Here is a 144179-nt window from a genome sequence, read left to right on the forward strand (position 1 = left end):
TAGGTGAGTAATAATGACTGAGAGAGAGAGTTAGGAGTTTGGGTCAAGAGGGAGATTGTGATGAGAGATAATTATTTGGGATTTACCTCATATTGCTGAAACTTAATGCATCAGAAATTAAATTGTGACGCATGTATCAGATTTAAGAGGGAGATAGTGAAGGAAAGGAAAACAAGTCAATGAGATTGAGAAGGATATTTTGTGTGATAGTAGCATGTTGAAGGGAGTAGTGCCAATGAAATAAAAAGCAGGCAGAGCTCAGAGAAAAATAATAGTAATCATGTTAAATTTCAATGAGAAGTTAAATAAAGTAAAAAAAGTATTTATTGTTACATAACTAATGCTTAATGATTTTCAGTAAAATTGTGGGAAAGAAGCTAAATTAAATTTGTGGAGGGTAAATGAATGAACGAGAGGCAAGGAAGTAGAAGCTATAAGTAGACACTGCCCTTTAGAAAAGCTTGGCAAATGAAAAGCAGGAAAATTGGGGGAGTAAGTTACAAGAGAAAGATAAAACATGTTCGTGGGTTAAAGGAAAAACATACTGTTATAGTGAGAACCGTATAAGGAAATTTGATAAGGCAACACTTTGAAGATGTGGGAGTACACGGAACATAGACACAACGTGGGAGATTATCCTTGGCGAATTGTAGTCATCTTTCCCCTGAAGTCAAATGGAAAAAGGAAAGGTCAACTGAAGTTGTAGATATATCTTGAAGTAAAAAAGTACAGTAAGTGAAATTCATGGCCTTTTGACATTAAGGCGGGTAATGTCAATTTTTGTTCAATAAATACTCATTTTACATCTGATTTTTTCAGGCACTAGGCTGGGGACGTTCTCCGTGAATATTCCATACATACAGAACTGAGGCATAAAAAGGTTAAATAAGTGGCCTCAGGTCATAGAAATAGTAAGTAGAAGAATTGGAATTCAAAATTAGAAGTGCCTGAATCCAGAGCCTAATTTGTTAACTATGAGCTATGCCCCCTCATGAAAATAACTGACCTTTATCGATCAGGTTTGGAATTTTGCAAAGTGAAGTGATAGAAATTCAAGATCATGTGGTTCTAAAGATGAGATAGTACTTGACACATTTGAACGTTGAATTTATGTTGGAATAAAGAGAGAGCAAAACTGAAAAGGGATAAGCAGGACTTGAAATTTTGCATCTTGGGAGTGAGTGGAAGATTTCCGTGTAATGGCGAGGGCTAGGGTATGGCTATTGTACAGGTTGCTAAGGTAGGAATTCCATAACTTAGAGGAGAACTCAACACATAACTTGGGGAATACAACAGTGCAGGGCAAACAACCCCACATATCTTAATAAAATCCAGAGGGTATAACTATTTGGGGCAGTGGCCAAGGGTAGATTAAATTATGTGGATTATTTTTTATTCAAGGAGGCAAAATATGTGTATATAGATTTTTAGAATATTTCCTTCCCCCTACCCCCCACATGGATAAGCCATATGGCACGTAAGAGGTAAATTCCCAATCATTCAGAAATCTTAACTCATTCTCTGTAATACTGACTTACTGATATTACTTTATTTCAACTTATTCCTATTACCTCTATGCTCGCTCAGTGTGCTGGACCCAATTGTTGACCTGATTCTTCTGTTACACATGGGAAAGTTGGATATGTGTCTGTCGGATACAGTGCCAATATGTTCAAGAGTCCCCAGATTCCCAAGAACATTCTCTTCTCTTTGGAAATATCTCTGTTGAGCTTCCCTTCTACCATGTTTGATAAATTCTTCCCTCCTTCACATAACATCTCAGGAAATTGCCACCCACATTCTGAGCCCTGAGAGTCCCAGCTGCTTCCTTCCCACTCAGATATTTTTGGTTGCTCTAAAAATATCTTCTGTTATCTAGTTTTCCTGTCTTCTTCCTAATAGCATAAAATTCCTCAAGTAATAAGAGCGATATATATGGCACAATTTTCAGAGTGCTGCCATAAGCACATTTTCATCTTCACTCCAATGTGAGAAAGCTGGAATTATTGTCAATTAACTGACCGATGAGAGAAGTCAAATGACTTGTCCAAGGTTGTTTTTCCTAGTAAAGAAAGATGACCAGTGTGAGAACCTAGATCTCCTGAAGTCAAATCTCATCCCCAAGGCTTTCATTCTTTTGAAGAAACAGAGTATTAGAGTTGGAAGAAAAAGATTTCAGGCATTATCAATTGCAACTTTCCATTTATTGCTAATATCCCACCCTCAATACCCTTGCAGAAGTAGGTGGTATTTTACCTCTTAGGACATGTTAGTCCATCCTGGATTATTTACTTTTCCTTATAATGAGCAGAAATTGGTCTCCTCATAATTTCGTCCCATAGGTCCCAGTTCACCTTCTGCAGCCACGTAGACTAAAGGAATCAGGACTCATATTCCCGAGACAACCTTTTAGTACTTTCAGGTACTTTTCTCTGGGCACAGTGCCACTTTTCCCTCCCTATTATTTTACAGGACATGTTTTCCAGGCCATTTTATGGAAATAACCCCCCTCTAGATCTGTCTTATTTCACTAACCATATCTCTAACATGTGAAATCTACAGTGGAACACAGTACTTTAGATGTGTTCTATTCAATGGATTGGGTGCACAGGCAGTTATCACCTCCTTTGTTCCAGGGATGAGCTACTATGAATAGTCTAAAGTTCCCATTGACTTTTTGGGGTAGCTGAGACTCAATTAAAAATTTGGATGATTGAGTTCTTATGATAATCCTATAGCAATTGTACCTCTAAACCCATAGATCTGTTAGAGTCCATCAAAGACTTTGTAGTAGAAATGACTGAAGTAGGAAGGGTAACATTCGCAGATTCTTTAAAGTTTAAGAGTTGGAACATTATGTCTCATTCACATCAACTACAGTAATTATAGATGGTACCCATTATTACCTATTCAATTTTATTTTCCTAATTTGATTATAAGCCCGATTTGTTCACAATGTTTGTATTTTTCCACTTTCTACTTTTTTAATATTTTAAATTAAAAACAAAATTGAGCTCTGAAAGAAAAACTAAACTTTTGATTCAGTCATCCACCATAACAGTTATCCTAGCATCCCTTATGTCAAGTCACGCTTCTCCCCTTCAAAGTTGGAATCTATTTATTATCACTAATGTTGATATTAGAAGTTTTTATTGTTCTAGTATATACATTAAATATGCATATAACAGATTTTTAATTAGGTTCCAAGAACTAAATAAACGTGTTAACCATTATTTCTACCCTCTCCCTTCCAGTCACTTTATCACAGGAGATCACTCTCTTGATTTCTGGTTGCTCCACATACCTATCAACACTTTGTATTTTTTTGTCTTATTTATTTTAGACAATCTGGTAGGCGTGAAATTATATCTCATTGTGATGTGATTTTACATTGCATTTACTTTATGACTAATTATATTAACACCGTCTCATGTTCTTGATAATCTGGATATCTTCTTTTGTGACAAGTGTGTTCCTGAATTTTTAAAAAATTGTATTGCCTGTATTTTATTTATTTATAAGAGTTCAAATGTGAGTTCTTTGTTGAATAAATGCATTGCAAATACCTTGCCACCCTGTCAGTTGCCTTTGCAACTCCTAACAATGTGTAAGTGATCAGAAGTTCTTAATTTTAATATAGTCCCATTTATCTTTTTAAAAAATATATGGTTATCAAATTAAAAAAAACCTTAAATGTGAATAGGAAAATCTGTGTTTTCTTAAACACTTTGTGTCACTTTCACGTTTTAATCTTTAATTTGAAATTATTTTTTGTGTGTTGTATGAAGTGTGTGTGTGTATTCATTCCTACTTGCATATCTAATTGATTCAGCACCCTTTATTGCAAAGACGTATGTTCCCCAATATACCAATACAGTTCAATGTTGGCTTTTCATGAAGCAGGTTATTGCTTATGTGTGGATATATTTCTGGATTTCATTTTGTTTCATTGGTTATTTTTTCTATTCTTGGACCAACACTACGTTGTATTAATTATTTTAGCTTTAAAGTACATCTTTGTATCTGGTCATGTATGTCCTTTGTTCTTACTCAAGCTAGTCTGAGCTCTTGGCCCTTTGCACTTTCATATGTAATATAAATTCAGCTATATATTTTCTATAAGGTGCCTTGCTAGAATTTTGAATGCTGTTTAGTTGAATTCATATATTAAATTTGAGATGATTTGAAATGTTTACAATATTGAATCTTTTTATCCATGAATTTGTATTTCTCTATTTATTTCAGTATTCCTTAATTTTTTCAAGTATGTTCCATAGTATTTGACCTTCATGTATTTGACCTTCTGTTGTTAGATGAATACAAATTTAACTTTATGTCTTTTTGATAACTTAATCCCTTTTTCTTAATGTAATATCCCTCTTTAGTCTTGGTAGTATTTCTGGTTCTGAAATCTACTTTGTCTGATATGAATATGGCCACTGCAACTTTCTTGGTATTGATATTTTTACTGTATGTATATTTTCATCCTTTTATACTTAATTTATGTTTTTATATTTAAAGTGGATTTGCTGTTGGTACTATATAGTTGAGTCTTCACTTTTTATCCAATCTGAATCTCTCTGCCTTTTAATTGGGGCATTTAGACCATTTACATTTAATGTAAATATTGATAATATTGTTTTGGAATATGTAATCTTACTATATATTTTATAAGCCTTTTCTTTTTTTTGTTCCATTTTTCTCTTTCGCTGCTGTTTTTGGATTAATTGAATATTTTTCTATGATGTTATTTTAGCTCACTATTGCTTGTTAGTTATACCTCTTTAAAATTTTTTAAGTTTTACTCTCCTGTTTTCAATATATATTTTAACTTTTTGCTGACTATGATGAAATATTATGCCGACCACTTATTATGTAATAACCTAACAATAGTATATTTTCACTTCTTTCCTCCTCTCATTGTACCATTGTAGTTGGATGTTTAATCTCTTCATATGTGACAAACACCCAAATATATTTAATTATTTCTCCTTTCGGGCAGCACATCTTTTAAAGTTATTAATTAAAAAAATAATGTTTAAATTTGGGTTTGGAAGTTAATATAAGTGAAATCTCATCTCTTTTCATTTCATTTTTATTCCAGATATCATTGACTAAGTTTGACATTTTTTCTTATCCTTTAAAAAGATATGACTCTTCCCTTCTAAAATACATTTTTGTTTTGTGAGATTTTAATAAATAATTTATATAAATAATGGTAAAGTTGATTTCTGAATACAAATTATGTGGCTTCAAACTCAGTACTTTTTCTACTATGTTTTTTCTACAGTACTACAGGGGCCTCTGTCAAAACTTATTTATATAATTCCAGGTATGTCTAAGCCAAAATAGCATGAAATATAAAATCCAAAGCTAGCTTTTGTCTTATTCCAGTATCTTGAGTAAATTTCTTCTCTGTTCTACAGAGAAATTTTCCACTTCTGCAATTCTAAATGTGATTCTAGATGTATCACAACATAGTCTCTGGGAGTTATTCAATAAAAGATGAGATTCAGACAGGCATCTTGGTATACAGACAGTTATGTAGTCTTTTTTTTTCAACAGGCTCAATTCACTTTATTTTTGTATAAAAGCATTACCTGGTGGCCATATAATCTTTTGTGTCTGGCTTCTTTCTCTCTCCATAATGCTCTTGAGATTCATCCAAGTTGCTACCTCATGTTTTAATGCCAGTAGGACTTTAGTTTCTCAATCTATACAATAAAAGGGGTTGGGTTAGATGAACTTTAAAGGACTTTTGCGTTCTGACAATAAGTGAGACACTTTCCACTGATTGACAAGACTTAAATGCAGGAATTCTGACCTGACTCAGTTGCCATGATACCATGACAATATTGGGAATGACAGCTTTGAATGTGTAATCCAGTGAGAGCATTGCGTTACATGTCTGGCTGGAAACAATTTCACGCACCTGTGTTATGTAAGAACGGAAACTGTCTTCTATCTTAGGATGCCCTTACTGACTTCTGAGCCCTCCCATGGGCAGCATTCTTCCTGTGTGAATTATAATACTAAGTTGAATTGCCCATATTACAATTTAAAAAGTCATTGATAAATAGGATTAACACAGAACTCTAATGAAAAGCATCCTCCTAGTTTTGTTTAGGAATCCACATATGTGGTGTTTGGATACTCCATGGTGTTAGGGAAACTCATATTCAAATCCTAGTGCTTGACTTCTACCTATGTGACCTTGGGCAAGTCAATCTTAAACCTTCTATAGCAGATCTGGAAATGAGATAATGATAGCTACCTCTCAGGGTTGTGATGAAGAACCAAATGAGATAATGCCTGCGAAGTGCTCTGAGTGCCTGGAATATGGGTAGTGTTCGTTCACGGACAGCTAATTACTGCTGTTGTTTCTTCTCAGCAGTCTGTCATCCTGTGCTCCTGCCACTACAATTTCTCACTGAAGTTCCCTTTCTTTGCCAGTCCTGTTTGTTCACATTTGCTGAGACAAAGATAGGTATAAGCCATGAGCAGTGAATAGCCACTGAGGTTTTAATCAGTCCCGTGAAAGGGAGACTTAGACAACGGAGTGAGACAGTTAAATGAGAACAAGCAGTGGTGTAGGGGACAGGAAGTGGTTTCTAACAATTCCTTAGTTATAAAATATTTCATTATCTGATTGTGGCACTAAATCTCTTTGGAATAAACAAAATCGTCTAATGGCTTAGAATATGTATTTTTCATTCAAACCCTGTTCTGCCTCTTACTCTCAAATTCATCAACCTCTTCCAAAGGAATTTCTTCATATCTGAAAGCAACATAACATACAAGTTGAGAAAAGGGCTGGGTTCAGATGAATTGGGTTTGAGTCCCAACATTGCCATTAACAATATCTGTAAAATGCCAAACAAGTTAATTCATTTCTCTGCTCTTTGGCTTTCTGACCTGTAATATGGGTTGTTAGTTGTTATGGAGATTGGTTAATATAAGGACACTTTTAATGGTACCTGGTACAGAATAATCAGTCCACAAATGATAGCTTTTATTTGCCCTTAGGCATAATGATACCTTCCTGTTTAGGTTGTTGAGGGTATTTAAATGAGAATAAGGGAGGGTAAATGACTGACACAGATTTTAATAATATTCAATCCTATTGCTATGTAATCATTATAATTTATAAAAAAGAGGCCTGGAAATATAATATATTGAAAAGTTTTGAGAAAAAAAAGAAATTATCAGCATCAAATTAATGACTTTACTATTTTTTAAATGGGAGTATAAAAATAAATGAGTGAAAGAAGTTATATTTATGAGATCTGTGAAAAGGAATGCTCTTATTTTTGCTCTGAAATACAGAAAACCAAGCAGAAATTCTCATCAGACAATAAATAATGATAATAATGATAATGATAATAACACTGACAGTAATCATGAAATTTGTTTTCATGAGGAATTTTGGGTCAAGATGGCAGAGTAGGTAAACACTGTGCTTACCTCCTCTCATGACAACATCAAAATTACAAGTAAACTACAGAACAACAGTCATTGAGAATCGCCTGAAGTTTAGCTGAACCGAAGCCCTACAACTAGGGACATACACAAGAAGCCACCTCGAGACTTGTAGGAGGAGCAGAGATTCAGAACAGGCTGAGCCCTTACCCTCATGTGACCATTAAAAATAGGGAGTGATATCTCAGCTGAGGAGGTCCCCCTCCTCCAGAGGAGCGAAAGGTCCCAGCCCCACACCAGGCTTCCCAATCCAAGGTTCCAGTGATGGGGAGAGAAATCCCCACAACTTCTGGTGGTGAAAACCAGCAGAGATTGTGGCCAAGTGAGACCAGGGTGGCTGCAGCCCCAGGCACTCCTCTTAAAAGGCCCACACATGGATTTACTTGCTGACAGACACTCACTCTGACTTCCAGCGCTGGGGCTCAAAAGGCACCAGGGACACACAGGGATGAAGTGTACTGTCTGGCCTCAGGGCACAAGGGCTTGAGGGGCAACTTTCTCCCAGAAGAAGGAGCTGGTGGAAACCATTGTTTCTTTGTTGAGCTCTCCCCACCCCACCCCCAGCATGCAGACACAGGTGGTTGCCATATCTGGGTCTCCATCAACTTGGATAACACCATTCATTTGTCCTACTCCCATCCCTGGTGATTCTGAGACCATGCCCCACCCAACTTTTGTACACACCCAAGCCACTTCCAGTGGCTTTTCCATATAAACATCCTACCTTGGCATATGCTGCAGACTTTCTTAAAATCTCTCAAAGTTTCACAAAACCAAAACAAGCAGCATTTGCCTTTCATGGTCCCGTACCCCTGGCTGAGAAGTCCTAAGCCCAGCACTGGTGACAGTCGACCTAGGTTCACGCCTTGGCCTCTCAAGGCACCTCCAAGGCCAGTGCAGGTGGCAGCCATCTGAGGATTGCTTTGTGGCTAATGACAGGTTGCCCCAAGCAGGGCACAGGCTATGGTTGAACTTGGCCTGCAGTAGGTCCCCTCCCAGGAGGCCCTGGGGATGGCACACCTGGTGGCCAGCTTCTGACCAAGCTGGAGCATCACCCAGCCATCTCTAAGGATAACACACCCAAAGGGTAGACCGGGCAGGCACCAGAGCCCTGCTAAAGCGAATTCTGTTCTGTAGGGTCAGTCCCTGCACCATAGCTCCTCTACTGTAGTCACAGCCAGTCCTCACAACCAATCACCTGAGGGTCAATCCTCCCACTGAGATGCAAAGAGCAACCAAGGCTCAACTACAACAGGAGGGCACACACAACCCATACAATGGACACACCTGGAGCACCTGGCACAGGAGACCAGGGAGACTGGGCCACTGGGCCCCACAGGACACCTACTGCATAAGGCCACTCTACTAAGACCGGTAGACATAGCAGCCCTATGAAACATGTCCCAAATGAACGAACAGAACAAACCTCCAGAAAAAGAACTAAACAAAATGGAGACAAGCAACCTACCAAATGCAGAGTTCAAAACACTGGTTATAAGTAAATTGTTCAGGTTAATGCATTTGATATATCATTTCATTGGCATAAAGAAGTTAAATTACAGATTAAAGCTATGCCCATTTAAAATATTTGTGGACTCTCTATATTGTTTTTCAGAAAGGCTGTGCCAATTCACACTCCTACCACAGTGTATAAACTATGCTGGTTTCCACAAACTCTTCCAGCACTGTCAGGACTTTTTCTTTTTTTTAAGCCTTGTCAATCCATATTAAATCCTATTTCACAAGGTTCTGAGGGTCCTCTTTGGCCAGCTAATAGTAAATGTTTTGGAAGGGAGCTGGAAGAGGGTTATCAGAGAGAACAAAGAATGAAATAATAATAATAACAAATACTGAGAGCTTATGATTGTGAGGAACCATTTTAAGTACTTTGTATATGTGTTGACTTCTTTAAATTTAATTATTTAATTATGAGATAGCTACTGTTATTATCCAGAATTTACATATGAATAAACTGAGGCAAGGAGAAGTAAACTGACTTGTGCAAGTTTATACAGTTTGTTAGTGGCAGATGCAACGCTAGGCAATTCACTTTCAGAATCCATACTTCTAATAATTAAATTCTATTCACAATCTGCCAGCCAGCTGATTGGTGAATGGTTTTATTTCTCTAAAGGTAACAGCATGAGGGCGGCCAGCTGGCTTAATTCGTTAGAGCACAACGATTCCCACATGAGCCAGTGAGCTGGGCCCTGCACAACTAGATTGAAGACAATGAACTGCTGCTGATTTCCGGAGGGGCAGCTGGATGGCTCAGTTGGTTAGAGCACGAGCTCTCAACAACAAGGTTGCTGGTTCAATTCCTGCATGGGATGGTGGGCTGCACCCCCTGCAACTAAAGATTGAAAACGGCAACTGGATTTGAAGCTGAGATGCACCCTCCACAACTAGATTGAAGGACAATGACTTGGAGCTGATGGGCCCTGGAGAAACACTGTTCCCCAATAATTTTTTTTTTTTTTTAAAGATCCCATGCTGAATAGCTTTAAAAAAAAAAAAGGTAACAGCATGAGATAGGATATGGTTCAGATCAGGTATGGTAATAGTTAGGGAAAAATACATGTGTGCTGAGTAAGTCAGTATTGATTTAGTTAGGACTTGATTGAAGTTCTAAAAGAGAGAAACTTTCTCTACTCTCTGCATCTCTGCTCAGTGGCAGAAAATCATCATCCTCATTATCACCGTCACTACCAACTATTTAGTGCCTACTATGTGCCAGGCTCTGAGTAATAAGCACTATGGTATCATCAGTAATCTTTATATTACTATCACCTTTTCACAGATGGAGCCAGGTTAAGTGAAATCCATAAGATCCCATAGGTATGAAGTGGCAGAGCCTGAATTCAAATTCAGTTTGTTTGTGTTTGGCTTTAAAATCTTTACTCTTTCTATAGTGACAAATGGAGAAACTAGAAGACATATTCATAAGCAAGGATGTTGTCATGGTCAAAGGACTCACATAGATTCACATATATCCCAATGGGTAAGTAATAACCAAATTATGTGGACTTTGAAAAGCAGAGATGAGTGGGATGATCTTGATTCTGAAGCTGAGAGGAGTTATTGGAAGATTTTAGTAGATGGAAGTTATAAGGTAAGATTCATTTTTAAATTAAAAAAATATTAAGACTTCATTTTTTCAGAGAAGTTTTAGGTTTACAACAAAACTGAGGGGAATGTATAGAGATTTTCCATATACCCCCTGCCAACATCAACAACCACAGCCTTTCCCATTATTACTGTCCTCCACCAGAGTGATACATTTGTTACCACTGATGACCCAACATTGACCTATCGTAATCACCCAAAATCCATAGTTTACATTATGGTTCACTCTTTGTGTTGTATAGCCTGAGTCTGGACAAATGTGTAATGACATTTATCCATCATATGGCATTATACAAAGTATTTTCACTGCCCTAAAAATCCTCTGTGCTCTAATCATTCATCCCTAAACTCATCCCTCACCCTCTGATAACCACTTATCTTTTAACTATCTCCATAGTTTTGCCTTTTCAGAATGCCATATAATTGGAATCCTACAGTATCTAGCCTTTTCAGATTGGCTACTTTCATTTAGTGATATGCATTCAAGGTTCTTCCATTTCTCTTCATAACTTGATAGCTCATTCCTTTTTAGACAAAATAATATTCTGTTGTCTGGATGTAGCACAGTTTGTTTATCCATTCACCTACTGAAGGATATTTTAGTTGCTTCCAAGTTTTGGCATTTATAAATAAAGTTCTATAAACATCCATATGCATGTCTTTGTGTGGACATAAGTTTTCAGCTGCTTTGGGTAAATACCAAAGAGTGGCATCATTGGATTGTATGGTAAGACTATGTTTGGTTTGTAAGAAATTGCCAGTCTTCCAAAGTGGCTATACCATTTTCCCACCTAAATATTTAGGTATTTAGAAATACCTAAAGGAGCAAGAAGAGAAGAACTTAGGAAAGAAGGCTTTGGAAAGCAAACTTGAGGTAGACCAGGGTTTAATAGTGAAAAAACTCAAAAATACAAATAAACATTTATTATGTGACCAACTGTAAATCCCTAGGTAGCTTGGTGAAGTTTCAGCAAAGTGAGAAGTCACTTAAATATCCTTGGAAAGAAGGAGTCTGGAAGTTAGATCTCAGAGGAGTTCAGCTTTGGAGATGCTAATGATTGGAAAACATGCAGGAAGTTGATAGAAAGAAGACCACAGTAAAATGTCCAGTATTCTGCATCTTCTCTTAAAAGTGGTCCTATATCTTGCCAAAATGAGTTATTGATAGATTCAAGATTTGTTCGTGTATTCTTCACTAAGCTGAGGACTTGATCTTTAAAATCAGAAATGAGATCGCTTCTCGGCCTTTTGGCTAAGATCAAGTGTAAAATCAGAAATGAGAAACTGGCCAATCTAGTAAATCATTAAAAAATAAGTATCACTTGACTTTTCTATCAGTACCCTTCTCCCCTCCGTGGGTCATAGCAGAGTCCCTTGTTCTAGAATCAACTGTCTAATTACTGAGATGAAGCTTCCTTGAGGAGGGTGGATGCCATCCTGTGCATTGCAGGATGTTTAACAGTATCCCTGGCCACTATCCACTGGATGTCAAAGAATATCCCTAATTATGGTAACTAAAAATGTCTCCAGACATTGTTAATGTCCCTTGCAGTACAACATTGCCTCCAGTGAGATAGAGTAAAGCTAATAAAAATGTAAATGTTTGACTAAAGGTCAAACCCATTGCATAAAATGCTATAAGTGAGTCTGAGTTTGTTCCCTGGAATACAGGGTGATGAAAGAAGAGTCAATCTCCAAATGAGGCATGAGTGGGTGATTGAAAAGCTGTGGTTTGAGAAAAGCACATGGGGCTGGGCATCACAATGTGGAATGAGTTCTGGCTCTGCTACTGTCTAGCTATTTGTCCTCGAGTGTACACCATCTTCTCATTGGTCCTTTATGATAAAATGAAGATATTAGAATATACCAGAATATACTGAGGTTCGTTTCAGTGCAAAGACTATGATAAGTTTGTGATTATTCATCATTGTATACCTGGTTTATTGGGTATTGAACTCTTTCAAAGACTATACACTCAAGAGGGTTGAGTGTGTTTTCTTGTCCAGGCCTAATCTGACAGGTTTTCCCTTTTTTTACTTTTCCTAGAAGGCTCATCCCTATATCTACCCTCACTGCTCAATTCCAAAAGAAATGGAAGGGAAAAGTACTGTTTCCCTGAAAATAAGACCTAGCCGGACAGTCAGCTGTAATGCGTCTTTTGGAGCAAAAATTAATATAAGACCTGGTATTATATTATATTGTATTGTACCCGGTTTTATATTATCGTAAAATAAGACCGGGTCTTAATTAATTTTTGTTCCAAAAGACGCATTAGAGCTGATTATCTGGCTCTGTCTTATTTTCAGGGAAACACGGTATACTCCGGGCAAAGTATCTATTTTTCCCTAAGACGTTATTCATTGTTTCCCTTCTGGAGGGAGAGGAGGCCTGGGGCTTAAGCAGTTTGGGTTATGCAAATGTTTTTGCTGAGCTCAGAAATGTAAGCTAAGTGGGCAAGGAGTCAGGGTGAACTTCCATGGTAATTATAGAGCCCATTTCTTTCCACTTGCCTCTCTTCCCAGAAACAAACGTCAGAGAATATTCTGCATTTCCGCCATACGTAGGCTGCCATTTTCCATTGCATCACAACTCTAAGATGAGATTGCACTAACTCCCAAGAGTTGTTTTCAGAGCACACCAGTTAATTAGGCAACAAGACAACAGGGTGGAGTGATACTTTATTATACCGGATGTCTCCGCACCCACAGTGGATTTGGCCTGGTGCCATTACCAGCCACCCTCAGAACAGTGTCATCTTACAATGCAACCACGCCCAGATGACAACAAATTGTATTTTTTAAGGACTAACTTTAATTTAAAATTACATATATTAATTAATCCAGGAACAAAAAAAAGAAAAAAAGTGTCAGCTCTTCTCTCCCTTGTTCCCTACTCCACTCCCACTTATTTGGAGATATTTGAGATGTAATGAGCTATCTTTGTAAGTGAATATATCTGATAAAGAGGCCGTTTGAGGCACAAGGTACCAACCTGAGCCAAGATCCACGACTAGCTTTTGCCTAGCACCATATAGCTCATGGAGTACTTTCACTTATATAGCTTAATTATATCTTCACAACAAAACCGATATGTAGATGGCAATACTTTAATATTTTATAAATGAGAAAATAGGCTCAGAGATGTAAATAACCATATCTAACATCATTCAGATAAGCTGCGGGCTCTAGGTTTTTGATTCTAAGTCTCATGTTTTTCCTACTGTTTTTCACAGCTGTTTCCTAACTGACTTAATGCTAAAATGTTCCAGTCAAAACAGTCATCAATTAAGTCACTATATATTGAGTGCTGCTATGTTCCAGGTATTGCTGCCTTTGAAGGCAATATTTAAAAAAACACACAAAATATTTAATAGACTATTTTTTGAGAGCAGTTTTACATTTATGGCAAAATTGAACAGAAAGTGCAGAGGTTTCCCATGTACCCCCACCCCCAAAACATGCATGGCCTCCCCCATTATCAACATCCCCACCAGAGTGGGACATTTGTTACAATTGATGAACCTGCATTTACATCTCGTTATCACCCAGAGTCCATAGTTTATATCAGAGTTCACTCACGATGTTGTACGTTCCACAAATCTAGACAAATGTATAAATACATGTATCCACCATTGTAGTATCAGACTGAGTTGTTTCACTATCTTAAAAATCCTCTCTGTGAAGGCAATATTTTTTATTACATTGGTTGATAGATTTGATTAGTAGTTTAATTGGTCTACCTTTTTTTTGTCCCATTTGTCCAATTCCCAATGTACCTCACCTCATGAGTAATTTAGTAATTTAATCTGTCTAGGTTAACGGTCTCACTTCAGCTAAAAGTGAGGACTGGAATTAAAACACAAACTTCCTAATTCCACATCAAATACTAATACATTCATGAATTTGCTAATGAGTTAGAGGCATAAGAGGGACTGATAACAGTAAGAAAAAGCATTCCTTCCACCCCTATCCATGGCTGGATAAGACATTTCCTCTCTTTTAAAGATGGAAAATGTTTAACAATTTAAAAGCTTAGAATAAGCTGTGATCTTGTGACCTATTGGAAAGGTGTCACTTTTTCATGGCTCAAGTGACCTGTCAGGCTATCCAGACACTGTGGCTGTTGTTCATTGAGGGTGACCCAGTTCTTTTCCAAAGGTCTCACACCTGGAGTACAATGAGCTTTCCAAAGGAAGGGGCACAAATGAGGAAATGACTCCTCTATCCTGGAGGCTATTCGTTTGTGCCCCTAAAATTAGACAATGGTTGTTGGCATTTCACACAAAATGTTGACTAGTTTAAAAGGCCCAGAAGTGTATTTCCCCATTGTAATCTTTAATTCGATGTAGTCAACAGGCTAACAAGAAGACATTTCTATCAGCAGCTGTGTACTCCCATTTGCCAGGTACCATCTGAAGACTTTACCTGAATTACTTTATGTAATCCTCATGGATTACATAAATTGGATTCACAATTCTTAGTTTGGTGGTGAAGAAATTGAGATAGAGAGTTAGGTAAATTGCCCCACTTCACACAGCAAAAAAAGACAGTTTTTGAACCCAGTTAGCTCCAAAACTCAACACTTAACTTCTGAGTTATATCATCCTTCTGGCTCTCAAGTAGGCGTCACAATGTATGATTTGAATCATTACCAATAATAAGTAGTTGCTTTAGCTTTTTTCACACAATCAGCTCAATCTGCTCAATAATCCTGTCAAGTGGATGATAATTGTATCATGATTTTACCTGAGGTCAAAATGCCAGGAAATCACACATTTCTAAAAAAAAAAAAAGAAAAGAAAAGAAAAATCACTGGTCTTCCTTGGTGTATATCAGAGAACTGGTCTTCCCTGTCCAGACACAGTCTAGATCCACTGGTAGGAGGTGGTCCAAGAAAAATCCTGAAACATTGGTATTATGAAATGGGCATTTTGGATGGATGAAAATTACCCCCGCCTTGTCAAAATAAATCATGATGTTTGCAGTTAGATCATACAGCTCAGAGGATGGGGATACTGAGGGTGTGTGTAAGTTATTTCTAAATTTAAATAATTAGGAAAAATGTCACTCTGTTTTAGCCCTGGTATCTTCATCTGTAAACTAAGAGGGGAGTTGGATGCCTTCCAATGTCCTACCTAGCCCTAAAAGTATGGAACTAATTTTTTAAAATAGCATTTTTTGTTTTAAAAAAGAATACCTACTTAGTGCAAAATACTTACCAGAAAAGAAAAACAGAGAAACACAAAATATCATAAGAAATTCCACTAGACAGAGATAACAAATGTTAGGATTTTTTTGGTCAATCCTTGTCTATTTCCCTTAATGCATAAATATATACATGTTTCTAAAAGTAGTATGTTATTGAGTGTGAATTTCTTCTAAAGTCAGGCTTATTGAAGTAAAATATGTAAAGGCAAAATTCAAAATCTTTGCAGTGTAGTTACATGAATTTTGACAAGCAGAATCACTTATGAGACTACCAGCACAATCAAAACAGAGGATAGTGCCGTCACCCCAAAATATTTCCACGTGCACCTTTGTAGTCAGTCTTCTACCTTGATTCCCAGCCCCTGGCAACTTTGATCTGATTTATGCCCCTATAGATTTGTGACTTTAAAAATGTCACATAAATGGAATCAAAGTATGTAAAATTATGTGTCTGTCTTCTTTCACTTAGAATAATGCTCTTGATGTTCATTCATGTTGTAACAGGTGTGGTAATTAATTTCTCTTTATTCTTGAATAGAAATCTGTCGTATGGATGTATGACAGTTTGTTTATCCATTGACCAATTGATACATATTTGGATTGTTTCTGTTTTTCAGTGATTGTGAATAAAGTTGCAATAAATATTCTTTTATAGGCTTTGAATGGACATGTGTTTTAACTTCTCTTGGGTATATACCTAGGAGTGAGATTGCTGGGCCATATGGTAAGTGTATGTTTAACTTTATACAAAGAATGTCGGATTTTATAATCTAGGTTTTTAGAAACTTTTGGGAAGAAATAATTACAGATTCACAAGAATTTGCAAGGGTAATACAATAATAGGTCCTGTGTACTCTTTCCCCAATTTCCCCCAATAGTTAAATCTTACATAATTATATCAAAACTAAAAATTTGACTTTGATTAAATGCATGTGTATAATTTAGTGTTATTTTAATGCATGCGTACATTTGTGTAATTAGCACCTCAATCAGGGTATAGAATTTTCCATCACCACAAATATCTCTCTCATGCTACCCCTGTATAGTTACATCGACCCCCTGTCCAACAGCCATCCTTAAGCCCTGGCAACCAGTAATGTATTTTCCATGTCTATAATTTTTTAATTTAAAAATATTATAGAAATTGAATTATATATGAATTTTGGAGATGGGCTTTTTCACTCAGCATAATGCCCTTGAGATCATTTAAGTTGTTGCAATTACATGTAATTCATTCCTTTTTATTACTGAATAGGAGTCCATGGTGCAGTGTACTGATATTTGCTTAACCGGTGACCTACTTAGGGACATTTGGGTTGTTTCTAATTTGGGGCTATGATAAATAAAGCTACTATGAACAATTGTGTGCAGGTTTTTGTGTGGATATATATTTTCATATCTCTGGGATAAATGCCCAGGAATATAATTACTGGGTAGTATAATAAGTATATTTTTAGTTTTTTATAACTGCCAAGCTATTTTCCAGAGTGGCAGTACCATTTTACATTCCAAACAGCAATATACAAGATATCTGGTTTCTCTAAATACTTGCCAGCATTTGATTTGGTCACTATTGTTTATTTTAGCCATCCGGACAATCTACTCTTCCAAAACTATTTTCTACCTTTTTTTTTTTTTTTTTCTATAGATGCAGCCAAAAGGTACCACATATTCTTTCATGGAGATCTCACACTATTTTGCTCATAGAACTTTGCTTATGCTGGTCTTCTAAAAAAAATCAGTCACATTCCCATCCCCACCTGTTCAAATATCTTCAAACCTTGAGGCCCAATTCAAAGGCCACATCTTCCAAAAAAGTCATTGCTTGTCGCTCAGATTGAAATAATATATCTTTCCTAGACTCTCCATCTGTGCTTCTTTTACACTACTTTATGTTGTATGTTCTATTGAATCATTTATTTTCTGATACAAGTATTATATCTTCCCTACTAGGTTGCTAGATTCTTTAGGGCAGAATAATTTTTTTGTTTAAATTTTTGCTCTCCTTACTTCCAGCACCTAGGGTTTTCAAGCTTTCAATTAATAAAATTCAATATGACTCCTAAAATTTGATATTGATCTTCATTTTTTGATTGACATTGATATCACATGGGAGGTGTCACTCAATAAAAACCTCACTAAATGTAAACTAATTTCTTTATTCAATTTTAAGTTGTATTCCTGTCCTGCCATAGTATTAGATAACCAACTAGTGATATAGTGGAAACTAAAAATGTCAGATGAAAGAAATTACTGTAGTAAAACTTTGGTTCTCATTACTATTTAAGGATTAATTTATTCTGATTAGCTGAATTTTTCAGATAGCTGAGGCTATATCTTTTTTTAATCCCAGCTCATTTTTTAAGAACTGAGCCTAATTTCATTAGGGAATCTCTAGAAGCCAAATATCTGTATTATGTGCTAGCTTTAGTCAATGGAAATCTTTTAAAAAAACATTTTCACAGATTCCATTGAACAATGGTTTCTATGATCATTTTCGACCTCTTCTGCTAGACTATAGTCTCTTAGAGATCAGCAAACTTGTCTGTTTTATTCATAAAGTTCCAGGCAAATATAGGAATTTAGTATACCTGCGGTGCCATTTTTTCCAAAAACATGTATACAAGTAGACACTTTGGTCAGCGTTGCTCAAGCAGTAGTTCACCGTAATCAGAAATGTTGGACGCTGATGGTAACCACTTTGAGCATTTCTTATCATTGCAGAAGTCAAACGTGACTGGTATTCATCTTTTGTTATCGGTATATATTGAGAATTACAATTTTAATACAGTTTTCCTTTCTTAAAATGTGTATACATTTTTTTGGCCCCCTCTGTATATTTATAGTATTCATGTGGGGAGTATCATGGGATCTATTGGATATATTATAACACCTAACCTTGGCCTTACAATTTTAACTTTTTAAATCACATTTTGGTCATTTGTTCCCATACCTGAGAATTCTGATTTCATATTTATAATTAATTTCCCCTTTCTTTTTTTTCCTGTCTAATGAATCAAGATTGTGATATGACACAAGGATTAGTGCTACTTAACTTGTTCCTTGATTTATAAAAATGTTGTCTTAAGAGTGAGCCTCAGCTTGACCACATGTGGTCTGGGGTAAGTCGCTGTGCACAGTATTCCCGGCATGTCTTGTTCTAATTTCCCTTTTTTATAAGGCCACGAGTCAGTTTGTGTCAGGGCCCACCCTAACTCAGTCACCTCTTTAAAGGCCCTATCACTAGGTATAGTCACATTCTAAGGTATTGGGGATTAAGGCTTCAAATACACCTTTCGGAAGGACACAATTCAGTGCAGACAGCGAGTGTCTTAGTTAGAGGCATATGTAACGTGGTCGCTTCAGTGCGTGGTATTTAAGAGCCTGGGCTCTGGAGTTTGACTATTACCATTTGCAAAGACCGCTGCTTATAGGCTGTATGATCCTTGGGAAGTCATTGAATCTCACCAAACCCCAATTTCTTTACTTGTAAAAGAAGAATGAAACGATGCTTATCTTTTACGTTTATTGTTGTACCTGTCACTTAGTAAAGTGCACAATAAGTGCTAGCAAATTTCATATTTCTCTGCAAATAATTTTAAAGGTATATAGATCACTTTTTCCTAATTTTGCTTACAAATCTAACAATTTTGATCTTGCTTATTGTATTTATACACATAAGTGTTTTACATGTAAGAGATGCAATACCCTTTTGCCAAAATTCAGTATACTAGCTACTTCAAAATTAATTTATTGTGATTTTTTTTTTTTAAGGACCGTAGCTCCATAGACCTGTTTTCTACAGTCAAGATTAATCCTTGTACAAGATCGGGCCTGTTCAGGGTGGTAAGTGAAATAAATCAGACAGAAAAAGTTGATGACCGTATAATTTCACTGATATGTGGGACATAAAACTGAAAGTAACAAATGAACAAGACAAACAAACAAAAACTCATAGACACAGACAACAGTTTAGTGGTTACCAGAGGGTAAGGGGGCGGGTGGTAGAAGAGGGTAAAGGGGGTCAAATATATGGTGATGGAAGGAGAACTGACTGCGTAGTGAACACACAATGCAACGTATAGATGATGTGTTATAAAATATTACACTTAAAATCTATATAATTTTACTAACCACTGTCGCCCCAATTCATTTAATAATTTTGTTTTAAAAAAGATTAATCCTAGGAAACGTCAGAATGTGCAAATTTTTCAGGTAATAGACAGTGTGGGGCCATGGAACAGGGGTTCAAGTAGCGTGAACTGTAGGGAGAAACTGAATATTGTATTTAAGAATCAAATATCCAATACGTAAAACTTAATACAGCTAAAAATTAGATATTGAAACTGTACTGTTTTCTTAATCCTAATCTAATAAAAGTAACAATTATATCTATAAATAGTAGGGTCTGTATACTCAGTGATCAGAGAGTGCCTATCCCATCCTGTTCTTAGATAAAGTGAGATGCTTATCTCTACAGTTTCATAGCCTTTTTGGGCAAACAGAAAGGAATTCTCAGAGGGAGTGAAATTAGCTGGGAGTGAAGTTAACTGTTAGTGGAACATTTCAAGATAAGGTGTTTAAAGGCTGTTTTTTAGTTAATGTCTTTCACAAAGGAGAATATAGTGGAGACATTAAATTAAAAGGGAAAATATGAGAATTATAGGAAATAAAATTAAAAATAAAGAAATTACTTCATATTCTATGATCTGTTAGGACATATACTTTTCAACCATGGTCGCAACACCCTTTTTTTTCCCCCCAAGTCATTATGAGTGTGTGTGTGTGTGTGTGGATGAGTGTGTGAGAGCAGAGGATTAGAGGAAAGAACTACATTAGCAGTGGAATGCTGTACCTCATTTAAAGTACTAGAATGTCTGGATTCCCTTTGAACTGCCAGAAAGGCTTGGAGATAACCACATACAGTGTAAAAGGTGAGAAAGTGGCAAGCTAGGATTACCATCTAACCTAGTTCCTATTGTGGCTTTTGTTAATGGTATCATTTTGGGCAGGTAAGGAACGGGTAATAATACCTACTTTGCTCTTTCACAGCATGGCATAAACAAATCAAGAGATCTAGTAAATGGCAGATTGGAAAGATGTGGAAGGTGATTTAATGGTAAGGGACGATAGTTATTTATTAAACTATTGTGATCATAAGGATATCACTGCATAGAAAAAGAGAAGATTTGAAAAATGATCTGATAATTTTGGATTTTGGAAATAACCTTTGTCTTCAGTAAGATTACTAGTCTACAAAATCTTGTTTATTTCATTGTTTTCTCATCTCTTCCTTCTGTGTCAATATCCTTGATGTGAATTCAGATTCTGGGCCACTTGATACATGTGTTGAATTGTAACATTCCTACTTTTTATAACTTAGCTCCATTCCTTTTTAATAAGAGGAAAAAAGGGTTTTACACGTCTGATGAATAATTGAAACAGCTGGGAAATAAAAGATGTAATTTAGAACTTAAGAAAAGTACTCTGATAGCCTTATATAAAAGTATTCTGCTAACCCAAACCCCCCTTCTCTAAAGCCTCAGTCCCATTCATTTAAATTTATATTTGGTGGTTTTCAAAAATAAGAGTGATTATGTAAGTATGTGACGAATTAACAGAGTATGTGATGACTCACCTCTAGATTTACTTCATTCCTGAAATGAAATGGAGAAAAAGCCCTGATGCCATGAGCCAGCTGACATGTACTTCCAATATTTCAGGTGCACACTGAATCTTCTTTTGGGTACCTTCTCCTCTTAGAATAGATTATCAGTTCCAAGCCTCTTATTCATCATTTCAGAAGGTTCTGGGTGTCAGTGAGAAACTCTTTTCCAGTAAGAAGGAAACCAACTCCTTCAACCTTTCCTCATAGCAGAGATTCTTTAGAGATGCAATCATATTTTGGTTCTTTTGCTCCACCCTAGCACCACTTCCACTCCTGGGAATACTGTCCATTTGGGCTAGGTTTGGGGTTCACCAGAGCATATGCATAGTACACAGTCACCAACTCTATTGTAAGGCATTACATTTTCTTACCACCAATAATAGTGTATATGGTTGGGACACAGTTCATGTGGTCTGACAGAGCAAATAAAAGATAAAAAATTAGTATTGGTATATTGGTATGTCAATATTTAGAAGAGACTTTTACAGATGGAGCTGAATCAATGATGGTTGAAATCTAGCAATGACTTTTGCAAGTTTTAAATGACTAAGGCTTTGATTTGTTTTAGGTATTGTGGTTTAGCATATAATGACAAAGTGAAAAAGAGAACTTATATCTTGACTTTTTAATTTCACTTCAGAATGTGTTGAGAATGTTATTCTATGTTGAGTAAACTTAATCTGTTATTGAGGTCCACGTTCAAGAGATATTGATTTTTCTTGGGACCTCAGAAATTACCTAGTACAACCACATCATTATAATGATATAAAAATGCAATACCAGCTATTGTTAACTATAGAGCTTATCACACATACCTGGAATTGTTCTAAGCATTACACACACACACACACACACACACACACACACACACACTACCTCTAACACTTATTACATATTAGGAAACTGAGGCTGAGGAAAAATAAGTGACTTGTCCAAGGCAACATAGCTAATAATTGGTGAATCAAGATTTGGACCCAGATCTATCATGCCCCAAAGCCAGGTTCATTTCCATTGCACTGTGTTGCTGCAAAGACAGGAATAGAAACAGATATCCTGACTCCCTATTCCATTAAGCTATGATGGACATCAATTTTCTAACTTGTAACAGTAATGGAGTTTGAACTTGCTTTCCATGGTCACTGATTTTACTAAACCATTGGAAAGAAGCAAAGCAAATAGTGCAGACCATGAAACTATTGATTATGTTTTATAGGAAAGAAGTTATTTTATGAAAAAAGAAAAAGAAATACTTTGATTTTGATGTTATTCAGAATATTGACACGATCCCAAAGTTGATCAGCTTTTCTGGAACATTCTTTAAAAGGGTTTTGATCCTATAAAGTCCAAAACTTTCCTTCAATGGATGTGGAGTACTGGAATCAAATCTTTTGGCTCTGGCTTCAGTCACCTTTGCACGCTTCTTCAGGTGCTCTCTTAAACTGACTAACAGGCACTACAGAGGTAAATTTAATTTAAGGAAATCTGATTGAACCAAGTTTTCCCAACTGTAAGTTCCAAGTGATGGGCTGTGTGGAAAGTTAATCCTTGAGTCTCTAAAATTTATGATTATTATGTTTAGACTATAAGATAAAGCTTTAGAATATAAAAGATCCTTCGGATTGAGGATTTTAAAAAGTAGTTATATGCAAGCTTTGATTTCACAAAGTTTCTGCCTTTCCTAATAATGTGTAATGGTGAAGCACTGTATAGCATTAAACAATGTTGAACTTATGGTCTTTCAAGTGTTACATCTGCCTCTTCCATCTAAATTGTGTGCTCTTGGGAAAGTCATTGTTCCTTCTCTGAGTTTCTGTCTCCACATGTATTCAATGTGAGAATTTTGCTAGGTTATCTATTAGGCTCTTTCAACTCTAATTTATATATGTCTGTGACACTGAATGGAGATACTTCAAAACATTTGTAGATGGAAACAATAAGAATCCTAGCTTCTCTTACTCTAAGCAGCTTTCTCCAGATGTGGTGAAATCTTTAAATGTTTAACTGACTGGTAGGACAACCAATCTGTCTTCTTTTCTCCTCCCCTCCCACTTAGGAAGGGAGCCCAGTTAGAAACATGTTTGTCTACGAGGCAATGCATCTTGTATGGCTGAGGAATTCAGTTCTTGTATAGGGTCCTTGAATTCAATGTATTGCTATTTGAGGAGGTATCATGAGAACACACTAAAGCTACTTTGGAAATAGATATTATCTATTCAAATCTGCTACCTTGACAGGATCCTAAAGGATGAAAGCAAAACTGACGTGTATATAAAGTCCAGCACGACCTGGAACAACTGGTTTTTTAATGTTGGCTGTTGTTGTGGGTGTCATCTGTATATATAAAAGTAAGCTGCATCTCCCCGGGTTCAGTCCTAGAGCACAAACCGGTGAGCAACACACGGAGCAGACTTGTAACCAACTTACATCATCTCACCATGAAGATAGTCCCGGTGCCAGTACTTCTGACCCTGGCTCTTTGCCTCATACAAGGTGAGCAATTTGCATGTAATCTAAGTCTCTCGCCACACATTGCAAAGCCCTGGGCAGGAACTAGTCTCCTTCCCCTGCCCAATATAGCGAAGGTATTCAGTGTTTTTTATATATGTATGTAATCCTGAAATATCTTGCTAGACACATTTTTAAAGAATTATGTACTTTATGACTATGCTTTATGACTATGTTCTTATCTTTAGAAATGGCAAATAATTTGAGATAATCTGAATTTTTTTCCATGAGAAATCGTTCCATTAATTCTACGTCAGTTCCAAAAGGATAATAGATTCTTCGTCCTCTTCCCCTTACCAAGCATATCAATCATACTGATAGGAATTGCGTATAGAATAGATATTTGAAACTTAGATGTGTGTTATACATATTGACATATTTATACAAATATTTAAAAATTAAATCCTGTCATCTATTCTTCTTTTAAAGCAATAGAGCCTTCTAGCGTATTTTAATTTTTGTGTTTTCAAATTCTAAATGGATTGAAGGTACTTCTCCTAAAAGGTAAGGGACTTTAATGGGAGCTACGAGGTAGAATTTTGTATTTGCTACTTGAATTTAAAAGGAACAGAGATTGCGTAGAGTTATCTTGCTCTGAAGCATTTATGTTTTTTTAAAAGAAAACCTGAGATGGAGGGTCAGGAGATCAATAAACAAGTGATTCCCACTTTTCTAAAGTGTAATAGTCTGTGATTTTAATTAATCTTAATTTTTATCAGATCTCTAATTTGTGTAGCTGTAATAAGGAGGCAGTGTTACCAGAATTCAGAAAATTTAATTTTATGTGTATAAACTTTATGCCAAATTGTGCTTTCAAATTATAACTGATATGATTGATATTTATTATGTTATAATTTTAAAAGAGGTCTGACATAGTTTGCTGTGAAAGAATTTTTTAGAAATTAGATATTTTAAGGAGGTCAGAAAGCATGTATTATTTTCCAAAGTAATTGGACCTTTCTGAGTATTTGGATCTTTCAGAGCGTATATGCCAACCTACTGGTGCAGTGCCCTCATTTTGTTTGTCATGGTCAATTTTAATGTGTTCAAAAATAATTCTATAACATATTGCCATTAAAATAAGCAAGGCACTGTACTGAGTGAATTGTTTTTTTATTTCTTAAATATTTTATATTCCCTTAACTTTGGTTTTTGTATTTTTGTCCCAGGTGCTGCCAGTAAGGATGAAAATCAGGTTAGTCCTGCTTTTTCTGTTCATTGACTCCATCCCAAGATGTCTAAAGAAAAATAGTTTGTGGCCAACACCTTAATGTTAATAATGCAGACATATTATACTGATAAGTACTAATAGCTTTTGTTTAAAACACAGAAACAGGTCTTTATGGATCAAGGCATGACTCTCAGACACAAACACCTCAGTATATTAATAATAATGGATGTCTGCAAGAGGCCATCTACCATGCTAAAGGAGTGCTTTGAAATTCCCAAAACAAACAGTGAATTAGTATTGTTCGGTTTAACAGCTGAAAAAGTCATGACACATAAGAAGCAGAAATAAGTTTTCTTGTGATCAATGTATTAAAAAGGGCTTCTTTATATCTTGTATATGTCAGTGTAAATATTTCATTCAATGTATATTTACTGAGCATCTATTATGTTTCAGACCTTGCTTGAGATGCTGGGAATATTCAAAAGCAAAGGAAATAGATAAGACCTCTGCCCTCATGGAGTTTATATCTATATCTATTTCTTAGTGGAGGAAAACAGACAAGTTGATAAGTAAATTAGTAAGATGTATATAGTACATTAAATGATGATTAGTGCTAGAAGAAAAATAAAGTAGGATGGAAGAGAGGAATTTCTGGGGATGGAGATGGTATCACTTCTTCTTGGGATAGTCAGCTAAGTTTTCCCTGATGCTAACATTACAACAGGGTCTGAAGGGGACAAGGGAGTGAGTCGTGAAGATATTTCCAGTTTAGAGTCGACCAGGCAGAGACACATGTGATGGTAGAGCTCTGACTTGGGAGGGTGCTTTACCACCTACCTCTTCTTAGAGGCCTTTTGTTTGCAGAATAAAAGAATCATTTTCTATAAAAGTTGAACTATCTATTCAGGAAAAAAATATTAAGTTACACACTCAACTATGCCATTAAAATAGTGCTCAGTATATAGCAAATATTTGCTATGTCTCTCAAAAGCCATAAACATTAAAAGAATAAAACAGTAAAACAACCCTTTTCCACAACGAAACTCAGAACCATAGTTAAAATACTCTCTTGCTGTATTTTATTATAACATTTCTTTTTAAAGAAATTTCTTACAGGAATGTTCTAAAGATTCATCATAGTCTCCATGATTTTAACTAAATTTGCTGATGAAGGAGTAGTTTAGAAACCTCTATGGTATAAGTAGAGTTAGGTATGGTAAAGAAAAAGGCTGGACTTTTGGGAATCAAATCACTTAGATGTTTTATGCTGGCAAAAAGAAGGGTGTTGTGTAAACTTCATTGTGCACGAAGCCATATTTTTTTTTTTTTTCAGAGTCTGTGATAATGGGTGGGGATTTCTGGTAGTTATTTCAAATTTTGCACTAATACTTTTTATGCCATCAAACTTTAATTCACTAAAAAATGTTTTAAAAATGTAAATTTAGCCACCTCTTTTGCTGGCATAAGCAAGAACATAGAAGTAATTATTTCTCCAGAAATATTTCTGATCACAGTCCTTGGATATTTTGTCAGGAATGAAAACTGTTGACTTAGTCTTTTTTATGGTGCTGGAATTTTTATTTTTCAAGTTGAGTAGCCTTGAGTTCTTTCTAGTACCATAAAAGCATGTTGAATGTTATGAACATGAGCCAGAACAGCACGGAAAAGCTGTGTAGTAATCTGCAAGGATCTTTACGATATTCTTAAATATGTCATCACAGAGGGTTATTATAAAGCTAAAAACAACCTTGTTAGTGTTCTAACACAGAGAAGGAATGATGCCAGCACCTGAGGTACTTTATTATGATTTCTGGGGAGGGACAATGGAAGACAACGGACTATATAATAGCCATCTAAGGAAACAGAAAGAGGTTGGCCTTAGAGGGCTCCAGTTTTCCTGAGATGTGGAGAAAGCACACACAGCAACAATAGCAAAACAAAATGAAACAAAGCCCAGAAGTTAGACTGCAAGGAAACTGTTGTTGGAAAGTCATCTTCCCACTGCAGGATGCCATTTTGGTCCAGATGTGCTCCTGTTTCAACCCTCTCTATTATAGTAATTGGGAACATATTACATTTTTCCCAGAGAAAAACCCAACTGCTGCTTTCAATGTTTATGGCCTTTTTCCTATATCATAACTCAGAAAAATAGCATTGAATTCCATCTTAACTTATTGAACACTACTTTCTTAACCTACTGTCTTGGCCTCGGTTGTCCATTTGTAAAAAAGGTGGGTCTTTTCTAGGAATTAGGAGCCCATCTAATTGTGATATTGGAGAAGTCCAATTTAGGAATTATCCTAATTTAAATGTTCGTATTCATTTGACTGCTAAAAACTACTTAAGGCTTCATCCTAGTGTTACGAATCTTTGATTTAAATACATTCTTTAAGACCTACCTCACAAGGAATGTATTTCTATTACAAAGACACTAGGCTCTGATTCTATGACAAACTATCTAGACTTTATAGAATCAGTTATATCTGGCAAGCTAAGCAGTAACTTGCAGTGTTGGCATAAGATACTATAGAATCAGAGACTAGACAGTTTTAAGAGGCCCAGTTGTCCATCCGTTGTCAGAAATTATTACCATGCTACTCAAATAAGATCACTGGGTGGTGATAATAATCTTAGAGATATTTTAGTAGGTCACCCTTAGCACAATTTCCCAGGGCTGTTTTCTGACATTAGTTAGTTATTCTTTTTCACCTTCACCATCAATCATTCTGTAAGTTCAGCCAACTGCCTCCCGTGTTTAAGATGCTAGGTTAAGTATACCACTATCCATTAGATGGTAAGCAACATTTAGACAAGGATCCTTCTGCCTATTTACTGCTGTATCTATGGCACCTGGCAAAATATAGTAATTTCATAATAAGCGTTTGTTGGCTGATTGATCATTATAAAGATATGGGAAGCTGAATAGAATTCTATAATCAATCCTTTGGAAGAGGTTGCATTTGTCAGAGTTGGAACAAAGACTTGATTTAATTTTTTTCTGATACAAGCATCTTGAAGCAAGATTTTTTTTTTTCCAAAATCAAAACAAAACAAAAACCCAAAAAGCTTAGATTCAAACAGTTGCTCTACAAGTCCAGGGGATTTTCAAAACTATTAGAGAATATTAATCATTTTTGAATAATAGAATAGGTGGAAATAGGACAGTGGAAAGATCTTTAAGAATGAGGTTTTTTTTCTTTTATTTCATTTATTAATTCAGTATATTTATTGAAGGACTGTTCTGTGTCACTCTTTTCTAGGAGCTTAAAATCAATAGTGCATTTGCACTATGTAGTAAAATATCATTCAAAATGGTTTCCACTCTTCTCACTAAATTTGGTACAGTGCTGTCATTGGCATTTCCAAAAAGGAAACCAAAAACCAAGTATAGCGCACCATGTCTTGAAGGATGTCACAGTCACACAGAGTAGCAAAATAGTAATACCAGAGAATATGCCAGAAAAAGAAAGTTAGAACAAACGAATGGAAAAAAGAGAAAGAGAGATTTAAGCAAGTTTGGAGAAAATTGCACAGTATTTCCATAAGTTTGTAAAGTTTGATTCTGGTAGTGACGGGGGTGATGGTGGTTGGGGTGCTGGTGGGAGGACTTTTAAGAAAAGAACACAACTTGAGAATATGAAATGACTAGGCCTCTCTGGGGATGTGACAGTGAAGGGCCTGGATACTTAAGCTTCGTTAGCTTTTAAGTAAGTCAGTTTGTGTCCATTAGACATATATCAGTGGACCTGAGGTTTATTTCAGAAGAGAACTAATCTAGAAATGTGTTTTCCAAACATATATGACCAAGGGATCTTTTTTTTTTTTTTAATTAAAAAATTTTTTTAAATTTGGTAACTGTTAACATTTCTAGGAGCTGGTATCTTGCACTACGTCCTTTGGGGTACATGGGCAGAGGCACTTCATAGTTTTCGATGCTCACACACTTTGTCTCAGTCCCTCAGCAAGCTTTTCATAGTCCCTTTTACAACATATTATGACCTACGGTGTTCTAGGTACTTTACATGTGCCATCAGCATACTCCAGTAATAGGAAGGACAACAGCAACAAAAGCAACAATAATAAAAAGGAGGAGAAAGAGGAGAGAACGAGAATCTATTTATTGAATATCTACTATGTATCAGGCATTCTTTGAGGGCTTGACATACTTGTAGTATTTAATCCTTGAAAACCTGTGAAACATATGTATTTATATCCCTTATTTTTACGGATAGGATAAGTGAGACTTTGAGAAGTTAATTTCCTAGGGCTAGTGGGCTTGTAAATGAGAACCCTGGAGTATAAATTGAAGTCTTTTGACACCAAGTCCCTTGTTCCTTCCAGTTCACTAGTTGTTTTAAATGAACACTTGTTAGGTGAATTTGCAATCTCCAATAGACAATCCAGAGTCACTATTTTCGTTTGTATTTTTTGTAAAAACTGAGTGAATGTCTTCCATGTAAAGGGGGTAGTGGTTATTAAATAATATTGCTCAGGGAAGTTTTTAGAAGGTAAAGTCTTGCTTTGATGAGGTTTCAATAAACACAACTTTTTTTTTCTTCATCTTTCCCTTAGGAAACATGCAATGATTTTCGGGTCTTGATGAAAAATGGGAAGTTGTTTTGTTCCCAGGATAAAAAACTTCTTAAAGTCCCTGATGCAATGATTTTCCTCAAAAAATGTGCCAGGTGCAAAATAGTACTGTGAGTAAACATTTTCTTTCTTCTAAGTGTTTGAGTTACCAGCTCTTCTCTGAACTCATAAACTATAATGTCTATAGTTTTATATATTATATTATATTCATAGTCTCAGTCTACTATCAAAAACATGTAATAAGAAGGAAAGCTTATTGTAAATAATACACCTGCTGATTTACATTCAGTTTTCAAGAGAATAAGAAAGGATTCTTCAACTTATATAAAATATAATGCATTCTTTTTTATTTTCTGTCCATTATGTTTTTCTAAATCGAAATGGTTAAATAAAATACTTTATAAACCATTCTGGCACCTCTCATCAGATCAAGTTGGATAAGTACCACCTACCTGGAAAGATTTTAATAATCACTCAAATGGTATTCCAAAACACCCCAGAGGGCCCAGTACACCTTATGTAAAACTTAATAGTCTTTTGAGAATGTAGTTCCAATTTGAGTTTCCTGGCTCTGGGAAAAAAAAAAGAAAGAAAAAAAGTCAGATTTCTTGGGCCTGTTAAGACGTGACTCTGTTGTACCTTAGGGACTGAGAAAACCCCCTGGGAAATGATGCCAGACATTTCTTCTGGCAGCCAACCCATAGAAGGGTTTAAGCAGGATACAGTCTGACTCTGAGCTGCCAGTATCTTCAGACATTTGGGATTAGCTAGGGTGAGATGGACTAAAAAGTTGATTGTAGCCTTCAGTTACATGTAACTCAGAATTAGTACCCCAGAATTTCCCCAACATCTATGCAATGTTCCTGAATTTGATTCCTTCTCTTCAGTGACACCCCAAAAGTGGAAGAAGGCTTGAGTTATCAATTGCAAGTCCTCAAATCAAGGTGTCCTAATTTATTTTTGAACAGGAAGGTCATTCTCAGTTTCTGACCATGAAAACCTCAACACTGGTACCAAACCGATGCTAAGCTTAATTTAAGATAATTATGTGATAATTAGCTTTTTAAATGCCAGGCTGGTATGTGTCAGTGGATTTAATTTGACAGTCAATAATATTGGGATAATGAAGCTCTGATTACATGTGCTGCTTCTAGTGAAGAGACTGTGGGAAGACGAAGGAAGGCAGGACAAGATTTAGGGTGAAGGAGGCCCAGGAAAATTGAAAAATCCTTTCTTCTTCTCTTGAAAGCTGAATGTAAACCAGCAAGTGTATTATTTACTATGAAGTCTCCTTCTTATTAGATAGGATGTTTTGATAGTAGACTAAAACTGTGAATATAATAAGTTTGCTGAAAACTAATTTCAAATAAAAATGAGATGACTTAAGACACACAAGGCAGTTTATTTACCACTTCGAAGTCATCCACTCAATTATTATTTTTATTACCTATGCAAATTATGTTGGAATAAACTTAGTTTTTTAACCTGGAAAGAAGGAGACAGTACAAGACATAAAAGCTATCCTCAAATTGCTGAATTTGCTCTGTGGGTCCTTAGACATTGGAACCAGGACCAAAACAGGCAGGTAGATTTTGGTTCAATATGAATACTGCCTGTCAAAGAGAGCATTCCAACAATGATACAAACAGCGTTTAGAGTTGGTGACACCTGGATGTTGGATGCATTTTAGGTGTGGGGGAGGTTATTCGTTAGGAAGTTAGAGATTCTCGCCTTCAGTAGAAACATGTTTGAGGTATTTTTCTGCACTGAAGAGAGGTTTGTGGTACTTGGACTCATTTCTGGACATACGTCCACTTCTGACATACTAAGGAAAACATTCAGAATTAAGTTGACTATGTATACTGTTATCCCTAGATGTTGGGCGAGCATGTCTAAGCTATGCTGTTCCTTGCTCTCTTCCAGGGAAAAAGAAGCAAAATCCCAGAAAGGGGCCAGGTATTTAGGAAGAGCCACCAGGGCCACTACCCCAGCAAAGGTGAGACTATTGAGAGTCAATTTGCCATGTTTGCTTTCGAGATTATGTTTGACTCTATGTAGAGCTGTGTATTTCCCAATTACTAGGTCATACCTGTTGTGAAGCCAACTACTAAGAAGGGAGTGAACATACCTGTTGTGAAGCCAGCTACTAAGAAGGGAGTGAACATGGCTGAATATAAGCCAGCTGCAGTGTTTCACGTGTATTAGCATTTGAGGCATTTCACTCATTTTATTTCCTTTTTCTTTTCTTCGTTGACTTTTCTAAGCTCTTTCCTAATACCTGAATTGTACTCCTAATTCAATGAGAGTTGCTATTTTTCCGGATTGGGATTCAGGCCAAAGTTTGTTTGAGAAAAGAGTTCTGTAGTAAAACATATTTTTTAATTAAAAAAAATGATCTAAATCGAAAGAAATTGCACAGATGCAAATCACCATACAACCATTTCACTTTATAAATATATCTTTTTATTTATTCAAAAATTTCTATTTATACAAAAAAATAAATAAAAATTCTAGGCCCAGATTGGGGAAAATGTTCTGGCCTATAGTGTTTCACAATAAGTTATCGACAAAGCTGGCGCCATCACCAGGTATCCTGACAACTACTCACATCACTCCAGGTCTCCTATGTAGCTTCTTCTCCAATATTTTTTTCTCTTCCTCCTTTCCTGTCTCTAACACATAATTAAAATAATCAGTCAGGGCAGGCACACCCAAATGACTTTAACATCCTTGGTCTAACCAAGCTACCATCTTCCTTGTTAGTGTTACTTAGGAATGTCTGAGAACCTCAGCCTCCGCAGAAAAGCTAGTCAACCAAATTCTTTGCCTGGGCTCAGCCAGTCTCACTTTTAAAACAGTAACACCCTCACCACTCAATTAATCAATTTGCAAATCCTTTATCTGAGCAAAAGGGAGCAGCTTCTGTGTTCTGCAAAATCTATGGCAGGTCAGACAATTTTACTAGTGACTTTCAAATTTTCCTTTATTTGTCACATTTAGACAGCACTCATTCTAGAAGATTTATTTTCCCCCTTCTCTGCTTCTTTTTTCCTTTATGAAAAACTGATACATCAATGGTGTTTTAAAATATAGTATATAAGCAAATGACATAAAAATAAAACACACACACACACACACACACACACACACACACATTTCAATTCTAACAAACTTGCTGTCTTAAAAATATTACTAGTCAGATGTTTTCATATGTTGGCACACATTTATTGAATTTTAATCAAATAGGATTTTTAAGAAATAAAATTACAAACGTTTAAGACATTTTACCTCTCTGTTAACATCTTATACCTGAATTAGAATTTTCACCTCTAAGTAAAGTTTACAGTTACTTGTTTTGCTCCCTAAGAAACTACTTACTTCTAAGTTAATGCAATTAATGTTTGGCTGTGCCTTTCAGGTAATTTCTGTCTAGATTTTTACTTTTCTGTGTTTAGATGGATTCCTGCAATTATGCTATGTTTTTCTGGGTGTTTTTCTCTCCACTATAACAGAAAAAAATCAACCAAGTTTTTCTGCTTAGATTCCTCCCATCAAAAATTAATCCTTACACTCGCTCTCAGAATAAGGTGCTCTACCTGTTTAAGAATTTCTGTCCTACAGATATCCTGTCTCTTGCATCATCAATTTCTTCTTCACTAGTATGTTATTCTTTCACCTTCCAACTCTAAGGTCCAATCCATAAATAAGTCTTGTTGGTATTCTCTAAAGTAAATCCCAAATTTGACTCCTTTTCACCATTCCCCTTTCTACCATCCCAGTCAAATTCTTCATAATTTCTAATCTCTAACGTATTTAGTCCATGTACAGACCTTTGTTTTTTAATTGATTAAATCGATTCATTCAGTATTTCTCATTGATTTAGAAAGCCAACTTTGTAGGATATTAACACATAAAATGTGTATATATGTTTCTAAGTTCTCTATTCTAGTTCAGATTAGTTTATTGCTTTAATAATTAAACAAGGCAAGTTTCCTTTCTTAGTTCTTCTTTTTCAAAGTTGATTTACCTAGGCACAGATAATATGTTTTCATGTATATATTAGAAATAACAAAAATTGCTGAGTTTATGAAAAAATCCAATTTGAGTTTGGGAACCCAATGTGACTAGGGATACAAAGAATTTATAAATTAATTTGAGTAAAATTGACTTTTTATAATATTGACTTGGCCGACTGAAAAGCACAAAATACCTTATCATTAATTCCTGTAATTTGTGCACTTTATGAAATTTATAAAGTAGTTTCCACAGTGATTTTTGTGATTTTGTTAATACCTAGACAATTTGTAAATGTATTGCTATTTTGCTTGGTATTTTGTTGTTTATGGTATTTCTACCTGGTTATTGTTAATATAGATAAATTGTATTTATACAGATTGATCTTATATTGAACAACTTTATGATAGCTTCTATTTTGATCATTTATTTGTTAATTCTTTTTTTTTCTTGGTAGGTGATCACATTATCTGCTTATAATAGGAGATAATAGTTTTATAACTTCCCTTTCAATCTTCATTTCTTTTTCTTTCCTTATATGATTGGCAAGATCTAGAGTTCAGTAATTAAACAGTAGTGATGATAATGAATATCACACTGCCTCTCTCCACTATATTAAAGAGACTACATCTAAAGTTTCTCCATTAAGTATAACGTTTACTGTAGGTATCTTTTCTATGAACTTTAGCAAGTTTAGGAAGTTCTTTTATGGTCTTAATCTTCTGAATATTTTGATCATTATCAAATGCCTTCTCTGCAACTATTGAAATAATTTTCTGATTTTTTTCCTTTAGTCTATTAATATAATAAAATTCTTGATAAATTTGCTAATGTTAAGCAATTGTTTTCCTTAGGGTAAATAATACTTAACCATAACATATTTTTAATATATTGTTGAATATGGATAGTTAATATTTCCTTTAGAAAACTTGAAACTATTTTCAGAAGTAAAGTGAGTCTACAGTTTTCTCTCTTGATTTATTCTTTTTTTTTTTTTTTTTTTTTTTTTAATTAAATTTATTGGGGTGACAATTGTTAGTAAAATTACATAGATTTCAGGTGTACAATTCTGTATTACATCAACTATAAATCCCATTGTATGTTCATCACCCAGAGTCAGTTCTTCCATCACCATATATTCGATCCCCCTTACCCTCACCTCCCCCCCCCCCTTACTAGAATCAGTAGACAATTACCTTAAGTGGTAGCATTTCAAGCCATGGCTGAATAAGGAGGTCAGCAAATCTTTTCCCCAAAATGCAACTATAAATCTAGACAAATTGACCAAAACAATTGTTATAGCACTCTGGAAATTGATCAGCAGCCTATATCAACTTGACAAGCATTTAAACTTGCAAAACTGGTAAACTTTGGATTAGAACAATAGGAATCTGCATTGTTCTTGCTTAAGGATACTCCTGTCTTACCCCTGTTGCTTGCTTGGTATGGAGGGTCTACCAAAGCAGGGTAGGCTATGAGGGTCAGCAACTGCACTGCCATGGTTAAAAGCGGCTTTTACCTAATTTGAGGTAGTAGGCAACAGTCATATTCACAGATGTTTTTGATGAAAGTTATGACCTTCACCTAGAGTAAGGAGGATGGCCTCAAATTGTATGGTGGGAGCAAATATATGGTCTGACAATTAAGTTCACGAACTTGTTGCAACAATGTTGCTAACATTTTTTGATATCAGAGGGATTATTCATTATGAATGTGTACCAATGGGACTAACAGTTAACCAAGTTTACTATTTGGAAGTGCTGAAAAGGCTGCGGGAAAAAGACAACCTGAACTTTTCGCCAATAATTCATGGCTCTTGAATCACGACAATGCATCAGCCCACACGGCACTGTCTGTGAGGGAGTTTTTAGCCAGTAAACAAATAACCGTATTGGAACATCCTCCCTGCTCACCTGATCCGCTCCCCTATGACTTCTTTCTTTACCTGAAGATAAAGGAAATATTGAAAGGAAGACATTTTGATGACATTAAAAAATCAAGGGTAATACAATGTCAGCTCTGATGGCCATTCCAGAAAAAGAGTTCCAAAATTGCTTTGAAGGGTGAACTAAGCACTCGCGTCAGTGTATAGCTTCCCAAGGGAGTACTTTGTAGGTGACTGTGGTGATATTCAGCAAGGAGTTATGTAGCACTTTTTCTAGGATAAGTTCGTGAACTTAATTGTCACTCCGTGTATTTCTAGCTGTTTTCACATCTTGGTAGCAGAGGCCAAAGAGGGACTAAGCAATTCACATACTTCTGACTGACCATAAGGCTGTGTACCATCACTTAGAAGACATTTTAAAAATCCCAGGGGAAAACAAATGCTGGGGTAAATGTAAAAATGGCCTGAACTTTGTGTGCCCTCCCCAATGTATGCAGGACCATATGCAGAGGGTAGAAGCTTACTGGCTTGAGGTGTTTGAGCACAACTGTTTCAGTCATTGGCCTCTCACTAAGTTATACAAATACAGGGGGGAAACCTAGGAAGCCAGGCTTTAAAAAAATAAATGAATGAGTATTTTCTTAGCAGATACATCAACAGCTACATAGCAAGAAAGCAAGGAATGAGATATTTGGCTCAGTCAAAGATACAAATGAAAATAAAACAGCAAAAATAATCTTTACAGTAAAATAATAATCTTGAGTCACTACAAAATATTATCCAAAATGTCAGTTTTCAACAAAAAATATGAAATATACAAAGTAGTAGGAATGTATAACCCATACTCAGAAAAAAAAAAAAAGTCAATGGAAACTGAGTGTCTCCGGGTTAAATTTGGCAAACAGGACTTTAAGCAGCTATTTAAAAAGTGTTCAAATACTAAGAAACCCAAATTTGAAGATTTAAAGAAAAGTATAATAATAATGAACAAAGAGATTTTCAATGAAAATACATGTATTTGTATTAGAACAATGGTTCGAACAATTCAAGATTTATGAGTTTCAGCTAAAGCACACACACACACATATGTATACACACACACACATATATATATATATATATATATATATATATATCTCAGATAGATATTGGAAATTCTGGAGTTGAAGAGTACAGTAACTAAAATGAAATATTCTGTAGAGGGGCTCAAAAGAAGCTTTGAGATGTGTAAGAAACAATTAGTAACTTGTAGAAAGATCAATAAAAGTTGACAATGGAAATACAGAGAGAAAAATATAGATGAAAAATCAACAGAGTCACAGACAGAGTCCTTGAGATAACAACAAACTTATCAATAGGAAAACCAGAAATAGAGCAGAGAGAAAAAAGAAAACTTATGTGAAGAAATAATGGCTTAATACTCCATTGTATATATGTACAACAATTTCTTTATCCAGGTATCCATTGGCATGGGTTGTTTCGGTTGTTTCCATATCTTGGCTATTGTAAATAGCACTGCAGTGAATATAAGGGTTCATATATCTTTTTGAATTAGTGTTTTGGATTTCTTTGGATATATACCCAGGAATAGAATTATTGGGTCATAAGGTAATTCTATTTTTAATTTTTTGAGGAACCTGCATTCTATTTTCCATAGTGGTTACACTAATTGACAATCCGACTGACAGTGCACAAGGGTTTCATGTTCTCCACATCCTCACCAACACTTGTTGTTTGTTGATTTATTGATGTTGGCCATTCTGACAGGAGTGAGGTGATGTCTCATTGTGGTTTTTATTTGCATTTCTCTGATGATTAGTGACGTTGAGCGTCTTTTCATATATCTATTGGCCATGTGTATGTCCTCTTTGGAGAAATGTCGATTCAGGTCCTCTCCCCATTTTTTAATTCAATTGTTTTTTTTTGGTGTTGAGTTGTGTGAGTTTTTTGTGTTGTTGTTTTTTAAAAATAAATTTTAGATATTAACCCCTTATCAGTATACCCTTCCATAAAAAAGAATGAAGTCTTATAATTTGCAACAATATGGATGGACCTAAATAGTATTAATGCTAAGTGAAATAAGTTAGACTGAGAAAGAAAAATACCATATGATCTCATTTATATGTGGAATCTAAAGAATAGAATAAACGAACAAACAAAAGAGAAATAGACTCATAGATACAGAGAACAAACTGATGGTTTCTAGATGGGAGAGGGGTTGGGGACTGGGTGAGAAAGGTGAAGGGATCAAGTAGTACAAATTGGTAGTTACAAAATAGTCATGGGGATGTAAAGTGCAGTAAGGGGAAGACAGTCAATAATATTATAAAAACTATGTATAGTGTCAGATGAGTACTAGACTTAGTGGGGGATCGCTTCATAAATTGCATAAATATCTAACCAGTATGCTGTACCTCTGAAACTAACATAAAATAATATTGAATGTCAATAATAATTTTAAAAATTCATCAAGGGATATAAAGTACAGCATAGGGAATATAGTCAGTAATATTATAAAAACTATGTACAGTGTCAGATGGGTGATAGACTTATTGGGGTTATCATTTTGTGAGGTATATAAATATCCAATCACTATGTTGTTTTGTACACCTGAAACTAATACTAAAATAATAAATAAAATAATTTTAAGAGTGAAGAAAGAAGAAGATACGGTAGATATATACAATGCAGTATTATTCTGTCATTAGAAAGAAAGAAATTCTGCCATTTGCAAAAACAAGAAATTCAAATGCACAGAAGCAGAGAGTAGAAAAGGAAAAGTGGTTGTCCGGAGCTAGGGAGTGGGAACAGCAGCTATAACATAAATAAGGTCTGAGTGGCTGATGTAAATCATGGTGACTATAACTGATAATACTACACTGTATAGTTGAAATTTGCTATTAGAGTACAACTTAAATATTCTCACACACAATGAAATAAAGATGAAATGTGAGGTGATAGATTTCTTAATTAGATAGGGAGAATTCTATCACAATGTATATGTATATCAAATCACCATGAGGTACACTTTAAACTTAAATGTTAAAAATTAATAAAATTAAAGAAGAAATAACACTTAAAATAGAAATGATGGCTCAAAATGTGTCAAATTTGATGAACAAAATTCATCTTTGCATTCAAGAATTTCAATAAGTCCCAAGTAAAATAAATACAAGGAGATCCATACCTTGGCTCATCATGAAAGATGTTGAAATCAAGAGAAAATTTTAAAAGTCACAAAAGAAAAGTGACATATACAATTAATAATTGGCTTCTCATATAAAATAATGAAGGCTAGATTGCAATGAAATTACATGCTCAAAGTGCTGAAAGAAAAAAATGTTAACTAATATTTTATATGTACCAAAATTATCTTTTAAAAATTAAGGCAAAATAAAGATATCCCCATATCAATGAAATCTGAGAGAACTTGTTGCTACAAACCTTCTTTAGATGTAGTAATGGGTTAACTCTATAAATATATTTTTCTTATTTTCACCTGGCCTCTTTCAAAAATATAATATTGTATGAAGCAATAATTATAATGCTATTGTATTGGGTATATCACTAGCACAAAGGGGGATGAAGGAAATAGAGTTATATTGGGACAAAGCTTCTGTATTTTACCAGAATTAAGTATTAGTCTGTAGTAAATTATGATAAATTAGAATGCATATTGGAATCACTAGAATAACTACTAAGAAAATGATATATATAATAAATACATAAAATACACAAATAAATTAAAAACACACAAGAAATAGTCAACCCAGAAGAAGGCAATAGCAGAAGAACAGAGAAATAAAAAGGACAAGAGCACATTGAAAACTAATAGAAACATAGCAAATATAAATACAACCATATCAATAATTATGCTAAATGTAAATGATTTAAACACCCCAACCAAAAGGCAGAGATTGTTACATCATTAAAAAGCAACTATAAACTGTCTCCAATACCTTAGATTCAAAGACACGAAAAGTCTGAAATGATGAAAGAGTGATAACCATGCAAAATATAGCCATACAAGAGCAAGATTTGCGATATTACTATCTGACAAAATAGACATTAAGACAAATAATATTATTAGAGACAAATAAGGACATTTCATAATTTTAAATTCTGTATTAATATGTATCAGGGGATATACATCAACATGTCAGGGGATAAAACAATTATAAATGTATATGCACCTACCATGTTTCCCCGAAAATAAGACCTAGCTGAACCATCAGCTCTAATGTGTCTTTAGGAGCAAAAATTAATATAAAACCTGGTTTTATTTTACTATAATATAAGACCGTGTCTTATATAATATAATATAATACCAGGTATAATATAATATAATATAATATAATATAATATAATATAATATAATATAAGACAGGTCTTAGATTAATTTTTGCTCCAAAAGATGCATTAGAGCTGATGGTCCAGCCAGGTCTTATTTTGGGGGAAACAGTACTACCAGAAGCTTAAAATGTATGAAACAAAATATGCTGTAATTAAAAGAATAAATAGACAATTCAACAATAATAGATATTTACTTTCAAAAATTTACAGAACAGCTAGGCAAAATATCATTAAAGATACAGAATATTGAACAACACTGTCAACTAACTTAACCTAAACTGAAATATGGAGAGTGCTCTCCCAATGATTGCAGAAGGCATATTATTGTCAAATAATAGTGGATCATTCTTCTAGACACACTACATACTAGGATATAAAATACCTCTCAATAAATTAAAAAGAAAATTATACAAAGTATGTTTTCTGACCACAACAGACTTGATTACACAACAAATAAAAACTATGGAAATTCCCAAATATTTAGACACTAAGAAACATACTTCTAAATAACTGATGGATCAAAGAAACAATTGTAAGAGAAGTTAGAACATAATTTACAATGAATAAAATTAAAAACATACTAATTCAAGACTTACGGGTTTCAGCTAAAGCAGTATACAGTCAACCCTTGGTATTCATGGGGGATTGGTTCCATGATCTCCCATGGATACCAAAATCTGCCAATGCTCAAATCCCTTATTTGCTCCTCTGTATCCATGGGTTCCACATCCATGAATTCAACCTAAACAGCCAACTGTAGAGAGCTTTAAATGCCTTAAATCAGAAAAGAAAGGTCACAATTTAATAATCTAAAATTCCACATTAAGAAACTTCGAGGAAAAAAAAGAGCAAACTATACCCCAAGCAACAGAAGAAGGTACAAAAGATTAAAGCAGAAATTAATAAAATATAAAACATTAAAAAATAGAAAGAAATTAATAAATCCAAAAGTTGGTTCTTTGAAAAGAGTGATTATTAAAAACTGACCCAAGAAGAAATAGATCAAAATAGACCCAAAGCAAGTAAAATGATTCAATTCATAACTAAATCAAAGAAAAACTCAGATCCAGAAGACTACAGTGGTGATTTCCATCAAATATTGAAAGAAGAAATAATACCAACCCTTTACAGACTCATTCAGGAAATAGAACAGGGGGTAACACCAGCACATTTTATGAAGCCAGTATTATTCTAATACAAAATCCAAAAGAGGGTATCACAAGTACAGAAAATTACTGACAAATACCCCTCATAAAAATAGATGGAAAATTCTTAAAATATTAGTGAACAACGTAAAAAGGATAAAACCATAACCAAGCAGGAATTATTCTAGGAATGCAAAGTTGGTTTAACAATAGAAAATCTAATACATACATTGTACTGATAGAATAAAGGACAAAACTACACTATTATTTCAACAGATGAAGAAAAAGCACTTAACAAAACCCAACATTCATTCAAGATAAAAGTTCACACAAAATAACTACTAACAGGCAAACTTTCTCAGCTGATAATGGGTAGCTATTAAAAAAAACAACAGCTAACATTATACAGAATGATTAGAGAGTGAATACTTTGGCCTTAAGATTAAGAAGAAAGCAAAGAAATTTATCACACTCTTTCTTTTCAACATTCAACTGGAAAATCTAGCCAATATAATAAGGCAAAGTTTCTTAATTAATTAGAGATATCCTGATTGGAAAAGAAGCAACTGTCTTTAATTATAAGGACATGATATTTTATATAGAAAACCCTGAAGATCCACAAAAAAAAAATAATAATAATAGAATTAAACAAGTTTAACAAGGACAGTATACAAAATCAATAATACAAACTGAATTGTATTTCTATATACTAGCAACGAACAATCCAAAATTTAAATTATTAATTTCATTCACAATAGCATACAACAATAAAATATGTTGAAATAAATTTACAAATGCAAGATTTGTACACTAGAAACTACACAACACAGCAGAGAGAAATGAAAGATCTAAATAAATGGTGAGGTAGACCATGTTTATAGGTTGGAAACTCAGTATTGTCAATATGGGAATTCTTCCAAAATTAATCTATAAATTTAACACATTTCCTATGAATTTCTGGCAGACTTTTTTTTTTAAAACATTTGTTACTACTATCACATAAAGTGGCCCTTTGAGGGAGTTTTTTTTATATATATAGGGGAAAGGGAACAGGACTTTATTGGGGTACAGTGTGTACTTCCAGGACTTTTTTTTTTTCCCAAGTCAAGTTGTCCTTTCAATCTTAGTTGTGGAGGGTGCTGTTCAGCTTCAAGTTGTTGTCCTTTCAATCTTAGTTGTGGGGGTCGCAGCTCAGCTCCAGGTCTAGTTGCCATTGCTAGTTGCAGGGGGCACAGCTCACCATCCCTTGCGAGAGTCGAACTGGCAACCTTCTGGTTGAGAAGACGCGCTCCAACCAACTGAGCCATCCAGGAGCTCAGCAGCAGCTCAGCTCAAGGTGCCATGTTCAATCTTAGTTGCAGGGGGCACTGCCCACCACTTCTTGCAGGACTCGAGGACTTGAACTGGCAACCTTGTGGTTGAGATCCCACTGACCCATGTAGGAATTGAACCGGCAGCCTTTGGAGTTAGGAGCATGGAGCTCCAACCGCGTGAGCCACTGGGCCGGCCCCCTTTTTTTCTTTTTGGTAGAAATTGACAAGTTGATCCTAGTATCTATATAGTAATGTTGAGACACTTAACAGCAACTGACTTCAAATTTATTATAAAGTAACAGTGATCAAAACAGTGTGTTATTGGTGTAAGGATAGACATAAAGATCAATGGAATAGAATTGAGAAACCTTACATTTATGCTCAATTAACATTTGACCAACATGTCAAGATAAACCAGTACTTGGGAAATTGAATATCCATAAAGATAAAAATAAACTTAGATTCTTAGCTTATAGAATACACAAATGTTAAGTCAAAATGGGTTATGGTCCTAAGTGTAAGAGCTATAACTATAAAATTTTTAGAGCAAAACATAACAGAAAAAATAATGAATTTGGTTTAGACAGTTTTTTTATTTGAAACCAAAAGCATTATTTATCAATACAAAATTAATAATTTGGAGTTCATTAAAATTAGAAACTATTGTGCTTCAACTAAGATTATGGAGATAGCAAGTCATGAGCTGGGAGAAATGTTCACAAATCATATGCTGGGTACGAGACTTCTGTCCACAGTTTGTATGGAAGGACCTCTTACAACTCAATTATAGAAGACAAACAACTGAACTAAAAATAAACATTACACTAACGATATATTAATGGCTAGCAAGCAAGCACATACATAAATAGATGTTCTACATTGCTATTACTTAGGGAAATAAATGCACATTAAAATCACAATGAAGGACAGTTCATTATACAATAAAGTACAGCTATAACCATAAAGATAGAAACTACAAGATGTTGTTAAGGTTGTGGAGAAACTGGAATATTTACAGATCACTGGAAAGAGTATACAAGGATGCACATACATTGGAAAACAGTTTGGCAGTTTTGAACAAGCTAAACATAAATTTATGTTTAATATGATATGTTATTTTTATGATGTTATGTTATTAATACGATTTTTAATATGATATATTGTTATCATATTAGCAAATTCAGTCCTGGAAATCTATCCCACTGAATTGAAACTACATGTTCCTACAAAGTCAGGCATGTGAATGTTCATTGCAGCATTGTTTTTAATAATCCAAAACTGAAAATTATCCAAATACCTGAATGTCCACTGGTGAACGGATAAATACAATGAGTCACATTTATACAAGGAAATATTTTTCAGCAATAAAAAGGAGTGTACCACTGATACTGTTACAACACAGAGGAACCTCAAAAATATTATGCCAAGTTGAAGAAGCCAGAATCAATTATTTATGATTCCATTTATATGAAATATCCAGAAAAGGTAAACTCAGAAAGTTTAGTGGTTGCCTAACGCTGGGGCTGGGAGCTGGAATTACCTGTAAATAGGCACAGGGGAAGAAACTCTTGGGGTAATGGAAATAATCTAAAATTTGGTTGTGGTTGTACAACTCCATACATTTACTAAAAAGTGTTGAATTGTACATTTGTCCTTTCATTGTTTTTATTTCTTAGTGTTTATACAGTTATTTTCAATTAACATTGCATGTATTTTTTAATTTTCATCTTGTTTCTCTTTTATAAATCATACTAGAAATCTATCATATCAGCTTTTTTGTTAGTCTTCTCTATCGTTTTTGTTATCTATGTCATTCATTCCTGTTTCTTTAGGTTTGCTCTATTGCTCGTTTTACAATGGATTGAGCAATACCTACTTATTGAAATTTTAACTTTTTAAATTTCATGACAAGGGTGGTTGAATATATTAATGATCCTCTGTCTTAAGGTTTGTACTTAAATGTTTCCATTTGTCATTCTTTGACAACATTTCTTTGTTTTCCAACCTCCCGGAGTTATTTAGTAATACATAACTTGATTTTCAAACATGTGGCACTTTTTTCTATTTTAAATTAACTTCTAATTTGATTGAATTTTGGTCAGAGAACATAGACCATATGATGTGGATCCTTTGGAATTTCCTAAGCTTCTCGTGGCCTAACATTCTACTTTCATAAATATTTCAGATGTTCTGGAAAAAATATTTGTTTTCTGTTTCTTGGATGTAGTTTTCTATAAAAACCTAATGGCTTAAGCATCTTAGTTTTTTCCCCTTGATATGTTAGTTTCTGAGAAGTGTGTGCTAAAATCTCTACCTCCAATTATTGATTTATATATCACATTCTGCTGGTTGTTGACATATTTAGAGCCTTAATTATTGGGTGAGTGTGCCCATATTCTTCCTTTGACTTTACATAATGTCCCTCTTGGTTACTTACCATGCATTTTGGACTGAATTCCACATTTTAAGTATTAATATTGCTGCTTCTGCTCTCTTATTCAGTTTTACCTTGTATATCTTTTCTTATCCTATTGTTTTAATATTTGAATGCCTTTTAATTTTAATTTTTCTCTTGTGATCAATATCTAGTTTGATCCTATTCTTTAAATTCAATCATAGTCTTTTAATTTGGGGGGTTAGTCCATTTACATTTTTTCATTTATGTTACACTAGGTGTTGATTTTCCCAATTTTTCATATTTTCGGTTACCAGCCTTTTTTAAAAATTATTTTTAAAGTTGTTTCTTCCTCACAGCTCTTCTTTGATGATGATTTAAATGTAACACCCTTTTTTGTTCTTATTATGACTACCTTTAACCAAATATTTGTATTTATAATTATCACTATTGCTAATGTCTCTGGTTATTGTTAATATCTCTATCTTCTCCCCTAATGTGTGTTAGTCTGCTCTTAATTCAACTTTGTGAAAATGTTCTAAATGTCCACAATTTTATTACTGACCAGATTTTAGATTTGAATTATTATGGCTATTTCTCTCTTTCTCTTGTTCTTTCACTTTTCATTAATTCTGGAGATTTTCCCTATTTCTTCAAATGTTCTTCCTACCATATATATGTTTACTTTCCTTTTGAGATTTCTAATTTTATTCTTTATGTTTTTTAGATTTTCTTTTCTATGTTAAATTAGTTTTTCTTTATACCTTCTATGAGAGTTTCCTAATCTGATCTTCTAGTTCAAAAATTCATTATGTATTTATACCTATCCTATTTTTGTTTTTCACATTGGTTTACTTATTACCATTTAAATACTTTTCATAGCTAAAGATCCACTTTTTCTTTCTGGGTAACTTCTTTTTTCTTGTTTTATATTGCAGGTATCTTCCCTTATCTCTCTAAATAAATTATTTTTCTGTGCATTCCAATAATTTTGCTTCAATTGTTACTGAATATTGTTCATGTTACCATATTTATTTTGTGTTGTTTTACTCCTCAGATATACAGATATTTTAACTGTTAAGATTCCATACTGGTTGTAGTTATTATTTTTTTCGACTAAAGTGAGGTTAGATAATATTCAAGGCCAAGCTTTAGTCTCTTCCTCTCCTGATGAGTGTAAGGACAGAAAAAAGGATAAGGCCCACAGAGCTGAAGATTCTGGAGCCAGTGTTATACACCCAAGTTTGCTGCCACTCCACCAGGTCAGGAATCCATCTGTATGTTCTCAGAAATTGTCGGCAGTAGGAAGAGGTGTTCCACGTAGGTTGTGATCCACCAGCCCTTGGGGTTTGGAGGAGGAGGTGGCATAGTAAATGCTTGCACCTGTTCTCATCACCTCCCAGCTGGGCTTTTGATCTGCCCTGTCATCATGCTGCTAACACCTGTGACCTAGTATGCCACTGTTGGCTTTGCTGGTGAATGGGGATAGCAGTGATTGTGAAAGTTAATTACTGTGATCCATATCCCTGATGCTTCTATAGGGTCTCCAGAAATGATTTTTGAGAGAAAACCAGCAGCTCTCCTGCTGTTTTCTTATACTCCATCCATACTTCTCCTCTTCCTGCCCATCAAACAGGACAGTCTGGTTCTGATACAAATCCTTTGCAGTGGTAGCTTTCTGTGCCTCCAGTGTCTTTCCCTTAGATCTTTAATGGCTGGCTTCTTCTCATTAATCTCATCTCACCTCAAATATTACCACTGCAGAGAGATCTTTCTTGCCACTATTTTTAAAATAGCCTCTCTCCTAGGTACTATTGTATTTTTCAGTTTATTTTTCATAGCACTTACTAGAATTTAAAATTATTGTATTTATTGTCTATCTCTTCCTATCAGAATGCAAGTTTCTTACTAGTGAACGTGTAATTGCTTTTAAGGAGTAAGTGAACAACCAAATGAATGAAAGTAACACATATGGCCATTATCCTGTTTTCATTCTCTTTTTCACTTCTTAAACATATGATATGAATAGTGGGCTATCTTCTATAGCTTTTCTATTTTAATTTTTTTCTTTTTTAATTGTCTTCTAGGAGAGTTCCTCAATGTAATCTTCTGGTTCACAAATTCATTATATATTTGTATCCATCCTACTTTTATTTTTTTATATTGTATGACACACTAGGTCACAGATCTATATTCTAAATATTTCATATCTATAATGAAAATATTTTTATTATGACAATAATGGCCTCAACATTTTTATTTTGCAATGTGATATCATAAAGAAAAACCTCCAGTTTTATTCTTTGATTTTTAGATAGGAAATAAATTCAAGTTAGCTCTATGTTTTCTTTAGCTAGCTTATGTCACAATAGTGAGTTGTCAAATGTTTTGTAAGTATTCATTTGATTGTCACCATAAGTCTGTAATGTGGATAGGGTATGAGTTCCCATTGTTCAGATGAGGAAAGTAAAGTTCAAAGAGGTGAAGTAAGTGGGTGGTAGATCTGAAATTTAAACACTGGTCTTCAGTGATTACTTAGTGCAGTTCTTTTTCTCACCATACAGGTTTGTCCCTAAGTATATGTCATATTATTAGAGAAGAGATTTGGGGATTTCTCCCATTATCCCTAAAAAGGTATTTAGTTTTATTGGCTTGATTGTTGGTAGAGAAAACATGTAAAATAACAACAGTGGTAATAAAAACAACAACAAATGGTTATGATGTGCTAGGTACTGTTTTAAGTGCTGTACATGTATTAATACATTTAAATCTCTTTATAATCCTAGGAGGTTGATAATATTATATGCATTTTGCAAATAAGGATTCTAAAGCACAGAGGGGTTAAGTAAGTTTTCCAAATCACACAACTAGTGAGGGGCAGAGTTAGAACTGTGAACCCAGAAACCTGGCTCTTAATCCCTCCCATAATCTGTAGTAATAGAAACTTTTTCGCAGTGTATAGTTTACAGAGAGTTTTCATATCCATTATCTACTGGATCACAATACCACTGTGTAGAGAAATCAGGCAGGATTTGATAGACAAAGTACAGTGCTAAGTTTCAGAGAGGTGATTGGAGCTACCTCATCCAGACAGCGAGTGGCTGAAATTATACTGAAATTCGTCCTTGTGAAATATAATTATATCTCTGTTCTTGAACCATGTTTTATTATCCATGATTTTATTAGCTCATTATGGTCTCCTTAGTACGTAGTGCGTTTTTCTTTTCTAGTGAGTTTTATTGTTGTGGGCTTAAAACACTAACCTAATTATGTAAGGAAGTTTTATCTCTGTATATTTTATGTTCTTTGATCATGTCTCTTGCAGTTGAATTGTGATGATTTCGAGAAAGGAGAAAGAGATGGGGATTTTATCTGTCCCTTTGATATTGCAGCTGTCTGTGGCACAGATGGGAAAACATACAGCAACAGATGTACACTCTGTGCTGAGAACATGTGAGTATTTTCTGAAGCAGGCTTTCTTCTTAGAGTATGTTTGCTTCATAATTACATGACATATTTTATTTTCTTATGATCTTTAAGATAACAATCCGTTTTGTGGGAGTTTAGTCATCCATAAATTAGTAGGACTACTTCTTTTACTATTCTTAAAGAAAAAAAATATTTATAACACTTTATATTTTACAAAGCACTTTTTGTGCAATTTACCAGATGTTTACCATTGTCTCTATGAAGTAGATAGACATGATGTACCTATATCTACATATATACATATATACACATACACACACATGTACATATATTACACACACTTACCTATTTTCTATCTATTTCTGAATATATCCTTTCTCCTAGAGAATTATTTAGTCATCAAATTATTATTTATTTATTAAGTGCTCAGTAATTTATACTATTTAGAGTGGGTGATTGGGGCTTTTAATGTTGAACTTCTTCCCATCACTCAACCTTCCCCACATTGCTAAAGCATCGTGCTGTCCTATATTTTGTCCCCATTGGGTTCTTTCCCCACCCTCAATACTAGGTTTGGTTATTGATTGTCTTCGACCAACAAGATAGCATACCTGCTTTACAGGTTCTGGCTTGTGACATCAATCTTGAATTGTCTGCTCTTCAGTTTTTGTAAATATTAGCAACCGATGTTTGAGAAGGCTAGTAGAGATTATGATACTCACTCTTCGAGCTTCTGCAAGCTTTATCCCTCCTTGTAACAAGTGTCTTGACCAAAACACAACTGAATTAAACCACTCTGATCCCTCAATGACTGCATTTTCAGAGATATACTCTAAAATGATACTTTCAACTCTCACCAAGGGTCAACAGAAACAGAAAACAAAAACAGGCATAGGAAGAACATACAGGTTTTTATTAGATATGTGTTTTGTAAATGTCTTATGTGCGGATCCTGTGATAGAGTCTTTAAATCTCTGGTTCAGGTGAAAGTTCCCTCCCCTAATTTCTGGTATACTTCTTTTATTGCACAATGAGAATCATATCACTAATGGTGTTTCTTTCTTAGCTCTATCTACTAGAAGATTCTGAAATAGCATTGGAATTCAGTTTTTTTTTTGTGTTACTCAGCTGATATCTTTTGATATAACTTTTTTCTTATCACTTTTAACTGCTTAGTTTTTTCTTTATATTGTTTTTATTGTTATGTAAATGCTATAGTTGTATCCTGCCTTATCTTTTTAGGAAGTAGGAAGTGTCTATCTTACATTTATGGTTCTTCTCTGTTTTCAGATATGCTTTAAAGCTCTATTTATTAGACTGACTAAAATTAATTATTAGGACTTTATATACTTTCCATAAAAAACCAAAATATTAGTTAGTACAACCCCAATGAAAATTGGTGTAGTAGGATGCTAGATACTATAAACTTGAATTTGTTTATTTAAAACAACAACAGCAAAGATCCTTGAGGGGCATCTGATATCTGGTTTCAGGCTTTACTATTTCCTATGCCTCTGATATGGATCCCCTCTGGACATAGGAGAAAAACAATCTGGAAATAATATTTCCAGATATGAATCTCATCGGCCCATCCATGTGATTCCATTCCTTTGACTCCAAGTTATGAACATAGGTTCTCCTTATAAAGAGTAACTAAAGAATACAATGTGACACCTGTTTTCAAGAACAAAGGAGAATCACAATACAAGAAGTTAAGTTATACTTGAATGATGAGAAGTTCTGTGATATTAAACTGCTGTGTCTACTAACTTTCAATTACAGTAAAACCAGGTCCCAAGTTGGCATAAAAAATGAAGGGGAATGCAAAGGCAGTAATCCAGAGCAGGTGAGGACAAATGCCAGAGTGGTGGGAAACATTGGGGGGCTAAGAAGAGAGAGAAGATGCTCTCCTCTTCCTTCTTTGGTCGGGTGGTTGGAAGTGATTCTTGGTGTACTTGAAATGGGATACTGCTAGTTTGGTGAGAAACAATTGATAGTTCCTAAAACTGGTGCAGGTTATGTGGTAGTTAGAAGTTTCAGCTCTATTTCTATTCTCTATGAAAACGAAAAACAAAAAGACAGGCAGGCAGACAGACAGACAGGCAGACAAGGAGGGAAGGAAAGAAGAAAGGAAGGGAAGAAGGGAGGGAGGGAGGGAGAAAGGAAGGAATGAAGGAAGGAAAGGGGAAGGGAAGGAAAAGAAAGGAAAGGACAGGAAAGGAAAGGACAGGACGAGGGAGGGAGAGAAGGGGGGGAGGAAGGGAGAGAAGAGGGGAGGGAGGGAGGGAGAGAGGGGGGAAGGAGGGAGGGAGGGGGGAGGGAGGGAGGGAGGGAGGGAGAGAGGGAGGGAAAGTAGAGAAATCAAAAGGAAGCTACATGTATAGTAGAAAGGATACTACATTTCAGTCACTTAACCTGAGTTGAAATCCCCGCATTGTCACTTATTGTCAGGAGAACTTGGGCAAATTACATAACCATGTTGTACCAGTGTTTCTACGTCTAAAAACAAGATTTGAAATAAACAGCTCTTTCTACTCTAAATTCTCTGAGCCTGTAATGGTAAGGGAAGGAAGTGGATGTCTCAACATGTCCCACTTGACTTTTTCTAGCTGAATGATTTTCGTAAGTTAATGTTTGGTGCACTGTTTATATGCAGCTAGAGCACCTGAGGTTCCCTCCACCAAGATATTTAGCACATATTTTATTTATTTATTTTATTAGTTTCAGATATGCAAAACACTGTGATAGTTAGACATTTATCGTTTATATCCCTCACAAAGTGATGACCCCTCTCCCCCAATCTACTATCCCTCTGACCTTGCATACAGCCATTACATTTCCACTGTCTCTATTCCTAATGCTGTACTCGACTTCTTGTAAATGTATGCATATATATATAAAATTATAGTTGACATTCATTATTGTTCAGCTTCAGCTTCAGGTGTACATCATCCCTGAGGTGGTCTCCCTAACGAGACAAGTGTCCATCGGATACCCTACAAAACCTTTACAACATTGTTGATTACATTCCCCAAATTGACTTTTGTATCCCCATGGCAATCTTGTGGTTACCAATTGTGCTTTCTAATCCTTCAACTTCCCCCTATCCCTTCCTGTAAGATCTCACTTATATGTGGCATCTAAAGAAAAGAATAAATGAATGAACTAATCAGAAACAGTCTCAGAGACATAGAGGAAAAACTGAGAGTCGCTAGCACATATTTAAAATCTCTCTTTGCCTGTGTCACCCAGTTGACTGTGAGCAAGTTGAGGGCAAGGACTGTGTTCTACCTTAGTTCTAAGCACATAGTAGGTTACCCACGTTTACCTATAAGTGAACACATAAGTGAAGAGTTCCATACTTAGCCATTTGAATTACACAATACCTTCCCAGCTGCTTCTACATGTCTGGGACCATTCTAGGGGGTAGTGTGCATTGCACAGACAGGCACTGAGTTCCATAAAATTTCTGAAAGCAGTGTTTTCGCATTACAATCACAATGGTGCATTTCAAGTTCTTTCCCTGTTCTTCAGGATGTATGCAGTGCTTTTCGGCCTTATGTGAGAGAAGGAAGACTTGGATGCACAAGGGAAAATGATCCAGTTCTTGGTCCTGATGGAAGGACACATGGCAATAAGTGTGCAATGTGTGCTGAGCTGTTGTGAGTATCACCGTCCCCAAGAAGACCAAGCGGGGGGCCTTCTCGGGATGCACTGGGTTGCTGTCCTAAGAACCACTCCACAGAGGCATAGAGTCCTTTTCATGAGGCACACAGTCCTTTGTCTTTATAAGTTAAAATAATCCTTCCTCCCAGAGTGCCTTTTCTCTTTTTCATTTATATCATCTGCTCAAGTTTCTTAAAAGGAGTAGATGGTGTGTTTCTTAAAAAGAGTGGCCAAGGTGGTTATGTTAGTTGTTACATTCAAGACTCTCAATTCATTTAATTAGAATGACTTGAAAATGCACAATATTTTGTAAGGCACAATGTTTTAAAATTTAAAAATCACTTTCATATAGAATGGTCTAGACTAGTCATTTGACATGCATTTCTTCATTTGGGAATGTGTAGAGACTCTTACTAAAAATGACAGCCTAATTTTAAATAATACTAATAACAATAATGTGGCTGCATTCATTATTAGCATAAAAGGTGGAACTTTGTGAGAGGGAAGAACTGTTGGATTAATCTTCCTCTGAGTGCCTGACTTGGTTGGGTCTGAACATTGAGACCCAGGTATGACTATGATCCAGGGTCTTTAATGTGGGTGTTAAACAAAGTATAGACTGCTCTGTATGTCAGCAACCCTTAAAGTGATCTATACATACATCATTGGATCTTTAAACTCAGGGCAGAGAAAGATTTATAGACTGATAAACTTCACACCTGCCTTTGAAAATTACAGGGCACTGTTGTAGAATTCAAGGGCATGTCCTATCAGGTTTACAAAACAGTGATTATAACTGGTTTCCAGACAGGAAATCAGTCTTATTTCCACTTTTTTTTTTTTTTAATCTAGAAGAAATGTGCTTTTAGTGTTCAAGCCTGCACTAATTCTGAGACTTTCTGATTCTTTTCATACACCTGCTAAAAAGTGAATTTGACCTGCCTACCTCCTGGTTTCTTACTCTGTAGAACTGAGATAATAATGTCAATCTCAGGATGAGACTGCAATTAGATAATAGATATGAAAGGACTTTGAAGTTCAGCTCAATGTAGTTTTTATTAACAATGATGCTTTTACATGAAGCAAACAAGTACTTTTACAATGTATAAATAGCTATACAGAAGGGTGTGGATGACAGTGTTTCAAATACTCAGTTTGGTTTCACCCTTGACGCAGCATTGTCTTCAAGCTCTTGGTTCTGCTTGTTAAACGGAATTTTCCTGACAGTCTTCTGTGTTTGTCAATGGGAAGTCACACCCATTCAGTTTTACAGAACAAAGCTTCTAATTGACTTTTAGTGCGTTAGTTTCACACCCTTCCTTATCTTTAGCAATTTTCTGGCTCAGACCTTCAAGACAGAGAAAAGCTTGTGTCATGTTAAGTGGATCAGTTTAACAAGTTAGGACAAAGGATATGAAAGTGCTTAACACAGAACTGGACACTGAAATTATGATTGAGCCATAAACTGGCCAATTGTTTTCTTTCCTAACAGTTTAAAGGAAGCTGAAGAAAATGCCAAGAAATATAATGAAACCAGAATTCGAAGAAGTGCTGAAAAGGTAAGTTACTCACCAACATAATTTGGTTCTTGTGGCTATAAATATTAACAAACGTATACTTGACCGTTTGAGGTAGTTTAATAGTGTCATTATTCTTCATTATCACATTGTATTTTTTCCCTTAATTTCACAATTCCCCAAGTTGATGATTCCTAGTATATTAATCATAAGATTCAAATTAAACAGCATTTCCCACCAACAGCTCAAAATGTGCAATTTCTCTCTTTGCTTACTTAAAAAAAAAGAATGTTAGTCAGAAACTTTATGCAAATTAAATTCTGCTTAATTTCCACCGGACTGCTCCCTGTCTTAGTGTTAATTAATCTTGCTTTGAATAAATTATTTAAAAAATGCAACATAATATACATCAGAAATAACTTTAAAATAATTTTAGAGTCTTTTAAACACTATTGCCACTGGTGTATCTTATGTACAATCCCATTGACAGACATTGGAGTTACTCATTTTTCCCTTATGGTTATTACATTCAATGAGGCTTGCATTTGTAAAGGTCTTGATTCTGTTTAAACAGAAATCTCAAACAAATATTGAGATTGTGGTCTTCAAAATAACCTTAAAATTAAGTTTTTTCCAAATCATTAGATGATTTAATTTTTTCCATCTAGTATAAAAACTTATTCATATTCTTAATAGATTAGGCATTATAGGTGATGCAACTAGGATTTCTCAAATCACCAAGATTATTAAACGCCTTTCAATAAAAGTGATGGCTGTTACTTTGGTAAATGACTATCCTTCTGCTGAGAAGTCAGAGCACCTGAATTTTAGCCTTAGCTCTGCCATGATCTGGGTGTGTGAAACTGAACTAGTGGTCTTCTCTCTGGGCCTTAAGGAGGTTAGATAAATATCTCAGTTTGCTTTCCCGTTAGATTGTGATCTGTTTTGCACCCTTTTGTGCTACTACAAGTATACTACTTTAGAGGATTGTAGAGCATACGATTTCCTAAGGGAGACATAGGTCTAGTTTCTAGTAGTCTAGGGCTGACCTTCCACTTCATAATGCTGTTCAATGAAGCAAATGTCCCACCATAAATAGGGCTTTCAGGGTTTCAGCTAAGAAACACGGAGCATTCGACATTGTCAACAATTTGTTCAGCATTCACTGAAATCTGCAGAGCAGTTCTTTCGTGGTAGTTGTTAAATTTCAGTCTAAAACTTGGAGTCATCTTGTGATATTCAGCGTGTTATTACTCCATAAACACAGAGTTCTTTTCCCTGTCTTTTATCACTTCTCAGCTTTTTCCCCCTCTGCCTCTCTGTGGCTGGGGTCATTGTTTTGGGGGAGTCATTGGACATGATTGTGTTGAATAGGACATTTGCTTTGTAGTGATAGCTCAGTATCTGCCCCATAATTAAACTGTCAGTAGGTTGCTCACAAAAGTGTTTCTTCAGAATCTCCTCAGACGAATCACAACCTATAAACTGAAATAATCATTGTGTTGTTTTTTTATGGGAATCATTAAGTTATCAGGTGACTGTCTTCTGCGTTTGTATTCCTAGATTGTCACAACCAGAAAGTTGCTCCTCCAAAAACAAATATCTTCTTATTAGGAGGCAATTCAAATTCTCTTTTGAAGTGTCCTAATGAAATACGTTTTATTTAAAGAAAAAATCAGAAAATTTTTTCTTTAAGCTCTAAAAAAGGTCATAAAGAGCATCTGTTCCAAAAACCTCCTTATGTAGGTGGTGAGATTTGGGACTCAAAGACTGCAGGTCTTTTCTGTGTTCTCCCTTTGAGTTAGAAGCACAGTCTCACTGCCCAGGTCTTCTGCCTCCAGACCGCACTCTTTATGTTCATGTTTTCTTGGCTGATATGGGAAGATGAGGGTGATAGTTGAAAAGAAGCCTAAAGAGAAGCATTTTTTTTTTTTGTAGGTTATATTATAGTAATATATGTCATCACAAAATATGTTTATGGACATAGAAATTCCCAAGTGTAATTTGGTGTGTGTGTGTGTGTGTGTGTGTGTGTGTGAAGTTTCGCCCTCATCAAATAGTAGAGTTTTCAAAACACAGAGAAAACCTAGAAGTACTGAACCAAAGCATCAGGAAATCTGGGTACAAACCGCTTTCGGATCTTTTTCGGGGAGTTACCACCTTTTAAAGGTTTTCTAAATAAATATTTGTCTTGATGTTCTACCTGTCTTAGATGGGGAGTAAAGGAAAATTAGATTCACTCTCTGAGGTTTCCACCTACTGTATTAGAAATGAGCCTCAATAAAGAAGGCAGAGTACATATAAATGAACCCCAGATCCACAAAAAACATAAACTGAAGTCAGTGTAATGCTGTTGGTACCATCTCATTCCTTTTGCCCTGCCAACTAGTTTGGATTTTCCTTGATTTGATCCATATTAAGTAATGTTTACGCATCTCATCTCACACATTCTATATTCTGCTCACTGGCAACTTTTTTTTTTTTTTTTTGTCTTGGCTGCTGCATTTTGTTATGTATTTGTTGAAACTCCATGTAATATCTTTTTGTTTTTCTTATCCTTTTTCATACATTTGAAAATTAACAAGAACTATTTGCTCAACCTTATTCTTTCTAAGGCTCTTTGGCCTGTTAACAAATAGATCATGTAGCAGATATAGACAGTAATTTCACAATGTAATTACTGTTTCTTATTAATTTTCAGTGTGTTACATGTGCTTACCAACATATTCAAGACCTGACATTCTTTGACTATAAATCCGTGACGACGTGCCGTATATTTTCTGTATTAAAAAGTAGAAAAGTACTAAATGTTATTACCTGTCTTTTTAAAGGATTTTTGCAAAGAATTTGAAAGCCAAGTGAGGAATGGAAGACTTTTTTGTACACGGGAGAGCGACCCAGTCCGTGGTCCTGATGGCAGGATGCATGGCAACAAATGTGCCCTGTGTGCTGAAGTTTTGTGAGTATAGATGTGGTTTCTTTGGAGTGACTCAGACAGTGAAGTGGAGATTGATTGGAATGATGAGTAAGCATTGTGAGGATTTGTTGTTGAGAATTTGGGGGCAGTTTTATGCTTTCTACAAAGCGTAATACTACCTACTAAGTAGATCCTAATGATGTCTATTTCTGAGTCCAAATGGATTCTATTTTTCCAGTTGGAAGACTGGGTTATACAATACGTCTTAACATTTCTTCTCCTGACCTTTGTAAGTCTTTTTATGAGATAGTGTTAATAAAGAATGAGGGCACAAACAGATACCAAGGCTTTGATTGTTTCCTTTAGTAATTATCCTATTGTGATAGCGTTAGACAGGATGCCCGCAAAACATTCCTGTTTATATGTGAATTGGATTAACTTTATCTTTTCATCTTGGACATCTGACTTTGGGGGAAGAGCAAATGCCACAACATGTAAATTATAGCATTTATGAAGATGTCCCAGGCAAGGTTTCATCACACTTTCTTTCAGATCCTTAAAGTCTGTCAACTCTTTCCTATATGCTGTCCTACTGCCAGTTTGTCTCAGTCTTGGCCAGCTATTGTCTTCTCTTCTGTATATCACATTTCAAGGTTATACTTCCTTGGATAAGCCTCTTAAAATCCCTAATTGAAATTCAATCCTTATAACTCTTAACGATTTTATTTCATACCAATCATTGCAGTTGGTAACTGTATAATAATTTCTATGACTAGTTGTTGACTGTCAGTCTTCTCAACTTGGCTGTAAGTTCCAAGAAGATGGGTGTACGTGTGTGTTCTGTGCACTACTATACTATGTGCCCAGGGCTCAGGCCAGTGCTTGCCAAAAAGTAGTTACTAACTAAATCTCAAATGAATTTATGAACAAAGATCCCTGTTCTCAGGGAGCTTAAGGCTAAATAGCAGGAATGAGCCATGAATATGAGCGCACATGCGTGCACACACACACACACACACACTCACACTCACACTGCAAGACAGAATGAAAATTATCCCATAAGAGGAGAATATTCAGGTATAAAAATACAGTGAGAGATATAGAACTGATTTCCACTTTGAGGTCTGAGATGTCTTCTTAAAGAAGGTAGAATTTAAGCGGGGGAGATTTAAAAGAAAGGAAGATGACCCAAAAGTTCATTACAGTGGAAGGGAATAACATACTGAAGGGGTCTTTGGGGAAATAGTGAAGATTTCATTGTAATAAGGAACTTTACGGTGATTGGAAAGTATTCTTACAAGAACTCAGGAACACTTAGCTATTTTTTCACCTGCACCTAAATGACCATTTTAGAACATGAAAGTTTAAAGTATCTATATTCATTTATTTACTTTTGTTTCTTTCTCCAGCAAACGGCGTTTTTCAGAAGAAAGAAATAAAGCAGATGAAAACCTGAGAAAGGCTGAAGAAAAAGTTAAAGTTAAAAGAGAAACTGAGGTGAGAATTAGTTTGATCAATCTAGTTATGACTTTTGTGGCGTGTGTGTGGGCATTTTACTCTAGAAGGAATTTTCAGTGTTGGTTCATTTTTCCTCCACTACTGATGAGATTTCTGGAAACTAATTTACAGTTATTATTTTATAAGATTTAGAAAAATAATTATGGCATTACAATGTTTAGTTCTATTTCGAGGAAATTCTTCAAGTCATCTTAGTAAAATAGGTTCACATTCCTAAATGAAGGTATATGTAAAACCATTATCTTGTTTGATATGTATCCTTCTTCAAATGTGTGGTAGTTATTTTGGAAGTTTTTATTTTGAAAACAATATAAATGGAAAATTTTAATATGCTCCCTCTAAAATGATAATACATTCTACTTTCTAAACATGTCCCAACTTGTCATCTGCCTTTTTTCTATGTTACCATCTTAGCTCAGATACCTAATAGCTTTCCTTTGCATTGATTAATTATAATTAGCAACCTGCCTGATGTCTGTACATCCGGTCAACATCTTCCTCAGTCCTCAAGATGCAATTCATCTTCCACATTGTTTTCATAGAGTAGAAAATATTTCCACGAACCAATGGCATTATGAAAATCCAACATTTGGAGGTATCCTAGAGTATATTTGGACCATTTCACTCCTTGAAGACACCCTATTTAACTTATTTCTTACAGAAAGTTATCCTACCTTCTGTGATGTGTAGTTCATAGTTTTATAAAATTGCCCACTGCATTAGTTCATCTTCTGCCTTCGTGTAACTCCATCTTATTGCCTAACCTCATCCAACTGCTTTCTTCCCCTCAATCCTAAATTACAAGTTCCTTTTAATTTAGTTCTTAAATGTTCCTCAACTATTCTTTTATTTTTCATTTGCAATTTCTGTCTCTCCTCTTTCCTTCTTCCTTTTCTTTCTATCATCCTTCCTTACCTTCTCCCCCTCCCTTTTTTCTTCCCTCCATCTCTCCCTTCCTCCCTCCCTTTCTCCCTCTTTCCTTTCTTCTAGTTTCCCTCACTTCGGTCTCTAGTCACTCAAAACCTCTACACATCTGGAAACAAATATTTGATTATGTCCTTCCTTCTCTGCTATAAATATTTATCATTTCCACATTTCCTAAGAATAAAGTCCAAATTCCTTTCAAAGTTTAGTTGCCTGGTTTTGACTTATCTTCAAGGTCTCTCTCCTTTTTGACAAGTTCCCAAACCTCCCTCTCTTTGCCCAGCTAATTCTTTAGCCACTGTGTTCATGGCTGCAATAGATTATCTTGAAATAACATTTGTTTTCTGCCTCTGTGTCTTTGCTGTCATAATTCCTCTTGGAGGACTCTTTGCCCCACTGTTTTCCTGGATACATCCTAAAGATACAACTCAGATGCAAGCTCTTCTCTGAATATCCGCCAATCATTCTTTCCTTTGTGCTTGTACTCACTTATTTCAGACCTGTGTCACGTCCCTTAGCTTTTTATATTGCGATTCCTTATCCTTTCCACTTGAGTGATAAGGGAGCTAAACCACATTTATATTTATATCCCCTTCACTTAATACATTTGTTGAATACTTAAATGGATAAATTTGTTGAATACTTAAATGGATAAATATTACAAGGAGAGAAATATCACAAATTTTTTGGGTGCTACTAACTCCTAAAAGTCTTATTTTTTATTCTTAATTCTTCTTTTTCAATATCTCTGATAAAGAGCATCTAAAATTTATCAACAGAGAACTATATCTAAACTGTCTTATTTTCATTACTCAGAAACTCTGCCATGAATATCAGAATCATGCAAGGAATGGAATGTTTTTCTGTACCAGAGAAAATGACCCCATTCGTGGTCCAGATGGGAAAATGCATGGCAATTTGTGTTCCATGTGTCAAGCTTTCTAGTGAGTATGGAGTTTTAGAATATCAAGGAGAGATGGGGTCTTACAGATAAACTAATAAAATCAGCTTCTGTCATAGATGAGAAAACTGTGGCTCAAAGTAGGGAACGGAGTTGAATAAGTTACCCTGAGAATGTTAGTCATAGAGCTGGGAGTAAGTACCTAGAGCTATTTATTCCAAGCTCTTGTCCCCTGGCACTCATTCTCTTAGCACTGGAACATCCTGACAAACATGAGCTTGTGCAAATATCAAGTTCTTCCCATTGCTGAAGCTTCATGCGTGACCCCATTGTACAGGTTTATAGGCATCTAATCTGTCAGAGGCAGTAGGGACTAAAGTTAGCACTCAGTGAAGAAATTGATTAGTAGATTTAAAGTTGCCCATGAAACAACCACGAACCCTTATTAAACTACAGTAAATGTTACTTTATATAATGTGACAATTCTCAATAAGTTCAAATTGACAGTGTGCTTTCCAAATGTGGAACTGCTCTCAGTGTATTGAGCTCAGATTAAGTAGTTGATTTACATGTTGAATCTATGGTTTTTTGATTGACCACCATGTATGGTTGAAATACCCTCAGTTAACTAGTACATACCAAGCAATTCTATTGTTCAAAGCAAATTTACGTTCATTAGGGTTTATCAGTGTGTGAAATTATTGGCATTTCCCCAGCGGCCCGACATTTTGTCTTTCGGTAACACAGCCATGAGTCAGGAACACATTTCAGTTGAATTAAGAAAGCTAGGTTTGCATGATGTGATAGATAGACCATAGACTTGAGAAGAGTGACCTTGGCTAGTTGTAGTCATATCCTCAGAGTGTAGCCAAAGCCCTCTCTGCCTCACCTCCTCTCTGTGAAACAAGGGGACCAGTCAATATGCTTTGTTAAGGCCACTTTCAGCCTCGGTACCAGTTTTGGTATCTCCTTTATGGACAGTAGTGATGTTTCTTTTCTGGCCACAAGCAAGATAGGTAATTTATAGAAAGCGAGCTTTCCAGATCCACAATTACTATCCCTGTTTCAATGTTAAGCAGACACTGTGAAGAAGTTATAGTATTTTACCACACTAGAGGCTGTTTTGTTGCTTCTCATTGGTATGTAGTGATCAAAGGACAAAATTGCTTCTTCCTGAGGGAGGAGGAGAGGTTAGCAATGCAGGAATGTGGAGAAATCATTTCCTGTGTTTGGTCCTATGGCTTCTCTCTTTTTCTCTCTCATTCAGCCAAGCAGAAGCTGAAGAAAAGAAAAAGGCCGAAGCCAAAAGTAAAAGAGAATCTGAAAAAGCACCCTCATTTTCAGTGAGTGGAATCTATCTAATAAATGCTACTTGACACTATACTTTGAATGTACTTCAAAGAACCCAAATGCTGGAATGGTGCCCTGTAAAAATCCTCAGAAAATCTTAAGCCTTCAGTCTGTGGAGGACATTGAGATGAATGCTGTGGGAGCTTGCTCAATTCTTGCTGCTTTAGAGACTAAGCCTGTACAATAAAAATAACTGATTTGAAGCCTGAAAAACTGAGTTCCACTTCTAATTTCATCAGTTACAGACTGTGCTAGCTTTTGCTAACCACTTTTCAGAGATTCTACATGTATATTTTCTACATATGGGTTTTTTGGAATTTCACATATGAGTTGGAATAAAAAGTACCTCGATCCCACACACAAAACATGGTTTTTACCTTTGAAATATTATAATATTTGTTTCCATCATCTTATGTAAATCATTATCAACTATTGTTTAGCTGGTGAAAGTGTCCTGATTTTCCCTCCAAGTTCTGTTCTTTCCCTTGTCCAGCTGTCCTTCCTAACACAGCTAAAGTATCCAAATATTAATCAGAGCACAGCACCGCTCTGCTTAAGCCCACATATAGCTCATCGTCAACTCCAGGATTCATTTGGGAATTCACCTTCTGCTATATGCCATGTAGTGTCCTCCTTGAATTTATCAGCTTATTTTAACAATCTAGTATGCATACTTCCCAATCCATTTCTTACCTAGAGAAATCCTATTTATTCATCATAGTCTCACTCAAATTCTTTTTCCCCCCCTTCTTGCGCCTTCCCCCACCCCCACTCTGGTTCAAGCTGGTGTTTCTCAGTCTAGTTGCGTAAGACACAGCTCCCTGGCCCATGCTGGTATTATGAGCCTTTCGCTTCCCCCAACTAAGCAGTCGGTCACCAGTAGTCGGTTGGCAGCCCACAGCAGCAAATTATTCTTGTTTCCTGACACTGCCCCTGTTTTCCACCATCAGATTCCATGGTCCCAACTTCTGAGTTCTCAGCTTTTCTAGTACGGATATGTTTACAACGATTTGATTTTGTTTCAATTATAGTGGAGCTTGCTTGTCTTATTTTATTAAATTGTGATATCCTAGTATGTCTTATTTGTTCCCATCTCTTCGCAACTGATGAGTTTTGTTTGTTGCGTTGAATTTTGATTTGAGAGAAACACAACTGAAATCCTGGGCTTGAAGAAACATAGCATTAGTTTCTGCCAATGTTCCAACCTTCTGCTTTGAATAGGAATGATATGTATGTCCAACTTACTTTCTCTGTCTTGACAGGAGCTGTGCAGTGACTACCGCAAGCATGTGAAAAATGGAACACTCCCTTGCTTCAGAGAGAAAGAACCCGTCCAAGGCCCTGATGGGAAAATCTACCACAGCACCTGCTTCATGTGTCAGGACTTCTTGTAAGTAGAGCCGCAGCTGGGAAAATGAGGGAGGTTTTGGCCTTTCTGATCCATTTCTTTTCTTTGTTTTTTTTTGAGCTTTATTAAATATTATTTCTTAAATTGTGTTTGTGTCTTGGCACATTTTGTCCCACATTTTTGCCTGATGTTATAATCATCAAAGAATAATTCCTTCATGGCAATCACTAACTGAGTCCCTGTGGAGATGTGAAAGAGATAGAACAAGAATCTTACCCGTGCAGAGTGGAATTTGAAACCATCTGAAATCACACAACAAAGCCCAGACCAAGCAAAGCAATAGGCAAACCATGCCTCAGTTCCTACACAGCACCTGGGGAATGATTTGGAATAAGCAATGGCTAAGATCTGGTGGCGTTAACTCTTCTCATGTTTCTCGTTAGCTTGAAGAACTTTGTTGAAGCCTCTTCTATGCCCCTAACCCTGAAATCCTCCCTCTTGCAAAGCAGGACTTTTCCTTCCTCGTCCTACTCACAGTCAGTAGCTATAAATTTATGTGTGTGACTATTTGTTTAACATTTCTCTCTTCCACTAGACAATTATTATTATTATGACAGGGATTCTGGAAAATGTAAGCACTGAGTTCAGAATAACTTTCTGCTTCATTTCTATATTCAGTATGAGGAGGGTCTTCAACTTCCTCTAAATCACATAATTTAGAGGAAACAGAAACGTGTAAAAACCATGTCCTTTGAGGGTCACTGAGCCTTGGCACATTGAGCCAGGGAAAAGTGACAGTCTGAAAATATCCAAGTAGTGTTTGTTTTTTAAATGTGGAAACAGGACTACGTAGTTCTAGCTTGTCTCCATGGAAGAAAGTGGGGCCAGTGAGTGAAAGGCCTGGGACACAGGTTCAGCTCAGTGAGAGGAGGAGCTTTCTAACGGTTGGAGGACTGCAAGGATGAAATGACATATATGGGATTTTAAGGATGATGTAGGTAGAGAATTTACTGGCAGATTAAAGCAAAGCTAGATAGTAACCAGAGATACAGTTGTGAGTACCGGAAGTTTAGAAAACCATCCCTGGACTAAGGTTTAAAGTCCTTAGTCTGCATTTATTAGCTATGTCCTTGAGAAAGTCATACGTTCTGTCTTATCTGTAAACTGAGGTTATAATAGTAGTTTTGCTACAGGCACCTGTGAGGATTTCATTAGTGTGAGCACAAAGTTAGGCACATAGTAAGAATCTAATAAATGTTAAGTGTAGCAATTAAATGATATTCAAGATCACTTTCAATCTGGAGATTCTATGATTCTTACTGATCTCTTTCTTAATCACTCTCTTTAGCCAAGCAGAAGAAGAAGAAAAGAAAAAGAAGGAAGCTGAATCAAGAAATAAGCGACAAGATGAGAACACAACTTCCTTTGAGGTGAGCGGATCTTCTCCAAGTCAGAGGCATGTGGACCTGAGATCCATAGATGATATTCAGGGAACCCATAAATTCCCTGAGCCTGTATGAAACATTTGGACAGTTTGTGTTCGTGTGTTTGTTTATATGTATGCATATACACATGTAGCATATGTGACTATTTCTAGGTTGAGGGTCCATTACTTTTATCACTTAAAAATATTCATGTCTTCCAAGTTAAGAGCTATTCTAAAATAGGCCAATTGCTGAGCCCCGTTTAAGAAAAAGTCTAAACTTCAGATCTTCCTGCAATATCATCCAACCTGTGTTCAGCACCTCAAACTTCCTTCCTTGATTTCACAGAACTTGTGCCGTGAATTCCGCACATCGAGGAGGAATGGACCACTCCTCTGCACCAGAGAGAACGACCCCATCCAGGGCCCGGATGGGAAAATGCATGGCAACACCTGCTCCATGTGTGAGGCCTTCTTGTGAGTAGAGCTTGGGGCTTCTGAAGGAGTGGGGAGATGCAACTACGAGGTTTTCAAACAATTGTGAAGAATTCATTTTCCTCTTCAGTGTAACATTCAATTTTGGGTGTCACATGTAAATAAATTAAAAATAAAAACCCACACAAAACCAAAAAGCAAGTGGAGAGCTCTCAGATGATAATGATTGTGATGTAAAGAGATGCAGAATAATTTCCTTTAGGATATTTCAGAAAGAACTCAGAATCTTTTATTCAGAGACGAGAACACTGACAACCGTACTCACTGCTTTTAGTTTTCTGAAGGATTATCAGCTAAAATAGGAAATGGGTGAGATTACATGTAAAATGTCATTATGGTGCACAGCAAACTTTAGATTTTATATATTTTAGTTCATTACCTCTCTTCTTACTCATTCTGTGTGATCTCAAGGAATATAGTTAAAATGAATAAGAGCTATAGAAAGACAGATTTGGGTGCAAAATGAAGATGAACTTTGCAATGAGTAAAGTAGGGAAAGGCTGCTTCAGGAATGGTGACTTTGTTGTGTAGGAGTTAGATGCCCATTTACAGGGAACTGAAATATAACTATAGAATAAATGACATGATATGTGCCCTCATGTGATGTTCCTTTAGTCTTTTGATCATTGTCCCAAGGGATACTCCAATTTATTTTTGATATGCCCAGAATACCTGAAAGAATTGAGTCAGGCAGTCTTCCCTGGTAGAGAAGAATATAGAATATAACCATAGAATATAAACATAGAATCACTAAAAGTCTCTGAGGTGGAAGTCAATATACTGACCATGTAAACATCATAGCTAACATTTATTGAATGCATGTAATCATCATATACTTGCTAAGAGCTTTACTACCTAATCTCGTTTAGTCTTCAGAACAAACATATGAAACAGCGTCTATATTATTACAAGTTTTTGATGGAAAAATAAAGGTCCTGAGAAGTTGAGAATAATAGAAATATCAGCACAGGAAAAAATGAAAATATTTCTCACTGTATGGTGTAGACAGTATATAATCATTCAGTAAAGCCGTTAGCAACTTCTGGGTAGTTATAGTTGCCTGTATTTAGGCTTGATTTAGTCACCTTTACATTAATCTTTCAGTGACAAAGAAGTAGTTCTGCCACCTAGTGGTCAGTTCTGCTGCTTCCTCTGATAATTTCCAGTATGGAAAGAAAGTGCTTCCCGAATTTTTTACTCAACTAGACTCATGATAAAGTTGAGATCAGTTTTTCTCTTAAAGAAGTATGAGAAACCTCAGTTTTGGATCATTTTAGTAATTTTCTCCCATCACTATAAAATGTCATATCAAGAAGAAATAAAGATTCATCCCTTCATATTTTATGGATATGTTAGCAAAGGCCATATAGTCTTTTCTTGCAGTTTCAAACTATATGCAAACAGTCTTTTCAACTTTTAAAAAGTTGTGATTTGATTTTTGAGCAAGTCTTATGTCAGTTGGAACATATTATAATGTTTTCACAAGTTATTTAATTTTTTTTTTCTGTCTATACAACATGATTGTATTATTTGTGTTGTAGATTCAACTGTGCTATAGATCCAGTTCAGGAAACTCAATTTGCAACTCTGTTAGTTACCCAAAATGGTTCAGAACTATCACTCACACTTCATTTCCATCATATGCCTATTTTTGGAGAATTCACTTTTTAATAATGATTACAATGATTATGATACCAATCACTTTTGTCGATCATTTTATTATGGACCAGATACTAATTCTAATTGCTTCACAGGTATCAACTTATTTAATACTCACAATAATCCTATGAGAAAAGTATTCTTATTACCATTCCTATCCCTTCCTATCCTTCCCATTTAAAGACGAGGAAGCTACAAAGAGGTTAAGACACCTTTTGTGTTCCTTGTGCAATCTGGCTCCATAGTTTTTCTTCTTACGCGCCACACTGTACTGCCTCTCAGAGGCCAAATATTACCACATTTAAAGAGGTGTTACAAATGCAAAAAAGAAACTCAGCAAACAAGACAGTCTTATCACAGTATAAATCCATTTGCTGGGAAGCTAAATGGATTTACTCATTAAGGGACTTTCTCTTGCACACCATTCTCTTGAGATGAGGTGAACCATTCTAGTTTATTATCCAATAAAATTGCAAACTACTACGAGTGGATCTTTGGGGTTGTTTGAGACTAGTTATAGCACTGAATGATCAACTTGTAAATGTTAAGGATCTGCTCTGCTGTATTAAGGTCCATTTCTTCTCTTTCTCTTTTCCCCCCTCCCCTGTTCCTTATAGTCAACAAGAAGAAAGAGCAAGAGCAAAGGCTAAAAGAGAAGCTGCAAAGGTAATTTTCTCAGGAACACCAATGCTATGCTTGACGGTGTTTTTTTTTTTCCTGTGATAGCATTCTAGATATCTTATTAGTAGAAATTTTTCCTGTTCAGTTTTCATGCCAGAAATGAACAAAGAAAACCTTTAACCTCCGAAAAAAGGGTCTTGATTAAAAGTTTCCAGAGTATCGTTTTATTGCATAACTCAAATTTTGAGTTTCATTTCATAAAAAGTGGAGTGTTAACTTACTTGGTAAGGGATATTCTCCATATTTGGCATTTTTAATATTTCTATTGCCAGACACAGATTACTAATATCAATCTTTACAATGTACTAATTTCAATTCAGGTCATTTGAACCTGTATTATTTCAAATAGGGAGTACAAGATCCCTATCATTCACGTTAGTTCAATTTATAAAACAAAATGCACGCATATTATCATATTTTATTTTTGTCACATCTGAAAGATGGAGAAAGTACTAGTATTCTTACCCCCAGTTAACAGTTATTAAGTACATTTTTGACTCTCCAATTATTTTTAATCTACTGTACATACTTTTATATTTTTATAATTTTACAAGTAGCAGAACAAAATCTGTCTGTATGTAGATGTTTGATTACTCTATATAATAGCTATATACAAGATTTACCTTTATGTAGTCTACATCCTAACAATAGCTGCAAAGAATAGCCTAATAATTATTTGGGGAAAGTTGACACAGTTTTAAAAGTTCACCTTTAAACTGACTCACTTTCTCAATAACTTTATTTCTGTTAGCTGTAATCATCTTTGTATTTGTAATTTAGAATTGAAAATTTGTTTTATCCATAATATCTGATCAGTTGCAAAGTTGTCTTAGATTTTTTCAAATGATCCTAACACGTTTCCCTTTCTCTCCACTTCTGTGACTCTCCTGTTTCAAATACGTATCTCCCATGCCTGAACTTTATCAAGTAACTCTCAGAAAGGTGTCAGCTTCTCCAGGTGTCATATTTATTCTAACCTCCATAACTTTATTTCAGATACACCTTTATTTCTTAGTTTGAGCATGTTTTTTCTTTTCCTCAGCCTTCTAAAGACAGATCAAGGCTCAGCAATATTTTTTTTTTGCACATTATTCTTATTTTATTTTCCCCAGCTTTCTGGAGATATGATTGACATATAACATTGTATAAGTTTAATATGTACCATATGTTGATTTGGTATACTTGCATACTGCAAAATGATTACCACCAAGGTTCTAGCTAACACCTCCATCCTGTCACACAATTACATTGTGTGTGTGTGTGTGTGTGTGTATGTGTGGTGAGAACGTTTTAGATTTCCTCTCTTAGCAACTTTCAAGTATTTATTACAGTATTGTTAACTGTAGCCACCATGCTCTATGTTAGATCTCCGGAACTTATTTGTCATATAACTGGAAGTACCTTTGAACCAACAATTCCCCATTTCACCCACCACCTGCACCTGGTAACCATGACTTTGCTCTTTGTTTCCATAGGCTTTTTTAGATTTCACATGTGAGATCATCCAGTATTTCTTTCTCTGTCTCACTTATTTCACATAGCACAGTGCCCCTCAGGTTTCATCCAAGTTGCGGTGAACAGCAGGATTTCCTTCTTTCTCATGAAGGCTCAGCAATATTGTCAGTTCCTCCAGGAAGCCTCCCCTTTTGTGGCTTCTTACCTTTGATCTTGCATAGCTTTTACAGACTGTGATGTGTAACACAACACAAGCATATATTTTATATTGGTCTTTATCAATTGTGTCAGCCTTCTTCTGCACCTAGATTATAAACACCCTCAGAAGAATGATGATAAATATTTACAGCCCTACTATCTCACCAGGACAGTTCTGAGTCCATGATGGAAGCTTCCAAAATACCTATTGATTTACTAAACACGCAATCACTTTTATTTTTCCTGCTTACCCTGTATTGCTTATTCATCACTTATTCCTTCTAATAGGCAAATGTACAAGAAAGGTAGAAAAGTGCTCTTAGAAGATATTTTCTTCATTTTCCAGGAACTCTGCAATGAATTTCGGAACCAAGTAAGGAATGGAATACTCCCCTGTACCAGGGAGAATGACCCTGTCCGTGGCCCAGATGGAAAAATGCACGGAAACAAGTGTGCCATGTGTGCAAGTGTGTTGTGAGTATTTGCCCTCATCTCTCCACTGATATCTTCATCATTGATCTTCTCTGAGTCTCAGTGTCTTAAGAAATGTGCAGAATATATATCGTGGGTGGTATCCTAGATAATTCTAAAAGCACACAGACAAAACATTTGGTAATACTGAATTACATAGTGACTGTGTTATTTTTTATTCAGTTATCTTTCTATTTTCTAGTTAAGTCATGGGGAAAATCTTAATTTAGTGATAATGCATTTTTAATACTTGATAATTGTCATTCATAACGAAGAGAGAGCAGAAGTTTGATGATCTGGTTGGGAATATCTCACTGGTCTCTCTGCCACCCCTGACATTTTATGATTCTGTGAGTATATTCAGATCTTGTTTAAGGGAAAAGCAGTTAGACAGAGATGTGTGGGGCCAGTAGGTAAAGACTGTTAAAATAACCTGAACAAGAAATGGAATAGAAAGGATTATACATATCCTTTCAGGGACATTATTGTATACAGGTGAAATAAATACTTTGATAAGTGGGTTAGTGTAGAGAGTAAAACCCATAGGAGGCAGTCCATGTAATAAATGTTTATTAAAATGCCTTCTTGTTAAGCCAGGTGTAGGGCCTAAAAGACCATTATTTTGCTGAGTGGGACCAGAGCTCCACTGTGTGGGACAATATAGGAGAAGTTAATTCCATCATATCACCTCTGGTTCTTCTCCTTCTTAGACTCCTAATCCCCTACTGCGCCTCAAACTAAAATAAATGTTAAGAAAAATATTTAAATAATATCTGTTGAAAGAGGTGCAAAATTACTGTTGTCCCTTTCACGCGTCTTGGTCCAATCTTAAGTATATGCACATAGTTTCTTAAAAGAGAGATTGACAGAGTAGGCTAATAAACAGTGGCCTGAGATTCAAGAAATCAGGGCTCTTCTTTCACATGCTCAATTTGCTAGTTCTGTGTTAATGGCTAGATTAAGAATGATAAATGCTAAGGATTTTTCCCAGCTTTATATGCTTTATGTCAGTAGAAAATGACAAGAATGCCAGAATCTTAGGTTCATGGTCGACCTCAAAATATTAGTTGTTGAATCTTTTTGGACTTGAGACACTATTACACTCTAAAACTTGAATTTCACCTTGAATACCATGTTTCCCCAAAAATAAGACCTAGCCAGACCATCAGCTCTAATGTGTCTTTTGGAGTAAAAATTAATATAAGACCCGGTCTTTTTTTCCTATAATATAAGACCGTGTCTTTAATATAATATAATATAATATAATATAATATAATATAATATAATATAATATAATATAATAAATATAATACTGAGTCTGATATTAATTTTTGCTCCAAAAGACGCATTAGAGCTGATCGTTTGGGTAGGTCTTATTTTCTGGGAAACACGGTATTAATGCCATTAAAATAATATTTAAAATTTTTATTTTGTAGTGAAACATGGTCTATTTTAATTATGGGACCATCATCTGACTTGGTTTCATCCCCAGCTTTCACCATTGATATGGTAGTTATTTAGATAGGACAAGTTCTCACAATTTTTTTTTTAAAAGTCAAGGCAGGTGGCTTTTTCAGATTATTGTTTGAAGTCATTGATAGAAAAAAGACCACCTGAAGGTCACATACTGATTAAAAAAGCATGTTGGTTTTATTGTTTTAAGGGTATTGTAAACTACTGAATTTATCTGCAATAATGGGCAACGTAATAGTACCTCTTGGACTGGATACATTTGTACCGAAGGCTGAATCTGACCTTTGGTTTGGAAGCTCCTCATTCCTTCTGAAAATACATTGCCAAAGAAAATGGGAAGTTATACTTAGCTTGTCTTTCTTTATTTTCTCTCTCTCTCTCTCTCTCTCTCTCTCTCTCTCTCTCTCTCTCTCTCTTTTTATTGCAGCAAACTTGAAGAAGAAGAAAAGAAAACTGATAGCAAGGAAGGAAAGGAGAAAGTTGAAGCTCGGAAAGTCAAGAGAGAAGCAGTACAGGTAGCTGTTCCAGGTCATCAGTACCAAGAGGTTCTTCCATTCTCTCTGGGCCAGGCCCCACTCCCTCCTTCTAATCCCAGTGTCCTTAGTGACTTTGCAAACTCAGAAAATGTATTTGGATCCTCATGTATAAGAGGAGCCCTTCTTCCTTATTCAGTTTATTCATACCAAATCTGATCTAGTTGCCGGTGCATTTGAAAAGAAGTCAATCACCCTTTTCTCCACTGACTAATGATATTATTCTAAGAAAGAAGTGTATGCAGATTGTTCTGAATACAAACTAGTAGAAGCAGATTTTAGATTTTTCTCCATACCTTTCTGTATAATTGTGTTTAGTTAAAACAAACAAACAAACAAACACCTAGGTTTTCATCTCAGTGAATTCTCTGAGGTTTTGGGAAAATTACTTAACAGCAACATTGAGCCTTGGGCTTGCATCTGTAATGTCTCACGTGGTGATGATGATGACGACGATGATGATAGTGGTGATGGCTATCAATTATTTCATGCTACTGTGTGCCATGTGACATAACAATTTTATGACTGATTGTTTAGTAGCCATTCAAGACATATATTATTATCTGTATTTTATAGAAGAGGACTCAGAAGCTCAGATAAGAAGTTAGGAAATATATATAATTAGTATTTTGAGAGCTAGCAATTAGACCACCAGTTCTGGCTTTTAAAAATTTTTTTATTAAACTGATTGGGGTGACATTGGTTAATAAAATTACGCAGGCTTCAAGTGTACAATTCTATAGTACATCATCTGTATATTACACTGTGTGCTCACCATCCAAAGTCAAATCTCCTTCAGTCACCATATATTTGACCCCCTTTAGCCCGTGGCGTGCTTTAGGTTTTTCACCCTCCATCAATTTGTAATATTCCTACATGCTGTGTCTCACGTTCTCATTTCTCTTTCCCTTTATCCTTTTCTATGTGAAAGATCTCATTTCTTACTGTTTTCCCTCCTCTGATGTTTGCTTGCTACAGTCTACTGTCATCTCACTCAGAGTAAGAACCAAGGTTCTTCTAGGGGCTTACAATACCATGCATGATCTGACCTCTGCCACCTCTCAGATCTCATTTCCTACCATTCTGCACATTGCTACTCTTATGCCAGCCATACTAGTTGCCTTATTGTTTCTTGGACATGCCAAGGATTGATACAAGGCTTCCCATCTTGTGGACTCAATACCATTGTGGTTAAAAACCTGGACTCTGGACTTAGGCTATCAGGGTTCAAATACTGGCTCCATGCCCCTACCAGTTAGGTCAGACAGTTAACACCATTGTGCCATGGTTTTCTCGTTTATAAAATAAGGAGATGACGACAATGATGATGACAATGGTGACGTATATTATTTTTATGAAGTCCTAAGGAACTTATCCACGTGTAACAGCACAGTCCCTCGCGTATCTTTCTAAGTCCTCAGTATTATACATGCAATGAATTTTACCTTCTGTGTGGCTTTGCTCACACTCAGTCATGAATGTCCCTTCCCTCTATCTGTTGAAATTCTGGCCACTTTTCATGGCTCAGAATAAGTATTAGCTGTTCCCTAAAGGTTTTCCCCATTTATACAATATATGTAATAACTCTATTATCTATTATGCCAGCAATTTTCCTTTATTTCTCAATTATATCATCCATTTTATTCTAACTTACGGATGCTTCTATGTATTTCCTCCAAAGAAACTAACAAATCTGCATTAGTATTTTATGGTTGCACTACCCAATTACCACAAACTTAGTGGCTTAAAAGAACACAAAATTATTATCTTATGGTTCTTTAGGTTGGAAGTCTGACGTGGATTTACTGGGCAAAATCAAATGGTTGGCAGGGCTGCATTCGTTTCTAGAATCTCTAAAGGACAATCTGTCACTTAGCTTTTTTTAGCTTTTAGAGGCTCTCCGTGTTCTTTGGCTCTTGGACCCCTTCGTCACTTGCAAAGTCAACAACATTGCATCTCTGACTGTTCTTCTGTAATCACATCTCCCTCTCGCTATCTCTTCTGTCTCACTCTTCCAGTTCTAAGGGCTGACCTTTGTGATTACATGGGCACACTAGAATAATCCAGCATAATCCCCCCATCTTCATTTCCCCATCTTCAATCACATCCGCAAAGTCCCTATTTCCCTGCAAGATAATGTAGTCACAGGTCCTGTGTGTTAGGACTTGCATAAATTTGGGGGTTGGGAGTGTTATCCTGCCTACCACAAATTTCCTTACAAAAGAGAATAATTTATCCTTGATATCTCTCATAGTGCCTAGCAGAGAATAATATTTGAATTGAGTTGAAGTTCTTTTAATGAGATGCACAACAGCAATCTTATATTCCAAATAACATGTGACCCGGGTCTCTGAAAAGCATCGTGGCTAATATCCATCTTCTGCATCACCTTTTCCACACATCCTTTATGTCCTGGGGCATTATATGATAGTTTTCAAAGGAGTAATATGGAGGGAGCTTTCCAGTATTTAATTACCTGGTTCTTAAATCCCTTCTCATTTGTCAGGAGCTGTGCAGTGAATACCGTCCATTTTTGAGGAACGGACGACTTTTCTGCACCAGAGAGAACGACCCCATCGAGGGCCCTGATGGGAAAATCCATGGCAACACCTGCTCCATGTGTGAGGCCTTCTTGTGAGTTGAGCCACGGCCACTGCCACTGCCGAGTGTAGAAGAAGACGGGCCTGGGCTGGGCGAGAGAGATGTCATTGAAGGTTTTCTCTAGGACGTAGAACATGAAGGCTATCTTTGCACTGAGTTTGGGGATCTACTATGATAAAGCCATATAGTTAGCATATTTCTTTGTAGTGTTCTCGGTGTTCTGAAAGGTACTTGCGTCACCATCAAGGGAGGACCACATGCTAAAGACAAATTCTCCAGAGTTAATGGCCTGCAAGGATCTGTTCTTCATGTACATACTGTCATGAATAACACAAAGATGTACTGATTGGGTCTAACCAATTGAAAATATGCTAATATCCACCCACTATTTTTAAGTATTCTAGCTGCTTTCTGGGGAGGACAGTATATTTTCTAAAAGAAATATTATAGTGCAAATTTATTTACTGGTTTGCTATGACATTAGTATCTTATTCTCTAAGTAACATTAAAAACAAGAAGAACAATATGTATGGGTGTGCATTTACCTTTCTACTCCCAAATTACATTGTTAGAACTATGGAAGTAATGGAATATTTTTATCTAGAGATATTTCCCCGTTGGGATAATATGTATTGGGAGCTAGGAATCATTCACACCCCTCCAACGCCCTCCTCTCTTACAGCCAGCAAGAAGCAAGAGAAAAAGAAGAAGCTGAATCCAGAATAAAAGTTAAGAGAGAAGCTGAAAAGGTAGCTGTCATGGAAGGTTCATACCACAATGAAAGGATGAGGTTTTGCAGTTTCTCTTTCAAAATAACTCATGAGATTACTGAAAACCTATGTGAAAGAACTCAAGGTTCATTTAGTCCAGGGGTTGACATACTTTTCTTAAAGGGCCAGAAAGTATTTTAAGGTGTGACACAAATACTCAACTTTGCTGTTAGAGCTGTAAAGAAGCCAGAGATCATATGCAAGCAAATGGGCATGGCTGTGTTCCAATAAAGCTTTATTTTAAAAAAAAAGTTGATAGGCCAGATTTTGCTCACAGGTCATAGTTTGCAAACCTCCTGATTTACTTCATTCCCATACTTTTAAATGAAGATTTAAAATGAGAAAGAAAGAAGAACTTGCTTAGAAAGGTAGTGGGAATATTGGTGTCAGAATCCATATCTTCATATTCCATAGATTTCATAATTGAAAAGTGGAAACAATACAATTCAAACCTAGACTTCCTGACACCAAATCTAGCATCATTTCTAACATACTGTGTAGTTTTAGATGACTACATTTGGTCAAACCAGATGTGTTTCTTATTTTACCTTTAATTATTTCTGGTGCCAGCATTTGGGGAAAAAAAGAAAAGCAACTTTCCCAAATACTGTTTTCTTGATTTCATAAAGGTTGACTCCAGGTATATTTTTCCAGGTTTATGGTCATTTCCTTGCCCCTATCAAAAAGTTTTGATATTAAAAATCATTTCTAAAGAAAAGCATCACATTTGGAATTCTCTATGATTAGTTTGTTTACAAGTGTATTTCCCACAATTGTAAGTCTGAATTTAAAAATAGTATGCATAGGTCATATGACTCACTTTCAACATCTATAACAGGAAATTCTTCAGAATGAGACAATTTCTGATTTCACGTTAGCTACTATCAACAAACTATCTTCTCGTATCATATTTCTTTCACTAAATATGACCAATTAAGGAATCTGGCAGTGAACCTTAAAGCAGAGCTAAGAGAAAAACTCACGTTTGTCCTCATTGAGTTTCAACTTGAACTAAAAGATATAACAAACAAACAAACAATAAGAAACCCCCACAAATGCAATTCCAATTGCCACCAGTAATTAACTGTATGATCTTAAGTGATTTGGTTATTCTCTCTCAATTCCTCATATAACTCTGGAGCTAACATTTACTGAGTACTTCCTAGATGTTAGTCATTGTCTATATACATGCGTATATTATCTCACGTTATTCTCACAACAATCCAGGACATATATTGAACACTTAGTGCATACTGGCCATTATTATTTTAACCAGGTGGAATAGATTCTATTATTATTTTCATTTTATAAATGAGGTAACTGATGTACAGAGAGGCAACACCCCTCAGCTGAGGTCTATTGGTGGCACATTGGAATTAAAATTAACAATCGGATATAGTTGTCAACACGTTAGTGCTTGTCCAGACATACCTGGAATATTATGTTAAATTCTTTAGGAAAGGGGAAGAATTCAGCATAAGAAATGATACAGATGATTGAAACAGAATGACTGAAGTATCTGAAGAATGTTTAGCTCTTGGAAAAGAACATAGGGAGTTCTGGGAGAAGGACAAGAAAGTTTTCTCCACACATCTGAAGGACTCTCATGTGGAAGGAGAAAAATATTCTCATTTTCTCGGAGGGAAGTAAAATGCTCTGACTTTGCTTACTGGTCTGAAGAAACATATTCATCCCAATTGCAGTGACATCTTAGAAAAATCAAACCCTAAGAGTAGGGATCCTGTAGGACTTACTATTTTTCAAGATCTCCCAAAAGTAACACTATGGTTAATTTGTAGGAACTATCTAACAGAAATTTTGGAATGAACTATCTGAAGGCTCATGAACTTTTTAGTACTGCAGGTGTGCCAAAGCAAATTAGACAGCTTCTTGGCAGGCATGATATAAAGGGGATTGAGATATCATATGGACGGTTGGACCAGATAAACTTTGAAGTTCTGTCTGAAGTTGAATTTTTTTGATTCTGTGGCATGTTCAATGTTGTCATTGCACTATAACAGAGATGGACACTAAAACCCTGAGTAAGGAATGTGACCAGTCATCAGAGAACCTACTTTATTAAAAGATTCCTGCTTGTTTGTGATTGTAGGTTCAGTATGGACTTGGGGGCTAAATCTCAAGGAAAATAAAAGAGAAACTGTCTTTTAAGTCCTGTGTGCTTAGTAGGAATTGAACGTAACAATTGCCAGGAAAAAAAAAATCCTTCGGTCATTTTCCAGGAACCCCACAAAGTAATTTCCAAGAAAATACCCAAGCTCTTGCCTTTTCTCCTCCTTTTAGGATAGGTGCAATGAATATCGGAGCCTTTTGCAAGATGGAAATCTTTTCTGCACACGAGAAAATGATCCTGTGCGTGGCCCAGATGGCAAGACCCATGGCAACATGTGTGCCATGTGTAAATCAGTCTTGTGAGTGCACAAACGAAGCTCCTGCTGTGGGTTGACAGAGTTGGGGAGGCAAATAGCCAGGAAGATAATAAATACTGTTTGTCCTTCCTTTACATATAAAAGCAACAAATAATTATCTGTAAAGCATTTTTAGGTGAATCTGTCTTTATGAAGGTTAAGATTCACAATTCTAGAATTAGCCAATATATGACTAAGTTATATTCTCCGTTAGTTTTGGGGGAAAGCCTATCAATAGATCACATCTTTCCTGATAAAATTCTAAATCCTTTGCTGTCAGTTCAATCCCTTCTCCGGATTGTTTTATAATTCCTATTGGGAAGAAAACACACAGATGTTACCAGCAATCTAACTCTTCTACCTACAGTTTTAAAAATATCACATTTTCAGGAAATGAAAAATTGCTTTTTACACAGTGTTTGGAAGTATACCTAAAATATTTGTGATTCAACAGTCATTTACTGGACATCTATAATGTATAACATGCTTAGTGATTATACAAAGATGAATGAAACAGTCTTCCTAGAAATCATAGCTATTAGAGATTAGACTTGGACTTTAGTTAGTATAATACAAAGGGGAGACAGAACAATGAAAAATGATGTGTGCAGTGTGTTACGGTACTTCAGGGAAGGAAAAGTTAATAGAAAGTTTTTTGGAGGAATAGAACTGGACTTCCTCATTGGGATACTATCTGGGCAGTATTGGAAGGAATGAGAGGAAAAGAGGAGGACGGCATAAGCAAAGACCTAAAATTAAGAAAACTGTAGTATGCAAAATACAGGTTATTTAGTGGAGTTAGAACTTCGCCATTTCACCAGCTTTGAATGCCACATCAAGGATTTTGAAGTCAATTCTATGTATAGTGGGACGCTGAAATTTTTAGGTAGGAGAGGAAGTGGCATAAATATGGTCTTTTAGGAAGATTCGTATGTCAGCAGTAAGAAGGAGAAAAAGAGAAGGAAGGGACTAAAAATCAGAATGCTGCTGGTGGTGGTAGGGGTCTGTTATGACCCGGTAAGAAGTAAGTAGAGCAAGGGAAATAGGACAGAAAGTGAGCGGGTCATCATGGGAGACGCTGTGAAGGTGAAATGAATGTGGCAACAGCTATCTGAGCTGAAGGAGAGGGAGCAGTTAGAGATCATTTCAGTGTTTTGTTCTTCATGAAAGGCAGAAAATCCAGGAGGAAGAACACATTTCATGGAAAAGAAACTTATTTTGGGACCTCTTGATTATGAGGTATTTGAGAGCAATCCAGCTGGAGATTCACAGAGAGCATTTAAGAAATTCTAATTAATTACTCACCTGCTCTTGCTTGTGGTTATATAAATATTGGTTTCCTTCTACTGAGATGAGGTCTCTTCCAGACGAAAGGACCCCATGGAATTCATCTTTTTATTTTCAAAGAGGGCCTGCAACATAGTAGATGTTCAGTAAGTGCTGGTGAATTCTATGCCAATCTAATCAGGTCAAATGATGAGAAACTCATGGAAATGCACTCCACTCTCTGTAATCTACTATTCCCTACCTCCCACTTTCTGATTTCCAGCCAGAAAGAAGATGAAGAGAGAAAGAGAAAAGAACAGGAAAATCAGAGAATTGCTACAGGGCATGATTCCAATGGTGGTGAAAGAGGGAAAGCTCAGGTAAGAGCACCTCTACTTTTCATAACCTGTGTGGGCTCAACCCACAGTGGGACCGTGACATGGCCTGTGGTGAATGGTGAATGTGTGCAGCACTGCATATGAAAGTGTCCTCGGAAGAATGGGAGTGTCCCCTTAAGACTGTAGGGTAGTAAATACCTCAACAATTTTTAGTCTCTCTAGGGCTCATGTTGACTTTTTTCAACCTGGAAATAATTAACATGGCGACCTTATCCCAATCTCCTGACAAGCACTCTCGCTCCTCTTTATATAATCCAGCTATCACGTCAGTAATTTATCTTAGGAGAGTCAGTGGTGGAGATGCTTCCCATCAGCTCTTCATTTTCTTTTATTATTCTCTTTCCCTGAATGGAGCAACTTTTTTGAGGTATAGTTTCTGTTGATCCAAGGTTTTGGAGTCAGATAGTTGGGGGTACAGCCCTGCCCCTGACACTTGGGTCTTATGAAGCATTAAATAGGTTACTTCATCTCACTGAACTCAAGTGTAGCAGGACTCTTACAAGGACAAGATAAAACAGCCTAGGGAAGTGTATAGCATGTCTCCTGAGATATTCCTGAGTGCCAGCATGACAATGTTGCATGCAGGCCCACTCCTTGAGCATGTAAACGCAATTTTGTAAGACTACAGACATTTTATTTCTCTCCTTTGACCTTGGGATATCAAGACCATCTCTTTGCTTCCAGATCCAACACAGGCTCAATATTCGCCTTTGATAAATTCTGGCTTGTCTGTTTTTCCATCTTTTCTCCTTTAGGAGGCTGAGTTCTCACTCTCAAGAGATAGATAGGTCAAGACCCCTTATTTGACTTCTCCATAATTTGCTCAAACCTATCTTCCTTAGCATTTTGCATAACTTTTTGCTCATTTCTTTCTCCCTTCTATCCACAACAGAGGTCAGCTTTTATTCTTTTTATTTTTTTGTAAAAGGCCAGATAGCAAATATTTTAGGCATTGTGGGTTATATGGTCTCTGTTGCAGCTATTCAACTCTGCCACTATTGTGGGAAAGCAGCCGAAAATAGTATTATGTAAGTGAATGAATGCATGAATGTGGGTCCATTTCAAGTTTTATATATAGAACTTTATGTATAAGAATAGGCAGCGGAACAGATTGGTTCTGTAGGCTGTACTTTACTGACCCTTTATCTATGGTATTAACTCCCAGCCAGCTATTCCCTGTATAAAACCTTAAAAGCAACATTATTAGCCGTGACAGCTGACCTCTTAGAACATGGATGATTCCAGCCCCTCTTTTTGTGTAGATAGCAATCCTACAGGTTATATTCCTTATAAGAGGAGGTAGACAGGAACTTTTCTTACTCAAATGGTTTAACACATTTAATAACAATTCAACAGACCAAGTAATCCAGAAGGCCTGCTCTCTTCTCTCTTTTCAGGACCAATGTGCTGAGTTTCGGGAAAACATGAAAAATGGAAGACTCAGCTGTACCCGGGAGAGTGATCCTGTACGTGATGCTGATGGCAAATCATACAACAATAAGTGTACCATGTGTAAAGAGATACTGTAAGTACTTCTCTCAACAGTCATGTCTAAAAGACAGCCACATACTCCTGCTGAATGAATGGCTATTTCTTATTTCCTTAGGGCTCTCTCCATGAAAATCATTCTTTCTGTTAATTCCCAAATGTTATCTCTTTCTCTTGTTTCCCTGAAGGAGCAGTGAGCCCTAGCAAGGGTAGCTAATCAGTGGCTGATTCCTACTCTATGTTCTATCATAATTCTGTGACCCATAAGTGCCATCATCCTGGATAATCGTGCCTATATCCTAGGGAGAGTTTGTGATGGCCATTTGGAATAGTTGACCCACATAGTTCAAGAGAGTTGTCTCTTGTCATGTATGTAGGGCACATTTATTGCATAATCCAGGGTGTGTTCCATTTCTTTTCCCTTGGTGAATGGTACTGAATTAGAGTGCTTTATGAGCCAATTCAACCACTCTTTATTTGTGTTACTGGAGCAAGTAACATAATCACTGTCCATCCCATCTGTATATTGAGGTGATTTTCTAGGTGACCTTGACGGTATCCATCAAGGTATCCATCATGGTTCTAAAATTTGATGCGTGTATTACAATGCTATTAATTGTGGCACTCGATTGATATGTATTTAATAAGTATCTAATGCTTCTACACACACACACACACACACACACACACACACTTTTTTCACCTTTCTCCTTGAAAAATGATTACAATATTGTAGTAGTATAGGCCATATGAGAAAATCTAATCCAAAAGCTGCATTAGATGAGAATTACTGATTTTTTTTTTTTTTCCGTTCAAGGTCTCAAGGGGAAATAAGCTTCAGAGATGAAACTAAAATTCAGTTCTTCTGAACACCAGTCTATGATTTATTCACATTGTAAAAATGCTTTAATAGCAGTAGGGTGGCAGAGTGGCACAGGACCAGGGCTATGGTATTGGATGGCTATTTCAGCTCCACGTTCTCAGACAAGTTATTTCACTTCCTGAGGCTTCAATCAGCTCATATTTATAATGGGGGAAAGGCAACAATAATCATAGTAGCCAATAGTGTTTCTTTTGAAAGTTAAATGAGAAGAGCCACGTAAAACTCTTAGCATAGTGCCTAGCACAAAGTAGGCATGCAGTGAATGTGAGTTGGCACTATTAGCGCTGCCATTAATGTTCAGTAAATAATAGATATCACCATTAACAATAATAAATAATTTAGGCTCCCTTATAATATAACATGTTGTTCCTTTGCACAGCTTATACTTTGCAGATATGACAAACATAATTGAAATAACTTTTCAGTTGTGCCTTTGTTTCCTTCTGCATCACATTTTTTTAATGACTTTTACTATTTTTTTTTTATTAGTTTCAGGTGTGCAATACAATGTAATAGTTAGACATTTCATCCCTCACAAAGTGATGACCCTCCTCCCCCATCTATTACCTCTCTGACATCGCATACAGCTATTATAATTCCATTGACAGTATTCCCTATGCTGTACTCCATATCCCATGATTATATATATATATATATATATATATATATATATATATATATGTATTAAGTTATAGTTGACATTCAGTATTATTCAGTTTCAGCTTCAGGTGTACAGCGCAGTGATCAGGCATCTACACAATCCATGACGTGGTCTCCCTAATAAGACAAGTGCCCATCTGATACCCTACAAAATCTTTACAATATTATCGATTGTATTCCTCAAACTGTCTTTCATATCCCTGTGGCAATATTGTGAGTACAAATTTGTGCTTTCTAGTCCCCTCACCTTCTCCTTCATCCCCACCTCCCTCCCATCTAGCAACCCTCCGTTTTTCCTCTATATGTCTGAGACGATTTCTGTTTAGTTTGCTCATTTATTCAGTTCTTTAGATCCCACATATAAGTGAGATCATATGGTATTTGTCTTTCTTTGTCTCATTTATTTCACTTAGCATAATATTCTCTAGGTCCATCCATATCGTTGCAAATGGTAAGATTTCATTCTTCTTTATGGCCGAGTAATACTCCATTGTATAAATGTACCACAGTTGCTTACTCTATTCATCTACGGATGAGCATTTCGATTGTTTCCATGTCGTGGCTATTGTATATAGTGCCGCAATAAACACTGGGGTGCATAGATTTTTTTGATTTAGCATTTTGGATTTCTCTGGAGAGATACGTAAGAGTGGAATTGCTGGGTCATAAGGTAGTTCCATTTCCAGTTTTTTGAGATACCGCCATACTGATTTCCATAGTGGCTGTACCAACCTGCAATCCCACCAACAGTGCAACAGGGTTCCCTTTTCTCCACACCAGCACTTGTTGTTTGTTGATGCATCACATATTAATAGTGGAAAATTTTGTGAAAGAACAAATGATGATTCTCAGATGTAGAAAATTATTAAGATAAAAATTTGCTGATGTGATCAGCGTCACCTATGTTATACGATACTTACCTGGAGTATTTGACAAAACACAACATAAATGGAATAATTTTTTACAATCTTTGGAAACCATTTATCTGACAATAAATGGTTTGTGACTGTCTACTATGTAACAGGCACAACTCATGGATAAGTATACTTCAAGGGAACAAGACAAAGTTCCTTCCATTATGAATCTATAATATAACACAGGGAGGACAGATTATAAACAAATAAGGAAATAGCTACATAACACAAGGCCAGACGGTAATCAGAAAAATACAGCAGAATAAGGCAACAGAAAGGGATTGAAGTTGCTACTTGTTTATGACGTTCAGGGAAGGCCTGACATGTGAGGGTGACCTATAAAAAGGACTGAAGTGAACCATTTGATTATCTGGAGGAAGAACATTTCAGGCAGAGCAAGAACCAACACAGAGATCTGAAGATTTGTATGAAATTAGCAAGCTCAGAAACACAAAGGAGGTCACTGTATATCAAGATCATTGCTTGGAAAATTGTGAGATATGAGTTCGGAAAGATTATGTAAGGCTTTTTAGGTCAAGAGAAGGACACTAGATTTTAGTCTATGTGTGATTGGAGGCCACTGAAAGTTTTTGAGCAAGCCCTGACTATAACTATAAGTCCACCAAACTGAATCATTCTAGGCACCCTCTTTTTCCAGTAGTTTACTTGATTAAAATTTGATGAATTAATATGTGATTGAATCTTCAGGATATATTTTACTACCACTTCCCTATTTCTTACATACTCAAAGGGAGCTCCCTAAAAATTATGTGTGTGTGTGTCTGTGTGTGTGTGTGTGTGTACACATATTTGTGTTATATAGATTCACACATATGTTTGTTTTGTGGAAAAAACAAAAACAAAGAAAGTTCGAAAGAGAAATATGTGTACTACAGATTTTCAGTATTTGGATATCGGGCAAAATGCATCAGAATTATGTGGCTTGCTTGTGATAAATTAGGTCACTGAATCACAGTCTAGATCTTGTCAATACAACTGTTGAGATGGTTACTGCATCTGAATTTCAAAAAATTGTACAGATGATTCTTAAAGCACCTAAAGACTTAAGGACCACTAACATTAAAAATTTATCAGGTTTAAAAATGATCCTAAGGTACTTTCTAGATCGCTTGTCTCCTTTCTAGGGTTTTGGACTCCATACTTTAAGAAATAATATGATAATAGATTGAGATACATATCAAGGAACTAGAATGGTGAGCCGGTGGGGAATTTAAAAACCGCAGCTCACGATGAAAAGGTGAAAGACCTATGGAAGCTGGACTTGGAGACCTGAAGCTTTCTTTCAAATATCGGAAGGCTTAATATCAGGAAGAAGTAATGGATTCAGCAGGCTTGTTCTGTGTTGTCCTGAGAATGTGAAATAAGACTAAAGGATGGAAGTTATAGGAAGATACATTTGGACACAAATAAAGGGGACTTTGAAATTACTTGAGTTGATCTAACCTACCCGTGATGAGGGTGCTTCTTAATAACTGAGCTGATTTCATTTTTCTTTATGGCTGCATAATACTCCATTGTATAAATGCACCACAGTTTCTTAATCCAGTCATCTACCGATGGGCATTTCGGTTGTTTCCATGTCTTGGTTATTGTGTATAGTGCTGTAATAAACATCGGGTGCATACATTTTTTTGAATTAGAGTATTGGATTTCTCCGCATAGATACCTAGGAGTGGAATTGCTGGGTCATAAGGTAGTTCTATTTTCTTTTTTGAGATACCTCCATACTGTTTTCCATAACGGCTCCCATTAGGGAGACCACCTCAGGGATGATATAGATGATAGATGCCTGATCACTGCACTGTATACCTGAAGCTGAAGCTGAACAATAATGAATGTCAACCACAATTTTATATATATATATATATATATATATATATATATGGTTACAAGAAGTGGAGTTCAGTATTAGGAATAGAGACAGTGGAAATGTAATGGCTGTATGCGATGTCAGAGGGGTAGTAGATGGGGAAAGAAGGTTATCACTGTGTGAGGGATATAAATGATAAATATTTATTACATTGTTTTGTACACCTGAAACTAATAAAAAAAAGGAAAAGAAAAGAAATAACTGAGCTGACTATCCATCATGGGGACAGGCAGAGAGATTCTCTGTGCAGGAACTGGTTTAGGGTACATAAACTCCATGGCTCCTTTGAAGCCTGAGTATGTGTTAACAAGATGACTATTGACTCTTTTGTCTTCCAGGCAAAGAGAAGCAGATGAAAAAAACCAGCATTCTGGCTCCAGATCAAATGGGACTGAATCGGCATCAGGAAAGGTGAGTCATTAACTAGCTTTTGAAAGAATGGTCTTTCTGTAAGTGGACACTTGGCTATCAAAAAGATAGAAAGAGTGTGTCAATGTTGCCAACCAAGATCTTGCCCTTAGTTCGGAAGCCATCATTAATGTAAATATTACTGGTAACTCGTTCAGTGTGGAAATTTAATGCTAAGTGGAGACTTTTCAGTCTAACACTTTACAAAGCTCTCTTATAAATTGTAGTTTATTTAAGTCTCTCAACAGCCTGATCAAATACATTTTTTTTAAATCTTATTTTATAGGTGGGGAAAATGAAGTTTAGCTACATAACAAGTTACTACCACCAGTGGCTTAAAACCACACAAATTTATTTTCATATACATGTGGAGTTCAGAAGTCCTAATTGGGTCTCCCTGTGTTAAAACCAAGGTGTCCGCAGGGCTCCTAGGGGAGAATTTGTTTGTTTGCCCTTCATAACTTTTAGAGGCTGCCTGCACTCCTTGGCTTGTGGCCATCTAAAACCAGTAATGGTCAGTTGAAACTTTGTCATGTTTTATCACTCTGACACTGACTCTTCTGCTTCCCTCTTTCACTCCTAAGACCCCTTGTGATTACATTGGGCCTACCCAAATAATCCAGAATAATTTCTCTATTTTAAGGTTTGTCAGCTGATTAGTAACTTTAATTCCGTCTTGGACCTTAGTTCCTCCTTTTTGTGAAAGCCAACATATTTACAGGTTTCAGGAATTAGGCTGTAGAAATCTTCATGGGCCATTATACTCCCATTTCATAGCAAGGTTAAGTGGCTGCCTGACTCTTAGCCGAAATCTTCAGATTTTCAAGTCCAGTCAAATACTTTATGAAAACAGCCATTTCCAATGTATTCTTTCCTTCTTTTCAGGATATGTGTGATGAGTTTAGAAGCCAAATGAAAAATGGACAACTTATCTGCACTCGAGAAAGTAACCCTGTCCGGGATCCAAATGGCAAAACACATGGCAATAAATGTGCTATGTGTAAGGAAAAGCTGTGAGTATTTTTCAAAAATTGGCCTTTAATTGTGAATCTTAAAGTGTAATAATCATTTCTCATCAGTTTAAGAAAACGGCATTTTTAAAAAGCAGATCTGTGAGTTGTTTGTTCATTTTGGTTGAAATGTTTCTTTCCATTTTTTTCTTCCAGGGAAAGGGAAGCAGCTGAAAGAAAAAAAGAGGAAAATAATAGGACAAACACAACAGAAAAACAGGTAATATATGATAGATATGCTAATACTAAAATTTGGACAGTTGGTTGTATGGTTAATTCATCCAACAAATATTTATGAAATGTCTACTCTGTCAGAGTCATTGTGGCTATAATGGTGAAGAAGAACGACATGGCCAGATCTTGCAAAGAAATATCATGCTAATCAGTACCCTAAGAGCAACTCTGATACAGTTACCATACATTTGTAGGACCAGTGACAATTGTCAAATTGTTGTTATCAAGTGAATTTCTTTTCTGAAGTTTTAAAACAAATAACCAAGCAAACAGATACCAAAATTACAAACAAGAAAGCAAGTATGAAAAACTCGAGCTCTAGGTGATAAATTCTTAAGTGGGCATTACAGTGCCATCTTGTGTTCAGTTTGGGGCCTTAACAAATGATGTTCAGTGCTTTACAACACCAACGCATAGAATATGACACAGTACAATCTCTTCTACCTCCTTTTTTTTTTTTCAGTTAAAGTTTATTGGGGTGATAAATGTTAGCAAAGTTACATAGATTTAAGGTGCACAATTCTGTAATACATCATCTATATATCACGTTGTGTGTTCACCACCCAGAGTCAGTTCTCTCCATCACCATATATTTGATACCCTTTACCCTCATCTACCAGCCCCCTCCCCCCTTACCCTCTGGTAACCACTAAACTATTGTCTGTGTCTATGAGTTTTTGTTTCTTCATTTGTTTTTCTTGTTCTTTTGTTGTTTTCAGCTTTACATACCATACATATCAGTGAAATCATATGGTTCTCTACCTTTTCTGTCTGACTTATTTCGCTTAGCATTATAATCTCAAGATCCATCCAATGTTGTCGCAAATGGTACTATTTCATCTTTTCTTACCGCCGAATAGTATTCCATTGTGTATGATTTATCTAATCATCTATCAAAGTACACTTTGGTTGTTTCCATGTCTTGGCCACGGTAAATAAAGCTGCAATGAACATCGGAGCACATATACCTTTATGGATAAATGTTTTCAGATTTTTGGGGGTAGATACCCAGGAGAGGGATTGCTGGGTCATATGGTAATTCTATTTTTAATCTTTTGAGGAACCTCCACACTACCTTCCATAGTGACTGCACCAGTCTGCATTCCCACCAACAGTATACGAGGGTTCCTTTTGTTCCACAGCCTCTCCAACACTTGTTATTATTTGTCTTGTTGATGATAGCCATTCTAACTGGTGTGAGGTGATATCTCACTGTGGTTTTTAATTTACATTTCTCTGATGATTAGTGATGTTGAGCATTTCTTCACTTTGGAGAAATGTCTCTTCAGGTCCTCTGCCCATTTTTCAATTGGATTGTTTGTTTGTTTTTGTTGTTGAGTTGTATGAATTCCTTATATATTTTGGATAGTAGCCTCTTATCGGAGGCGTTGTTCTCAAAAACCTTCTCCCATTCAGTTGGTTGCTTCTTTATTTTGTCGATGGTTTCTTTTGCTGTGCAGAAGCTTTTTAGTTTGATATAGTCCCATTCATTTATTTTAGCTTTTACTTCCCTTGCCTTTACACTGAAAACTATAAGACATTTTTAAAAGAAATTGAAGAAAACACAAAGAAATGGAAAGACATTCTGTGTTCATGGATTGGAAGAATCAACATAGTTAAAATGGCCATATTACCCAAAGCAATATACAGATTTAGTGCAATCCCCATCAAAATCCCAATGGCGTTTTTTAAAGAAAAAGAACAAAATAATCATCAGATTTGTATGGAACCACAAAAGACCCTGAATAGCCAAAGTAATCCTCAGAAAAAAGAACAATGCTGGAGGTTTCACACTCCCTGACTTCAGCTTGTACTACAGGGCAACAATAATCAAAATAGTATGGTACTGGCAGAAAAAAAGACACACAGACCAATAGAATAAAATCGAGAACCCAGAAATAAAACCACATAAATATGGACAGATAATTTTTGACAAAGAAGCCAAAAACATACAATGGAGAAAAGACAGCGTCTTCAAAAAATGGTTCTGGGAAAATTGGAAAGCCACATGCAAAAGAATGAAGTTAGACTGCTATCTGCGACCGTGTACCAAAATTAATTCAAAATGGATCAAAGACCTAAACATAAGACCTGAAACAATACACTGCATAGAAGAAAACATAGGTACTAAATTTATGGACCTTGGGTTCAAAGAGGATTTTATGCATTTGACTTCAAAGGACAGTCTCTTCTAATCCATCTATGAACTCCAATTATGAAAGTAAAATATTGGAATTTCCCTAGGGAGGTTTTCCCATTAATGAGGCAACTTTTCAATAGGTCTATACTGACTAAACAATATGAAACATTAATAGTAATTATCATTTTTTAAAAAATACTGTATTGGGGATATCTGTTATACATTTTGGTACATGAACGGCTTTGAGAAAAGGCTTTATTGCACAACTTCAGATGATCTCTATAGACCATCTATTCTACCGATAATCTTGGTCAATTTAAATGTTCTTTATACATATATACATAGAAAATGTCCAGATAAAAGTTTACATTTTAGTATGTCTTGCCAGAAGAGCATCTTTTAGTTCATTTCAGGGCTTTTTCTGTGTGGAGTAATGGGTACAGTTGCTGGGAGACAGATTTGGGGCTCAGCCCAATAGAAAACTGTATAAAAATGGTATGGGCTGCCTTAGGTGGTAGTGAAATTCCACTGGAGCAAGACAATTATTTGAGAAGGATGCCGTGGAGAGGATTCTAAGCAGAAATTGACTAAAGTGCCTTTCAAACACATTCCATCTCTATAAAATGTCATTTTCTCTAGATTTTCCCCCCTCAAGTGTTATGAGTTTATATCATGTTTTCAGTGTTTAAGATCAGACTAGTGTAGTAACATCTTTTTTGCTCCTCTTGGCAGGATCAGTGTCATGAATTTCGGAGCATGGTGAGAGATGGAAAGCTCATCTGCACCAGAGAAAATGACCCAATTCGAGGTCCATATGGCAAGATGCACGTCAACAAGTGTGCAATGTGTCAGAGCATCTTGTACGTGAAGAGGTTTATTGATCAATTTGATACGTTGTGCCTGTTGGCCAGAAAATAGTTCCTCTTAATTGAAAACTTAAGGCACTTGACATCACACATTAAAAATATAATAGCAGCTCCTTACATATCAGCTAAGTAACGTGGGACAGGCCAGTTTACTTTGTAGAGCCTCAGTTCCTCCTGTGTATAAAGGGAATGATAATCTCATAATATAGATTTGTAGGGATTCAAGGAGATAATGTAATTTTTAAATGTTTGTAAACTTTAAAGCTGTAGAACTATGTAAAGAACAATCTATACTGGAGAGTTTAGTTGTGATTTAATAAGAAAAAATGAAAAGGAGAACTGAAGCAACTCTCTACATGAAAGACATAATAGAGTCTACTAAGGAAAAACATAATGGCCTTGCAATATATCATTCTGAATAACAATATAGTAACTGAATTTAGGAAAGCTGATAGCACTGCCACAAATTGTGAAAATTCTAACAACCAGAACTCATTAGTAAAGAAAGAATTTCAGATATATTTTAGATATGAGAAAGTAGTGTTAGATTCGCTAATGTTTAGAATCGGAGAAATACTTGGTTAAAAATTTTCAAAATAACCCTGGAAAAACTACACTGTCCTTTTTTATTCTGCAGTGAGCGAGAAGCGAGTGAAAGAAAAGGGAATGATGAAGAAAAACCACGTGACCAGTCTTCAAATGATGCAAAGGTTATTTCTCAAAAGATATACAGAAAACAGTTTTAATTTTCATCCTCAGATCTTCCATTCTCCTCAAGTTTTTGGATAAGGAAGATGTTAATCTTTTGCCTCAGAGAAAATTGATTTTGGCAATATTATCACTTTGGGTTATAAGATTTTCTTTTTCTGACTTGAATATTTAATGTTTTTCTCAATTTTGTAGAGAATTCTCCTGCATTGTGTGTCAATCATTGCTTTAGTCTCTCTTCTTGAGAGAAATGTGGATTGAAAAATAGAGGGCAAAATTCCTTACCACCTCAGGTGCATGCTTATCTGACACTAAATGTGAAATGAGGCTTCAGGGAGCTTGCTGACATTGATTTTAACAATTCAGGCAAGGTAAACTAATCTCAAAGCCTGTCTTTAGCTTCTCTCTTTGATGTCTTTTTTCTGTTTTCTCCAGATCATTTTCTCAGCATCCACAAATCAATAGGTGCATGCATGATGCTGCCTTTTCTATGCACTTTTCAAGACTGCAAAGAAGACATTGTCATTCAGTCCTTTAACAGTGATAATCACACTTGTAGACTTAGATTTTCGTGAAAATGTCCTTTGGTCAAGGGTGCATCTCATGTGGAAAATGGGGGATAGGAAGGCTGGAAGGAAAAGGTAAGGGAGACAAGAAGGTCTATCGAGGGTTTTATGTTTCCCTGCATTTCCAGGACCAGTGCAGAGAGGTTCGGAATGAAGCAGAGGATGGAAAGTTTAGACAGTCAGGGTGTTCCTTGGCCTCCCTTGCCGGGATAAGTGCAGTGAGTCTGAGCCCAGAGCCAAGAGATGACCTCCTAAAACCAAGTTTGAGAAAACCACCAAGCCAAGAAGGGAAACAGCCATGTTCACTTCCCCTTTCTCATATTCTAGGACCAGTGTGGTAACTTTCGGAGGCATCTGAGGAATGACGAGCTCTTGTGCACTCGAGAGAATGATCCCGTGCGAGGAGCTGATGGGAAGTTATACAAAAACCAGTGCTACATGTGCAGAGATGTCTTGTAAGTAAAAGGATCCTGTTACCCCTTCCGGTGGTAGGCGAACTGCATTTTTAGAAACTGCTGTTTAAAATGAACCATAAGATCCTTAAAATAAGTCTTTAGATTCTGGGCCCCGATACAGGACAAAGAATGCCTGAATCTTGAAGACAGTAAATTCACATGTAAATTCTAACCATCATATTTACTAGTTTTCACTTAAAAAAAAACTTTTTTCAACTCTCAGGATCATAGTTATAAGAAATTGTTCCAGAATTTTGTTCCACAACTAGATCAAACCCAACAAAGAAGTGTTATTGTAAAAAAAATAAAAATAAAAAAAAATACAGATTTGACCCCAAGATATATGAAGTCAGTCTCCACAGCTAAGGAATTTGTTTTTAAGAACGGGTCACTGAGTTATTCTGATGAACAACCACATTTGGAGATCAATGGGCATGACAGATAATGATGATGACAATGGTTTTGAAAAACACTGAACACAATAATAATAATCAGTATTCGTTTAGCTCTTTGTAGTGTGTTCCTTGAGATAGGAGTTATCTATACTTTTTTTAAATGTCTTAAAAAGTCTAAACTCAAGGAATTTAAGCAACTTGTCCAAGGTTGCACATCTATTAAGTGATCAAAGCTCCCAGCTGCGTGCTTTTCTTCACGTTATCCTAGTTGTTCTCTGATAGAATGTTCTATGTTTCCATCATATTTTATTAGAATTGCTTACTCTCCTCTGGAAGTTATAGGAGCTAATCTTTGTTAATAAAACTTTAAATTACTTTTTGTTTTCTTTTTTAGTCAGAAAGAAGCTTTGGAAAGGGCAAAACTTCAAGAAAAGCCATCGCACATTAGATCTTCTGAAGAGGATTCCCATATTTCTACTCTGGTAAGAATGACTCTTTATGAAAAGCTACCTTTTTACTTAATTCGCTTATTTTGGGGGCCCTGTTGCCACTTGCCCTCTATAAATCTCATTTTCATAGAAAAGTCTGGGAAAGGCTGATTCAGTACAGCCTCAGGTCCTTTGAGGATTAAATGTAGTTCATGTTTGGTGAGAGTTCTGGAATTAGTCATCAGTGTGTCACTCTTTGAGATTATTAGTCCCATTCCAAGCCCATGTAGTACATTTTTTAATTTGTTAAAAGTGAGTGTGTAATGAATGTGACTTATCTCACAGGTGGTCATGTAAGTGGCTGGGAGCCTCAATTCTGTAATGTCAGCTACCAAAAAGATTCCTCACCCAGCTTCCTCTCACACCCCCTCCTCAAACCAAATCCTTTGCCCAATAGTCTAGAGTGCCGTGCTGACCACTTGGGAAATGCCACCAATCAGTAATTCGCAATAGTTAAAACTTTTTATTTAAAATATAGCCTGATGGCCATCAGTGGTGTATATCTTAGTGTAAATTAGCCTAATTGGATTGCTGTTGTAGAGCTTTGGCAAGGTCAGGAGCAGAAAGGAGGAAAGGGATTATGAGAGCATCATCTCAAAGTGGGCCCTAAAAGGGAGACTTTAGCACCTTGTCAGTGACCCAGAAAGAAGAAAGAAAGGTATCAAACATGAATTTTACCTAATTACTTGCCCGACTTAGCTAGGATAATAGATGACTTGCACTAGTGAAATATATAACAATTACATATGTCCAGTAAATTAGGCACTACACTGGTGATTTCTGGCATGGAGAAGAGCTAGTCACAAAAATCTGTTCTTTTTCCCCCCAGCTTTATTACAATGTCACATATTATATAAGTTTAAGATGTATAACGTGTTGATCTGAGACACTTGTATTTTACAAAATGATTACCACCGTAGCATTATCTAGCACCTCCATCACCTCACATAGGGACCATTTCTGTTTTTGAGGTGAAACATTTAAGATCTACTCACTTAGCAACTTTCAAGTATATAATAGAGTATTATAAGCTAGAATCACCCTGCTTTATATTAGATACCAAAACTTATTCATCCTATAACTGAAAGTTTATACTTTTCGGCCATCTCCCCATTTCTCCCAATCCCAGCCCCTGGTAACCACCATTCTACTCTCTGTTTCTGAGTTTGGCTTTCTAAGATTCCATATATAAGTGAGATCATACAGTATTTGTCCTTTGCCTGACTTATTTCACATAGCATAATACTCTCAAGTTTCATCCAAATTGTCTTAAATGGCAGGATTTCCTTCTTTCTTCTAACAGAATAATATTTTATTTTATATATGTGTGTTACACTGTTAATAAATATATATTTACTATATATAAGTATATTATATTATATTTATATATACATATATATGTATATACACTATATATACACATATTATTTTAGTATATACTCGGGTGCCAAAAATATGTATACAAGTCGACACTTTGGTCAATGTTTCTCAAGCAGTAGTTTGCCATAATTAGAAGTGTCTGGACGCTGATGGTAACCACTTTGAGCACCTCTTGTAATTGCAGAAGTCAAACATGACTTGTATTCATCTTTTGTTTTTAGTACATATTGAATATTACAATTTTAATAGTTTTTTCTTTTCTTAAAATGTATATACATTTTTTTGGCACCTTCTGTATATACTGAAAATCTAATGGTTTAGTCCTACCTTTGTCAGTGATACATAGACGGTACTTATCTAAATTCTCCTTTAATATCTCTATTGATATGGAACTCACTACAATCCAAAGTCCATTTATATGTTTGAAATATTCATCAAAACAAACTAGAAAACAAGTACTTCTTTATGCCTCTGAAATGAATATTAAAAGATTCAATATTATTAAATTTTCTATTTCTTCTTTATGTCTCTTTCAGATAGTGCTTTTCAAGGAATTTGTTAGTTACATCTGTTGTCAAATATATTGGCATGTAATTATTTATAACATTTCCACATTATTCTTTAAATATCTGTATTAATATTGTGACCTCCCTTTTTATACTTAATATTGGTAATGTGCATTGCTTGCCTTTTTGTCAATTTTTCAAATGGCTTATTAATTAGTAATTTTTTCAAACAACCAATGTTTGACTTTGTTCTGTTTTCTGGTTCAAAAATTTCCCGTCTTGATTATTTGGTTTCTTCTATTTTCTTTGAGCTTAATTTGCCTATTTTTTGTCAGCTTTTTGAGATGTAAGTTTCAATCATTGATTTTAAAACTTTCTTTCTAATTATGTAATTATTTACATCTTACCCTCAAATCATTGCTTTAGCTGCTGTGATATGATAGTTTACATTTTCATTATCATTCAGTTCAAACATTTCTATTATGATTATTTTGAGGCATGAGTTATTTAGAGTTCCTAAATACATAGGAACCCCAGTATTATACCACTGTGATCATAAAACGTGCATTTTATGACTTCAGTTCTTTGGAATTTATTGACAGTTGCTTAACAGTTTCTATTTGGCAATAATTTCATGTGCACTTGAAAAGAATGCGTAATCTGCAGTTGTTAGATATAGAAGTCTAACTATCATTTAAGTCAAACTAGGTAATTTTCAAATATTCTATACCTTGGTTTTTTGGTATTTTTTGTCTCTGCTACCAATTACTGAAAGAAGTAAGTTAATATTTCCATATGTTTACAAATTTGCCTATTTATCCTTTTAGTCAGTCGATTTTTGCCTCATATATTTTGAAACTATACTTTAGATACATGCATGTTTGATTTGATATTAATGAATCAATTGTTTTATCATTAGGAATTTTTTTCTTTATTTCTGCTAATACCTTTTGTCCTAAATGGTACTTTATGTGATATTAATATAGATATGTAGCTTTTGTATAATGAATGTTTACATGTATATATTGTCTATCATTTTACTTTCAACCTACTGGTTGAAATATAAAGATATATTTAAAGTATACTTCTTGTAAACATTATATAGTTGAGTCTTTTTGTTTTTCCATGCTAATTATCTCTAGTCTTTAACTAGAGTACTTAGTCTTATTAATATTTAACGTAACTATTGACACAATTATATTTAAATCTTCCATAATTCTATTTTTTAAATTTCTCTGTCTTTTTTTTTTTCCTTTGGATCTATTTTTCTTTAATTAATAAAGTTATTATTATTATCATTATTGAATTCACACTTCTGAAAGACTACAAGGAACAAATATGTTCCATCTTATACATGAAAAAATATATATATTTTATCTTGGGAAATATACTAACAATTAACATATACTGAGCCCTTAGTATGTGCCAAACACTGTGTTCTGCATACATTTAAATGCATTATCTGATTTGATCTCATAAAGCACCAATACGAGACAAGAGCTATTCATGATTTTCAAATGAGAAACTAAGGTTCAGAGAAGTTAGGTAAATCGTTCCTCTAGTTCTGTGGCAGAGCTGGGACTCAAAAGCCCAGGCAGTTAATTAGTATTTACCTCTGAGTCTTTCCTTTCTAGATTACATGTAACTAGTGCCTCCATTTAAGAAAAAAAAAAAAAAGATACTATTTTTGCATGATTACCATCATCCTAGTTTTCTTCCTATGGGCATGCCTCAGTTTCTCTGTGCCCAATATCATGTAGGGTTTCTACTTTCTTATTGCTTTGCTCTTTCTTATTTCTTGGTTTAGCTGCTTACCTTCCTTAGTAAAAATAAGTCAAATCCAGGAGGTTGAATCTACCTATTAATGGTGTGAAATAAATATATGAGTTTGTCTGACCTGTGTTACAGTACCTTTGCAAATCATTTATTCAAATGTGGTGGAGGAAGTCAAGAGGTGTTTTCCCCCAGCTAATCCCTCTTGAGTGTCACTGAAGCAAATCTGATTTATGTTTTGCTTGTTCAGGATTCTGAGATGTGCAAACAGTACCGAGTATTGCCCAAGATGGGTTACCTTTGCCCAAAGGATTTACACCCTGTCTGTGGTGACGATGGCCAGACATACAACAACCCCTGCATGCTCTGTCATGAAAACCTGTAAGTATACAAGTCAAACCATCGTGTCTTCCAGGGTAGATGTTCCTGACTACCCTTTGACCCACGGTAGTGTACCGATAACAGTTTGAGGTGTGCTGCGACCAGTCTACTAATCATAGCAGTTCAAAACTTAATTTTGCAAATGATCTTCATCATATATAAAATAGAAAAGATTTAAGGTTATCCCTTTAATAAAATTGCTTACATCCTTTACTGAGTGGGAGAGAAAGGAAAAAGTGGTGAGGTTATAATTGGAGAAAATCTCGATTAAGCCCATGTTACTTATAGGAGGGCAAACATCATCCATCCTTTGTCTAACAGAAAAAAGTCAAGAATCATTGCAGCGCAGCCTATAATCTCTAGGACCTTATGACTACCTGCTAGTCACGGATTTCACATCCTCCCTGAGTCTTCTTGCAGCAGAAAGAGGTAGCATGCGAAAGAAAGCTCAGTGGAGCAAATAGCAGCCCTGGCCTCTGCTCGCAGATTTATTACTATCTGTGCATCTGTGGGCCCATTACCTCATCATTCTGAGATTCAGTTTCTTCACTGGAGAAGTGGAACCAGGCCTCTGAGCCAACTGACTTCACACAGTTATCGAGAATTATAATTTTTAAGTTAAACACAAAGATTTTGTTTTAATACTTTCGTTATTGGTTGTAGCTTTGTTGTTGTTTTTCTGCTCAAATGCTATCTTACCCTCTCCTCCATTCACATTCCTCAGCTTTTCCTAGCCTCCACTTGACTAGCTTTAAATGAGAGCATAGTGGCAAATCTGAACTTTTCCACCCACCCCACCTCAGACTTACACTGCAGTCCATGCATATTCTTTCTTAGGACTCTAAAGAAAGGCCCAGAATGTGAGGATGGGTCTGATATCTTGCATTCCAAGCCTTGAAAAATATTTGAGTTTCCATTTATTTCTTTTTAAGTCAAGTAGCTCATAAATGAAGAAGCATTCTGCAGTTCATATACTTAGAATAAAATCTTTATACAAGTGCTTTGTGTGTTCTCACATCGTGAACAAGGCACTTTCACATTCAGTCCCTCACTGAATCCTCAGTACCTGCTATAGAGTGGTGTTCTCATCGTTGTACAGAGGGTTAATCTGAGGCTCAAAGAGTCCAAGTAATTTGTTTAATGTCACAAAGCTGGAAGTAGATCATATAGGATTTTAACCTTGTTGATTTGAGGATAATACAGTTTTCTTTTCTTTCCACTACACTACCGTTCTATCCAAGGCAGTAGTTCCTTAAAAAATTGGGAGTCAAAGATTCCTTTGATAATATGCAGAAAGTTACCTCTTTCCAGATCCTACGCCCTACCCCTAATTGCAGTTCTTGTTTGACACCCAAATGTCACCCACATTGATCCTTGGGTTTTGTCCTATCTTTGAAACTTATTCTGTTCTGTTTTAGGATGCACCAAACTAATACACGTATACGCAGATTATATGATTATGTCTCGTTATATTTTGTAAAATATATTTTTATGTATGGAATCTATATTTTCTTTATATTTTACATGTGTATATTTATATAAAATATATTTTATAATCTTTAAGTCACATTATACGTACTCAATAAAGTCAAGGTTCTCTCTGGGATCCAATTTCCCCATCTGTAACACAATGGCTTTCGGACTAGATGATGTTCAAGTTTATTTCCAACACACAGCAGTTCTATGAGTATGAATGAAATGTGACAAAATAGATCCAAGGCTGGGGAACAAATCTGGAGCTAAATCAGAAGACAGAGACTAAACCTGGATTATGCCTACTGGAAAAAAAAGAGTTGCATGCAGAGCCTACGCCCTAACCCTTATTGCCGTTCTGGTTTGACACCCAAATGTCACCCACACTGATCCTTGGGTTTTGTTCTATCTTTGAAACTGGTTCTGTTCTGTTTTAGAATGCGCCAAACTAATACACGCATACGCAGCGAAGGGAAGTGTGAGGAGAATAGCACCCAAGGAACAACAACACCCAGCATGCCAGCCTCTGTAAGTACACTGACGTCTATGATTATAGCATTAGGACCAGTTGGTTCTGCTGCTCTTCTCTGTACTGGGTAATGGACATTTCTCTGGCCAGGGAAGTGATACGAGGTCAGGTAACCCCAGAACTGCTCATATGTTCATTGTGAAAATAATTAAGTGGTTGCTAAAATATGTGGGAAGAATAACACAATAGTTACTATTGAAAGATATTTACTGTTTACTGAGATCCTTAATAGACTTTTTAGTAGCACTATCCCTTACAGCAGTTTCACAGAGTATGTCTTTTCTGTGATCTACAATAAGAAGATGAGACAGAGACCAAGAGAAGTCAGATTGCGACAGAACTGGATTTAAACGATTTCTGAGTAACCCCAATATCCTTGCATTTTCACATTGTGTTAAACTGTCTCCCAAAATGACTTTTTCATTTAAATTCTTACAAGGATATTTTGACACACATTCCTGAGTTTGACATTCTCCCTAGCAGCTGCGCTTGAGGAATCTCTTCTTGTAGCAAGATGATATGCAACATGGAGAAAAAAACTAGGAATTTTCAAATAAGAGAAAAATTTTTGCTACCAGATAAATAAGGGCTCAAATTCCAGGTTTTGATGTTCTTCATATATGAGACCTTTGACAAATCACATAAATTTCTAAACTAAAGAGCTCACTGATTATTGAAAATATTAAATGAATACTGACTTTTAAGCATTTAGCAGTGTCTAATAATTAATGGCATTTATTTTCGCTATCACTATTATTTGTTACGTCTAAGAGACCAAAGTATGAACTTAAAGAAACAGACCTCAGCATAGTGCTTATTCATTTTTAATATGTTTAATGAATTATATTTTAAAAATTTATATTTGATATTCACAAATATATATTTAATTCAAGCAAACAATATTTTAATAAATCATGCTTAATAAATAATTATTTACTATTATCCACAACTGTTTTTACTCCCTTCCACGGTCACAAATAGCTTTGGCAGTAATGAAATTGGAAACTACTCTGCCGGATTTAAGGCTCTTAAGCAACACTAGATGAGCCCATAATGTAAAGAGCTACTCAGTGAACCTTGATATGGGAAACTAGAAAACCGAGAGCTATAAGCTAGGTGTTTCTAGTTTTACACAAGCAGCTGGAAGGCAGATAGAGGAGGTGGAATACTGGGATGAAATCAGGAGACCGTCTATCTACTCTGGGTCTTTACACACCTATAAAGAGAGGGGTTACACTTTGGCTATAGTCCCCGTATTGTGTTTGCTCTCTTATTCCACATCAATTCTTAACGGTTTCGCCCTCATTTTATTGACAGAACATACTGTGCCCCCATCGCACAAACACTCCTGGTCACATATATGTGAGGAACAGGAGGTAAATATAATCTTTATAGAAGTCCTATAGACCACACCTTAGAGCACACCTTGCTGCAATCTCACGTAGACAACTTGACAAAAACTTCTTTACGAGGAAGTTGCCATAGGATAACACCGATAAGATGTATTTATTCAAATAATAAAAAATCTTGCCAGGGCTAAGCACAAAAGGTTTGTAAGGGAGTTCCTTCCTTTCATTTTTGGGTGTTTTCTTCCCAGTAGGGTTGCATAGCAGTCATTATTAATGGTAGGAATTATTCATGATGTAGCTGATGCAACAAGTCATTAGAACAAAAGGTGCCCAGGGCACGGTTTCAGTTCCCTCTGTGATTCAGTGCTATGATTTTTGATACACTGAGGTGGTACAGGTGGGTCATGGCTCAGCATTGCTCTGATAACTATTATGGAGGCATATCCTGAAGAACAGAACCTATTGCCTGAAACTTGCTCCTGGATAGAAGATTCTCTGAGAGAGTCTGGAATCCCAAGAATGGAATAAAAGGCTAGGCAATCACAGCATTCCTGGAAAAATAGATTAAGGAGCCTTAAACCCATACTTTTGCTTACTATCTAAAAAGTACTTTATATTAAATAGCTACTAAGATTAATGTAATCCTTTAGAGCTTTATGTGATTTTTCCTTTTGCCTCCTCATGATGGTCATGTGATTTGGGCAGGGATCATTATCTTTCTTATTTTACAGAAGATCAGCCTGAGAAAAATCTTGCAATTTATCAGAGTTGTTCAGTATTATATCGTGGGTCCAATATAGATTTTCTAACTTTATTTCTGATGTTCTGTCATTATCCTTTAGTTGTCTGGAGATTCTGAAAACCAGGGGCTTTAGAGAAGGCATTATCTCAAATAAAGTTTAGCCACCTTGGAAGGAAATTCCTATATTAAGAAAAATACAAATACTATTTTACGAGATGAATAAATGACGATTCTCAATTCAATAACGAAGATTTTCATGGGTTTAACAAGACCATAGCTTGTCACTCTCAAACCAAAGGAAATCTCCTAATTTTAATTTCGATGTGAAAGCTGAAAGTTTGAGTGTGAAATGATAGTGCTACTAGAGTCCCAGGCAGTACTAGCTGAAGATGGATGGTTATGTGGGAGTGAACTTCCTGAGGCCCTTACCCCTTTTAAAAAAAAACAAACCAAAAACTTTATGTGTTGATTTAATATTTGAAATGTTCTTTTAAAGAGTTAATGACTATTAGATGAGTCAGGCAAGGAAAATAGCTGAATATATTCTCATGACCTAAAACAAACTATAAGAGTTAAAACATTAATGTTAGAGAAATTAGATATAAGTCCTGACCAAATGTGACACTTTGGCAAGTCACTAACCTTCTCTGAAGCTCAGTTTCCTCCTCTGTGAAATGATGTTAGTAACGCTTATCTCTCTGCATTACTGTGAGGGTCACATGTAATCAAGAGCAGAGTTCATTTTTGTATCTTTCTCAACAGGTGGTACATACTAGGTGTTCCATAAATGCCCATTGGCTCAACTGAATAAAATGTGAAAGTGATTTTAAATTGCGAGTTCTTGGCAGAATGTAGAAATCTATGGATTTCTTTCACCATGGCACAGCTATAAATGCATACCCCATATTTCTACAATGTCTCTGAATTTCTGCTATCTAACCACCCCATCTTCTCTTCTAGGATGAATGATGCGAGGATTGGTGACAGCCATGAGGGAAAGTGTATGCCCCAATTCTGAATTGCCTCCCTTCACCAACTGTATATACAAAGAATTCTTCAGAGCTCGTCTTATTAACTATAGAAAACAATAGAGAGCTGTTGAGGGGAATGGACTCACTGACTTTCAGTCTTCTCCATCTCTTTCCTCCTCAATTCTGTGATTGGAGGGCACAGAGACATCTCCACCCAGTCTCTGCTCTAAAAACCTCCTGATCACAATGCTGTCTGTCCAACTACTTGTTCAATAAAAGTACACCCAGCAGAATACCCTTTCTGGGATTTCTTTGCCACTGCCTGGCTAGTAGGAAATTGTTTTTTACATAAAGCCAACCAGCTATGACTCAGCCTTTATGTGACTCAAACTTTATGTGTTGATTTAATATTTGAAATGTTCTTTTAAAGAGTTAATGACAGATAGTCACCTTCACTATCTGTCACCTCCCCAGCTCCCCTTTTTAGCGCCTCTATTTCCAGGAGTAGTATAACTGTCTCTCAGTCACATAGGCCCCATCCGGTGACACAAACCAGTAATTTCCTATATCCAATCATGTTGCCTCTTAGCAATGTCTTATGTCAGGGCCTTAGTTCCATAGTTTGGGAGAAGGCTAAGGAAATGAGAGTTACCTATGTGTGTAATTCTCTAGGACAGCACTGTCGATAGAAACATCATACAAGTCACATATGGAATTTTAAATTTTGTAGTAGCTATAACAGAAATGGGTAAAATTAATTTTAATATATTTTATTTACCCCAATATATCAAAACTATTATTTCAAAGTATAATCAATATGAACTTTTTTTTTTTTTTTTTACTAAATCTTTGCTATTGGTATGTATTTTATACTTACAGCACATTTCATTTTGGGCTGGCCACATTTGAAGTACTCCATAACTACACGTGGCTAGAGGCTACTAAAATTAGTGAGCTAAAGTACATGAAACATCTATCAGGGGACACATGCTTTGGATAGGGGTGGGATGAAACAACCGGTAACTGTCCTGCTCAGAGTCTTGCTACTGGTGTCTTGTGACAGTACTGAGATACGTTGTTCACTTTCCGATTCTGGGCTGGTGCTGAACACCATCTAGAGGGTGAAAGCCTGTGGAGAATCCATCCCTGTTCAAGTTATGCTCAGCTTCAGAAGAACTGTGCCCAGAATGGCAGGCCTACTTGGATTTGGGAAGTTCATTTTGTATTTTTTCCTCTGCTTTTTAAATTTTAGATAAATTGTCACTAGGCCAATCTTGTAATCCTTTTCCTTTGTAACGAAGTGAAAATAAATCAATTCCTATGCTTTTCCCCCTTGTATTGTTATTAAGTAAAAAAGAAAGAAAGAAGGCTTGAAATTTTTCAAGCATGAAAATTTCAGAAAAAAAAAAAGTGAGACAAAAATGACGCTATTTTCTTTGGCAATTCCAGGATGTATGGGATGGTTTAGAGATTCTATAACATGTGAGACTATATCTCCTTCCTGGTTAGTTATAGGCTATCCTATACATGTCATGACCAAGACATTATTTTTTGAGAAGTAGTTGCTTTGTTATATCATTTTGAACATGTTATGGAGATATACACAACAAACCCTTTACATTTCTTTTATTATTATCATTATTTTGATTATGATTATGAATATTAGGTAATATACACAAAGACTTTGTTATCCCATGCTTAGAACTTAACCAGTCCTTGGTAATCATTCTGAGCACCAGAGAAAGAGCATGGCTTAGGAACAGGGTAGGGTGGACAATCGGGTTGTCTAGAAAGGGATGAGACATGGACAAAGGCCCAAGGACCCAGTAAAGGTCCAAGGTGGAGTGGAGGCCAAGAATGAGATGAGGACAAAGGAAAATAGAGACTGGACTGAGGATCAATGACTGGGGATACAAGTGTGAATGTGTTGAACACATTATTTAGGATTTTTAAAAAACTGAAAGTTTATTTTTTTGAGACACAGATTAGAGGTGAATACAAAAAGGTCACAACAAAATAGTTGCGTTAAATATCAAGTAAGTTTCTGAGTTGTCTCCTGATGGATAAGTTATATCCTGATGGATGGGAGGCAATTAAAAATCAGGCCCATCTCACTGAGGTTTCAGAAACCAGCGCTATAATTCTAAACCCAAAAGTGACGAGTGATCCTCAGAGGACTAAAGACAGCAAAGGTATTTCTGTCATCTCTTCCTGGTCACTACCACAGGTTACATATTTCTCTATAACTAGTATTTCGTATTTCCATTTTCAGAATGTAGGTTTTAATAGATTTATCACTATCAAATTCCTTATTTTCTCATGCAAGGAACTCACCTGAAGTCTTCCTCTCTCCTTCAAGTCTTCAGAAAGCCCATGTCTAGACTATGGGTGAACAAACTTTTCTGTAAAGAGTCAGATAGAAAAGAGTTCAGGCTTTGAGGGACATTTAGTGTCTGGCACAATGACTCAATGCTGCTGTTGTGTAAATAAATGAATTTACATTATGTAAATAAATATACATGTGTGTGTTCCAATGAAACTATATTTACAAACATAGGTGGTAGGCCCAATTTGACCTGTGGGCTATAAACCAGCAAGGGGTAAGAATCTGTCTCTTTTCCTTCTTCTTTGTATGTTAACTGTCTTCTCTTTGCTCCCTTCTATACTTTTAAATACCAACCACACTTCTCATTCTATGATAATGATAATAGAAAATAATAAATGTTAACATTTCAAAACACTTAATACATGCTTGAAACTGAGAAAAGCACATGGCAAGACCCAATGTAATGTTCTTTGTGACCTTCTTAGTTGACTTTGACCAAGGCCAGTGTCATATATTAAACAGTTAGGTTATAGTAAATGAAGAGAATGTGCCCTTCAATAACACTCTCTGTGGCCTTTACCAATGGCATTTGTTTCTCTCATTTAAAAAAGCATAACGACATATTTTTTCCCTGACACCATCTTGGCACACAGATAGATCCCTTTTCCTTCACAGCATAGAAATTAAAGTTCTATCTAAATAATATGTGACTGTAAGTCATCCTTCAAGCATGAAGGAGAACAGAGAGAAAGCTTTGTCAATTGAAGATCAGTCCCAGGAAAATAAATCAAATATTTGTCATTCTTGATGGAATTTTCATTTGACCGTAGAGCTCCTTCTGGGTTATTTTGATGTGCTGCCTTCCTCCCAGCGCTTGTAAATATTATTCAAGCCTGTAGACATCTTACATTGCATTTTTACCTTATTTTCTTCTTCTTTTATGGATGTGAGACCCTTTTTGTCTTCAGTGGACTTCTTCAGTAACCTAACCGACTTGCGTGTCTTCATCCTTGTGTATTTGTTTAATATCCAAATGACCTCTTCCAAGCAGATTTGTTTAATTCCCCTGTTTGAACTCCAGCCACCCTGCACTAGAACAAAGCAAAAAGAGACAAACCTGAAAACTCGGCATTGTCTTCCCTACGCTCTTGGGTCCTCCACAGAGTTAATCACCAACTTTGATAAGCTCTTTGCTTCAAGCCATCATCATCCAGACTGACCACAACAGCCTCATAAGTGATCTTCCTGCGTCAGCCTTCTCCCTTCCATTGCATTCTCCACTGTAGGCAGAATAATGGTCTGAAACCCAAATTGGATGGTATTATGCTTAAAATTTTTCAGTAGCGTTGCCAGCTCCCAAGACGAACTCCAGACATGCAAGGGCTTCTGTTCACCTCTCCATCTTCAACTCTTGCATTGCATTTCCCTTATGCCCTTGACTAATTTTCTTGAATCTGATCTTACATGTCCCCTCTTCCTAACATATCCACCACTGGTCCTTCTCCCATTTTTCCCTTCTGTTTCACAAGGTCCGTCCCTCTAAACTCTAGACTAATTTGTTCTCACCTCATTAAAGGTGCAGACTATTTTTGGAAGACTTCCATGACCTCTTTTTTCTCAGAGTGTGAATTAATTATTTCTTTGTTATGGTCCCATAACGTCCTGTCCTTGCACCTATATTACCAGCTGTCATTGTTCTGTTGCTTATTTACAAGTCCATCTCTCTCACTAGACTATGTCTTCTTTAAGCAAAGAGACAGTTTAATATTCTTGTCTATATCCCCAGTTCCTAGTACAATTTCTGGTATGGAGCAATTGCTTATTAAAAGTTGTTGAGTAAACCTAGACCCTTAAGATAAAACTTTTAAAGGAAATTTAGGACAGACATTCTCAGTTCTGGCCTATGACATGAAGCCTACAAGGATAGGGGAGCACCATTATTCTGCAAAGAATTTAGAGATATTGCAAATTAAAAATTGCTGGCCCTGATGGTTGGAAACAACGTAGTTACATGAACATAAGAACTTATAAAATGTAACTCCCCACCCTCAGAAAAGCTAGATTCATGAGGTGTTTCTCAGAATCATTAGCAAAAGCTATAGCTAAGGAGGAATGCAAAGAGCAGCATGAAACCAGAAAAATATGCTGTGAAGTGTATTGTTGTAATTAACATTGTATTAACTTTCAACTAATTAACTGCTTTTTATCAGCTAAATGTATGATACATAGTGATAAAGACAATCTCAGGAAAAAGGTTATTTTATTTTAGGTTGATATAATCCTAGGCTGACAGAGCTAGAAGAAAATTAGAGATGATTTAGCTAGTGCATTTAATGTATGGGAATCCTGAAGCCAACAGAGGGAAAGTAATTTTCTGAGCTCACCCAAATAGGTGTAAATCAGAAATCCAAATTCAAGTGTGTGGCTTTTACGCTCATATTCCTTACACCAGTCTCTCTGGCCTCATGACTACGAGTTCCATTCTCTTCATGTAAATGAAATTATCTCTCTGATTATGTTTTCGGAGAAAAGGAATGGATTTTGTATTCAGTGATCCTGTAAAAGTGTTCATTATCTACAGAAATGGTCACTTCTGCTCATTTGTGGAGTACTGCAATTCCAAATCTATGGAACATGGGTCAGGAGAAAGTACAGAGTTTTTAGCATATAGTAATGGCATTGGCAGTGAAAAGTGGATGCCAAAGGCTTGGCTTCCATAAAAGAAGTACGGAGAACAAGTGATAAAATGAAAAGTTGCCAGTTTATTATATTTACATCTCTGGATCCACACTGCTTGTAAAACTTTAAGTGAGAAAGTTGCCAGAACTGTTGCCAAGTTCTCGAAACATGAACTGTGTCCACAAAGGATATTTGCTTCGGTCCTGGCCTCTGGTTACAGGACAGACGTGAATCAAACAGGAAATGCCACATCTTTTCCCACCCAGAGGCTGTTCTTGTACCCTCAAAAGAGGTTGGATGAGCTCGAGTTTTACATGGCCACTGAAGGATTCCTGGTGAAGCTGCTAATCCCCGATCAACACTTACCTGGAAGCACACGATAAGATTCTAAAGAAGAATGGAATTTTGATACAGTTGTTTTAGTATCAATATGTCAAACAAGAAATAATAATACAGCATCAACAATGAAAGCAGTAGTTAAAAGTTATTAACTAGTTTCCTTGTAGCTTTCCTTCCCTCTCATCATAAAGCTGGCAGGTAAAGGTGTGTACTTTTGCCTTAGAGGATGTTTGAGTTAAACTGGACAAATGCATAAATAATAGGCAAGAAATGACACCTAGTGGTTTGAAGACTTTAGAAAGGAAACAAAACAAAAGGAATAAAACTTTCAGGAAAAATGAAAGGAACCGAGTTCTAACACTGACCAAGACTGAAAAGGCAGAAACTGCTGAGTGTGTGATTACGAAAAGTGTCTGCCAAACCCTAAGTTCAGGGGTTCTCAGTCTCAGTCAAAATTCACCATGTCCTACGTGTGGCACAGAATCAGGGAGCAACCTCACTGAAGGGACCCATTTATGGCTGCCTTGGGCCATTAGGATGCCAGGCAACAACCGAGATTGTCCAGACCAGAGGGCCTGCTCTCATTTTCTCAGCACTGCTGAAGCATCTTACATCCTCATAAACTGCAATAATGAATGGGGCCAAATCTCCCCAAATCCAGGGAGAACGGAGGGGCTCAGAATCAGATGTCATTTTATTTAGAGAAAAAGAAGGAATAGACCATTTTGTACATCCACATTTCTTGATCAAAACGCACCCCTAGTATGGGGTACATAGGGACGGCTGGGGACCCATGTGCAGTGCAAGTCCTCATCGAGGGGTGGCTACCATATAGTCACAGACACTCAGTTTGTTGTGAAACAAGAACCTTGAGCAATTCATAATAGAAATGGGTGTGGATTCTTTGAAGTGACTTTTCATTTGGGCAATATATTGAGATGATGCTGAGCTCAACATCATTCTATGCATTGTTTTTAAAACCTTAGTTACTGAGTAGGTGGCAAAAGAAAGAAAAATTCAGTCTTGTTAGAATGTATTGATGGGATTAGTTTCTCTGTCATTCCCATGAGAATTTCCAGAAAGGGAGGAACATGAGAGGTGGATTTCTGCACCGTTATTCTTGAACTGTGCGTGAAAAAAGGGGAAAAAATTTCCCCAAACTTATATTCTTCCTGGAGAAGAAAGCATACCCACAAATTAAAACCCAGTTGGTAAGACATTAGATGACAGTGTGAAAATCAGAGAGGAAATGAAGACTCCTTAACTTTCCTGGATTGGGTTATTACTGACAACTATTATTATTAATAGTGACACTGGAGAGAAGCCATTAAAAATGAGATTTAGCTTCAAGGTTTTGGGAGAACATGTTGACCTCGAAGGTGCTCTGGGATATCCAGAAGGTGATGTCCAGTAAGTAGTGAAGAGCTGAGTCTAGGACCCAGGTGGCAGATCCTCACCTTCTTTGGAAAAGGAAGTAGGGCAGAAATCCCATGTTGACAAAGGGCCGTGTGGTGGTGTGAGAAAATATGGCAAAGCAGAAAGAATCAGGGGGTCTGATTCACTGACTGGCCTCACTTTTTTTTTTTTTTTTGGTTGAGGGGCGGGTCTAGATCGGAAGTTCTCAAGTGGATTTACATGGAACCTTGAGGTGTGTGGTGGAAATGTGGAAATGTAGGTACTCTTGAGCCCTGTCTTGCTTCCATTTAAGTTAACGTCTTTTTAAAAATCTGCTTCTTTTATTGTGTGCCTTATAGAATTACATTTGAGAGGGGGAAAGTTCCATTTCTTAATTAAACAACAGCAAAAAGTTTGAAAACTATAGACCCGGATGCTTGTTCAGGGACCCATCAGCTCTAACATTCCCTGAGCCATCGTTCTTATTTCTGTCTTCTTAGAACATGGGAGTCTAATGAGATGCTTCACTGTAACTTAGGAAGAAGATCATTTATCCCATTCACCAAAGCTTCTGGAGAGCATTTCATTGAAGTATACATATTAATATTTCGAATAGTGATGAAGCATTGAAATACAGGTGAGGTATAAGTATTCTAATTATACAATGGCATAAACTAAAACTGTAGAATGCTAACTGAGGAAAAGAGGTGATACTAGAAAATGGAAAATATGAATGAGAGAGGTGTTCCTTAAAGAACTAGAAACAAATGCAGTTACTGTGAAGTCGTACGATCTGAAATTGGAAGACGTAGTTTTGGTCAAGATTCTATCACTCAATAGCTGTTTGCTTTGAAGAATTTGCTTAACTTCTCCAATCTTTGAGTTTGTCCTGCAGTGGATTGTGTTAAACAGAATATCATGGTTATAATCGTATGAGTCATGAGACAGTAAGCTAAAATCAGAATTTTCATTAGAAATACAGTGGTGCCTCAGTTTTGTAACATAATCCATGAATTCTGAAACGTTCAAAAGCAGCCGACAGCGAGGCCTCAGGATCTTGCACTCAGCGGAAGCCGTGTGACATGTTTGACTTCTGAGTCATGTTCGAAAACCGAAGCATTTACTTCAGGGTTTACAGCGTTCATAAACGAAAATGTACATCAATGGAGACTTTCGAAAACCGAGGTACCACTGTATCCATTTTAGTTATTAAAGTAGTGTATCTTACTGAGGGAAAAGATATTTTGGGAGAGAAGTACAGGCCTAGGATTTTGAAAAACTGGCTCTCCTGATAATGAACTCTGGACTAAATAGAATACATTTAATCTTTCTGAGTTTGTTGTCCTATCTGCTAAATAGCAATAATAATGCTCTAAATAATTCACCAGTTTATTTTAATCATTTAACAAACCTTCAGAGAACATTGTATCTTCATACTCTAGCAAAGCAAGGTGTTACAGTGCGAACTATTAATGTCGTCTACTACTGTAGATTTTAAAGAAATGTCCTCAGGCTTCTATTGTCTATTTCAACTTTCCTGCATTTAATTTAACCTTTTAAAAAATTTTTTTATTTAAGTATAGTTGGTGTACAATATTATATTAGTTATGTTAGTTTCAGGTGTACAAGATTGTGATTCGACATTTTTATACGTTACAATGTGATCACCCCACTAATCCCAGTAGTTATCTGTCACTGTGCAAACTTACCCTTTATATGTGTCATTTTAATTCTTATTTCTTCTTCCTACACCTGTGATTTATTTGTCCTCAAATATAGCCCTGCCATTGTATTTGTTAAGAAATCAAAGAATATTACGCAAAATATCTTACGGTCGATGAGTTTCAGGGCGTACACCTTCTAACTGTCTATAAATCAAGATAATAAGGAAGCTTTCCTTGACAAAGAAAAAAAAAAGGCCCTGGCTTGGGTTAACAGCCAATCATCATTGAAAAAGTCAAGTTGTAATGAGGGTGGGACCCTGCCTTCCATGTATATATATATCCACTGTATGTGTGTGTGTGTCAGACTGTTTCTTCTCTCCTTCTCTGGACTTCTGGCCTCAGAGCAGCCCATCTCTACTACCCTCACTCACCAGCACAATGAAGAGCATCACTGCTTTTGCCATTCTTGCTCTGGCAGCTACTACATGGGCTGTCTCACCTCCTGGTAAGTTAGGATTCATTTGAAATGCTCACACCTTTATGTTAACTGCAATATATTCAGCCTTCAGTAATTATAGAATGTTAAAGTCCGGAGATAATTTAGAAGGGATCTATTTGGATTGGTCCAATTAACAAAGTGGGGGTGGTTCAGACCTTCAGGAAGAGAGACAGAGAAGAATAAAAGGATTGTCGGCTCTCCACTCAGTTCCTGATCAGGATCCAGGATTCCTCAGGTTTCTGACTTGCCCTTTCACAAACCACTTATGCAACTTTGAGACCATAACGCAACCCTACACTGGGCGTGGCCACAGGCACTCGTGGATACCTGTGACAGCCCTTCCCCCAATGACCAGGGATTTCCCCCATGTTTTCTTACCAGGATCACATACATGTCTGTTTTCACTCAGAGTTGGCCCTGAGTTAAGACGTGACCTCTCTTACATCTGGCCCGGGCAAGGGATGTCAGGAAATGGTTTTAATTATTGTGAACAATGAATTCAGCTTTGCATTTCTAACTGTGGGATTTCCTTTTTCTCCAATTCCTTCTCTCTAACTGCGTCTCATCCCACTGTCTTCGGTGATCAACAAATAGGGACAAGGGTGAGTGCAACCTTCTCTGTGGTTTTTGTAAAAAGGAAATCAAAGCTAATGTGTAAATGGAGCTGGGGCGATACACAGCTAAACTGGCTCCCGGTAGACTGAAATAATACCTCAGGAGATAAAACTCTTCTCACTCTGATTCTTCTGGTGGCGTTTCTTTTTTTAAAGGTTACAAAAGAAATTTCCTTGTAAAAGGAGAACAGCAGATAAATTGAACTTTTACCTTTGGGTAGCATTTAAACTTTTCTGAATTTTTTTTTTATATTCATTATTCCTTTGGACTCTCACTATAACCCTAAAAGGGGAGATTAATATTCCCTTCTTAAACAGCTAATTCACATTTTGCTTAAGGAATGTGTTAGGTCTGATTAATTTTTGTAGCACAGCAACTTGTCCATTGAAGATCTTCTGGACATGTTTGCTGAAAAGTTGAAGAGGCTAGTACTCTTTCCACTCGTTTTTCTCCTTACCATTTTGATATGAGAATGACTACAGAATTCAAGCAAGAGAATGTAGAGCATTATTTTTTCTTCCAATTACAGGTAGACTGCTCCAAATACATGAAAGAAGGAAACAGGATCGCATGCTCAAGGGAGTTGAAACCAATATGTGGAGCAGATCGGAGAACTTACAGTAATGAATGCATGTATTGCTTCCTAAACCAGTAAGTGTGGTACTCAATTTGAAGAGCCCCCCCCACCTATTTTTTTTAAGATCACAAGGTCCACATTGGCCAAAATCTCCTTGGTTTTTAAAAACATGGTTTGACAAATCCTCTTTTGTCATGCTCCTCCAATACTCTTTGGACATTGCTTTGTTAAAATAAATAAAATAAAATAAATAAATAAATAAATAAATAAATGTACCTATATCTCTAAGGATATATATATTTCTTTGCTATCCAACCAAATTCTCATTCCTATAACACTATCCCTTGGCCATTAGCTGCTATATAGAGAGATTTTTATTCTCACATGGCATTTAAGGAAATTGGGTCTCAGGCAGGAAATATATCTTGGTCAAATTTCCATGAATCTCCTATGTTAACATTATTCTTATTGCATACCAGGAACTCAGAAGACAGCTCTCTCTATTTAGGCTGTTAGCCATGGACATTATTATAAGACTTTGTTCTATCCTTTGTACCCCAGAAGAAATTCATGTTGCTTCTCATGATTGTCTGGAAAAGTCTGGGGAAGAGAGTGAAAGTACAAATGGGTAGTTGGAGCCAGCTGGAATCCCTGCTGTCACCAGCGCTCCAAATTAAATATAATTCCTTACTAGAAGCAACATCTCACCTTCCAGGAAAATGAAAGAATGGTTATTACCAGGCATTCCAGCCATATGAATTCACTACTTTATGATTAGTGGTTAAAATCATGGACTTTGGTGTCAGACGTCTGGATTAGAATCCAAACTGCGCTTAGGAGATCTGTGACATTAGGCAAATACCCAATCAATCCACTACACGCTTCAGTGTTCTCACTTGTAAGATAGAAATTATACCAGCGTTTAGAATTCACTGTGATGAAACATGTCAAAGTTTACCTAAGCAACAGACACAGAGTGAATACACATAGAAATGAGCTCTTCTTTCTTCTCATTTTCCACCTCCTTTTCTCTTATTTTCTAGCTCCTCTGAAATTTACAGTCAAGTGTAATAGCAAGTGTTATCCATAATGAAGTCTCTGGGATATGCAAACACATGCGCTACTAAAACCATAGGAGCTGAAAGACTGATAAGATCTTATCTATTACATTATCTCATATCCTCTTTTTAGAAGGCAGGAATCTAATACACAGAAAGGAAAAGTGACTATCACAAAATTAACCACACTAGTAAGTGCCAGAAATGGATGTGAGCATATTTTATTTTTCTTAACTGAAAAAATATTTTCACACTATATTATGCCTTTAATTTTCACCTTAATATTCGTGGACTATTTTTAAAATGCCCAGTCTTCTAGTGTTGATCTTGAGAATTTTTGTTTGCAAAATGATTATCCATCAAAGATGTTAATGGTCAATATTAGCCAGTTAGAATTGACTATATTAACCAAAAATCCTCATTCTCAGTCCAGGTTAGACAGCACAGAATGACATGGGACTGTGTTTTACTCTGTAGATTATGAAATATCGAGTAAATGCATTACCCAGTCAATAAAATTTTCTCTTCCAGGAATAAAAAAATTGTCCTCAGAAAACTTCATGATGACAAGTGTGTAAGTATATGCAGAAATTTTATTTATTCTTAATATAAAATATTACTATAATTCCTCACTATCATAGAGAAAACCTATGTTAAAATTGTGTATTCTAGAAATTATCTATGACTATATAGAGTCGTAGGTAAGACACCTGGCCAGCCTAAACAGATGACCTGAAGTATAGTTAATTGATTTATCCAGAGGAAGACTCCACAAACTTTACTCATAGCCCTTAATTGGGGCAGATTGTTATACGTTTGGTTATTTTCTAACACTGCAACTAATCAGCAGGTTAAGAAAAGGCTTTCAAGGGTAATTAGAGACTCAAGGATACTCTCATAACAATAAAGGAAGTTATTTTTTTAAAGCACAAAAAAAAAATTCACGAACAAGTATAGAGACAATTCAGGGGTAAGGAGCTGTGTGAGTGGAATGTCAATAATAAAATAGAGTTTGAAGTGTGATACAAGAGAATTGTAAACATGGGGTTTTGGTAGTAATGACAGTTCATTTTAAGGAGGGGCACACAACGCAATTTGGTGGGTGAGCGAGAAATGTCATCCTGAAACTATTATAAAAGTAGACAAACTGACTTTTAAGGAGGAATAGGAGTTGGTCTGATGGATAAAGAGGGTAAAGCCAAGCAATGGAGGAAAGACATCATGAGCAAACGTACAGGGATTTTCAGCAGCAGGAAACCCTCAGGGAATCCAGTCCTTAGCCTAAGAGGCAGAGCAGATCAGACTGAAGAGATAAGCACAGGTCATGAGGGGACTTTCTGTTGGTGGAGAACAAGATCTAATTTGGTTTGTAAGAGATCACTTTGGCATCAGTGTGGAGGGTAATTGAAATCTCAGATGAAGCATGGAGGCTGGGCAATACATTGGCAGATAATTGCAAATGTGTAGGCAAGACATACCAAGAGCCTGAATGACAGTATGATGAGGAGAGGACGAATTTGGAAATTAAGTACAAGATTGAATCCACCGGATGTATTTGTCGCTGAGATGTAGAGAATGAGAGAGAAGGGTGGTCTAGACTTGAGCTGAGCTGTCCCTTGCTGAGACGATATTCCCAGCACTGTTGGGTCACATTATATAAACTGCGGAGGCTATGTCTTTTGGATGTGGGATTTTGGACTAAATGATCCCTCAAGGTCTTTTAAAAGTTCATTTTCTATGATTTAATGATTTGAAATTGTTTTTTCTTTTTTTCCTTTTTGGACATGGGCAGGTTGAATGCACCCACTATTCAGATGCATGTACTATGGAATATAAGCCTCACTGTGGATCTGATGGAGTAGTATATGGCAACAGATGCTTGTTTTGCAACAGTGTTGTGTAAGTGCTGGATTCAGTATGTTATTTGCAGAGATAACCTTTCTCGCAGAGCCAAAAATCATCTTAGCTTCCTAATAAGTTAGATGCTGCTATGGAACATAAGAGTGAGATGGTTCACTGATCATCATAATATTTTTACAAAAAGTAAGAAGAGAGAAAGAGAGAAAAAGAGAAAGAAAGTAGGTAGTAAGAAGAAACTGAAGCTAGGAAAAGTAAAAATTTATAATATTATTAAATGGCAGATAAAAGAGAAATTTACAGATTTTTTTTTCCTTTGGCTCCTAACACTGGCTTTTACTAGCATACTGAATTATTTTATTCACCATGCTGAAACTCAGTGGTTAACTGCTCACTGTTCATAGTGTGTATTCATTTGCCTGGTTCAATCTAAGGATATCAAACTTTTAATTTAAGGTCTCCAAAGTCTTCCATTTAAAAATATGATTTCTCTTATAGGAATAGCCGTGGTGCAATATTTTTGGCAAAGTATGGAACATGCTGAGTCTCTCTGATGCTGAAGGGCCCCAAGATCCCTTTGGCAGATTCCACATAGAGAACCAGTTTCCTCTAGGATGGATATGTGGGCAAATATATGGATTTGAATCTTCAATAAAAGAATTTCAGCAGAAAACTGTCAGGCTTTTTTCTGTGGATGTGATTCTTCTTTTGAGGAGAATAACTATGGTCACTCTCCTGAACTATAAGTCACATGGAAATATTTCGTCTATTTTTACTCACATTGGGAGTGGAGAGAAAATCTACTCATAGCATCCCATTTCACTTATTTATTTATTCATTTATTTATTTTTCTTTTTTCCACCTTCTTCCACCTCCCCCGCCCCCACTCTGGCTTAAGCCATTGTTTCTCAGTCTAGTTGTGTAGGACACAGCTCCCTGGCCCATGCTGGTATTATGAGCCTTGTGCTCTCCCGGGCTGAGGCAGTCGGTCACCGGTCATCTGTCAGCCGCTCACAGCAGCTCACAGCAGTACACAGTAGCCCAGGGCAGCCCACGACAGCTCACGCTGGCTGCCGGCAGCTTACGCTGGCACACAGTAGCCCGCAGCAGCACTCAGCAGCCCACGTCAACCTCTGGCTGCTCACAGCAGCCCAGCTCCAGGGGCAGCCCAGCTCCAGGGAGAGCCGTTGCTCACAATCTTAGCTGTAGAGGGCGCAGCTCATTGGCCCATGTGGGAATCAAACCAGCAACCTCGGCGCTAGGAGCCTGGCGCTCCAACCACCTGAGCCACTGGGCTGGCACCCATTTTAAAAAGACTCAAATTTTTTAAGTAAATGTGTCCAAGGGTGGATCTGACCACTAGTCTTACATTACCTTTTGATACACTAACGAAGAGTAGAAAATTCAGATTTGGAGAAAGATAGAGTGAGAAGCCACAATACAAGCTAATCAGAACAGACCAGGAATAACTTATACTTTAGGTTATTACCATTTAAACAGACCTGAGTTGATCATGCTGGGGAAGAGATAAAAACAATATGATCTGATTAAATGTTGAAGTCATTAAAAAAGCCTGAGGAAAATTCAAGGTAGCTGGGGCAGATGAGGATATAGATATAAATTTCTTCTGAGGCCTCTCTCTTTGACTTGGAGGTGGCCATCCTCCTGTGGCTTCACGTGGTTTTTCCTCTGTGCCTGTCTGTTTCTTAATCTCCTGTTCTTATAAGGACACCAGTCACATAAGATTAGGGCCCAACCAATGACCACATTTTACCTTACTAACCTGTTTAAAGACCCTGTCTCCAAAAAAAGTCACATTCTGAGGTACTGGAGGGTAGGGTCTCAACATACGAATTTTAAGCGGGCACATAATTCAGTCTATAATAGCAACCAAAACAAAATTGCCAAGTAAAGTGAAATCTCAAGCTGATATTACACTAAAAATGCTAAAACATAACACGTAATTATATTTTTTATTTAATCAAGTCTTGATATTCATGTTTGATTTCATAATATGCATATACCATGTTTCCCCGAAAATAAGACCTAGCAGGACAATCAGCTCTAATGTGTCTTTTGAAGTAAAAATTAATATAAGACCAGTCTTATTTTACTATAATATAAGACTGGGTATTTAATATAATATGATATGATATGATATGATATGGTATATAATATAATACTGGGTCTTACATTAATTTTTACTTCAAAAGACACATTAAAGCTGATTGTCCAGCTAGGTCTTACTTTTGGGGAAACACAGTAGTATAAATAAAATAATTCATAATCACAATACTCCTTGTGGGCTTTAAGAAAGTAGAGATTTAAGGTTAATATCAAATAAATACTTTCCAACTGAAAAACAGTAAGTTAAGTAAAAATAACAATTATATGTTGATAAAATAATAATAAAGATGTGGTATCATTAAATGAATAGAATGGCTACTATATTTTTAGAAGAAAATGTTTAAATATTGGGAAAAATTTGATTAGACAAAAACAGTTTATGTAAATAAAATCACTTTTCCAATTTACAGATTAAAAAACAAAATTTTGTAATTGCACAATTATGCATATTTTTAAAACAAGTTATATAAGTAAATCTACTCCACAATAGGTAATATAAATAAATTATTATATCTTATATAAATATAAATAAATTATAATTACTAACATTCATCAGCTGAGATGCAAATCTGAAGAGAAAGAAAGGAAGGACAAATTTTAGGCCATATTATTAAAATATGAAGCCATGTAAGCATAAACCAAAAAATTTTTAATTTAATGTAGTCAATACTTCTCTACACTTTTGAGCCTATAGTTTGGGTTTGTACTCTTTTTTAAGAAACTATGTCTCTCATTATTGAAATACATTTTTATAAAATGTATCCAAATACCCCCTTCCAAATATCTCCTTCTTTTTAAATATGTTACAAAAATGTCTTCCAAATCCTTAAATTATTCTCACTAACAATGTCTGATATCAAGTTTTATTGGGTTAATCTTCAAAACAGTTATAGGACCACCAGTAACCCTCTGTGCAAAGAATTGGCTAGAGCCAGGGCACTTTCTGAGCATGCCTCCATCTTCCAGTCTTCCATACGCTTCATTATCTATGCACCTCTTGCAAATATATATGCATCAACTACTATTTTGCAGGGGTTGGGAGTCTAGACTGGTGATTGGTCTTACTGAGATATGGTAAGAGGTTGGTGCCCAGAAAGCAATGGAAAGAAAGGATGAAACGCAGTTTCAATGATTGTAATTTATCACCCACCATCGCCAGACCTTGTGCCAGGTTCTCAGGGTCCTGTGATGCCCAAGACAAATTCTGCCTTCGTGATTATTAGTATTCATAGAGGTAAGCGACATAGGGAAATCCAAGCCAATAGATAGGGAGAATGCTAGATGAGGAAATCCACACCTGCACTTAGGGTAGTACGCCCATGGATATCAGGAAAAAGAAAAAATGGAAGGTAAGAGCGGAACAGAACATCTCTTTTCATTCTTTTGTTTGGAGCCTCAGGAGACCAAGAATTCTTATCCAAGAATTTAAGTCCTCATTAAAATGGTCTTTCCAAATATATTACAAATAAAGCTGATAGACTTTTTTATGTAGGGATATTTTGTTTCTTTATTATTCTGGCAAACCTGAAAGGGTTCCTTCTCAAAACATGAAAGAAAATAAAAGTTATTTTCTCCTTGTGAGAGGCTCACAGCTTGTAGATAGCAAAGTTTTGTTTCCTTATTTGTAGGCTTGGTCTAGAGACTTTGAAACTTTCTTGCCTATGAACTACAGTAAAAAAAAAAAAATTATATATATATATATATATATATATATATATATATATATATATATATATATTTACCTCACCACCTAGAAACACACGCACGCACATACGCACACACTATTTAAGATGCATTGTAATTCTTATTTTATTCTACTTTATTTTACTTTACTCTGTTTTATTGTATTTTATTTAAAAATAGTGATGGTAACAAAATAAATTTTACAACCCACTTAAGAGTCACAATATGCAATTTGAAAAACTTACTGTTCTGTCCTGAGAATTAATGCTTAATTTGGGCAACATGAATGTGTTTCTGTGTGTGTGCTCACACTTTTGTGTCAGGTACAACCGTGAAAAGAACAAGGGATATCCTCAACTCACACTGTTGCAAAGAAGAGTTAATTCAGAGGGTTCACCCCAACCTGGGCCCCCACCAAGATTTAGATTGTCAAACCTCTCCTTCCAGGTACCCTATAAGGTATTGTGGGCAGGGTTTGTTGTCCCAAAATGAAATGGAAAAAAAAAAGAAAAATCAGTCTTTGAAAAGGGACATAAACCAGAAGGAAGAGAAATCAGATCAGACATTGGGTGAGCTCACAACCAAGGCCTCGCCTGAAGGACTTCTTAGTTATTTTCCTCCTAATCTTTCAGGAAACCCATCTCTATGTAATAGCTTTTTACTTTTCCCCTTCTCAGTAATTCCATTTAAAGTTTTCCCTCCCTCCACCCTTTTAGTAAAGCAATTCATGTACATCTGTACAGCGGGGGTGCTTTGGGGAGAATGAAGGGTTAGGGCAAAAAAAGGAAGAGTGGCTTGTCTCAGTGCCAGCTCTTGGTTAACCCTAAGGGCCAGGCAGTAGCCCTCCCCACAGGGAGTTACCAGTGGGGGCCAGCCAGCTAGTGAGTGCATAGTTCAGGGAGGAGCTCAGAATGACAGAGAAGGGTAGGTAAGTGGACCACGTAGGAAAGAAATAAGCTTATAAAATAGTGGTTCCACTTTGTGCTAGAGGAGTTGCACCTCTGAGGGGCAGAAAGGATGACAGTTGAGTTATACAAGATTGAACACTGGACTTCACAAAAAAGGAGTCTAGGAAATAACAAAACAGTAATTCTATCCACACAGAAGGGATTATAAGAAAACTAATCTTATTTGGCATGTGAGAAGGTCTTGTCAAAATAAAACAACACTGGAGAAGGTAGGCAAGGAAGAATTTATTCAAGGCTGTCGCACTAGGGAGAGAGGCCAGAACCTGTCTGAACTCAACTCTACAGCAAAAAGGAGGAGGGCTTTTAAGGTCTGGGGTGAGTTGGTGGGAAAGTGCTGGAGGTGGTTAGGGGGAAGTCATAGGCTGTCTGGGCTTGCTAATTGGCTTATCTAAAGGAAAATAAACTTCACATATCTTTATGAAAGGAGTTAGTTTTGCAACTTGGAGCAAAGTGCCCTTAAAAAGTTAAGTTCCTGCCCTTCCACAGATACTAGGAAAAACCTGCACTGTCTTCCTTGAGGGTTATATTCCAAAGGAATGGCTCCTAGGTCCTTGAGATTATAAAACTAGCTTATAAAACTGGCAAGAGGCTTCTAAGAAGATTTGCATCTCAAAGGGAAAGAGATCTTACTATTACAAGTTTTCTCAAGCAAATGATGGAAGATAAGGGAGATTGCCAGGGGCCTAGAGTCAGATAGAAGTGTGTTTAAAGTTTAGCCAAGCTAAGTGGAACATTAAAGTAGAGAGAGAGAGAGAGAGAGAGAGAGAGAGAGAGAGAGAGAGAGAGAGAGAGGAGGGGGGAGGAGGAGATGGAGAAGGAGAAGGAGAAGAAGAAGAAGAAGAAAAGAAAGAAAGAAAAGAGCAGGATAATAGTCCCTTATTGGAAGTAACATTTGCAAATATCTTCTCCTATTCCATTGGTTGCCTTTTTGTCTTGTTGATGATTTCTTTTGGTGTGCAAAAGTTTTTAGTTAGATGTAGTCCCATTCATTTATTTTTGCTTTTGTTTCCTTTGCCTTTGGGATCAAATTCACAGAAACACCTCTGATACCAATGTCCGTAAGTACATAGGTAAAGGGATCAAATATATGGAAATGGGAGGAAAGTGAACTCCAGGTGGTGAGTGCGCAGTAGGGTATACAGATGTAGAATTATACTGTACACCTGCCAATTATATACTGTCATTAACCAAAGTTACTCCCATGAAAGTTAAAAGAAAAAAGAAAAAAAAGAACACACAAAAAACCGAGCAGGAGAATATACAGACCTGGCGAATACTAATCTCTGGCTTCCATACAACCCCTGAGAAGGGAAAGACTATCCTACAGCCTGTGGTGGGACTGATCATTTGTGTGGTGGCACTTTTGTGATGGAGAAAAAGCTGTTGAGACCTAAAGGAAGACAGCTCAGTACCATTATGGAGATATAATTGTTTCAAGAATGGGCTAGACTGTGAAAATTGTGTAGTGTGCCATGGAATGGAGACTTTCCTTTCTGCAGGAAAACAGTGGTGCCTTAAGTTAAACTCTGTGAAGGATTTTGACATCCTTGCAAGGTTATAGGAATCTGCTTTAGACTATAGCAGGGGTGTCCAAACTTTTTTCAACGGTTTTCACCCAGAGCCATATGCGGTAAAATACACAAACAGCCGGGCCACTCACTTGAGGTGAAGTACGTATTGCCTCACCTGGTTTATTTAAGTAAACTAAATATATATTTGGAATTTGCTGCGGGCCAATTAACAATGGATCATGGGCCGCAGTTGGCCCGCGGGCCGCAGTTTGGATACCCCTGGACTATAGAGTGAGGAGCTGGTTTGAGGTGATAATGGAACACGTAAACTGAATTTTTCCATAGCTATGAATAGGAGCCTGACATCCAAGGACAAAGCCCCCAGGTTGTAGCTTTTGAAATTAAGCCATGCATGTGACAGAGGATGAAGAAATCATAGACTAAGGATTCTGTTAGGGACATGTGATAACTTTATTTTACTTATTCTCTTCTCCAATATTAGTTCAACTGGAATTGAGGAGGGTATGGAAAAGCTAAAGATATTTTAGCCTTATTTCTTTTCTATGATGTTTTACTTTTTCCTCTGAGTGCTTTAGTGTTGAGTAATGTTTATAGACCTCCCTCTGTTACCTTATTTTTGCATCTATTAAATAGAGCCACATAATGACAATACCGGTATGCAATTCTTTTTATCTTAGGACAATTTGCTTCCCTGTTACCTATTTGATATATTGAATTTGTGGAATTTATTGTTTGATTTTTCAGGACTGATGTGGATAAGAATCACAGGGGCCATGATTAATACCTGAATTTCACAAGATTCAGAAAACTTAAACATTGGCAATTCCTTCCTCAAGTCTGCCTGCCGTGGGTAATTATTTGTTTGATGATTTTTCCCTGCCATGATATAATCTCCATTAGGGTGAGGAAGATGTGAGTCTTTTTCACGGCTGTATTTTCAGTGTTCCACACAACTCCTGACAAATCAGAATGCCAGACAATGGAAGGCCTACGGGAACTCCCTTGACCAGTGACGCTCTGCTCATAACAAAATCTGTGACAAAGCCAAGTTAAAATATAAATTATTTTTCCTCAGGTGGGAAGTAAAATCACACTCATTATCTTTGAATATTCACATAATGGCCTGAATCTGCAGCTCAGAGCCTACAAGGTCGATGCAGTCACTGTGGCAAAGAAAGAGCCAAAATAAATAGCATTTATTGGTGGCTAATGGGGGTCAGGCAGTTTCCCAAGCTGTTTAAATGTTAGTTCAATTAAACCTCCAAAGAGCCTCTTAAGGAAGGTTTGATGACCCCATGATGGGAAAATTCTGTCCAGAGAGAAGAAATTATTATACTTTCCAAACTGACAAACTATTATAACTAGATCTTCTGTTTTCATTCTGTCCAGAATCCTTTCTAGACGATGAGGTGCCTCTACCTCTCTGAACTGGGAGGGAAATGATTCCCTTAGGAAGGTGACAGGGTATTTTCAAAACGCTCCATGGTAGGTTATAAGCACAGAGCCCACAGATTGGATGAAAACCACCTCTTTCATATTCTATGTGATCCAGGTCCTTTCTGGAAGTTTTCGGTAGTTTTGTTTTTAATCACTTATTAAAATGAAATAAGAGATAAATCAACTGAGGTAAATAAAAATTTGTTCATTCGGCATTGTTACTAATAATGAATATTGGAATCAACCTAATTGAGCAGCAATGGAAGAATATTAGTACAATATAAACCATATATGTGATGAAATATGACAAGAGGCATCTAAATTCATGTTCAATATGACTATATTTAAAGGTCAAGAAAATGTCATGGTACATTTCTAAGTGAAAAAAGCAGAAAACTAGGTATATATACTACAAAAATTTGAATATGACAATAAGAACATACATATGTGTTCATGAGTGTGTATATATATATATTTTAAAAACTGGAATATTATAATTCAATATATACACAACAGTATCTCTGGGTTTTGAGATATCACATATTCTCTTTTTTCATATTTCTGTTTTTCTAATTTTCTAAAGTTAACATGTATTTCCTTGCTATAAGAACAATTGTTTTTAATATTTATTTTTTTCAGTTATAGTTGACATTCAATATTATTTTACGTTCATTTATGTGTACAGCAGAGTGGTTAGACATTTATATAATTTAAATAATTACAGTGATCTGCCCTGATTGGTCTAGTACCCACCTGGCACTATATGTAGTTGTTGCAACATTGTTGACTATATTCTCTATGCTGTACTTTACGTCCCCATGACTATTTTGTAACTACAAATTTGTATTTCTTAATCCCTTCACCCAGCTCCCCAACCCCCCTCCCCTCTGGTAACCATCAATTTGTTACCACTATATATGAATCTGCCTCTGTTTTGTTTGTTCGTTTATTTTGTTCTTTAGATTTCACATTGTAAGTGAGATCATATGGTATTTGTCTTTCTCTGTCTAGCTTATTTCACTTAGCATAATATCTTCTAGGTCTATCCACATTGTCTCAAATGGTAAGATTTTATTCTTTTTATGGTGGAGTAATATTCCATTGTATACATGTATCACAATTTCTTAGAATAATTGTTCTTTACAGAAAGGAAGAGAGAGGCCAGAAGTTCCAATAACAGGAGGAAACTCAGCTACTATATAACATATCTTCCCTGCTGCAAAGCTGCAAATACTCTGGATTGATAAAGGAACAAGCCTGGACCCACTGCAAATGGCATCTATTACCTCATCTGTCACTGCAACCTCCTCTCTTCCTCAGTTGTTTCCATATTTTGCATTCTAGCCCAAGGTACTAGCTATTGTTGTGGAACACGCTATGCTTTTTCTGCTGTGCTCTTTCTTACTGTGGTACGTTGCCTTGTGTTGTTGCCTCTTTGGAATGCCTGCCCAAGGCTGCTCTGTCTGCCTCCCAAGTCTTCTAGGCAGCTCTATGCTTCCTTCCCCAATGCCTCCTGCTGAGGTTTGGTGTTGAGTCAACCTGAATGTTTGGCCTCCCAGAGTCTGCTCAGCCCAGCACACAATGCCTCAGTGCCTTCTCCTACGCAGCTATTCTATCCCCTCCTGAGGCACTAACACATGCTCCTTACATGAGAGACACCAGACACAAAAGCATGTTGTATCTCTCTTCCTTTCTTCTTCTTTGTGAGGTGAGTCAATTGGGGCACACGTGGTGGGGAGATTGGACATCTGGCATTGTGGTTTAGCGTAGTTGGATCTTCCACTGTTGCTGCTCCATTCCTGAAGGAATCCGGGGAAGATGTCAGGAAGAGATGGGGGTATGCTTAACTAAAACATGGTGTACCAGATGGTCTCAGGAACAGGCAGAGTAGGCAGCTGTGTGCCAAGGACCTCCAACCATCTTGGGGAGTGGAGTACTGAGGAGACATTTCACCGTCTCAGGTAATATGTCTCACCATGGTGTATCAGCAAAGAGTTCATGTAAATTACCTTGACACATGCTGCAGAGCAGAAATTAAGTCCTAAAGGACATAGGGAGGACCAGGTGACATTTGCAGCATTAGGGAGACAGGGAGAGTTCAGTGTGGTTCTAGATCAGGCCCTGGAATGTGCATATGGCAGTCTCTAGGGTTGGGAAGGCTGCTACAGGCGAGGCAATCCCACAGAAGGATTTGATCATTGGTGTCTCCCTTTCCTGTCTGGAAGAAAATAGCGCTGGGGCCCCCTGAGATGGCACAAAAATGGTTTTTCTCCCTACGCACTCTCTCAGAATGCTCTAAGAGAATCTATCTAGCATTCCCAGTCAGAAAATTGTCAACACAGGCAGGTGTACCTGGAGCATTAGAAATCTTTGTCTTCATCCAAAGAGATGGTCTCTGCTTCATGAGCAAGTACAGACTGGCTTCTTCTGTGAGAAGCTCTTGTTGTCTAGAAGCCTCTAGTGGCCTCATCATTTTCTTTGTAGCCCTTTAAAGAAAAAAAAAGAAAAGGTTGACTCTTCAGGTAAGGAGTTGCCTTTTCAAGACACCTCCATACTAAAATAATACAATTATGCCCAAAGAGTAATCTCTGATTTACTTCTGTCGTCTGCGTAGTTACAGATCTGTCACTGAGGTCTATACTTGTAATTTTGACTAACAAAAATTTAACTTTTCCTGAGCATTTGTTCTTAGGGAAGGGTGGAATAGATTATCCAAGAGAAGTATAGAAAGTTTACAATACAATGGACAGACTAGAAATGAATTTTCACTTCAAAGGTGGTCTTAATATCCTGATTATTCTGCTTTGGTGATTTCATTCGAGGGCAACATCCTGAGACAATATCTCAGAGCATCATTCTAAGGACGTACCAGGAGGAAAACATGGCCAAATCTTTCCCAGCGCTCTACTCACTTTTGTTCTTCGTCCTGATACACTGGGTGTTAGCTTCTGGTGAGTAATTTGGCTGGTGCTGGCAGGCATGTAAGGCTGATTTGTGGGCTCTAACATTGTGATCTGAAATAGAATGCTTCAAAGTTCTTATTTATTTATTTGTTTTTATTTAAAGGTATCATTCTACTATATCTATATATCTGTATCTATAGAGAGAAAGACAATGGAGTGAGGGCCAGAAAAATGTCTTTTGGCCAATAGGCAAAGAGCCTTAGTTTTCCCATCTATTAATGCCGATTATGAGACCCAATTCATGGAGAGCAGGGGGTTTGTGTAATTCAGCGAAGTAACATGTAGAAGTGATTGGCAATATGCTTACATTGCAGTGCATCTTAAAAACTCAGAACTTTTGAAAATGCTTTGCCATGTATTTGATTAGGTTATTATTTTTGATATCCTTTTTTAGAGAAGAGTCATGTAGGGAGTTATAAAGTCACCTAGCCTCAAAGACCGAAGAGTTTGATTTTTTCATATATCTGCCATGAATTCCCAAGCATTTCATGAGCGAGTGTCTTTCCCCTCTCTGCAAAATGTGGGGATTGGGCTAAAAAGTCTCTAGAAAGTTCTAGCATTTCTTAATTTTTTTTTTTTTTCATATATGGGCTGCTGGTTCGGAATCTGCTCAAGCTGAGGTTAATTCCTGTTAACCAAAAAGTTACTTCATTTACTGGATTGGCAACATTTATGAGAGCAGTGATGCATCTATATAGTTGTCTGCTGATTATCTATCAGGAGAAGAAGAGTTGTTCCACATTTTTGAAAAACAAATAAGTAAATACATGTCCAAGTATAAACGAAATAATGTTTGAAATTATTACAAGCTTCCTTGGTAATAATTTAGAAGTCTTTTGTTCTGCTAACTTATTGAGATATGATTTTCCAGATATTAGATTCTGTAACTATTTTCAGTGTGTCTTAGTTTCAGGCCCTGGACACTGGTGGCCACCGCATGGAAATATTAAGGTAATCTCCCACTAGATTTCCCGGGACCGAGGATCTGATCTGAGTTTTCTTTGGAATTGCTGTTAAAACAATTTAGAACCTTTCTGCAGCAAGGTCATCTGTGACATTTTTCAATGGCCACTCATATTAATGTGACAGGTACACTGCAGGTATAAGAGCCCAGAGTAGAGTGATCCAAACTGGGAACAAAACTGAGATTTGGTCAGGAGAACACTAGGGAACCTTCCAGAGTGCCTGGGGAATGTGCGTGAACACGGACGACAGCCAGAGAGGGCAGGCTCGGAAGAGCCCACAGACTTGGGCATAACACGGTTTTTGCTCTTAAGGAACTCACAGTTTGGAGGAGGGAATGCTCCTAAATGCTCTGAGACTACAGATGATGCCTAAGTGAGTCGTGAATAGGGAACACAACCTCTGAGACACATATTGAGGAAAATGTGAAGGAATAGGAAACCCATGAACAGACTTCTTTTAAAAAGTGAGCTATGAGCTGCCCGGTGAGAAAGGCATAACGAGGCCAGCTTTGCTTTCAAGGGACCCATAGATCAGAGTGTAGAACCTGACAGAGGCGGTAGCTCCAGCAAAAGAATCTGCAGAATTTGTCCAGGATTTATACTCTGGTCCCATACAGTCCAGTTTTAGCATTTGCCTCTCCAGAAAGTTGCCTGTAGGAGTTATCCCCTTGCCTAGCAATCCATAAATAAAAATTAACTTACTCATTTTCACTTATTTTCTTTAAGAAATATTTACATAACTTCTGCGCTGTGCCCTAGGATACAATATTGAGGAAAAGAGATATATCCCCTTTTCTCAGAAGCTTACAAGTAGCCAGAAAAAAGGGAAAGGGACAATGATTATTTGTAGTAAATTCCACAAATAAAAGAAGTAGGATGGTACCATAGAGAATATATATTGTGAGTAGAGATACTCACTATAACAGTGTGATCAGTGATGGCCTCTCTGGCATGGGGACATCTAAGCTGAGACCGGAAGGGTAAAAGGTGCCACCCAGGTGGAGAGCAGTGAGTTAGACTTTACCTACTTGAGTTAGATTGAACACCTGTGTGACTGGAACATAGCGAGAGTGAGGAGTGCAGCAGATGCTACAATTACAGCCTGATGAAAACATCTCATTAGAAAGAGGGAAAAAAATGGAGCTATATTTATAGACAATAACACTAACTATTCTTGCTTTTTTTATTTGATTACTCTATATTAATTCAGATTAAACTATTTTATATCTCACTCATTTATGCAATGGCTAAGTGCCTATATTTGTGCCAGGCACACGATGGTTAGTCTACTCAGATACAGACCTTACACTTATGGGCTTATAATTTTGGCGGCATGTGAAATTAGGCAAATAATTACACATATGCTTTATTACACACTAATTAGAGGTATAAAAAGAAAGAATGGAGAGTTGGGATTGTATTTTGAGAAATATTGCTGAACAAGTAGGTTATATAACCTGAGTTCTGAAGGTAGAATGAGTTTAAATTCTGGAAAAAATATGTTTGGTGGGGTGGTCATGACAAACCTGAGATGGAGGGAACATGGAGCATTTGGGAAAAATAAAACTAAAAAGGCAAAGAGCAAGGTGGTATATGGCAAACTTGGAAGAGTTGGGAGGATCCAGATCACATAAGGTCTTCTATCCCATACTAAGAACATTTTTTATGGGAAATGAGGTGTAATTAGAGGATCAAGGGGATGAAATGATTCCATCGATGTTTAAATGATGGAAACTAGAGGACATGGGTCATAGAGTGACAGACGTACAGGAGGTAGATGATGGGATCCTGGCCTTGGTGGTGGTGGTGGATAGATAAGCAAAGTAGGAAGAAGAGTTTCTAAGCTCAAATATGAATTCTCTTTCTCTAAATACTCAGCCAAAACTCTCTCCCACCTTGGATCAGAGGTGTTTTATCTATCATATGGCACTCATACAGCCCAAGAGACCACCATCTTCAAGCTCCATCATCCCAGAGTCACTGCTTCAAGCCATCACTGACACCAGCTTTGCAAGTAGACATGAGTTCCAATCCCTGATGACACATGTTCCTTCCTTTGTTGTCACTTTTCCCTACAAAATCAGGGAGTTATTCCAAATGATCTCACATTTCAAAACTTCAAAACAAGAGTTGACTTGGGGTTTTTAGAGTGGATGAAATGTGATAAATATTTTAAATCAAGGCACATGGATTTCAGTGAAGCATCTTTTCCAACTGTGGGGCTTTAGATTCCTTAGCTGAGTTGGCATAGAAAATCTCTCAGAATATTTCCAGGTCTAATACTCTGGAAGCAAAGGAGATTGAGAAAGAAGCTACATTTTCAAAATAGATTCTGTTTATCCAGTCTTCCTACTCCCACTCTAGCATAGCAGGCTTCTATTCTCTATTACTGGCAGGAGGTCCTGACAACGAGGGCATCATGTTGTTATCAGATGAGATATACATAGCTTCTGATTGCATTGCTTTGGGGAGGAGGGAACTGTGAGACCTTTGGTGAGACTGGAATATGATCCTGGCTATGTTTAGATTTTCCTAATAAAATCCAGAGGTGACCTACCCATCTGTGCATGTGTTTCTAATTGTATCGTTCTTTTCCATTGAATTTCAGGTGAAATGTCCATATAAAAAAGTAGACTTGTATTGGTTCAAAGGAACAATAAACCCCTGCCTTGGTGTATATCAACCCATCTGTGGCACCAATTTCGTCACCTATGAAAACCCCTGCATCTTGTGCATTGAGAGCTTGTGAGTACTATTTGGGGAAAAAGAGAGAATAATGGACAAGCTTAGGCCACAGCAATTATTATCTACCCCTTCTCTATCAGCCTTGATGCTGGGAATTTGCACAAATAATAACCAGTCCCTCCTCAAAAGAGCATTTGGTCATCTAAAGCCCATTGGAGTAGCAAGCAGACTCTCTGTGCTCGGTGGTGTTTGTTAGATCTTTCTTCTCTCTGAGCCCTCGCATCCCCCTATGCCAAGTGATGGATGGATTTTCACTTGAAGCTTCAAATATCCTTTCGAGTCCTGAAATTCTTTGATTTTTAAGACAAATTGTGGTTTTGCCTTTTCTCAGATATATTCAACCTCTGATGTGTCTAAAACTGTGAGCTAGGAGGAGGTGACAGCAAATTTGGGTCCTTCAGCTAAGAAGGAGTGTTTAGATTTTTTGGATTTATGTGACATGATTCTGTGATTAGATCTGGAGGTATCATAAAACTATGACTTCAGTTTTGATCTCTGGATAAGCCAGCACAGTTCACAGGGAGAAAAATTATTCCCATTGCATCAGACTGGAGCCCTTATCCCAATTATTATTTTGTAATTTTGTGCACGGAGCAATGACAGGAGTGTGTGAACCCCAGGTCATCAGAACTAATAAGCAATTCAGCCAAAGTGTGTGAGTATTGACAGATACAATGAAGGTTGATATGCCTCACATATCTCAAGCTCAGGACTAATTCAATGACCTCTTTTCAAAGAGATTGTACCATAGGTCATAATACCTTCAGTGACATCTTAAAATCATAAAAGGATAATCGGGTAGGAAATGCAATAACTTGACTTTTGTCTTTTGTTAATTCCCCCTTATGCTCTGGCTCTTAGTTTCCTCAAATATAAAATAAGGGTGCTAGCTAAGACAATTTTTAAAGCATTCTTGTAGCTCTGACATTCTATTATTTAATGTAATATTTATTCTGACTCTTCCTTTAGGAAATCTAAGGGGAAAATTAAGTTTCTACATGATGGAAAATGCTAGCTGAGTGGACTTGGATGGGAAAGAAGATATCTTCTGTTTCTCTCCATCAATCCTCCTCTTGCAACTCACCTGTTCTTTACCCCTCCTTACGTGTGCTCTCAGTGATAGAGTTTCTCTTACAGAGCTTGTATCAAACAGCTAAATGTTCTTTCTTTAGACCTCTTCCTTCATGGATTTAACTGCCCTCCATGTTCTCCCTAATAAAATGTTCTGAAAGTCTGATTTCACTTGGGTTTTATATCTGTGTCTCAAGTCTCAGAAATAGAACAAATTAAACATTTGAGCTGAGGGTCAAAGACAAACACTGGGATTAATCAGCTCTCTGATACTGTGAACAGTGGAGTAATCTATGTAAAGGCCCCGGCTGTCTTCCAAGGAACATGACAGAAATGTTTTCTATATTCCTTTGGCATTAAAAAAAGAAAAGAAAAAACAATTAGAACTATGAAGCACTCTGCTCTTCCTAGTCATTCCTCTTGCCTGCTTTCTGCAAACTCCTCATCAAACAGCCCCCCTGTTAGACTCAACCTTGAAAGAGAAGCATTTACTCATGTCTGGCTTAGTTCAACAGAGCCCAGCACTTTCACTGGCTCTACTTTTCTCCGTAGAAGGAGGCCCAATTGATGGTATCCATGAATGCGCCATTGGTCACTGGTCTTTTTCTTAAATTTTTGACACATTTTAACCTCTGAAACATAAGGGGAGTGTACTTCTTTGAGTTGTGTGTGAGTGTTTTAATATGGAGAGAAGACTGATGTACACTACTATGCCCTCTTCGGAGAGCAGCTTGCTCCCTATTGGCTTAGGAAGGAGCATTCTTCTGCCTCTGAATATCCCATAAGACTACAGTCAGAGAGTTTATATGTTCTGTTAGCTCTTTGACCTTGACTACCATGGCAATTACATGGTGGATATACAACTCCATTGAAAAAGAAACAGTCCCCTTTGGTCTATCATCTTTAGAATATGGAAAGCAAATAGTTCTGGGGAAAATGAAATCTTCTCTCTTTATAGTGTGTCACTTTCCATTGCTCCAAGTCTTGGGCCATATGTAGGAACACCAAGAACTCCAGGGAGGACTGTTCTCCAACACGATTGCTTTGACTTCCTGTTCACAAATCCTTTCTTCTGCAATAATCAATCTGTTATCATTCAGTAGATTGTTTTTATCTCAAACATTTTAATTTAATCTCTACAAGTTTGATTTATATCTTCCATGTTTCTAACTTTTCAAAAAAGTTATTATAACTGGAATGCAATTATAATAATTATTTTTTTTATGATTTTACCTGCTAATTCTAATATCTGTCAGTTCTAGGTAGGTTTGGGTTTGTTGATTTTCTTCTCATTATGGATTGTATCTTAGGATACCAGACAGTGTGAGTTTTATCTTGTTTGGTTCTGAGTATTTTTGTATTTCTAGAAATATTCTTAAGCTTTGTTCTGAGACACTGCTCAATTACATGGAAATAGTCTGACCCTCTGGAATATTGCTTTTAAGAGTTGTTAGGTGGGACCAGGGCAGTATTCACTGAGAGCTAATAATACCTCACTGCTGAGGCAAGACCCTTTTGAGTACCCTACTCAATGCTCTGTGAATTACAAGGTTTTTCTAGTCTGGCTGATAGGAACAGGCACCAATATCAGCCCTATATGAGATCTGGGCTCTGTTATGTCTAATTCTCTCTGGTGGTCCTTTCTTGGCTTTGGGTAGTGTCCGCACATGTAAGCACCAGCCAGTAATCTACTGAGCTTTCTGTCCAGCTCTCCAGTGCTGTGGTCTTGCAAACTATAGCCACTTTGATCTCTCTCCTCTCAGCACTCTCCTCAATTCAGGAAATCCACTTGCTCTATCTGAGTTCCTCTTTCCTATTCTTAGAATATCTCACAATGAAGAAACCAAGGCTAGTCATAGAGTTCACCATATTTATTTCCCATCTATCAGGAATCACTATCTTTCATTGCCTGATATCTAGTATCATGGTTTCATATATTTTTGTGTTTTTTTGTTTTCTTCTTAGATAGGAGGTATATCTGGTTTATCTTACTCCATATTATCTGAAAGTAAAGGTCAGATTTATCTTTATCATGTCATTGTGCAGTTGGTTGTCTGTATCCCCAGACTCCACTTCTATGACTCAACCAACTGCAGATCAAAAAAAAAAATTTTTTTTTAAAGTTGTTATGTTATTGTAGATGTGTACTATGTAGTTAGGCCTACGACGGTTGCGTCTGTACTGGACCTGTACAGATTTTTTTTTTTTTCTTGTCATGGTTCCCTAAACAATACACCATGACAACTATGGATATAACATTTACATTGTGTTAAGTATTATAAGTGATCTAGAGATGATTTAAAGTATATGGGAGAATGAGTAGGTTATATGCAAATATAGGCCATTTTATATAAGTGACTTGAGCATCTGTAGATTTTGGTATCACCAGAGGGTCCTGGAATCAATCCCCTGTGGATATCAAGGGACAACTGTAGTTATGTTTTCCTCTAATACCTTCTAAAATCTAGACTACAGCATAATGTCATTATTCTAATTTTCTAAGATTTCCAGACAATAAGATTTGTGCTCTGTAATAATACAATTTTTTTCCAGTGGATAATAAAGCATTTACTTAAGTTTGCTATACACAAGATTAAAAAGGACTGTCATATTAATATTTTTTCCTATCATTTGATCGTATACATTTTCTAAAAAAGAAAGGAAGTCAGCATATTTATCTCAATGCAAGACTTCCCTCCTTTCAGTGCAATTCCTAAAAGCGAATCATTTCTACACATATCCTACCACTGCCAACATAAAAGGAGCTTTCCTCTAAGTGTCCTAGCTCTGGCAGCCACTACCTGTGCTCCTCTCTCGCTCTCTCCCCTCCCCCTGCTCCCTCCCCCTCCTCTTTTGCCCTCACCATCTCCCTCTCCCTCTCTGGCGTTTTCAATTTTGAAATCCCTCTGTCTGGTTCCCCTTATTTTTAATCCTCTAATTATTGATGAGTCCCAAATTTTTGTCAATGCTATCTTCTCTTTCCCCAGCGTACTTTCTCTGTTTGACAATCCCACTCACATCTGTAATTACACTATTGTCTGTATACTTAAAACTCATGGACCCTCATGATAAGACTGTACCCATCTTATATATCAGATACTAGATACTTTAATTTCATTGGCTCATAGACTCTTTAAAATCAATCTATCAAATGTAAGTCCTATTTTTTTCTTTCTAAATGTGCTCCTCCACATTTTGATTTAATGAAAGTCAATGTAACTACTCTGAGTCTTTCTCAGTCTAAATCAATTTCAGTATTATATATATATATTCCTTATTTTATCTTAAATATAAATTAAACACATGAACATGTGTTTCATCCAAGTCTTCACCATGTTTTAATAGGTTATTTTGATATTCTTCTTAACTGTTAATCGCAGCCTGTATTTTATTCTCCCACCCATAATCCTATCTCTATTGTTGCATCATTAAAATATAAACTGTTTCAAAGATCACTATCTTAGTATGACTTACAAGACACTATTTCATCTGCTACAGGCACTCTCTAAAGCCCAACTTCAACCATAATGTTCTTACAGGATTTGTAACCAACCCTATTTGCCCACAAGGTGGCAGTAATGCACTGCTGCTTAAGGGATGTACGGCGAGTAACAAATGAGGGCAAAACCTTAAGTAGAAGCAAGAGGGCCCTCTTTCATTGCCTATTTATCAATCCCCATTTCTGAACCTAATTAAGGGGAAGATTTCAAGATGGAAAGAGATTCCAGCACTTTCTGATGTTATTTTTCTTTTTCCCAGGAAAGTGAAATCTCCTAATATACTCCATGCTGAACTCTTATTCAGGTCTCCCATTGGTTGGGAGAGTTGGAAAATGTTTCTAACTACTAGACCGAACGTTACTGTTACTTCTTTTGTTTGTTTCTGTTTAAGGAGGGCACAGCTCACAGTGGCCCTTTGGGGATCAAATCGGCAACCTTGGTGTTATTAGCACCAGGTTCTAACCAACTGAGCTAACCGGTCACCCCCCCGCTGTTGTAATTCTATGGAGGTCTTAGCTCTCCTTTCCCTTCCCCTCCCCTCCTCTCCTCCTTTTTACCCAAAGAATGTTAGTCAATTCAAAGAGACAGACTTGAGTAAGCTATCTATCGTTTGTTTTCCAAACAGAAGTTAGAAATTACTTGAAGTATGGGTATGTGTAGGCAGCTAAAGAGGTTTATTGAAATAACATACAAACAAACCTACACTGTGGTTAATTTTTTAAATTTAAATTTAAAATTTGTATTTTAATATTATTTTACTTTAATAAAAACTAATATATACTTTCTTAACAAGAATTCAAAAATACAGAAAAGTAAATTTTAATTAAAAAATAAAATTATGTAAAACATTACAACCAAGGCTTTCTGTCATCAAATTTAGATGAAAATCTTTCCTGAGCTCTTCTTCTTCGTTTAATGACTAAGAGTGTGATGGAAATGATATCATAAAAAGGAACATACTATACATGCTACTTTTGAAAGGAGAGCTTATTGAATACAAGCCAATATACAAATGAAGAAGAAATTACATTCTGAATGTGTGCAATAAATACATTGAAAATAAAACTTATTTAAAAGATATTACTTCCCAGAATATCAAAAATAAATACATATGGAAAGGCAACTCTAACAGTATGTATAATCTCTACCCTGACTGTTACAAAAAATTAATCAAAGATTTTAAAGAAATCCTAAAACATGGAAATATGTACCTATTTATCAATTTAAAAATTCAATATTGTAAAGAGGTACACTCATTCTAAAATGTTTTATAGATTCAACATAATCTTGCTCAAGCAACATCTTTTTTGAGAAAATAGCAGTATGATTTTCAAATTTGTGTGAAACCAATAGGAATAAAGAATAGACAAGATAATGTGGAGGAAGAACAAAGCTAGAGGACTTAGTACTATCAGGTCACGAGACTTATTCTCAAGCAATAATAATAAAGAAAATACAGGATGCAAAGAAGACAAATACACCAGCAAAATGGAATTTATAGTACAGAAATAGACCCACACATATATGGTCATTTGATTTATCACAAAAAGACACTGTAATAACATTATGAAAGGATACTCTTTATTAAATTATGCTGAATCTATTGGATATACACATGGGAGTAAATAAATCTTAACTCAATTTCAATTTGAATTAATATTCAAAAAGCCAATTCAAAAAATCTTTTAGAAGGAAATATATCTTCAAGAACTTAAAGTATGCAAATACTGCTTAACCTGGCAAAAAAAAGCACTAAGTGTAAATAAAAATATGTAAACTGTACAATATTAAAATAATGAATTTAAGTTCATCAAAATACACCATTAGTAGAGTGAAAAGTAAAACACCAACTACCGTGTTTCCCCGAAAATAAGACCTAGCCGGACTATCAGCTCTAATGCTTCTTTTGGAGCAAAAATTAATATAAGACCCGGTCTTATTTTACTATAATATAAGACCGGGTCTTTAATATAATATAATATAATATAATATAATATAATATAATATAATATAATATAATATAATATAATATAATATAATATATATATAATGTAATACCAGGTCTAATATAAATAATATAATACCAGGTATAATATAATATAATATAATATATATAATATAATACCAGGTCTTATATTAATTTTTGCTCCAAAAGACTCATTAGAGCTGATGGTCCAGCTAGTTCTTATTTTCGGGGAAACACAGTATTAAATCATCATGTTGTACACCTTAAATATATACAATTTTTATTAAGAAATAAAAAACCAACTTCTCCTCCTGTGCTCACTAGCTCATCTACTCTTGTTTTCGCAAGAATGCTATTTCAGCAATTTTATCAATGTCCCGAATTCTCAATTTTACTTTTACTTTTAGACCTTTCCCATAGCTTATATACTTCACGTTATTTCTACCGTTAAGGAAAATAAAACAGAAAAAATAAATACTTCCTGGATTCCGCATCTATCTTGATTTTTCTTCATTAACTTCCTCCTTTTAGGCCAACACTCCTCTAAAGGGTAGGCTATTCATACTGACTCCAATTTATTTCCTTCTATTTTTAACAAAGTTGAATCAAGTTCCATCCATGACTACAACAAAATTTATTATCAATGTCCTTTTATGTTGCTAAAGCCAATGGTCAATTCTTAATCCTCATTTCATTTTACATATCAATAGCATTCCATACAGTTAAACACTCCTTCCTCTATAAAATGTTTTTCCCCCATTAGGCTTCCATAATAACTTCCTCTTAGAGATGCACCATCTTCTCTCTGCAAGTTCCTCTTCATCAGCTGACCACTAAAGAGTGAAGGGCTATAGGGTTTCAGCCTTTGGACCTATTCTGGATTTTGTCTATGGTTATTCTCTTAGTGATCTCACCTCTATCTAGATTTAGATCTCATATCTGTACTTTTGAGAAGATTAATAAAATTGATAAACTTCTAAGTCAGACTTCCCCCAAATCTAGATTCTTATATACATACAGCCCACACCTCATTTTTATTTCAATGTCTAATCAAAATCTCAAGTTTATTCTGTCCTAAACTGAGCTCTTGACATCCTTTCCCCCAAAATTGTTTCTTCCCTATTGCTCCCCAACTCATAAAATGGCAACTCCATTTTTTCTAGTTGCTAAGCCAAAAACTTTAAAGTCATCCTTGGCTCCACTTTCTCTCACACCCAACATGTAATCCATCAGCAAATTATTTTGGCTCTGTCTTCAAAATATACCCTAAAGCTAACTACTTTTTATCACCTCCACTTTAATCCCTTAGTACAAGCCACTGTCTTATTTCACTTGAATTACTATAATAATCTTCTAATTACCATCCTTGTGTCTACTCTTTCAGTATTGTCTTCAACATTATACACCAGCACTATACATTCAGACAGAATAATTCTGTCTAAATATAATTTTTATCATGCCACTTCCTTCATCATAAGTCTCTAATAACCAGGCACGACTTGCCAGCTCTTTCATAAAGGCCCCTCGCTACTACCTGAGAGTATTCTCTGTTGTTTTCAGGTCTGTGGGTTATTCCCTCTGAGTCACCTCCCCTCCCCACCACCATAAAAAATGGCCTGTTGTTTACAGCTGAGTAATTTTCTTAGCTTGCTTCCGGCCCATAGATGTTTTATATCCAATTGCGCAAATAAGGTTTCTTCATTTTCAATATCTGTCCTTTTGAGTCTAAGCTTAATGTCTTCAAAAATGTTTTGAGTTCTTTATGCATCATTTTTGCATTACACTTTATTGGGCAAAAGGCACACTTCAAATCTATTCAAGAAAAGCCCTTCTGAACCTTTGGTCCCTGTGTGGTTACTGACAGACAATGCATTTGGAACGTCTGTTGTTTCACCCAGAATTTATGAGACACATACTTAAGATACCTAGAAGGTCTGTTGATTGCTACAAAGGGCCTATAAAGGACCACCTGAAAACTAGCTGAGGTTTAAAAGGGTCTGACAGTTCCATAATTGGATATATCTTGACCTTGAGATGATTTACTGGCAGCAAATACGCTTTTATTTTTGTCCCAAGTCTCCTTTCTGGGAGAGACTGGGGCTGAGAAACAATTACGGTTTCTAATCCAGAAAGTCCTAGGTCCTTTATGTTCCCTCTAGGTTCTTCTTGAAAGCTGAATAATTCCTCCTTTATCTCAGCTCTCTTTTTCTGTGCCTTATGATGAAATTAGTGGATATTTTCAGCATTTAACCTGGAATTCTGCTTAGCAAGATCAATCAGCTCATTAGATGATAATTTTCTATATTCTACATTAATCCAGATCTCGGTTTTGCTAAACTTTTCATCACTAAATAAAATACGTTTCCCTTCCTCCAGTTTACTATAACATTTTTTTCCCCGTTTTTATTTATGCTATTTCCAACAGCGTGCGTGGGGCGCATCAGGCTTCTGCTAATTGTTTCCTCAAGGTCCTTCTAAGCTTCTGCCCACCACCTTGTCTCAAAGCCAATGACACACGTTTAGATTTTTGTTATTGCCAAACATAATTTCCAGACACCAAATTCAGTTCCATTTATTAATTCTGCATTACAAACAAACTTTAAATTAGTAGTATAAAATAAGAACGATTGTATTCTATTTATGGAATCTATGGGAGCAGGGAGCAGGCAATAGGGGATTTATAGGGGATTTATAGTTTGTCTCTGGTCCAGGATGTAGAGATGCAGTATTTGGAGGCTTATGAATAGAAATTAAAGAGAATATAGAGAACACTCAGAAATGTGGGGTTTCACAGGAGATTAAAACAATGTTTCTAGACTCCCACATAGTAAGAAATAAAACTGAAAAAGCCCTTTAGTAACGAAAGCCACATGCATTTCCTCAGTTTAAAAAAGTCATTCAGGTTTGTTGCCAACATCACATTAAAGATGTTACTTTCCCACTAAGCTTATTTCAGATGCCACAAGCTATCCACCGTTAAATAATAGAGATGGAAACAAAACATCAAGACAGAAAAGTCATAGGACAGGCCTTAGAATTGAAGTTAGAAGGGACTTTGAACATAGTTACCTGTATTATATGGACACAAGTAAAAGGAAATAGTTCAAGGACCTTCTAAATTTTGAGGATTGGTTTGCCAGAGAAACAATAAGCACATAAAGGAGCCTCTTACCTTCAATAAGTTTGAAACCCCTGAACTTGACCGTAAAGAAGTAGGTTTTGAAAATAGGGTAGCCCCAAAGGTAAACATGTTTCCCAATTCCATCTCAGACTGGTCACTGATGAAAGAAGGGCAAGTAAGATCCTATCAGGGGGCAGAGCCAGAAACTACAAAGAAGAAGAGAAAGGGGTGTTGTTTCAGATAAACAAATTCAGAGTCTTATCAAAGAATGTACCCCCGCTACCAGGGCCGGAGTTTTCATCAGCCCAGGTAAGCAGGAGTTTATGAGTGCTATGTGCCAGTGATGTCCGTGTATCTCATTACACCTTTTTTCTGAATGGGAGCTTGAATTGTGATGATCCTGTCTAGCTCCTCCATTACACATTGTATATGGAGGAGGAGATAGGGGCTGATAGCATGCCTCATAATGACGCATAGGTCTCCATAAAGCACCACTTTCAGCATTCCTGAACTTTTAGCTTGTGCAATGACTGGTTAATGCTTTAGATTGTGTCTTATGAGGAGTCGAATAAGTATGTCCTAAGTGTGGGAAAAAGGGTGTGCATGGCTGTCTGGTAGTCACAGGGGCAAATTGTCACTGCTATAATATAGACTCATTGCTGGGGAGTGGAAGCCCAACAAGGCGCTTGCTTTTTCTACCCCCATTGCATATAAGGATGATTATGTGACTAGTTCTCATCAATGACGACTGCTGTTGCACTTGTAAGCCAAGGTAGTAAAGAATCATGTGTGAACCCTTCACAGTGTTTTTCATCTTCCCATCACCTTGATGCAAATGAGCATTGCAAATTTGAGTCAGATGTTGAACCCAGAAATGAAAGGAGACTGGATCTGTCCATCACAACTTGGAGAAAAGCTGTCTATAAGCCTGAGAGAATCATCTGAGAAACAGACTTCCTCCTGTGTAAGTTAATATACATAGGGGGTAATTTGTTATATCAACTGAGATCATCTTACATGAAACAATTTGTAATAAAAAGTATAATGCACAATTTACCTGCATCCGGGTATGGAGATAAGGGAGCTACTGGATTGTACTACCTGATACATACAGGATTGAGTTTTTTACATATTCAGGCAACAAGCCTTAGTGATACATATTGCCCTCTGTGTGCAAATAACTAAATAAAATAAATCAAGCTTTTGTAAATTGGATCATACAAGCATTGATCCTTCTACCCAACATAGTTATTTAGCTTCTACAGTTTTTTTTTTTCGTAGTGGTTCTGAAAGATATATAAATAAATCAGTCAAATAAATCCCTACCCTCAAAGGCTATATACTATTTTAAGTAATAATGGAAAACTTCTAGAAGGTAGATGTATAGTCATAATATACCACATGCTACATGCTGTGAAAGATAAAATGTTGGGTTTTATTATAAGTCAGAAGAGAGAGAGTGGTTTGCTCTTTCTTGGGTAATGGTGGAAAATATTTTCGAATGGGCTTTATGTTAGGTTGGCCAGGAAACTGGGTCAGATTCTGATGGGCAGAGGTAGCAACAATGTGTTTGAGACAGAGCAAATGTTAATGGGCAAAGGCACAGAAAGAGGAAAATGCAGCATACTCAAAGTTCTAGTGGTTTGAGCCTCTGATGTTGGGAAAGGAAACTGGGAGATGAAATTGACACAGAAGATATGTCTGGTCATAGAACACTGAATCCCAGGCTAAAGCTCTTTAATTTTATTGGCTAAGCTTTGTTAAGCAATGGAGAGGCACTCCCAGGTATTTTTCCCGTTGGGTAGCTTGTCAGGACCAGAGTTGATAGGCTTGGGAAAGAATGTGGAGAGAAGTAATAATGTTGTGGAACTTAGAAATAAAAATTCTTGCAGAGGCTTTCCCAGCGTTTTGGGCAAATGTAATGATGTCTTGTGTGAACTACATCACCTGACCTGGGCAATACTGCTTCATTGTGATTTTAAAAGATGTTGGCCAACTTTTCCCTCATATTGTAGAGTGCGTTAGCAATCATTTAAGAGGCTTCCTGTGATGGTTATAATTAAGCTTCAAAGGGAACAGGCAAAGCCAGACATTTAGTTGAACTGAAACTATTTCCTTATTTCCATTGTTACCAAAGTACAGTTCACCCTAGTTTTCCCATCACACTTGCCAGAGAGAGAATAAACGTTTCCACTTAGGACAGTAGAGAAAGCCAGTATGCCAGCAAAAGTTTTTATTATTCTTTTCTTTCTTTTTTTTTTTTTTAATTTATTGGGGTGACAATTGTTAGTAAAATTACATAGATTTCAGGTAAGAGTTTTTATTATTGTCTGATTCATTTCACTTTAGGTCGCTGTGCGTTGTGTACACAGCATGACGTTTCAGGACCGATTTGGACCCGGCCTATTTTCAGTCTCCTTTTCAGCCACCTTTAGCAAGGAACCTGTGCTTTAGCCTACTGAGCTATTTGTAGTTGGTGTTCCTATAGTTATTTGTCTTCATGCGTCATGTCTATTCTTACGGATTTTAGCTTGCTTTTATCTATACCTGTGTGTCCTCCTCGTCTTCAACAACACCACTCCTCCACTTCCAGCCTGTCTTATTTTGCTGCAGAACTTTTATTTATCCTTCAAGGCTCACACCTGTGCAAGTGTATCTTTTTCTTTTCTTATGAGACCTCGGATGACACTATCCTAACAAAATTAGTTGAATCTGTATTTATGCACTCATAGAATTTTTGAAAAACTATATTTTCTAGAAAGTTATTACATTATATGTGAATTATATTGCATATATCTGACTTGCTAAACTGTAAGCTCCTTGAGTTCAGGGTTAACACAGTGTTATAAGTACTATGTTTGAGGCATGAGCAAATCACTATGAGAATGTAGAGAGAGCAAGCCAAGCAAACTGATAGGAACCATTGAGAAACCTCAACATTCAAAGAATGGAATAGAAAATTAGGAGGCAGTTTAGATAAGATAACCAAAAGACTGCTAGGTAAAAAATGTAAATAAATATAAAAGTAGTTTGCATTTTTTCATTCAAAAAATATTTTATGGGCTTAGTCCAGGGAAATCAATAGGAGAATTTAAAAGAAAAATAAGGTAAACTCCTGTCTTGCCCTCAAGCTCATTATAATCTCATGTTGTAGGTAAAACTACCAAACAAAAATCAATCAGTAAATACTATAACATAGCAATTCAGTACTGACCTCTGTGGAACAACTTAGAAAGCTCTAAGAAGAGAGAGATAAATGATCGCAGGAATAGACTGGACCCATGTTATCTTAAACACTTTTATTGATAAATTTGATGCAATCATTAAAGGAGGGATTCCATGTCAGGAGTGAAAAAGATTTCTACATTTGGGAGTGATGACTGGCTAAAATGAACAAGATGAAACACTCTCCAAGGAAGTCAAGAAAATGAACCACAAAATGAAAGGATAACAGAGATATGACTTTATTTTGAGAGCGTGCTTTCTATATCTTCATATAAGTCAGTTATAAAAGTCCTGACTGGGACAGCGTTCTCTTCCTCTCAGTTATGTTAATTCATCCATCAGCAGCTTTTTGTTCAGTTGTTCAACCAGATACAGTCATCTACTCATGATTTTTATCCATTTGCAATGAGAGCATAAGAGACTTTATTTAATGCCTTGCCGATATTCAATCCATTATGTTTCCAATATATCTCAGCTCTACCAGCCTAATTAAAAAAAAAAAAAGTTACCCTGACCTTTGGTTTTTGGCTTTTTTTTTTTTTTTTTTGATACTTAAGGATAAAGGCATTTTTTCCCCACAGTATTCCTAAACCTATACTATAGTAATCTCTTCTTGAATTTTATCCAAATTAATGTTAAGCTGTAACACTTGAATTTTAAAGTAAGAGATTTGAGGAGGCTTAATATAAAAACATAAATACAAAATTCATCCTTAAAAAATGAATCAATGTAAAAATATACGAAAATATGAAAAAGAAAATTAGGAAGAGAACATTTTAAATGAAATTAAAAATCCTTAATACTATATTAAAATCCATAACATCAGTTAAGTTCCAAAAGTTTCATAAAGCAAACTAAATGACTTAGTTTGATTTTTATTGTGGCTAAAGTAATATAAAGAAACGTAGATAGCCTTGATCATAATACAATAGGATATGAAGGAAATGTGGATAGTGGAGCAAAGGCAATTAATGGAACAAGTTATATGGCTTGAATGGAGAGAGAATTGCCATTCAATGATTATCAAATTGCAAAATCTGACTCTCAATCATGTGATGGGCTATCTGTGTGATATTGTATGCGAATCAGTGAGTATTGGACTAATTCCCTCTAGCTCATTAGAAAACAGGTAAGAACAGAGAGAATTATAAGTGAGGTTGCAGTCCTGTTGAAATATGTCTATAGGAAATGAAAGAAATGAAAGGAATGGTAGAAAACGTACAATGTCTATAGGTACATGTTTTAAAAAAGGAAAAACGATAGATTTTGGAAAATGTTGGCTACAACTGTAGCTAATAATCTCTGATGAATATATAGTGAAAATTATATTTTTAAAATCTTATATTTTTTGAAATAAATGTGGAATAGTTGCTAAATACAAGGCAGAAATTTGAAGAATAAAAGATTAATAAGGTATAGATTCTATTCAGAGGGACCCTCTAGACAAATAAAGGCGTCAGATGGGCATAATTTTACAAAGTAGAACAGTTTCACAAGAAAAGTAAAGACATGTGTCATGAGAATTAAGAAGAATCAGGATTACCAGTGCCAAACAGCCAGATTCTCACTAAAATACCTTCTAGGGCCCGCAACAAGTAAGATAGATGAGTGAATGAAACGCCACTAACCTTCAGCTGATTTTTGCCCTGGCAATAAAGGGCCCAAATATTTTCTTTTAATCTCATGTTTGATTTATTTATTTTTTGTTAAATATTCAAAGTTTGAAAGTTGTGGACTATTTTTAAAATTTTAAAACTATCGTGTGGGCCAAATACAACATAGCAACAAGCCACAGTAAATCTTCATGTTTTTAGTTTGTCTGCCTTACAGGATTAAAAAGTGCTCTGTGAAGAATATTGTAATTTGGACTTCTCATGGTATGATGCTGAGAATTTAGACATGTAGTGATTAAAGAAAAGAACATCCCAGGCTAAGGCAACGCTGTGAGTTAAGAAAGGGAGATAGAAATATAATGGAAATAAATGAGAAACTATGAAGAGCTTATTTTGGAAGAAGTGTAGAGTCTGTGATGGGGAGCAGGAAATATGATAATATGGGCATTTTGGAAAGAAGGTGAGGATGATCAGTATTCTACAGAGATTATTTAAAAGCAAGTCATGCCAAATAGGCCTCATTGTGTTTCATAAGCTTGGTGCCATGCCAGAAAAAATATGAACGTTAATTTCAGTAGAATGCCCGTGGGGGTACGTCAGTGAAATATCTTCAAGCCTGTTTTGTCCAACACTTTTTCAATGATATTTATGATGATCAAGAAGTGTTTACTAGATGTATAGTTGATACAAAGTTGGGAGGGAACACTAATGTGATGACATTAACTAATTTTGAGAGACTGAGGGCAAAATTTCAACAAAACAGTGAAGGTGTTTCTCAGCCAAAGAAATAAGTATCAGATGCATGAAAATAACCCAGAAACCCATCTTATTAAGAATATTAAGACTCAGAAAGATTAATTAATATCCCTGAAATCATATAGTTTGTGGCGGAAGTGGAATACACTTTCCAGATCCATCTGGAATTGGTCTATGCTGTTTCTTCTCCATCACAGAACCACAAAGTAGAAAAATACTATGTATTTCTTAGAACTTCAGATCATATTTTGTACTGAGTGGAAGACTGAGCTAAACATCGTTTAAGGTCACAATTAATTAAAAAGTCTATCTTTTTTTCTGATAAAACATTGATCAAGTTTGGACCAAACATTGAGTAGAGTGGATCTAATTTTACATAAGCTAAAGTTTATGTGCCAAAAAATGAGATTTTTCTTATTTTAATTGTTCTTTTCTTCATTTTACAGTAATCACAGAAAATACTCATCTTAACAAGTACAGACATTTCATTCTCAGTCATATAACATTTTCCAAGTGCCTATTAATTGCTAAGAACATATGAAAGTACTGTGGATACCACAAAATTTCCCCCCATCAAGTTCTCACATTTTACCAAGAGAGTGTGATTCTGTCTCTCCCTTTTCATTGGTTCTCCTCACTCCCTTTCCTCCAAAGATGGCATCTGGATCCAGAGGGAAAACTTCACATTTGCAGAACAGGGTCTCATCTACACTGGCCTCTCGTGAGGTGTTTCTTACCAGTTGGTTCCTGGATATTAACTTCTATCCCCCCATGAAATGCTGCGGTGTAACATAGCTCCTATGGTCACTGTATTCCCTACCCCCCACTCCCATTATCTGTCTGATGTCCTAGCACCCTCTGCTGAATTATGTGACTTCTCCCATCAGGCTTTTAGTTGTATTATCTCAACTCTGAGCCTCCTCGTCCTGAAATCAAAACCCGTTTAATTCATAGTCCTCTCAGCACTTGTCTGTCTTTGGGACTATGAATTTCATCTGCCTTTCCTGAACATCATTGC

General features: G+C 36.2%; 3 protein-coding genes and 1 pseudogene across 4 annotated transcripts; all 4 read left to right on the forward strand.

The window, feature by feature from the left end:
• Positions 1-11837: 11837 nt before the first annotated feature.
• LOC148758291 (U2 spliceosomal RNA) lies at positions 11838-11951 on the forward strand (annotated as a pseudogene).
• Positions 11952-18861: 6910 nt separating this feature from the next.
• SPINK5 (serine peptidase inhibitor Kazal type 5) lies at positions 18862-102081 on the forward strand. Of its 2 annotated transcripts, XM_019738993.3 has the most exons (36): positions 18862-18934; positions 19587-19658; positions 20865-20931; positions 23851-23970; positions 25155-25180; positions 29729-29856; positions 31670-31742; positions 48177-48304; positions 50063-50126; positions 51815-51942; positions 53439-53505; positions 56295-56422; positions 57790-57877; positions 59639-59766; positions 60991-61066; positions 62336-62463; positions 63770-63851; positions 64194-64321; positions 66616-66664; positions 68679-68806; positions 70704-70791; positions 73316-73443; positions 74093-74159; positions 76482-76609; positions 78156-78252; positions 79668-79795; positions 84445-84517; positions 85400-85527; positions 85681-85744; positions 88631-88758; positions 89402-89474; positions 90366-90493; positions 91283-91370; positions 95286-95416; positions 97327-97417; positions 100470-102081. In XM_019738993.3, exons 4-36 carry the CDS (start codon positions 23916-23918, stop codon positions 100476-100478), a joined length of 3153 nt encoding a protein of 1050 aa, XP_019594552.3. In that variant the 5' UTR covers positions 18862-18934; positions 19587-19658; positions 20865-20931; positions 23851-23915; the 3' UTR covers positions 100479-102081. The 2 variants fall into 2 exon arrangements, with proteins under 2 accessions (XP_019594552.3, XP_019594555.3); XM_019738996.3 differs by lacking the exons at positions 18862-18934; positions 19587-19658; positions 20865-20931 and having other exon boundaries at positions 23719-23970.
• A 7179-nt stretch (positions 102082-109260) lies between these two features.
• LOC109451110 (double-headed protease inhibitor, submandibular gland-like) lies at positions 109261-114162 on the forward strand. Its single transcript, XM_019739040.3, has 6 exons — positions 109261-109388; positions 109977-109984; positions 110527-110648; positions 112164-112206; positions 113425-113531; positions 113988-114162. Exons 1-6 carry the CDS (start codon positions 109322-109324, stop codon positions 114031-114033), a joined length of 393 nt encoding a protein of 130 aa, XP_019594599.1. The 5' UTR covers positions 109261-109321; the 3' UTR covers positions 114034-114162.
• Positions 114163-123875: 9713 nt separating this feature from the next.
• Positions 123876-129043, forward strand: SPINK14 (serine peptidase inhibitor Kazal type 14 (putative)). The gene is made up of 4 exons (XM_019739037.3): positions 123876-124187; positions 125107-125150; positions 127773-127909; positions 128879-129043. The coding sequence occupies exons 1-4, from the start codon at positions 124118-124120 to the stop codon at positions 128922-128924; spliced, it is 297 nt and encodes a 98-aa protein (XP_019594596.1). The 5' UTR covers positions 123876-124117; the 3' UTR covers positions 128925-129043.
• Positions 129044-144179: the final 15136 nt, after the last annotated feature.

This window comes from Rhinolophus sinicus, chromosome 5, assembly GCF_057876585.1.
Source record: "Rhinolophus sinicus isolate RSI-liver-muscle chromosome 5, RSI-T2T, whole genome shotgun sequence".
NCBI classification, from domain to species: Eukaryota; Metazoa; Chordata; class Mammalia; order Chiroptera; family Rhinolophidae; genus Rhinolophus; species Rhinolophus sinicus.

Coding starts and splice junctions, on each gene's coding strand:
- SPINK5 (XM_019738993.3), top strand. CDS start 23,916: ATGAAGATAGTCCCGGTGCCAGTACTTCTGACCCTGGCTCTTTGCCTC. Junction 61,067..62,335: donor AAAAAGCACCCTCATTTTCA/GTGAGTGGAATC, acceptor CTGTCTTGACAG/GAGCTGTGCAGTGACTACCG. Junction 85,745..88,630: donor CAAACACAACAGAAAAACAG/GTAATATATGAT, acceptor TCCTCTTGGCAG/GATCAGTGTCATGAATTTCG.
- SPINK14 (XM_019739037.3), top strand. CDS start 124,118: ATGGCCAAATCTTTCCCAGCGCTCTACTCACTTTTGTTCTTCGTCCTG. Junction 124,188..125,106: donor ACACTGGGTGTTAGCTTCTG/GTGAGTAATTTG, acceptor AGTGTGTCTTAG/TTTCAGGCCCTGGACACTGG. Junction 125,151..127,772: donor CACCGCATGGAAATATTAAG/GTAATCTCCCAC, acceptor ATTGAATTTCAG/GTGAAATGTCCATATAAAAA.
- LOC109451110 (XM_019739040.3), top strand. CDS start 109,322: ATGAAGAGCATCACTGCTTTTGCCATTCTTGCTCTGGCAGCTACTACA. Junction 110,649..112,163: donor ATGTATTGCTTCCTAAACCA/GTAAGTGTGGTA, acceptor TTTCTCTTCCAG/GAATAAAAAAATTGTCCTCA. Junction 112,207..113,424: donor AACTTCATGATGACAAGTGT/GTAAGTATATGC, acceptor GGACATGGGCAG/GTTGAATGCACCCACTATTC.